Below are 144,179 nucleotides of genomic sequence, written 5' to 3' on the forward strand. Positions count from 1 at the left end.
TTATGCCAGTTTATGGAATCCAGATTTGGATCGGGTTCCAGGAAAAGATTTTAAAAATTCACAACGAAACAGCTTCGACTCGGTCTCGGGTTAAATTTGTAAATATCTTTATACTTTTCCAGTAATTTTAATTTAGCATCTGTTAGTCTCTCTTTTTTTTAGTCAAATGGAAATGTGTAAGTATGTTATTAGAGTTATAGAAACTTCAAGGAAAATGTATAGTATAGGGTTTTAGCGACGCGAAATGGATATTCCTCGCTCTTAACGGAGCGAATGATGTATTTACTGTAAAATGATGTATTAACTATAAGAGCGAGAAAAGTATCGAGTGGCTGGTGAGGGTGATTGGTGAGGGTGATTGGACCAGGGAATTGAACTAACTAGAGGCATTTTGAATTCTTACAATTTACTTTTCGTATATTTCCGGTAAAAAATTTTTCATATAAAAAAATATACAAATATATGTTGAATTATACATAATTACATAAACATTATATAAAAGAAAATAAAATAATATTTACTTAATTGCATATAATAATTTAAAATATGTTCCCACATAGAGGGAAAATCAGAAGAATAATTGAAAAAAATACTTGATTAGTTTTTTTTTTACAAAAAAAAAAAAAATTATAATAAAATAAATGTTTTATAATTATATGTATAGACAGTCTTATCTTATTTCCTTTTCAGATTTAGAGAATACACGAAGACGTTTCATACATGATTTTATATGAAAAAGTTTTTACCGGGTTCTTTAGCAATATGTTTGTATTAGCAAAAATCAATAAAACATAGCGATAATTATAGATTAATATAACCTCGTAATAATTCGAGTAAATGTAAACAGTATTCCATTGTATCGCTATAATTATTTTACATGATGTTTTTTAATAAGCAAGATTAAATATCTTAGTTATTGAAGTAATTATAACGAGATATTAGACACCAATATTTTTTCACTTGCCTACTTATAATGCTGTCTGTATTGCAATCAAAATATTTTATACGACCGATACGCAAATTACACACGAATGTATTATATAACTAAATATACTCAAGAAATAATTACATGCCACTCAATGGAGAAATTTATTAAATAATTATTTAAATTTATTAAAATTCCTATTAATTGAGTACACGCGTACAATGTAATTATTTATATAATTAAAAACGTATAGACATAAGGGTAAATCAATTTTATCGAAAACGGGATGGGGGAGATGGCCGCACTCGCGCGTCCGCGTCTCGCTTCGTTTTCGTTCATATTTTGCCACATCGCTCCAACATTGCAATTTCGAAAACAGAGGATTCCACGGGCGACGATGCACTGCCCATCAATTTTCGCCGAAGGCGATTATCGACGAGTACGTTTGACACACCCGAATCGACTGGTTAAATATTGCCGGCGAGAATCGTACCCGTATGTATGTACAAGCCCGGGGGCTTTTATTTGTCGCGCTTGACGATATGCGACGTCGACTCATAGAAACACGAAGATCGATGCTTACGCGAATGGTGCAAAAATTGAAAGGAGACGCAACGATAAAACGCGAGACGATGGAATTTATTGCTGCGCAGGGAAGGGCGATCAAAGGGTATGAAAGCGCACGCTTCCACAACGGGGGTACGCATACGGGGCGCGTCCCGAGTTGCCCACATTTCATATGCGAAGTTTCACTCGGAACAAAGTTTCTTTTTTTCACGCGGAAAAAGAAAGTTACGATCGAGATTCAAATAATATCGAATCAAATTTTTATCGAGGAAAAAGGTGACAATAAAAAATGCAGTGAATCAGAAATGAATTACGAATTAGGCTAGAAAATGTCGAGAAATATTAACAGCTTTCCAATATGTTATTACCGCACGGAAAGGACAATTTTATTGCAGCATCTAAAAATTTAGCTGGACACGGATCGGAAAATAAATTTTATGTTGGGCCATTAAAATAGTTATGGACAGCCAAGTATAATAATGTTGCTGCAAACAGCATTGCCATTGTAGCATCCAGGTTAAACATCTTATACAATTTTATAAACAATTCAACGTAATTATTTTCAGTATTTCTATATTTCGGCAAAATTGTTTTTTCAGTGTGAAATTCGCTGGTGCATAAAATTTTATTGAAGTTATTTGGTATATTATAATCATGCATTTCCAATTCAAACATCGATTGATTATGTTTGTTAAACGTATTCTGTATTTCGTATTTAATAGATGCAAGCAATAATACATTTTTCGATGTATGGCCACGGCAAATTAATTGATATTTATATTGTTCGGCGTATGAATTGAAAATATTTCGCGTATCTGCTGCAACGCATCGAAATTGTGTTCTTCATTAATTTTTATTCGCGAAAGAGAGATCCGCGAATGAAAATGGATATCAGTAGAGACGGGCATAATATTTGTATTGTTAATTAATCACATAAATTTGCGGATTTAATGTGCAAAATGCGATAGTGTGTTAAATATTTTACGATGGCGATGAATTGATTGACACGTTAACGTAGATATATCGCGAAGCGACAAAGAATGAGATTTATAAATTATCGTTCTCAGGATATTTACGACTATTATTTCTTTAACAATACTCGTTACGTTTTAAATTTTCTGCTAATATCAAAATTAGGATGTAACTTATCAATCGGATGAAGAGCACTGATGCGTCCATTTTTTATAAATGTAAATCAACTTTGATATCAGTTTAACTGACTCTTTATCTCTTTATAATTTCAGGAACTAAACAGAAAAAATAAAAGAGTGGACGAGTCATACATTGGAGTAACGGCGAGACTTATCCGTCGCTTAGCTCGCACATTGAACAAAATGTTCGACGTAATATATTTTACGAGGCACTGAATGTATCTTAGCGGTTGATAATTGTTGTCGTTTCGGCACGCTGTTTACGGCGAAAGGTAACCGCGTGCTCATTCACCAACCGACATTCAAATGTAAGCCGCGGTGTAAAGTCGAGTGTTATTATTGTTCGCTGAAGAGAAGCGGTAAGTAGCCAAGTATACTTTGGGAACTGTAGTAATATTTTATGAACGATTAGAGAGTGTCGGTTCGCGTAAATAATTAACTCTTCCAATCGACCATCTGCAAGCAACGAGTACTTATCGAAACGGGTATTTTCACGTTGGGTATTATTCATTTTGCAGGACCGATGCACAATTGGAAACAGGAATTACAAATTATCATAAAGACTATTCATTAGGGATTGAAGTTTACGAATTGAAAATTAGAATTGGAAATTAGATAATTTTTACTTTTTACGTGGATTGGACAAAAAATTAAGTAAGAATTATGAAACATAAAAAAAACATAAATTCTGATATTAAAAATCATATGATAGAGTTTGATCATATATTCGAATGGAATAACGTGGAAATTCTGGATTTAGAATCAAATTATTAACATCTAAAATGATCCACATTAAAGCCTGAAAGAACGAAATTAATTCTAATGAAGACACTAAATTTTTAGACGAGGGTTTAGCGTTTTCATCCAGGTTTAATATTTCACATATTTACACTGAAAAAAAAAAGAATTAGATAATAATAATCACGCTTTACTGAAATAATTTTAATTAAATGTTTCATTAATGTAACCAAATATCTAGTAATTATAATAATAGTAATCAAATGTAATAACAGTAACCAATCGATTACGAAATGGTTACCAAGCATTTACAAAATATTACTAAATATTTGCTTGCATTAATCTTGCATTTTAATTAAAATTATTTCATAAAAGTTTACTATCATTTAGGCCTGATTATCAAACTTTTTTTTGGTGTACTTTGCGCTAGTCACATTCAAGTGTTTAGAATCTGCGATTGCGATAAAGTGTCAGTGCAACGAGCTTTTAGAGACATCGGACAGGTAATTACTAAATTATTTATTATTTTAATTTGAAACGATGGGTCTGTGAATGCAACATCTGATAGATTTATTATCTGGGAAGAGCTGCGATACATTAAAACAAATATTTAGCCCTGTGTTTAATTGTCCATCAAACCATTGCAACGAAATGTAATTTCAAATACAATACAATAAAGAGAGAGAGTACAGTTTAATAAAAATGGATTTACGTAGAACTTCGCGTCTGTAAAAACTACGAAATTATAATTTAATTTTTTATATTTATATATTCCACATAAATGTTCATAACCGTAAAAAAAAAACTCACCATTTTACGCAGTGCAACATTTGCAGGCTCGATCTGAAACATAAAATCGACGCATTCTTTTTCAAATATGTTATATTTATTATTTTATTGAAATGACGAAGGTAGATTTCAATTCTTTTGCCTTTTCATCCATTTTATTTAATTTGAAATGTACGCCATAAAATATCCAGGCCGTACACATACATTATTATATAAAATTCCGTGGGATTCCGTAATTGACAATCGTAATGTTTCCTGTCGTTTTTAATGTGATTCGACGATTGTCATTTCTCGATCGAGAGCGCTGAGTGACACACGAAGTGACGAAACTGCGGCTCAAATAACGAGCAAAATTGTACGTTATTTATCAACCGTTCGTCAATCATTTACGGTCAGGAGTATTGTGGAAAGAAGAAACGTGCGCGGGTATATTTCTTTGATCGCGCCAAACAAACCGAAGAAATATACAATAATTCTTCGCTCTCTCGTGCAGGAGTCGAGCACATTCGTTTAGTATCAGGAGAATCGGAAAAATACGGTTTAATTCAATAACTTTAATCAGGAATTTTCTCGTCTCTACACATAAATTTTGCTCCGACTACGCACAACATTTTATCACAACATTCGAATTAGAAATGAAAATTACTGTTGTAAGGAAACGAGAGGAGCAGACCGTGAGAGAATGTTCTTAACATTTCCGTACAGCATGGCATATATTCGCGGACGCGAAACGTATTAAAGAGAAGTTTAGTCCAATCGTCTACGTGTCCGGAATATCCGGAAGTTTCTGCGCTGGGCGCAAAAGGACGTGGGAGAAAGAAATGAGGACGGAGATTAAGTTGCTGTAATTTTACCCGATACGACGAGCATTTAGCTCTGTCCTCCCGGGGCGGAGGATCACCTGCCCGTGGCAAGGACAGGAAGGGAAACGAATCGTGGTCGATTATTCCACGACGAAGGATTGTTTTTCCGATTAACGATTCTGGCGTTTCGCGGAAGAGGGAAGGGGAAGGGGAAAAAACCCCCGACGTTTGGCTGGTTAACACCGTGAAGTAAACGAAATACGGAAGAATCCTATTTCTCCCGCTATTTCTCGCGAGTCGATTCACGCTCTCTTTCGCTATATTAAAGTGGGATCTATAAATCAGCGCGAGAGAGATCAAAGATAGCTTTTCGCGCAACCTAGGAAGCTATTGGCGATAAATTTAGAGCTTTCCGGCGCAGCAGTCCCGATTCCTACTTCGCGTTTCGCACGGACTTCGCTTCGTGAGGGATTTTCGCGATCCGCAATATCGCTCTTACGTTAACGAGATCCCCTGCTTTATTATAACAAAGAGAAGAAAATTTTAATGGAACACTGAGCCAAATGTCGACTTAATTGCCGATAATATCTTGTTTCTTATTATTATTGTCATAAAGCTTTCCATCTGTTATTTCGTGATACTTTTCAACGTAAAGTCCTCCTAATCATTCATTTTCCTCATCTGTGTGCCACGCCGTAAATTTAATCTTCTTCCGGGAATTTTGCTTTGACGTGATTAAATTTTTCCGCACATTTCTGTTTCGCTTTCCTTAGTCGTTTAAGTCGCTTCGGCGTAATAATGGAATAAATTTCGTTAACAAAGAAAAAAGAGACTCTGCACGCTCAAGCTCATTTTACTAAAATTGGCGGTCGCAATAACTTTCCTTTACTTTGTACACACGTTTTTCGACATCTTTTCTAAACGCGAAGTCACGACACACAGTGGAAGTTTTGGGAAAACTGGCAGATTCTAAAAAAGATATAATCACAATTCAATTTTAAAAAGTTTTGAAAGTTTTTTAGGTCTTTAAATTTTAATTTGTGTCGCAAATTTAAATGAACGTTTTCCTTTAGCACGTCGTTATTTTGTACAAAAATTTTTATCGAAAATGTTTTAAAATGTGAAATATTCTTATAATTCCCACCGCAACAATTTTTTCTCTCAGTGTATTAGCACCATTAATTCTGGCGCCTAGCCCCTGATAGAGAGTACATTGCTGCGGAGGGGATGTTGTTGCGAATTGACAACTTAACGTCTCGTTCGTCGGCTTTGCTGGATACCTACGTGGCGATTATCCTACGTGTATCTTCTCTTCTTCCGGCGCGTAGTGGTAGACAAGCGAATTAAGAGGCCGGGTACGTTCCGCGGCTTCGCGATAAACTTGGAAACAACTGCTGTCATTCGCAGACGCGCGCGACGACGACGTCGGCGGAATATGCGCCGCTTACTTTGGGGCGACGAGCGCAGCGAAAGGCGGTAAGCAGCACGGGTGGTGTGCAGATGTAAGTACCCGAAAATCTTTTGTGAAACACGGAGAACGCGCCGACTGTGATTCCGCGAGGATTAAACGAACGCTCGTCTGCTACCAACTTGTTCCGGTTTGTTGGCGTAATTATATCCGCGGCAGACGTTCGTGCATGCAATTTTCGCGTATCATAAATGTGCCTCTCGTAACGGCGTCGGAGTCGCGTGCACGAGCGGCTCGCGAGATTTTGCAATTTGCATCTAAATGCCGTACGCAATAGTTGTCGATGCGATATCATCGGGACAGAATCGATCGCCGACGAACGTAATTGCTCCGATCCTCGTGGCGATCGGTCATTGGTGCATGAGTCCTACACCGTTCGTTTATTCCGAACGACGCTTCGTATTAATTACATGCCGCAATAATTGTCTTGTAGTAATCGCGCGCGTCTCGAGAAATATCTGAAATTCCACGCGAGATAAATGACGACGCGGCGACGCGCGTCACGCGACTGCGATCTGCCCCAGTATCCTGTCTGCGGTATCCTTAGCTCGGCAGTCATCGGGTAACACAATGCGGACAATGCGCATTCACGGGAACGCGGTCGAGATAGCCCCCGTGACCCGGGAGAGCGACTACAGGCTACTCTGGCTACCAGGCCCCAGTCTCAGCCGGCGAATGGAGATCCTTTATCAGCGTCACGTCCCTCGAGTGTCTCCGCGAAGATTCCTCTCGCGACCGGAGAGTGAGTTAGATCGATCGAAATAAATTGAGAGAGGATCCGGTGCGGTGCGACGCTGCCGCGGATCGCGGATCTCCGATGTGGATCCCATTCGGCATGGAGATTCGAGATCAATCGGTGAAATTAAACTCTCTTGAGTCGGATACCACCGGGATAGTTTTTTTTTGTTTTTTTACATCTTCGCTAGCTTCGCCGATAAGAGAGTATCGGGAAGGACCATCGTGCTTTTCACTACATTTACTTGTAAAATACGAGATACTCGTACTCCCAAGATTTTTTTTATCTCAAGACTCAAGTTAAAGCGTAATTCGGAACAAATGTCTGCGCAGTGAAAGAAATGTGTTTGATTAACCCCTTGCCCTACGATGATTTGTGACTGTACGATTTGTGACGCGCGCCATAGTTGCAGGACAAGGTCACACGCACACCAAACGAATAAGGATCTGGGAATTTTATTAACGATTCGTTTGGCGGTCTAGATTTATTTTTGCCACGAGACCAACTCGTGTTTCTTATATGTGGCCCGTAATACGCACCACGAGCCTAACTCGTGTTTACTACTTTGGCCTATAATTGGTATCATGTTTCTTTTGCTATTACGAGTTAAAGGGTTAAAAATGAACGATGTGGTACGTATGTAAAAAAAAAAACCAAGCAAAAATCAATAAAGGCATGAAAGATAATTTTCAATAAAACTATTTGACGAAAGAATAACAAAATCAATAAACACAGGCTTAATTATAATAATTATTTTCTTGAATACTGATCTTAGAAGCTATCTCCTACTGATTTTCTGTACAATCGTGAAAATCCCTAGGGCAATAACAATAAATAAAATAATTTTCCGACATACGATAACTTCTCTTTGAAAAGGCTCTTATTTAAAATTTTACCAATAAAATGCAAAAAAATGTATTTCTCTTAATAACAGGCGTAAAAATATAAATTTAGTATTTCAATGATTAATACACGGAATAATGGCGTCTTTATTTTGCCACAAAAATTAACGCAGTGTTCTTTTAATAACGAGATAGATACCAATTTGAAATGGTTTATTTTTGGTAATTAAATATTCACTGCGTTGATGGGAAAAGGGGGATGGGATGGGACGGGACGGGGCGAGTTTTATCGCACGGAAAATTCGGAGATACGCGATTAAATTCGTTCACTTATCCACTGGCGGGCTTACAATCCGGGCGGAAGATAACGATAACACGTCGGGCGGGTTGCTCTCGCGTCATTAGCAATGGAAATTTCGAGTTTCCTCTGCTTTTTGGCTCTCCGAGCTGTAATAATATCGGGTGTGTCGGTAACGAAAGCAAAAAAAAAAAAAAAGGAGATGCAAGTATCGAAGGCAGCAACGATGGGGCTGCGCGCGTGCATGCGTCAAATAAACAACGATTGTACGCTGCTATACGCTGCAAATTTCTGTTTGCGGATCGCGCACGAGCTGCTATTTGCGCGAATATCAATTTACTGCTTTAATATCGAACGGACGTAGGAGCGCGGGCGAGAAAAGGAAGTATATAACAAATGTAGAAAAGTACTTTGCGCGCGCACAATAATTACAATCGCCTTCCAGGGAAACTGCTAAGTAATGTACGAATGTAACGTACAAAATGTAAATCTCTTTCGCGAAGATTGCGAGCGAGCGGTCGAGCGAGCGACCTTTTTGCGAGATTAGGTTTAATGTTGCGCGTATACGTGACGCAAATTTGTGTTCGCCACATTGGCTCAATTAACACGAATACTCCTTCCTCGTCGTACGGCAATTGATGAAGGCTATCTAATTAGATCGATTCCCGCAACCGAATCCGCCCTGAGATAATATAACGTCTCTCAGACGCGCGGCGATCCATCTTCCGCAAGCCTAAGCAAGTTACGTAACTCACTCGTCTCTCCGGCGGGACAAACGTGTGATGCAACATGAAACTTGTGTGATGCGCGATTACATTCCGCGTTAAAAGAAAGACTCCGCGTCAACAAGTGTAAATTACAGCCTTGTCCAAGCGTTAACCTTGTTTGAATATTGTCTTCTTTTTTTTCTTTTAAATCTCAAGAGCCCATTGATTTATATCGTTGAAATTGTTGGAACGCTCTACGTTTAACCAGCCTTTCGCTGTCGGGAGCCTCGCGCGACAATACGCATCGATTCAAAATCAAGGAAATTGGCGCAAGAGAGAGAAAGATATTGTAGCGGGAGAGACGCAAGACGCACGGAGCCTGTGTGATTTTAGACGAGCGCATTGTTCGGATCCGCGGCATAACGCGGTTCCGTCTCCCCGGAGCGCGCGACGCAATCGGAATATTCTGTTGACGCAAATCTGCATACCGCAATTCAATCAGCCCGCATCCGCCCCGACGTCTTGTTCCGCGCGACCGTGCGTGTGTGCTTAATTAGATCGATTCCGCCGTGCCGAATTCGTCTTAGCGCAGCCTCGGTTCGCCAAGACGTAACGATCCATCATGGTCTCGCTAGGCGCGTTCGCCATTTAACCCGATTCCCGATTCAAGGACGAAGACGAGCATTCCTCGGACGGGAGTGCCATCGCCCTTGATCAAGATTAATCGTATGTAAATTACGCCGCGCGTCGGCTGGAGGATTCCGTGAGTTTTGGAGACGTCTCCGTCTCCGTTGTCGCCGCCGCCGTCGTCGTTGTCGGAAAAGCAGACAGGGACGGTGGGAAAGATCGAGCGTCTCGTCGAGATCGTGGCGGTAATTGAAAAGACACGAGAAAATTCTGTTAGGGGGCCGAGAAATCCCGCCGATAAGGAACGGGATGCTTTTGATATCGATTTTTCGAGCGACGTGCTGCTCGAGGGAATTATATCCGGAGAGATGTTCGACGTAGTCTTCCTAGAACAAGCGGATTTATCAATTTTTCATTGTTCTCCGTCTCAATGCGAAAGATTTTCCGTGCCAAGGAACGCATACTTTTCACTGTAAAAATTTTATCTGTGAGAATGTATGAAACTGTTTATGTAAGAAACGAATTGCAAATAGCGAACCATGCGCATTTCCTCTATGCTTTGAACGCATTCTACGTAATAAGTTGAGTAACCACGATAAATGTTGCTCGGTAGAACGTGTCCATTCTCATAATACTGGCCTTTTTTTACAAATAATCCTTTGATCAACGAAGAAATTTCACTTGGGAAACCCTTCATATGTATATCCAAATGCAATTGTCTCATACTCGTGTCTTTTGTTCGTGCATTTTCACTCGCGATTTTACTACTTGCAAACAGTTTTTGCAGAATCAAGAGATTATCATTTATTCGCGAATTAAGCTCAGGAAAATAATAAAATAATATAGCAAAACTAAACATTTCAATGTTTCCTTTTTAAATGTTTACTATTGGACTTTATCGTGCGTCGTTAAAAGTGATTCAGCTATTTTTTTCCATTTATGAATAATTTTTACATATAATTATACATAATTATATGTAATGATTGCATGAAATTATGTGCAATCATTGTATATAATTATACATAATAACCATATAATTTATATATAATTATATATATAAATATGTTCATATATAATAAAATATATGTAATTATACATATTTTATATGTAAATATAAACATTTTTTTCCCGAGTAATATCTTATCGTGTTTACAGTTTGATTGGAGCAGCTGTAATAAACGAAGATCTATTTAATTTAAAATTAATACTTACAGGATAACTTGGATTTTATTCGACATGATTTTCAAACTTTTTACGATATTTCATCTAAGAATTCTGAAATGTCTGAATACTAGTTGTAAGTTCCTGTAAGTTTTTTTCAAAATGTTCAACAAAAAGCCTCTTAATTTTTTTATTACAAAATTTTCGGAAATTTATATCAAAATGAGTTTTATAATACTATAATTAAAAATTAGATTATCTCATCTTTTTCATTTTCCAAAAAAATAGAGTTTGTCTTTTTTGTTATACTAAAAGAAAAAATTTGTTACAATTACCACAATTTAACTATAACTCACAGTGACTTTCGATGCCAACTACATATTTATAATTATTTTACCATGCAAATTATAGCTGTTAGTTATTATCACTATGTAAATGGTAAGCAAATGTTTTAAAAGTATTGTAGTTATATTTCTTGCATTTCATATATAAAAATGTTTCTTTTATCTTTACCATATCTTGATATTCTACTGTATTAATATTTCAAATTATCATAATTTATGGTAAAATTTTTTCATAGTTGACAGAAAACATAAAGTTGTTATAGCTAGCTACATTACAGCAGTAATAATTATAAAAATGGACTTTCATAATTCTTTCATTATACGATTATAGCCACAAATATCAACCACTTTTCTCTCACAGTACACCATCTTTCTATCATAGCCTTAGTTAGAATGAAATTAATTCTTTAGAACATACAAAATATTCTTTTCTGAATCATCATATGAGAACCATCTAAAAGAAGTGTCTGAAGATGAAAGAAGAAAATTGGAAACTCTTTATCGGACAAAGACGTCTGCCAGGTCATTGCCGACGTGGTGGCTAGTGTAAGCTCGGCGTTAATGTTTGTAGACTCGGACTGGCATAAGTAAGCGACCGTCACTACGGATACGCACTCACACATACACAGTCACGCAATGTGATGAGTGCGGTAGGTAGTAGACGGTGGTATACATAGAGGTTCTAGTGGCAGCGGGGTCAGTGTAAAACTGCCGTCTGTCCGTAACGTGTCGAACCGTAGTCGGTCGAGTGAACTGTCGTACAGTTCGACCGGCGGCGTTCTCCTTCACTCCAGAAGAGTCCTACACAAAGAAAAAGCGCCGACGGCTCCTATCTGAGAATTTCCTTATCGCGAGGAGCTACGCCGGGCGTCGAAACCCTCGAATCTCTTCGCTCTTTCTGTATAAGAAAGTAAGTGCGATCGCCGGGTGAGAGAGACTCGTAGCGACAATCGATTTCGACCGATCCGAGGCAGCGCTTAAGTAGACCGTAGAAAATAAATGTCGTCGAATTAACCGCGAATGTTACTTAATGGAGGATTAACGTAAATTTATGTAGACGGCAGGGAGATTTTTTTTTTTACTCTATTTTCCGTCGATAACGGATCTCTCTCGTCGCTGACAAGATTCTAGATTCAACGTTTGCACGAGCGTGATGTGTATCTGATGCAACAACCGCATCCATTCAATTAACACACGAATGTTCCTTCCGTGTTCTGCAGCAATTGACGAAGGTACATCTAATTAGATTGATTCTCGCTACTGAATTCCACTGAGATAACATGTGCTTCGACACGGCACTCCGCTTCGGGATCTTTAATCAACAATTAGTTTGGTAAATCAAATTAATCTCATTTTCGAGATCGTCGAAAAAGTATTGCATAATATAACGGAGCTGTCATTAGAAAATTTGGGAATCCAGGGCAGAATGCAATATTGTTAGATTGTCGAATATAAAATTGCTAATTTTGTTGTTTGACACAGATATACGTTCCATTTCGCGTAAGCCAACTGTAATGCAAGAAGCCTTAGATTGTCGATGGAATAAGATCGATGCATGAATCATATTGGCGGGAGACACTTGGTCTTTGCGTTTACTTCGTTTCTCTACCTATTTCTATCCGCGCGATTTTTGCAATGTGGGTCACACGATTAGCGTAAAAATACGGGGGAGGAAATGCGCGAGTCTATGCGTGCGGGACAATGCGGATGTAGACAGGTGAGACTTATCGGTGTGCATTATCTGGCGTGATATCGGGAAGTGGACGGAGGCGTGAGTCGGACAGACCGCGATTATATACGTACGTGACCCTGGAAAATCGTATGCCATAAATTTGCTGGCTGGGTCCCCGAGGCTATAGAGCGCGTGCGTTACATACGAATAAATCAAGGTCAGCGTACAGCTTGCAGCCGAAAAAATTCAATCAAACAAGCAAACGTGTCGTCGGGCAAATGTGAGAAACGAACGATTCGTCGATGGGCTTACAAGTGTCTGCAAATACTCGACAAGAACATCTTGGTACTATTAAATTTATCGATCGAAGGCAAAGAGGCTGACACAAGAAGAGAGAGAGAGAGAGAGAGAGAGAGAGAGAGAGAAAATGTGGTGTAGAAATACTAATCAGCGAACTGTTCACTTAAGTAATTAGGTTAATTAGGGAGTCTGAAAATACTCCGTTTATTGATTTTTCTGATGATTACATGACGTATAATTTTAGAAACTGCTAAATTTTACTTATCCGGAAAATAAATAAAAATTCTCTCTCTCTCTCTCTTTTCTACTCTTAATGTAATAAAATTCTAACAAAATATATATAACATTAAAAATTTCTACTTTTACATAAAAAAAAAATCTCCGCTCAAAGTAAATATTTTCTGTATTTCCACAAAGACCGTGGTAAACTTTGAGTCAAACGATTTTCCATGACAAAACCGTCAGATTCAATTTTTTTTCCATTTTCAACATTTTCAACCGCAATTGACACGAGATACTCTCAAGGAGAGTAATTAGAAGAAAATCCTTTGACGGAAATGAGCAACGTGACACTCCGGACACTGAGAATAATACCGCAATTATTTCCGTTAGACCACTTGTATCACGGTCCTTTGTGACTAATGAATTTCCATACATAGATTCCCATCGGGTACAAAGACTTCGCGAATATAGCGCTACCAGTTTTAGCTTCACGGCCACATTACGCGTGTTTTATACGTTGACGCGTTGTTACGTAGCCTTAAAATAGCGACAGGTAGCTTTAGCCCGCGCAAGCCGGACAACCGGCGTTTTAGATTTACGCACACTCGACGAAAACTCGCTACGTCTTCCACATACGTCGCTCGAGCTTTGTCCCCAGATTGATATCGTATTCAATTAGTCGTGTTATTTAATTAATTCGTACTGTTTAATTTCCCCGCTCGTGCATTATATAATATTTCCTAATGAAACCGCATTTCATCTAATTAGGTTAGACATCAAATATTAATTAATTGACAGCATAATTTCGCCGGTAATGCGCATAGCTAATCAGGCGCGACGCCACGAGAATTGATTTGAATTTCATTTTTGCGTGAATTTCCTACGCAAATTTGCCCGGTCGTCATTTCGTAGGCAAATAATTGATAATCAAAATTAACTATCGATGTAACGGTGCTAATTTCCGCGCCGCGCAGCTGCGACCGATTTTAAACGACCCGACCGCGTTCGAAAACATCGGCGGCTAATTTCCCCGTCGTGTATTTACAGGGGGAGGACAAACGCATTTTTCACGGGCCGCATGGGCTAGGTCCACGGAAAATGCGGTTGCACGCGCGGGCGCGAGAAAAGCTTGGAAAACCGAGCCGGGCGATACATTTTACGTTGTCGCGCGTGTGTAATCAAGCTTTTATCGCGTTATTCCACGATCGCGTTCAATTATCAAACGCGAGACTGCGGTGCACTTTATGCAACTCTCGTGAAAAAATATAAAAAAAAAACGCACAGGTTTTTCTCACTCGAAGTAACGCTTATTCGCTTATTCTATTGACATTTGAAAACGTGGTCGCGAGCGACGTCGCGTTACCGAAAGAAGACACCTGCGAGTAGGGAGGATCTCGCAGTCGAAGGAGAGCTACGTCTAGAGCTACGCTAAGTGACGTTTCCTCGACGTGTATCGCGCGCGTCTTGTGTCCCGTCCCTTCCATCCGATTCCGCCCGGTAGTTGGCCCTTTCGAGAACTTGCGGAGAAACGCGCGCGGGCGATGCATGTGTCGCGCGCGCTTTAGGGAAGTCGGGGATCTTATTGAATAATCTCTGATGTAACGCCGCGCTGCGCCCGACGTGTACTCGGATGCTTTTGACAGCGCGCTCCGCTTTGCTCTCGCGGGCGGCCGGATTATATCGATTATGTGACGCAACGCGCCGGCTTTCTCAGAACGATATCGATTTTACGGAGGCCCGTCGACGGCGCCGTAGGCCTCGATGGGCGGTCGCGATAAGCGAGCTTTGATAGTGCTAGCTAGAATTTCGCGCCCGACTTCGCCAACATGGTTATCGTTCGGCCGCTCTTGTCGCAGCGAAGTAATTCTTCGACCGGCTCGTAAAACGTACGAATGACAGGTTTCACGTGACGAGAAACACGTGTCGTCTTAATGTATACTATTATTAGAGCGAGTATTATTAGTGATGTGCGAATCGAGGTTTTCTGCACTGTTACATTGGAAAAGAAATCTTGTCGCATCATTTAGAAGTGAAGTCTATCAAACGTTCTGATTATAATAACCAGAGTCCTATTACAATGACCAAAAATTCTGCTTGGTTTCACCAGAAGCACTCAATCATACAAGTTTTGTTAATATAATCTGATCATTTTTCTCACAGTGTAAATATTAAAAGATCAAGTTTAGAGCAATTCCTCTTGGGTTAAATAACATTTTGTTACCTTTAACTTCTAGCTATGTTGAAATTTATTATTTTAACACAGAATATGTAGTTGCAAGAACAACCTCACCTAATCAATCCATTTCTGTGGTTAAATTGCTTAAAATAAAACTTGAGTCACATTTAACATTTTCGTAGTTAAATTGCTTAACCTCATTGTTTCAGTTAAATTGGCGACATGTTGTGTGAGTAATGACGACCTATAGGAATGGTTAAAAATAACTCAAGTTGGTTACAATTCGACACTATGAATTTAACAGAGTGAAGCCGAATCGAATCGAGTTTCATTTCTTCATTCGAATCCGAATCGAGCAACAAAATTCTACTCGAATCGTAGAAACATAACGTTTAATTAATACAATTAAATTAGGTTTCATTTTCACATATAGATAATAAAAAAAATTTTCGTATAAAAAAAATAATAATATTAATTATATAAAGTCGCTTTCAATCATAAGATTGTCAATATGTGATTTTGAAATTTTTAGATGCAAAATTTTCGAACAGTTCGGATTCGAATCGAAGAGATTCAAATCCGACTGGAATCGAATCTTATTCTGATTCAATTCGTTTTCGAATAGTTCGCGCATTTCTAATCATTATAAAAAAAAAAGAACTCGTCTCGCGCTCCTTTGAAGTCGCGTAAGTGCATCTTTCGGTTACTCCGTCGGGCCTTGGGCTTGCAATTAGCATGGGTAATTTCGAAAGTATCGATCCGTCGGTCGCTCCGCTTGAGCGTGTTGTAACGACGTGTCGTAGGCTTGCCGCAGTGTGGGAAGGGCGAGTGTGTATATAATTCACGATCTATATAAGGGGCAAGTAGAAAACGCAGGTCGCCAGAATTGCCGACCGTGCAATCAGTCAAACCTGTGCGTCCTCGCGCGACCCGTGCTTCCCGCCGCGGACTTTTGAGTTTCAGCCTCGCCTTCTCGTCCACGTGTAAGACCGCGAGGGGAATCCTTCGGAACGAGCTATCGATCGCGACGGTTGGTAGGTAGTCCCGGCAGATGCGAATGAATCCTTGGTATGGCGAGATTGCACGGACTGATAACCGATATCGCGCTCGAGAGCCTTTTACGGTGTCGTATTTTTATATCTTTACGATATTGACATGAACACCGCAAATCTCGTAATATCGAGATATGACGTGATCGAGTTTGGATCTTGAGAAGGAAGAAAACGCGCTTGTCTTTGTGAAATTAATTTTTAATCATATCAAAAGTGAATTTTTGAGCGCCTACTAAATACAAATAAATATTAGCGAAGAGATAGATAAAAGATAGATAAAGTAAAGCTGTGAAAGAAGAATGATTTTGCTTTTTAAGTGCGTGACATCAGAGCTATCAAAGCAATCAAAATGAATGACTTGCAATTTTCTATTAAATTTATAACGATGTATAACATGCCGGAGCGCTGTTACACAGCATCCGAGCATTATTAACTGCTATCGATCAATACTACAGAAATCGTTGTATGTTTTTGCATCTTTGCGATTTTTGTTGCAATATGTAAATTTGATTAAATTGATTAAACTCAGATTTAGTTAAATTCAGTTGTATTGCAGCTTCTGATATCATATTCTTAGATTTCTGTAGTATTGATCGATAGCAGTTAATAATGCTCGGGTGCTGTGTAACAGCGCTCCGGCATGTTATACTTCGCAAGGAACATCACGCCCATCCTCATTAACGCATTCTTCAAATTTCAAGATAATTACGTACCTATATAAAAAGTCTATTAAAACACTTGAAATAGAAAAAGCTACTTTTCTACTAAAATATCCGTGAAATGAATAGAATTAGTTATCGACTTTTAAAAAAATGAGCAATTTAATAGAAATATTACGTAACTTTAAGAGTAGCCAACTCATTTTCAAATTATAAAATCTCTCACGGAGATAATTGCTTGTTAAATACTTAATGTTTTACAACTAGGCTTTGTCACGAATGTGCTCATTTACGTAACAGAAATTACAACGATAAAGACAACTGAAATGTATGACAAATATACCATATTAAGGTGTGCGTTCACGGATAAGTTCAAATGACACATCCGAATGACGTATTTCAAAGACATATTTCATTTCTGATATATTTCAAAGGAGTGTAAATATTAAACTCCTCACTTCGCCTTATCGACATTACGTAAGACGTCCAGTTAATATTTTACATGTAAACAACGGAGAAAATAGTTCTATATGTAGGATTCTCTGTAGGACACATAATTCTATTCTTTATAAGAAGTTCTATAAGCTAATTATGTTTTATATTCCTCTACATTTTCTATGTAGAAGAAATATTATGACTGGTATTCTATAAATAGATAATAGAAGCAATTGATATAAATCGGTAATCTCAATAATTAATGAAGCTTCGCTATTTATTAGCTTCGTTATCCGTGGCTCCGTTAGACCTAAAAATCGATACTCGTTGCCATTAATGTTATATTAATTGTCATTTAGACAATTGTTGGAAAGACTGTTGTTGGAAAGACTGTTGAGTTAAATATACAAACCATTTAACGATCGAAAAAGAATTTTGAAAAATATTGAAACATTAATTTATTAAAACTATTTTTAGAATTCTTTATTAAATTTCATCTTACTGAAACATTGAAGTAACGATAAAGCTCGTCTGTTTGTAAAAACAGATTGCACGGATTAAAAAAATATTTTTAGTCAATTAAAAATATTAATTTAAAAAAGCCTTTTCTGAAATTAAGTAAATCTTGGAAAAAAAACGAATAGCGATTATCTCGACGTACTTGCATTAAAATCGGGAATGAAATGTCTTTGATGGGCTATAATTTTTTTTTTCATAAAACACACTCGGTGTCTCAAAGTGCACTTTTCCCACAGGTTTCACGATGGCGGCGTACGAACATCTCTTTTTACCAAACGAGTTGAAACTACCGGGAGGGAACGAGCTCGTAGTCTTGCCCTTCGCGTTTTCACGAGATATCATCGCGACCGAGAGAAAACGCGCCAGGGTTATGAGGGGAGACGTTGATAGGATACTTTTATTGAAGGGAGAATATGACGGTCCGGCAATATCCAGCGTTCCGTTCATTTCTTTAAACCGTTGACGAGCATTATGAGTTTTGCCACCATAGGGCCGCCCTCCGTTTTATCTGATAATAACGAATGTATAGCGTTGCCACTCGAGGCATCATCTGGGCTTTTGTTACGAAAGAATGATGATTAAAAAGGTCTATATACGAGCCACCTGCTGATCACGTCTGTTTTATCGCGGCTGCTCGAGGAACAATCGGAGCTATAGATTTTTATTGAAGTGCAGCAGCAAACGTAGAAACGTTGACTCGGTATATAAACAGGTAGGTAGACGACAATGCGCTCTTCGCGAGAGACCTCCCATGAGACTTTTCGCGACGTTGTCTTCCCGGTCCGGTTGAATTCTGCGGAGAAATTCCACTCGCGAGACTTTACTTAATACTCGCCAGCATCCGTAAGAGAAACGATCAACAATGCCGTAAGCTCGCACGGATGGAGTGACACGACGACAGAAATTGAAAATGCGGGGAATGTCGCGGAATATATGTGTGTGTTTCGTCTGTCCGACGAGATTTCTCGGTCGCGATGTTTAACCGAGATATCCCAAGATAAAGAGGAAGAATCGCTGCACACTGCATTTTCTCACGGGAAGATCCCCGGCGTCTAGGCGCGCATCTCTCACGTATTTCACGGACCCCGGGGGCGTTTGCGGAATTCTCGTTTGCGACGAGGAGGGAACTATCGGGTGGGTAAGAAGAGAGAAAGGGCTAGAGGCGGAGGAGGCGAAATTCGCGCAAGAGAGGAGTCGTCGAAGACTCGTCGACCTCTTCTTCATACGCGGGATGGTGCAAAAGTTCGGAATACAGCCCCGAGGTGGCGAGTAACGGCAGCGACGGAGATGATTGATAGCGAAGAGCCGCGCGGCGCGCCTCGCGCACGCCACAATGGGGACCAGAAATATGAGACCGGAATAAAATTCATAGCCGTTGCCAGGGGAGACGTTAGGCCGCGATTGAGATGCAAATAAGAGCGAGAGACACCCGGTAGCGGCGACGGCGACGACTTCGTGGCATCTCCGTAACTCGCTCGTACCGACGACGACGACGGTGACGATGTACTCGAGGAAGAGAATTTTTTATGAGCTCGGGAAGTCGCTATCTGTACCGAAGTTTTCGGTGGCTTTGGAAATTTTTCTTTTTTTCTATTCTTTTTTTTGGGAGGGCGACGGCAAGCATCTCCATTCGTATCGCGAATCAACTGTTTATTTGAAAGCGGCGTAAAGAATATTTTAGGAAAGTAGGCTACGCTTGAAATGCATAAGGGATCGATAACGATATACCTATTTTAACCTTTGACCGACATGCGACGGTCCCTCCAATTCCTTTCTTATTCTAATTCGACCAAAAAAAAACTCGCGAGCTTATTATTATTTTAATAATTATTCGAAAGAAAATACAATTGCTAATGCGAGTCGCGCCGCGGTTGACAATGTGTCAGATTAATAATTTAACAATAAGTTAACAATAAAAATGACGAACGCTGACGTTTCGACCTTTCAGCGCGTAGAGGAAAAGTAATGAAGAAACGGTCCGATATCTTTTCCCAACAATCAAATCAATAGTCACGTGTAAAAATGTAACGTCTAAAAATAAAAGTGCGTTGAGGTAAAGTGACTAAATTTTAATAAATATTTATTCAAAATAGCACTAACAAAATATTTACTAAATGTAAATATATATTTATTTAGTATAAAAACCATTAACTTAATTTAAGTATCATTTTTTTGTACAGTAAATATTTATGTACCGCAATTAAATACTTCATTAATGCTTATTTAAAGAAATATTTATTAACATTCAGAAATTTTTCTTTTTAATGTTAGTATAATTATTAAAAGCGTTGATGAAAAGTCAAGACTACGAATCTCAAAGTGAATGAACAAATAAAAGAATGAGTCACAATCATATTAAGAATAAAACAAATAATAATCTTCTCTACCGTTTCGTTAATTAATTATTCCAGGCTCTAGAAGCTTCATGGAACAATCTTGCCTCTTTTTGCGAACACGACGGCCTGTGCTTACAATTAAGTTAATGAGGCCATGTTCGTTAATCGCTGTTAGATTTTCAAAACCCGGATTTCCATAAAATTGCTCCAGGATGCACTAACTTTAACCTTACGCGTATACATCCGTCGTCGTAACGTATTTACGTGACACTCCTCTTTCATTAACCGTAACACGATCTTTTCTTCTTTCGGTTAAATTTAGCAGCGCATGGGTATCGGTATCGTCGGCTCGAACGGCCGTTAAAGGTATTGTTCGATTCGCTAGCGTGGAAACATAGCCCATACCCGATGAGTGTGAGTATCGTTTCGCTCCGAATATTCGTAATTCCGTTAACCGTTCATTATCCAATTACGCGCGATCGTTTTCCACGGGATCGCCATTATACCGATCGCGCGCGGGTACGTCATCGTCGCTCCAAAAGCGACTCGCCGATCACGGCGATTTGGATCGCGCGCGATTCAGACCGCGGAATCGCGGCGGCGCGCAGCCGCCACCGCCGCTTCGTTTCTGCAAAACGGATCAAGCGCGGTTACGGTTTTTCCTCCCTTATGTATACGTAACCACCTACCACGGAACGGTGATTCGCAGCTCTTTTTCCGATGATTACACGCGGGCGTTTTGTGGAAATCGATCGCGCGCGCGGCTGACTCACGGGAGAGAACCTAAAAGGGGAAACTTGGCATGCGCGTGCCTTTCTGGTCTCATTATCGCGATTGTGTCGAGGCGACTCCGCAGAACGAATTAAAATCCAACAAAAGAGAGAGAATGCCACTACCATTACGGTGCAGGTCCGACCGCTATATAACGGTATACGGTGTTGCGCGTACCTGCTACGGCTGCATCGCCCGCTCGTTCCTTATTGATCGCGCCACAGGGCTCTAAGCGCCGTAAGAAACTACATAAATTAATCACGAGACGAGAGAGACTTGCCATGGGCTCTTAAACGGATCACGTCACCTCTGGCGGTATTAGAAATTAAGGATAATTAGGAGAATCAAGATTGAATGTCGGCGCGCGCGCGCGAGACTCGTTGCCTCTTTCGCTTTCTTTTTATTGACGACTTGCTTATTCTTTTATTTAGTGAGACTAACGTCTTTTCTAAACGATTACGTCATTTCGGGAAAGGAGAAGGGGAGGAGTAAACTGTGCACGTAAGAAGTATATAAGTTAATTAAAACGGACGAGAAGAGAGCTGTTGGCGAACTTGGACGCAAAATCATAATGTCAAATCGGCGAAGCTGAGAAGTAAACTTGGAAAGAAATATTGGCACAAAGAGCTTTGAGATTTTTGCAGATCATTTCTTCTCGATTCTTCGCAATATACAAAGACATTAAAAATATTTTAAGAGATTGATTTTTATAAACTATTTTTATATAACAATCAATAGAAAGTGTGAGTGGCAATTTTTAAAAGTAGGGAAAAAAATTTGTAGTGCTAAAAAGGGAAAGTAAGTGACCACACAGTGAGATGAATTACATCGAGTACATGGCCCAGATTCTAAAATAATGTAGCTGCGACTTTTCTGGATTTTCGTTATTTATATGAACGATCTGAATTATCGTTGTGTCATACTTCTTCAATCTTTATATAGATTTTTCAACTTCGACATATAAACGCTTATGTTTTATCGTTTTATTAATATTTACACTTGGAAGAATTGAAAAGTGTAACATACACGTGACACATATTGATACAATTGATATTAAGTGAGAACATTACTACATCAATCAAGTTAATATTTAACAAAATTTACTGCTGTTTACGTAGCAATTTAATACACCCAGAGAAAAATCATGTTTAAGTTAATAAAATCGCTTCTTTAACTTGGTAAAATATTTTCAATTCAAAATATTTGTTTAATTCAAAGAAAGTACTCAATTATAACCCAGAATTTTGCATATATATATATATATATACATATATATATATATATATATATATATATATATATATATATATATAAAAGTATATAACTGTAATATAGAAATGTAAAAAAAAATTCAGTTGTTCTGGTTTTAAAAATATATTTCTTTCATTTAAAAAAAAGATTTGCATTGCACTATTCCAAACGACCTCTTTAATTCTAATAAAAGGAAATTTCTTTCATTTAAACAAATTTTCTTTGACTCAAAGAAACTTTTCTTTGGATGTACTCTCTGTTTTCAAGCTTTCTAATCTTTTTGAGAGAAGTTTGAATGGCGACATGAAAATGCCATAAATTATCCTGAATTATTTTATAAAATAACAATAATTTAATTTTTTTATTTAATTACTATATATATATTTCTTTTTCTATTTGGGAAGAGCAGCTGAATGCAAACTAGTTTGTGTCCATCTTGGACGGGAGTTTTTGTTAAACGGTGTGAATAAGATCGGGAATAAAGCAACAAATTTAGCACGTAAATTGAAGTAAATAGAGCTTGATTGGTGATGGTATAAGAATTCTAGTTCAATATGGTTGAATACAATAATAGCGTGTTACGGCATACATAGATGCAAATAACAACTGTCGTGTGTTTTTCCATGTTTCAGATTCAATGGACAAACGATCACATGGTGAAACAGAGGAGATTTATCGGGAATACCAACAACAATATGATCAATATACGGGAACATTTGTAGATATCTTAAAAGAATAATTCAATACGCAACGCTCCAAAAGAGGAACGTTGTTCTTCTTAAATTAGGTACGAAAATAGGTCTGTACGAGACTTGTCGGGAATTTCAACGAAGGCAACGATCCACATTGCAAAGTGCAAGATACGTTGTCGTGCGTTGCAAGAAGAAAAGTTACAGATTCGTCGACAAGGTCGCAAAATACTTTTGCGAGCCGGTGGAGACGAGTGCTAGATCCGTCGTGCGCGGATCTAGATGTGATCTGAACTTGTGATTCAATTTCCTTTCTCGCATTTTATCCAGATTTAGAGAGATTTTTTCACTTTCTTATTACGGTGAGTAAAACGCAATATCACGACTGTTGTTTATACGTTTCTCTCTTTCTCTCTCATTCGAGAATTCAGGTAATGAAATCAAACGAAAACGTGCACTCGGAAACGGAACATACGCAATCGCGAGAGTTACGAGCTCGCCGCGCCAAGAGAGGTCGTAGAAAGTTTCCGGATATATATGTGCAGAACGGAGAGGCGAATATTTTTCGACTGCGTACGGCTCGCATGTACTCCGAATTACCATGCTGCGTGGAACGTAATTGCGAAAGCCGTTTTCGGAGCAGTAGCAATAGTCGAAATATACAATAAACACGGCCGCGTGTACATACGATCTCTAAAAGCTTTATGAGCAAGAAGAATAGATTTAGCACGCAAAATGTTATTACACTTTGTTTCGAAACTCTAATGGAAATAATAGACAAACGGACGGATAAACGTGAGTAGATAAAGGATATAAAATAAAAGTAGATAAAAAAAGTATAAAATGATATAAAAAAATTGCTAAACGTTCAATACGAGAAGACGCAAGAACTTGCGACGTAATGCATGGCAATTCTAACGAACATTCAATAATAAAAATGACTTAAAGATGATGGCACATATATATATATCGGTGACTGTCCTCAGCTCAGTCCGTATTGCAAGGAACGAGAAGTTGTAAGGCAATCTATCATGTTCACGTCGGCATTGTCGCGAAATAGTGTGACGTTTACAGTGATCCTCGATAATCGGACGGCGAATCACTTGATCGTTTAAAAACAACTCGAATTTAACGTATAGGCAATATAACAACAATTTGTCGGCGTGTCGCGCGCGCGTTTTCTCAGGCGGGCCGTTATCGAACACAGTCATCGAGGCTAATCGATTATTCAGAGTGGAACGTCGCAGGGAAACACAAAAAAAAACAAAAAAAAAACGGAACACAATTTAACCGTATCCTTATTCTTTCAGATTTTTAGATACTATCGCTTTACTATTTTACGGAGGAGGAATCAAAGTGGTGCAAGCCAAAGTGTAATCGAGAGTATTATCCGCAGTATTTTTTTCATTTACGCTCGCAACTCTCGCGACGTTGGTACAGAGGAAGTTTAACAGTCTTGCATATCGTAAGTCGAGGGAACACTCGGTCGAGCTCTGTGAGGAAAAAGAAAGGGACGACGTTTCAATTTTCCCCGACCGAATTTTCAACCCTCGTGCGCCACGCCGGAGCTTTCGTCATAATGGTGAGTACCATATCCGTCCTTTTTGTAATGAATTGATTCACTCTTCTCTGCGCACGCGAAAACACAAAGTCCCATCTTATTACGTTCGCCATTCAATCGTCGTTGCGCTTTACGTAACTCGATATGCACGATAACGAATGCCGAACGACCATATTGGCGCACGTAAAACCCAAAACGACGCGTTGTGTAAGCTGTACAACACGTGAGCTTCGTCAAGTCGATAACCTTCGTCACGGTCTTCGAGCGTCTTGCGAATGTCTGTCGCTGGCCCCTTCGGCCCGGAGCGGTCGAACGAACGGAAATTTCCGCCCGCGCGGTTCCGATTGCCCGAAAGATTTACATCCCCCGCGCCCGCCCGCGTGTTGTACTGCCGGGGGCGCGGAGGAAACAGTATTGTCATTCATGCAAATTCCGAGGGAGAGCGAGCGGGGGATTACGTTCGCCGAGTTCCTCCCATTAATCAACGTTTCCTGTTGCACTTAGGGAGATCAGCTCGCGTGCCGCGCTCCGGTCCCAACTCCGCAATCCAATTTATTTCTCGCGTCTCCAGACAAACGTGGAAACGCGTCCGCGACGGGACTTTCCGACGACCGAGGCTGCGCCACGTTTTCCTTTCCATCTCGTTAAAGGTCTGCGAGGGGCGCACCTGTCGGCTCGCACGTGCACGATATCGTTGTCCGGGCGTTTAATGCGGGACGTTGCCGTTTGCATAAGTATCGGGGATGATCGCGCGCGACTGACATTGAAAATTAGCATGTAAGATCGGCCGTGTTATGCAGATCGACATGCGCGAGCATCTGTCGCAACGGACTTTAGCATAACTGAACACGCGAAGTAGCGAATCGGCTCGATGTCATAGCCCGGGTTCAGAGTAGACTCGACATGCTGAGCTATTCTTCTAGATCATCCAATCAAGATGATAAATCTAGAAGAAATATAAGAATACACCAATAACAGTGAGGGCTCGCTCAACCGTTGAGTCTGCTGAACACGCTCGTTGATCGAAGGTATCACCGAAGATTCCGCGAGGTTTCGCCGACTCTCTGGTAATGACAATCAAATACAAAGCGCGGTGTCCGTTCACGTTAGAGGGAGGATATTACGGGAACGTCCCCCTCGTCCGTCTACGACAGGCTTCGGATTGTGTTACGTGTATCAGGTCGGGGGGATAATGTTCCATAATTGTGCGTCTCGCAAATGCACCGTCTCGGGTAAATACGGTTGGCGGTGCCCCGCGCGTTCCTGGAGCGCAATTAAAACAGTGTCGCGTTTCGTTTCCGAGCGATAAGCGGCGCGGTAATCGCGCGCCATAAAGAATGCCGGATTGAGCGAACAAACGAGGTTTCCCACCCCCCCCCCTCCATCCCCTTAACGAAAATTAATGCGTGCGAAAGAGCGCCGCGGACGTTTAAGCGTGCTTTTAACGGCCGTTCCATCATCGCGCGGAATATTGAATAGTTTTGCAGAAAGCGACGTGCTATCTTTATAAAATCGGTTCCGTTCCTTTCTTAGAATACCATCCCTCCCTCTCCCCTCCCCGCCCCTCTCCCATCCCTTCAGACAAATCAATCTCAATTGTCCGTTTGATGTAATTATCGGGTCGATCGATCCAGCGATTGCGTTTCGATGTCGACGAGTAAAGAAACGTTCGGTGGGCGTTCGCGCGTAAATCCGATTCCGGATTAACGCGACGGGAAACAAAGGGTGAATAATGCATTCTCGATTTCCGAGTGAATCCCTCCCCTGCGGCGCCCTTGAGGCGCAACGTAAGGATTTCGCGCTCGGACCTCCTTTCGGCTGATTCCCTGGTTAATCAGAGCGACCGCAGGATTCCGCGGTGAATTCCACGGACTTGACGGCTCCCGCCCCGGGGCCCCTTCGCCGTAGAAAACAACGCATAGTTCGGACAGAATTTAAAGATTTCTGTCCAATATCCTGATTTGTGCTTAAAATCAAATTTTAGGATATTTTAAACACGCCGTTATTTTAAATACTTGATACTTTTACAATTCGTGTCGCGCTCAATTATTGATCAATTTAAAGAAATTTAATATACACGTACAAATAATCATAAAAAACGTAGAGTAATCAAACATGCTCTTTAAATCTCATAAAACGTCACTCTAAGAGAGTGAAAATTGAGTCTGTGCAATTTTTCAAGTAATTTATCACTTTAATAACAGTAAAAATTCACTCCTGTAAAGTGAAAATTCATTCCTATAAAGTGAAGATTGAACCTGTGCAATTTTTCGTGTGGTTTTTCACTCTAAAAGATTTAGAGAGTAGAATATTATCAAAAATATTGCTGGCATAAATTATGAAAAAAAATTCATGACGTTACGATTGATAGAATTATTATTACAGATACTTGTTTATGGTATTTTAACATAATAATTTTTCTATAATCGCTAAATTATTGATAAAAAAAGTTATAATACAATAGGTATACGTATGTAAATAATTAATCATTGAAAATATAAAGTAATTAAATATAGAATTATCGTTAAAAATATTGCCGTTATAAATTACGAAAAAGATTCAGGATATTATAATATTATAATTAATAAAATTATTATTACAGATAATGTAACAAGTGTTTATGATATTTTTACATGATAATTTTTCGATAATCGCTAAATTATTAATTAATTAAAAAAATTTTTAATATAATAATATATGCGTATGAATAATCATTAAAAATATAAAATAATTAAATACAGAATTATCGTAAAAAGTATTACTATCATAAATTATAAAAAAATACAAATGCAGAGCAGTGTAACAAAAAAATTTAATTAAATATTGTTGTTTTGTACATAAAATTCGCAACTATCCTAAATTGCAAATAAAATTAGACTAAAAAAACTTTTAGATACGAGTTTAAAAATTTTCTGGTAAATATATTCAACGGTACAGTAAATATTAATAGTAACATTATGATATAATGTTATCCATTATAAACAAATAATTCAATATGTGACGGATATTGTGAAATTCTCTATTTATTTTCTAATGGCCCATGCTATTTACATATAAAATCAATATTTGTAGAAATCTTAAACAAAGTAAAATACATCAAAATATAAATTATTATTTGTTCAATACAAATTAGTACAATAATGTAAATTACTATACTTAATAATTCTTCAAATTTATATAGCTAAAGTCAATTAATATACGCATATTTAATATTTCATTTTTGGCCAGATTTTTCCGAGATTCCCTGTGCAACGGCGCGCATTCGGCTCCGGCAATTAATCAACTTTCATTATTTCCACCGATTACAACTCAAATTATTACGAGAGAACTTCATTCCGCGGGAATCTTCTCAAGTTTCACGAATAGGGAAGCGACGATGCTCGATATTCCAACATGGACCGCGAAATCCTTATTTCATGGACGCGAGAGTTCGATACGCCGCAGGTACGAGAAGAAAAGTTTGCCCCACGTGCAAACTCGTCGTTCCGTTTCCATTGCCGTTGCAAACTTTGTGAACTCGCGAACAACCTGGGCTCTCTGTTAATCGAAATATAAAACTTGCGAAATAATAATCAACACGTTTCGGGAAAGGATAGATTACTGTCGTTTCCGTCGCGCTAAAGAACCATAATTGGCTGATCGATCGGTCGACGGAATTACAAAAATAAACTCCGGTACAAAAAAAAAAAATAAAAAATAAAAAACTCATCCCTCATTATTATTCTTGAGATTACGCGGCGTGAGGGAGACGCTTGATTAAAAATTATCTCACACAACGTGTCTCGGGGAGATAAGAGGCGACAGGTGACGCGGAGGTGACGCGCGTAAGAAAGAAGAAAAGGAGCGTTATACTTGGCCGTAGGTACACTGACCATGACTGAGCGGTCGAGCGCGAAGCCGACCTTGCGCCGCAACGACGGCGTTAATAACGAACGTACGAACGCACGTCGCCGCCGGCACGGTAATCAGTAGCGTGACTCCTTTCTCCCTTTTTCTTTTTCCTCGCGGCGGCGTTTTTCAGCGGTGCAGCAGCAGTAGCAACGGGGAAAGCGGTCAGACGAGAGGAGAGAGAGAGAGAGAGAGAGAGAGAGAGAGCCAGGGCGGCTTCTCTATCTCCCCCGATTCGCGGGCGGACGCAAATGAGGCCTCGCCTCTCTTTCTCTCTGGCTCCTGGTTTAAACGCGACCACGTGGAAAGCTCACGTGCGTCAGCGGTTTTCCGTATCCCTGGCTCGCCGATTTTGTGTTTTCCACCGCGCTCGATTAAGCGTCCGCGCGTTCCCGTTCAGAGCAACCGCGGCAGAATAATTAGCGGTAAAACAAGAGCGGAGGGAAGGCGGGGGAGGGGGGAGAGGGCATCGGCTCGCGGCATCGGCTGTCTCATTATTGGGGGTGTTTCACGCCGGGGCAATAAAGCGTGCTTTATCGACGATTCGGCGAGGAGAATATTTTGGGATTCGTTCGGCTGTATTATATTTAGCCGTGACTCTCTGAATGAGATTGCAACGGTGAATGAGATTGGCCCCACCGTACCTCGGCTGTCCTAATATTAGACAATCTCGTAAGAGCGATGAAACGGCGTTGATAAAGGCGGCGCGGCCCGTTTTTTCTTTTATCGTCAGCGATTCGCGCGAAGAATATGCCGGACTTCGAGATCGACGACGAGATGAATGATGCATTATGATCGCGTGTGATTGTCGGAGCCGGAAAATTATACGTGATTTATTCTCGCGCGAGAGAGAGAGACGAGAGCCACCCTTCCTCACGGCTCGCACTCGACGGTAGTACAGAATTCGTAAAACGTTTCGTACGAAAGGTTTTCCCCGTTCGTTGAATTAATAAATTGCCGAATTGAATTGGCTGTCTGGATCAGCCGTTATCCAATTTCGCCGGGAACACAGAACACGTGTAGATTAGATTTTTATCGCAATTTATCAAGGACGGCTCAGGGAGGGACTGTCTCCTTCTAGATTTCAGCAGCGAGCGACGACAGGTGAAGAGCCTCGGTTACTCCGCGGTGATATATACCGCGGCAAAATAAACCGTATAATTTTTCGCTTTCGCCGTCGCGAACGCGAGATGTAATGTACGAAATGGATGGAGAGGAGTCGTAAAGTCGCGCGACTTCCTCAAGGCTTCAATTTCCCCTTTGAAGTCTCTTCTCTCTGAAGAATGACGCAGCGAGACGCGACGCTGCTGCGAAGCTTTATTTTCGTCGACTTAATCAAAGGCGACTTAATCAAAGGCTCGCGGAACATCGAGGCGTGACGATTTCAATTGCGCGGCGGGAAGCGTCTGTTTTAATCAAAGTGCGCGCGCTCCCATTTGTCGCTGCGCGTAACGCTGCGTCCAACGTCTCGTTTGTCGATCCCGCGTTCGTTACGAGAGGTCGAGCTCTATTGACCCCTCGTAGATACGCATCTTCCCGTTAGAGGCTGAACAGCCGTGACGTTGGTGACGAAATGCGCTTCGTCGTCGAAATCGTCGACGCGCCGACGGACGAGAGAGAATTCGCGGCCGCTCTGCGATACGATATTGCGCGGCGCTCTGTTATGCCTCCGTCCAATCGTTCGATCGTATCGAACTTGCCGAGGCAAGTCGAGCTAACAATTTGCATTGTTAATCGGAGATCCACCGATAGGCCGTATAATGAACTCGGAGAGTTCGTTATACCGTACATGTATGATTAATCGGGGTAATTGCGGCGCCGCGGCCCGAGTAGATGCACAACGCCGCAATATTTTGCGTTACGCGTGCTCGCCGAGTTAATTATTCAAATAGACCACGTCTCTCACAACGCCGGCGCCGCCGCGTCCGTTGCCCGCGGTTTTCTAACCAGCGGATATATTTTCTAATAAGATAACGCGAGAACGCATTACGTATGACCCTCTCGTAAAGCAGCAATCCCGTACGTTTTATCATGCAATCCTTTCAGCGTTTTACCGCCGTGACGAGAAAAACCAGGCGGCGGAATCTTCTCGAGCGCATTTCAGAAACTCCGAAAGAGAAAGAAAGAGAGAGAGAAAAAATATTTCTTTATATATATATTTCGCGAGATTTTTCTCCGCCGGCTAACGGTGTGTTTACGTTTTCGCATCATCCGTTTTCATTTCCTTAAATTCTCTTCCGGCATTACTCGGTCGGCGAGAATTTAAACGAGGTCGGTCGCTCGCTCGCGTTCAAAGAAAGGAGCGAGAATTTTCTTTCGCCGACGCGTTTCCGGATTACTCCCGGGAATCACTCCCCCCGGGTCGGGGGCAATCTTTTTGTTGTCGCTTATAACCTGACGCCTCGTTCTATTGAAATGCGCGCGCGTGTGGACCTGTACAGTTGCTTCCTTTATGAACTTAACGACCGCGCCGCGCAGCAGATTGCAACCTCTTGCGGAACGATTCGCGCAAGAAAGGATCGCGTTAATAGCTGAAACTCGGATCAAGAATCTGTTAATTGCGCGACATAATCGATTACTTAATTACGACTGATTACTCCGCCACGGAGGATGGAATTTTAATTGCGACGGCCATTTGGTTTGACATTGGTATCTCGAGATTTTTTTTTCATAGATAAAGATATGGCTTGAAGTGTATCAGTACAGAATGGCGCAAAGTCGTTATGAAACTGGTAACATTGCTAGTTCTTATCACTGAGTTTCTTCAAAAGTTTATCAATGTGTTTAATAAGCGTATGAAGATAAGAGACGAAAGAAAGAATGAAAAGAATCGTCTTCCAATTTGCGTTTTAAAGAAAAAGTTAAATGAAAATAATTGCGTCAATGTTCGTGGAAATAATGACATAATACGTTTATCGACAGTAATTCAAACGATTAGTTGAAATTGTCGGTGCTTAGAATGAACATTTAGAGTGAATTACAGAATATTCGTGTTTGCTGAGCCTTAGTGTAAACTTTAGTCGTTTCGCCGTACACGTGTACTTACGCTCGTCAATAAGAAATATTAATTGTTCTGCCAATTCTGGCTTAGTCTCTCGTCGATGTTTATCGAAGTGTGCAAGGTAAATGATCTATTGATTAATTGTGGATAAGATATGTAGTCTTTTAAACACTGAAGAAGTTGAATTTCGTCTTCTAGCTCTTAATTGTTAAAATGAATAAATAATTGAAAAAAATTTTTTTAACTTAATAGTTTATTGCTGTATGAAAAACATGATACTTTCTGAAAAATTCTTCATTTTGTCAATTTTTTCTCTTTAGTTTAAAATTGATTTTATTTTTTAGCACTAATAGTTATATTATTATTAATCGTTCTATTATCTACTTACATATTGTTATATATATAGATACGTATATGAATACTTATTGTATTTTACTTTTACAGCACTTGCTACATGTTTTTTTAATCTTGAAAATTTCGTCTTTAACATGATGAATTTAGTTTCTTTAGATATGATATAAAATTATTATAATATATTATCCGGAATATATATGAGATATTGCATAATAAATACAAAATTAATGTACAAGATGTTTATTAAAATCGGAAAAATCGAAAAACCCTGAAACTTTCAAAGAATCTATTTTTTAACTGCTAATTATGAATTTGTTATGTGATTTTGTTTCGTACTCATTGTCAAAGAAATTTCTGGGAAGCTTTACTTTCAAATTTAAATTTTGTTTCTTTTTTCTACTAAATTGTTTCTTCAATCATTTTTTTCTTGGAAATGAAATTGATTAGCAATAAATATAACATACATCCACGTACATTATTTTTTATGATTCACAAATTTGTATTTATAAAATTAATGACAATACATTGTTCTAAATTGGCATTGTGAATTTAATCTTTTTTCGATTTCTGTACTATCGATAAGTTAGATAAAAATACATCCGTGTATTGCAGACGTTATACACTTAAATATCTAGTTCCTATTTCTTTTTAATATTTTTATAAGTTTAACATTCAAAACTCAACTGGATTTTCTTTGTGATTGTACGATTATGGAATATTAAAAGGTACCATAAAATAAATTTATTTCAAAGTTGTATGAAGAAAAAAACTTCTCTAATTTTATCAGGAATTTTAATAAAAAATTTCTGAAAAATCCGGGTATTCTCAGAGAATTTTTTTAGTAAACATCCTGTAATACAAAACGCACACGACTCAACATCTTTTTCCGTGAAAAATGATAGAACTACTGTTACATATGCTCTAGTCTTTCGAGTTGGCCAGAACAAAAAAATTCTCTGTAAAAATTCGCGAGCGATAACAATGAGGCCTCATAATTCGACAAAATCGTGCAGAATCCTATTCACGTCGGCGATAATTTTAATTAAGAATGATTGTTAACGCGCTACAAGGTATATGCGCGCCTACTATAATTCAGAAATAGCGGACTTCCGTTTCTATATGACGCGTACGCGTGCGTCAGTGTTGGCTGTGCCGTAATTGTATAGCGAAAAATTTATGATTGCACCCGGATATGTATTTACGGTATAAATATCTGCGCGCTTATAAGGCCGTGGTAAAAATACAGCCCCAAAAGAAACGTTCGCGTCGGACGCGCGGCTATAAATAACGGTCGCCCGCACGTTGCAATGGATACGTTGCAATGGATTTCCTCTTGTGATTCAGAGAGATATTTCTTTCCTCTCCTCTCTCTCTCTCTCTCTGTCTCCCTATTTTCTCTTTTTCCAGCTCCATGCAATGGTACCGCGTATTGGGGGAGATTAAATGGTAATGAGTTTTATTCATATTCGTAGACATAAAGAAGGGATAAACATCCATTTGATGGGAGCCAAATTGAAATTTTCAAGTCTGACGGAATTTTCTACCGCGGTCTTGCCGCGGTAACAAGATATCACGAGTTTTTTACGCGCGTCCAAGTATCTTTGACTTCTCCGTGCGTTTCACGCTGAACTCGCGGAAGAAGCGTTGTTCGGTTAGCATTCCGTTTTATCGCGGAGAGGAGCCGCGCTCGTCCGCGCGCATACCACCGACACTGATCCGCAAATCGACGGAATATCATCATTTAGCATTAGCCGCCGTGTTTAGGTGCGAAACGGGAGTATTCCCGCATACGTTCGGGAGTCTAATCCGCGGCTGATTGCGAAACGCGGCGTGTATCGTCAGCGAATCCTTCATTACCGTTCTGTGTTTGATTACGGCTCCGGCTACTTGGCTCTGGCAGTCGCTGGCGCGCTTACCCGTCGGCTTTGCCGAAAATATGACGCGCGTGTATATGCAAGATTTGCGGACGGATCATGGAAACGTGAATGGCTTAATCCTTAACCGGCGGCAAAACAGACGCAATATGTTTTCGAGAGAATTTCTTGCGCGAGATTAAGGACCCATTATCGAGGAGAGAAACGTATGCATTGTCAGTTTGTAAAATAAATTTATCCTCAGCCAAATTTATTCAACGCGCTCCGATTCTCTTTTAATTGCAAGCAATTGAAGTTAACGTTTTTCATGTACACATAATAAAAAAGAAAAATAATAATTTATCAGTGACACGTGTTAAAATCAATATTGTACAATTGCAATATAATCTCGCAACATTAAAATCAAAATGTTGCGAGACTGTATTACAATTGTCATTAACGTGTGCAAAAATTACAGCTCCGAGCACCGATTCAACAGCGCGCGTCATCAGCACACGCGTGGATTTCCCATCGAAATACACGCTAGAATGTACATACAGTACAAGATACAATCTCGCGTAATAGTTGCATGGAATGTTAAAGTGAGCTCGTTTCGCAGCGCGACAGCGTTCGACAATAGTACGTACAATAGCAAATCAAGCGCGAGCGAATTGTTCCCGCGGCGCGGAGTTGCATCGGCGTCTCTCGTCATTCCCAAACCCGAAGGAATTCCTGCTCTCTCTCTCTCTCTCTCTCGCTCTTTTTTTCCGCCTCCTATTCTCACATTGGACGCGAGTCGACCGTGAAACGAGTTTAACAAGATAAAAATCACTCGGCGTTGTCGTCGCGTTATCCGCCTCTCCTCTCGCGCGAGAAAGAAGGAGAGGGAAAGAGGGGATGGAGAGAAGATATTAAAACCGTAAATTCCCGCGTTCGATGCGCCTCCCATTTCAACGTTCGCCTTCTCCTCGAGCAGCCAAGTCCAATTCGCGTAGAATGGCCTGCTCTCGGCAGATCCGTTCTCTTTCTCGTGCGAACGAACAGGAACGATCGACGCAAGAACGGGAAAATAATTACGGGATTGAAAAGATGACTATATATATATTATATATATAAAATATGAGTGAGCATGGATAAGTTAGAATAGCTAAGTAACATCCAACGATGCAATTGCAACGATGCAATCATTCGTGATTTTGCAGTTCATTGTAGCACCTGAATGATTAGATTAATGCAAAGTGAGAAAAAATTCGAGATTAAGCGATACTTTGTAGCATATTTCATGTATAAGCATACATGAAAATGAAAATTTATTTTTTTTTTTACGTCAATCAAGAGATATCCAATCATCTTCTTTATTTCATTAAGAGTTTTTCATTAAGAAACGCATCATCTGCATACAAGGAATAAAACTGTGCCTAGATAGGTACACAGGAAATATAGAAAAGTATAGAAAAGAAATCAATAAATGTATTTTCTTCATTTTTAATAAACCTGTTTAATGAGTTCAATGTTATCTATTTCGTTATTTTCAATCAGCCTCTTCGACGCAACACGTAATAGTTTCTGATAAGCGTTTTATTACTTCGATAAATCTAGCCGAGTTATTACAATGAATTCCGAAGAGAAGCCAAGTGTTTCTTTGAACTCTTAATTCTTGCTTTTCCATCAAATTGAGGGTGATTGAAGAATCGATACAATCGGAGTTATTTCAGCCGGAAGGCAGAAAGAGCGGCTCGTCAGGTCTGCGGGCTTGTTCGAGACACAATTCGAGAAATTGCGGTGAAATAATAAATTAATCGATCAGCTGAGAAAATATTGACAGCAACTGATTGTCTACACGGGCGACCTTCTGTGCGCGTGCACTCATCGTTTACATTGATTCTCGAGAAGTTGAGTACTCACACAAATAATTTGGTGCGCTCAAATGTTCGCTGTTTACATTAATTTAACTTCGTATCATTTTAATCTAACGATTTCGCGCAGCGCCTCACGATCGTTTCGCGTCTACAGATCGACATGGGAGCCGCTTGCACATTTCGCTCGGCTGAAGCGTATCCCTAGCACGGTTTCGGTGTCCATATCTCGAGATTGGATCAGAGGTCTCTATGCCGCGTTCATAACCATTAGCGGCGACGCAATTGCGGTAGCAGATCATATTCCGACTATTACGGTAACCGCAAACCGAGAAGACTCAGCTTCCATTCCTCCGCGTCCGCGAACGTCCCCTTTGTTATTCGAAAATCTCTGCCATCGCCACCGCCACTGCCGTTCGGAAACCTCGGTGTAATCTATGTTATCCTATCCGTTTGATAGTTATAATCGCCAATCGGAGAGTTGGGTGACTCTCGGCGATGATAAAAACATTGTAAAATATAATGATCAGGGCGACGCTCTAATTCGATATCGGCAAAAAATAATGAACTGAAACTTATATTTTTCAGTAATAGAGAGAGATATTTTGTCCGTTGTTGTATTAACACACATGGAACAAGAATGCCTACTACGGTCGTAGCTAGGTCTTCGTGCTTGTATTGTCTGTGTGATTTTATATACTCTCCTCAAGTTCAGTGAACTGCGCGCCGAATTAATTTTCAGTCATAACACAATTCTAAATTGAACGAGATTAAGTAATACCACGTATTATTAAATATTAACCCTTTTCCACCCTGAAAAAACTATAAAAAAATTATTGCAAAAAATATCATATTTTTCAAATTAACTAACGAGAGATGGTAACACCGGTCGAGAGCAGTTCTTAGTGGTCAATAACTCTCTAGGTGCGAATAAAAAAAAATAAATAAATAAAATAAAATTACTGATGAATTAAATTGATTAATTAAATTGCTGATAAATTTAATTATTTCTTGATACTTAATTGCATCTCTACTATCCCCCTAATCCAGAAAAATTATAAAGAAATTATTGCAAAAAATAATCTCGATCAGAATTTGAACCTGAATCTCCCATTTATATATTATATTTTTCAGTATCAAACCAGCTTCCTAAATTTTTAGTTTGAACCTCGTAGCATAGTTTTGAGGCTTTCGTTCATGTCCATGAAACAAACATGCGCATATGTACAATGCGTGGTATCTAAACAATATATAAGTTGCGAGACAAACAATAATTATACCTGCACGAGATTTTACTTCGGAAACGAACATATTGTTGAGCTGAGTGATTGCTGCGTCTCGAATTCATATGACTGACCATAAAGCGCAGGGAATTGCCGACACTTGTTATCGTTATTTGTCATTCGCGTCGAGAACGTTGCCGCCCAGATTATCGTGTCCAGATTACCGCTTGACCAATCGTCTGGCGGATTTTAATTTTACATCACCGGCGTCGGTTCGGGAAGCTCGTCTTCACGTCCGACACCGTCCGCGGGTGCGACGCGACGTGTGTCGCACGCGTTGCGCGTGACAGCAACGGCGGTCTGTCACTGACAAATCACTCCCGCTCAGCTTCGAAAATGTAATCCCGCCTGCTCTCGCGCGCGTAATAATACGATAATTCTGACGGGACCGACAATATGGCAGACTGCTGCAGGCTTGTTGCGAAACACAATGCGGAACGCACGGAATTAGCCCTTGAATGGTATCGCTATTAACTGACAGTATTGGTACTGATATGTAAATGTTACGTCTGAGGAAATAGACCGTTGCAACCCTTTAATTGGTGTAACTTGAAATTTTCGTACATCCCACGTCGCTTAACAAAATATTTATTAATCTGGACACAAATCGTCTAATTACTGACTTTAACTGTGGCAGAGTTGGACCCTCCGCTGAGCTGACTAGTAACAGTAGAGCATAACTGGGTGTAGCTTATTGTTAGAGCTCAGAAACAGCGCTACTAGGGTGGATTAGTGTAGGCAGAAGGAATGGTATATGTAGGAGTTATACGTATAAATTTGCGTCTAACAGCGTTCTACACCGAGGGAAAAATATCACTAAAATTACTAAATTTTAATAAATATTTATTCGAATCCTTCTAATAAAAAATTCAAGTATCATTTTTTTATAGAGTAAATATTTGTGTAACGCAAGTAAATATTTTATTAGTACTATTCAATTAAATATTTATTGAAATTTAGGAATTTCTCTTCGCCTGTATACGGCTAAATCGACGATACCCCCAGTTTAAACCGCGTTGCTTGAAATAAACAAAGAAAAACAAAAAAAACTAGACGTTGACGGCGCGTTGCACGCGTGACGCAGCCGATACGATATTACCTCGTAATACGTCCCCGACGAATCAATCTCTGTTCCCGAGCAACAAGTGATAAACAGATTTCGCGAAAGAATGAAACACGTAGTCGCGTCTTGCGCTGCTGACATTATCTCTTGCGCTTTTGCGAAAACAATCGTTGTTGAGACGATTTTCGTTATACTTTGCGAAGAGTGCAAACGATCGAACATATCTCCGCGGTGCGGTTCTGAGATAATAACGTCCGTATCGTTCGTGAAAGAGATCAAAGCTGAAACGGAAGAGGGGAAATGGATCGCTCCGTCAGTTCGGGCGTACGGAACGGAATCCTCCTCGATTGCGCGCACCTTGTGCAGTTGCAGCTGCTGCGGTCGCTCTGTCTACGTCACGTGCAGTATACCGCAGGAATAATCGATTTGCCGCCGTTTTGTCGGACAAACGCGATGTCGTCGTCCGTCTGGCTCTCGGAAAATCCTCAAGCGCATTTCGACAGCGTTTATCTTATCGGCGTTGCGAAGACTCGAATCGTTCTGAGCGACAATGGAAGATCGATCAATGCGTACTTGGCTCTATTCGGTCAAATCTACCCGTAGAACCTTGTGACAATTCATATTTACTTTGGTCAAGCTGCGTATTTCCGACACCGTGATCCGTACATAGAAAGCACAATTTTGTTGAAATACGAGAAATATTACGTTAGATTATCAGGTTGAATCATCGAAATAATTAAATTGAATACTTAACTCGAGAGTACTCACCTGTTTTTTATATCTCAACAGCGAGAAAATGGAGCTTAGTGTGTAGTTTTTTATTACTAATCGAGCATTCGATTATTTTAATTTCTCCTCGTTTAAAAACAAATATTGAGTGTAAATTTATATAGTGATCTCAAATGAATTCTAGAATAGGTGATTACAAAAAAACTAGGTGACTATTCTTGAGTTAAGCTGGATTCTAGTATCAAAATTTTCTGAAGCAATGTCGTTATCCTTGAGATTCCTACATAATTATTTCAACCATAAAATTGTTTTCTGAACCTAAACTAAAATTTTAGAAGCTAACAAGTAAAAATTATCCTTTCCGTGTGCACTAAACACGTTGCATTCTGCCCATTAATTTTTTTCAATGTTTCTCGTGTTGTTATTCAAGTAGTTGCACAATATCGTGCCGCCGTCCCGAGTAATTGCGCAACGTTTTATTACACGTAATTCGTAGGTATTTACATCAAAGCTCAATCTATTCTAAAATCACGGAAATCGCCGGATGTTTTACGAGAGATCCGCATAAGACAATGCTACGCGATAAACGTCGCAGAAGTTTCCTGAACGTTCATAATATTTTGAGACGTTCAGATAACAATCTGGCGATAATAATCTTATAAGCAATTTGTCAGTTTACATAGAAATGATTAACGAATTCTGCGATTATGCGTAAAAAATGCTGACGCACGTTGAATGCTATTGACTTCTGTGCGATACATACCGATAACGCCGTCATCAGTTAATTTCAGAACGCCACTCATATTTTTCTGACGTTAATAATGTTACTTTGTGTAAATTTACTTACGTAATTAAGAATTTTTTAGATTCCTTTTAGTTTGTAGGTAAATAATGAAATAATTAAATTAATACTGGCTGAGATGATAATTTTCGCAATAATTTCTTTATAGTTTTTTCAGAGGGGAAAAGAGTTAATATTTAATAATACGTGATATTATTTAATCTTGTTCAATTTAGAATTGTGTTATGACTGAACATTAATTCGGCGCGCATTGAACTCGAGGAAAGTATATCAAATCACACAGACAATACAAGCACGAAGACCTAGCTGCGACCGTAGAAAACATTCTTGTTCAATTTGTATTGATACAGCAACGGTCAAAATATCTCTCTCTCTCTATTACTTTGAATTAATACCATTTTAATGTAAAAAAATCTTATTAAATATTACTTTAAATTATCCAAATTTTAATAACAAAATTCAAAAGTTCAACAACAAAAGCTAACTATACTAAACTTGAATTATCCTGGATGAAAATTCACTCATAGTGACACTCTAGAGTTAAAGCGCCATTCTTGACACCAAAAAATTTCACGAAAAATCCATTGTGAATGAACGGATTCAATTTATATAATAGAGGCGACCGAGAGCATCGCGATATTTTTTATGCTGTCCGTCTGGTTCATATCGGTCGCGACTAATTTAACAGCTTTCATCATTAATTCGTCAACTACAGTGTCACGCCGGTGCTGATACGATCTCGTAAATGAAAACGTCGTAACGTTGCGTAAGCGTCACGACGTCGAGGCGTGTTCGTTAGTTGTTCGAGGGTTCGCAAAGGAATGGCGCTCGATTCGACATTTCTTCACGGTCATTTGCAATAAATAAATACTATCGACAGGTGTTGCCTTGAAGTCAGTTTCGCGTCTCTCAAGATCACGGGAATTGCGAATCCTATCTCTTTCCGGGAAAGCGGGAACGCATGCCTCTGGCGACTTGGACCGATTTCAATTCGCATTTCGATATGTCAAGGTCAATGGCATTCAGCCTGGCCGAAAAAGCAACGAAGCTGCTGGCACGCTACGCTGATTGTCACGGTGCAACGCGTCATTTATTTCCGACGGTCTTCAGTGTTTTCGAATGAGAAAGCGGATTGCGTAATGTGTGTAAACTACGCGACGCTATTGATGAATCATTATTATATATAGACAATGACCGACTAAATTATCTTTAGTGTGTATCCCCTGTAAGTTGAGTCTTTCGATTAAAAAAAAAAAAAAAAAAACATGCTCGAGATTAAACATTTCGATTATGTAAGAAGATAACATCCATATCTGTTCTTGGGGGAATAACGTAGACAAAATTAAATCAGTGAGAGCAAAAGTCCCGATCTTTCGAATATTTCCAACTTTCACTGCTAATGTGAATAATTGATTGAGAGACGATTGAATAACAGTGGAATTATTTTTATTTAAAGCTCGTTCATTCTCGAAATTTGATTAACGCGCATTTACGACGGAAGCAACTGTCGTCACTCTAGGTACAATTACAATCTAATTGCTAAACACATATGCCAGACGCGATAACTGCAACTATAGGAGACATTGTATCGAATTTCGTGAACGCTCTCCTTTAAAACGTCGTGTTGCTTTCCTCTCCCTGAAATTCTTTTGCGACATTTTCTCACAGAATTCTCGTACTTTCTGCAATTTACACGAGGCAAAGAGAAAGAAAACGCTCGCAAACAGTCCATGTCTTTCGTAACGGACCTGATTAAATTAATGTAATACTAAGGGAAACTTATTCAATTACGATCATTTGACCGTCGTAGTTTTTCCGATTCAATTTCATAAATATATAAAAAATTTATTAGTCGAGTTCAGTGAATCAATTAGCTCCTCGAAAATTTAAATACTTTCGGTGATGTCTAATTAGTTAATTAATCTCTAGTTATAGCTGTAGAGTTGGAATAATGGAAACTCAATAATCTCTTCGTGTATTATATACGTAGCTAGAAATGTGCTTTTCTAAAAAAAGATAAAAGGAAAAAAACACGAATTAAGTGAAAATCGTATTATCGCTAATTTCGACGCGAACCTGGCGTGCGTGATTACCAATTCTAACAATTATAGGTGAAATTTCCCACTTTAGATCTGACGCGAGAGATCGCCGTAAGTCGCTCTTATAAAGTTTATCGATCGCCTTCCGTCCATCGTAATTGGCATAATATACACGTCGATTTAATTACTCGGCTGTTCGACACGCAACAATCTCGTTTCTAAAGGTGCAAATGAATTTTCCACGCCCGCCTAAACTGTCGTAATATATCATATCGCGATATCGCGTCGCGCGTATTTACGAAAGGGCGTGATTAATGACTGACAATTATAGTACTGCCATCAGTTCTAGGCTCTCGCTTCCAAATACATTTCTAGTCGCACTCGAGTTGATCAAAATTGGCTTTAATCGCTCTCAGCGATGCTCCGAAGCGGATGAAAATCCGTTCCGGTCGAAGGCTCTATTAATGAGTGGAATTTACAGAGCGCCACAAAGCAATAGATTACAAAAGACCGTTCCGCCATTATTACATCAGTGCTCAATGATAGATTATTTGGCTTATGCGAAATCGAATTTTCCTGAATGATAATGCCCGAGCATTAATGAATATTGAATAATGAGTGAAAATGAAAAGACACTTGTAAATTATTCACGTTTTAGTGATATATAAATAGTTGATGTAATCACGTTCTTGCGTCGTGTTGCGCACATTTGCGAAATAACCTAGAGTAAACTTTACGCTTTAAGTTTTCAGACTAGACTTACTCTTTAATAAAATTTCTTAGATAGAAATATTCAATTCTTAGATAGAAAAATATGTGACTTTAAGGACGGAAAAGTTTATTCAACAATGTCCCTAAGGAAAAATAAATTAAAATTAATAGAATCTGCTTTTAATTATTGACGCGTTTTGGCCAAAAATGTTTTAGACATTTTAATTTTTATTATATATTTTTAATATAAATAAATCATAATGTATAATAATAAATAGAATTATATTATATAATATATATGTTTCTCTATAATATATATAAATATAATATTATTAATTTAAATGTGTATAAATATTTTTCATATATATTGTTCAGAGATGGGTAATTATTAACTAATTAAAAAGTTAAATAATAAAATTAATAAGTTAATAAGTTAATAACTTTTTTAATTAAATTTAAATGATTTAATATTTAACTATACGTAATTATTTTTTTAACATTAACACATAAACATTAATTCATGAACTTTTATCCTCAGTTAAAAATTTGCTTATCTATGCAAAAGAAAAAAAAAGTTATAAAAGAAAAAATATATTTTCATATAAAAACAATATTTCTTTGTCATTTTATATAAATTTAATTTATAAATAAAATATTAAATTTGTTTGATCATCTATATTATAATTTATATTGTTTTGAGTAATCTAACTTAAAAAAAATCAGAAATTTCAAATTTAATATGAATAATGCTTTTCAAAATTAACTTTTAATTGAATTTAAATTTATTTAATCTTAAGGTAACTTTTAATTCAGTTAGCTTTTGTTCTTGTATTATTTATACATAATTAAATTAATTTTATAAGCCTTCAACTCTAATTTAATTTAACTGCAAAAATATATTAACTTATCTGATATTATTCATATAAATATATTTTCATATATACACACACACACGTATATATATATATATATAAAATCTGTATACATATTATTTATATAAATATGATCCATATATCGCTTTTTTAGACAAAAAGAAAGAAAAAAAAATGATGGAAAGTTAAACATTTCTAAAAGAAATTATATTGAAAATTGTATATAACATCCTTTAAATTAATAATAAATTTGACTAAAACATATTTAATAATATGTCACGTCTCTCAACAAGGAAAAACTTATAGAAAATTTTCCCGATTGGATAAAATCATTAATCAAGACGATACACGTGGTTGCTTTCGAAAGATGCGTAGCCTTGATCGATCGATTAGATTGCAAAAGTGCAAATTAGAATTTTGCATAAATTTTTTATTCCACACGTACGTTTAGCCATAATCTCGATTGTTATATTTGCATCGAGAAAACTTTAATCTCCCACAAGCAACCGCACTCTGTATCAATTCCGTCTTATCTATAAACGACTATAAAAGACAGATATCTCCAAACGATACCTCTAGTGAATCGTGATTATCGCGTCGTGTCTTCTTGTCGCTCGTCTCCCTCAAAATATCCGTGTCTCGTAATTATACTATAATAGAGACAAAATAGCTAAAATATTTATTATATTTTAATATGAATTGAGTGTTTCCCTCGATCGAGAAATCGTGCAGACACGTGTGACTTATATGTGATATATATCCAAGGACATATACGAAGAGGGCAAGAAACTCGCGCACGTGTCATCGCGAGAGATCAAAGTGGTAACCGGGGTTGGTGATCGCGGAGACACTTACGACTGGGGTCTAGTTGAAACCCATCGCCGTAGCACGTGAAATATATACTCTTTGGGATATCGCTTGGGGACAGAGTAGAAAAGGTGAGTTTCTCCGCCTGCCCGTCAGCGAATTCGCGAAGGGCGGAACTTCATCGAAGACATTCGCGTTGATTAGATTGAGCCGGACGTTCAAAATATTTTCGAGAGCCACCTGAGAGGATTCGTTCACCGGAACACCGTGACGGTTATGAACGAGAACGTACTATACAGCGCCTTCTAAATGGATGGTTCGCGTTCTCTCTTTCGTTCAAGGGAACCGGACGAGTCGTCAGAAGAGTCGCTTATGCCGAGCGTACGATCGAATCCAAGTCCCGTCATTATCGCTGACGCCTGGTATCAGGCGATCGTGATGTTTCTACGAAATTGATTCAATATCGCGCGAATAGAATAGCTCATACCTCCATAGCTTCGAAATGATGAGATAATAAATACTCCGCACTTAAAGCGAGACATGTTTAACCATTGTCAAATTTCGGTTAAAACTTGAACTATTTTTTATCAATTTTCAAAATGTCACAACTTTGTTAAACTACTGTCACGAATTTTACAGAATGATACTGTAAACTTCGTTTCCGTTTTGATCATTTTATTCTTACATTTTCGCAATACAATATTTAAGAAATTTCTAGAGATTATTTCTAGACAGGAAGATTATATTTCTACCTTCTATATTATAGAAATTTTATAATATTTTATTTCTTGCCTTTCTATTAATACTTAGCACATATATTAAATATACTTATTCTTCCTTTGGTACCTCTGTTTCTTATCCGTCGAACAGGATAACTGTTTTCCGATATCAAACCTTAAATACTGTTATATCTATAATACATTTGAAACGTTTCTAGTGCTTTACGTGATCTACCTTCTCTCTCTCTCTCTCTCTCTCTCTCTCTCTCTCTGTCTGTCTGTCTCTCTCTGGTAATTATGGACTACGATGTTGTATATCCAGCGAGTAAATAAGCAAGACCGCATGCGTAATAGGAGTAGATGTAATAGGAAATCGAGAGCAGAACATCAAAGATCAATGCCTGCCTAAGGCCTGTAATCCGCAGTCACGTTAAATCATCTTTGATGTAGTCCACTACATTCGTCTCTTATTCTTCTCTTCTTGATCAGCACATAAACTACTCGATTGCAATGCTTTGTAACGCTTCATATTTTTATTGGATGTGGAATCATCTTATATAGCGCAGGTTTGTCCGCAGTGAGCATAATTGATACATACACACACACACACGCACACGCACACGCACACGCACACGCACACGCACACGCACACGCACACGCACACGCACACGCACACGCACACACATATAATCATCAAGATTATTTACAACAATCCGCCTTTATCCAATATCTTTCGCAAATTAGAAATTTTCACAATTACTCGAGCGCTCTTCGAGAAGCACTTTACTCTCCTCTTCTCATCGCGAAAGTCTGACTATTGCCAGACAACCCGGATCGATCTATTTTTACCGCACCACTCCTTCGGCGAAGAAGCCAACGATCTTTTAACCATTGCTGCCAAGTTTCTCGGCGAAGTTTTCGATTGAATCCGCTTGACGCGCCATTCCTTCTCGTCTTTTTTGTACGTATAAGTTTTAAAAAGGAAGTACCAGCTGGCTTCGAAAAATAAATTTGTTGATGTGTAAGGGAGTGAGAGCGGGTAATACATTCATCGTGCGCTCAAGTCCTCCCAAAATGACAAACATGAAACTAAAATATATAATAACGGAACGTTTCGTGATTACTGGCTATTCTAAAATTCAACTTCTAATTATGAAATAATATTTAAAGCGAACGAAATGTATGTTAATTGGCTCAATCTGGAAGCTATTTAAAATTTCTATTTAGATACGTGCTCTTTACTGATCTAATTTCAGTAACTCTTTAAAACTTTATAAATATTTGTTAATTACGTGATATTAATTACAGATTTTATGTGAAGAGGATTAATATTTTAATAGCAAAAGTCTGAATGTATTTTGTAACTCTCGGTATTAAGCGGCAAAAAGTAAAAGGAAAGTCTTCATATTTCCGCGTATGGAATTGTATTCAAGAATGCGTTGACGACATGTCAGATATTTGCCGAAATTAAAAATAGCAAGATTGTCAATTGCGCGCGTTTGATTGTGAAATATTATCGAGAAACAGATGTGTGGCATCACATTGTACAAATGTTATCGAACACACGTGTTAATCGATAAACGAATTTCGCCATCTCACGATTTATTATCTATTTATTATCTACAAAGCCGGTTTAACGTCGCAAGTGTATACATCGAATAAAAATGGATTCTTTTCTCTTCATATTTCGTTATCTTATTTTGGAAGTTATTGATTTTGAAAAATTATTTTCTCACTATTATCTATCGCATTTGAATGAACAAAAATGAACTATTATTATATCGACGCTCGTGCCGTTAATTTTATCATTTTGTTAATAGCTTTATCATTATCTTTAGCACTGTAATCTCAAATATATTTGATTTGTCAATTATCTCTAGTTCAATAGCATCAATTATCTTTAGTACAACAGCATTATATAAAGCGATTATAAAACTAAAAAATTTTTACAAAATGTTCTTTATAATGTCACGTGTAGCTTGTCTAAGCAGGTGCGTATACAAATATCTATGAGCGTCGAAAACAATTGAAACGTCTATTCTTCTTCAAACATATTCTCTTACAATCAGTATACATCCGTAATTCACAACAGTCATTTATTTTCATTCAAAGAAACTTTTTCTAGATAAATCGTTGATTTGCTGTTAGTAATGTTTAAACGTTGTATAATTATTTGAATCTCAGATTTTTTAACAATTTTGTCGTTAATGTTTTCGCAACAACTTTCCTCGTTTACAACAATTGCATTAATCACATTACGCGCATTGCCGACATACCCATTTTACTACCTACTTTGCGTAGACACACTATAAGATTTCGATAAGATAACGTAAATAAAATTTACTTTAGATTGACTGTAAAAATATTGATAGTACTTTTTTCCAACTAAACGGCCATCTATCAGTTTACTCGTTAATTTCCTGTCTGTCTTCTAATGACTCAGTGTTCATCAGAATCAATTTCTGGCTTTGTACCTTTGACGAAATTCACGTGAATTTGAAATAATTGCGTAAAAGTACATTCTCGAGAAACTGAAATTGACAGAGATAGTGCCATAAACTACTTAAAAGCTTTAAAAAGAGAAAACACATTCTGTGCACATCTGTCAGAAGATTTCATGATAAGCAAGTAAACACGTCGATTTGCACAATTGGTTTTCCGTGTTACATTATATTGTACATATATTGCGACTAATAACGACACCTGCCTCACAATTACAATCTTTGTTAATAGCGTCTCTTAGCCATCAACAGCTCTACAAAATTGTTTTAATTAACATATCTAATGAGAGGATTAAAATAATTTAATGAAAACACGAAGTTACAAAGCAGACATATTCGATATATTAATATTCTTCTCATCTCCGCAGACATGTCGTTTTGACGATATTATCAATTTTTTTTGCAAAAAATCATTTTATATTTACATTAAAAAATGCACGTGTTTTACTTCCTTATTACATTATATCTGGTTTCTCATTTACAGTGTGTTGCAATACGCAAATCTCTCTCTCTCTCTCTTTCTTGCTGTCTGTTTCCTTCTCAATCTTTTCAGAATATCTTTTGCGTAGCTGGTTACCTGAAATTGCTGGAGAGAACTCAATGTTAGATGTTCTATAAAGATAACGTTCAGACTAATAGCGTGAAACGAAGGAGATTCTTGTGGACAAGTCTGTTTCGCGTTGATTCTTGTAACAGTATTAAACTAGAAACTCTCGTAACGGGATTGGATGGTCGACAAGTCAAGGATACTTAGTTGCGAGTGTTGGGACGAGGATTTTGAGCTTTGTTACTGACGAAGAAGAGACTGTACGCTCTAATCCCCTTCATTAAACGAGCGCTTTAATTTCAATGCCGCGATTGCAATCGTCGCTGTTTAGTTCGTCGTTAGAAATTGAACGTAATAATGCGGAACAATAAAATCTTCTTTAGGAAATAATGAGATAAATCTTCCTTTTTCCATCTCATTTCCGTTAACTCGTTGCGTTCCCAGCTCGACTCAGGCCGTAATTAAAGTCTGTTTGGTCGTTTGTTTCTTTTATTGAATCAAGACGACGGAGAGACGTTACAGAATTGATAAGGAAACTCACAAGTTTGTGACAAGCGTGTATTTATCTTGCGATCGGAGAAACGCTTGCGCTGCATTTATTTTATTCAGGATGCAATGGAACATCGTTGGTGGAGAGTAGATGGACGTTACCTCTCGAATGTCGCACTATTTTCATCGATTTTCACAGAAATTTACCACTTCGCCTCCCGTATCCGATGCGGCTGACCTGTACGCGTTAGAACTACTGAGAGAACTCGTTTCACGACTTTTCTCTCCATCGTATTTTCGAGGCGCGATGTCTCCTGGGGTGAAGTCAGTTGTTCCTTTCGCAGGTTACATCGAGATACTCCGCGTATCCCGATGGATAAAACCTCGCCTTAGCAGGGATGATCCTACGAAATGGTCCCACGGTGGCCACGAATCGATTAGCTTCTGAAAGAACGTTGCCTAGCACAAACCAAATTTCCCACCCCGTTTTATCTCGTTATTTCGAAACGCTAAAGTTTGCAACGCGTTTCTTCCGTCGCTAACGTACGCCGAGAGAGAGAAAAGTGAAGTACCTCGAAAACTCCTTCGCGAGAAGATTTTTCGAGTATCACATCAAATGGTCACCTTTGTAGGGCAGTAGCCAACATAAAGTTGTGAATGTGGCTGATCCTCTCTGACGCGCGTAAAAAATTTAATTAAATGTCTCCCGCGTAGTTCAAAAATTAAATTAAATTAGCAGATTTATGCATTTATATTTTATATTTATGTTCATTATATTTGCATGCAAGAAACAAAAAAAAATAACGCAAACACCTAGAAAACACGCTGCTTTTTTATCATTAAACATTCTTTTTATCATTTGTTTTTATTATAATAAATAAATTCTATCCCGCTGGAGTAAAGTCACGTACCGCTTGAATAGTCACCAATGCAACATCAAAACCATTTTTTTAGCCAAACCTCTTTCAAATAATTATATAAGTAATGTTGGAGAAAGAAATTTTTCTTCTCACACTATTTTCCAAAATTACCCTCTGCTCTTTAAAACTTCGATACTTTTTCAGTTATAGCATAACTGCCCGACTTCATCGAGTTATTGTGAGCAGTTGTTGAAGAGCAGAGTGAAAAATAGATTTTCTTCTCCAATATCACTTAACCATTTCTCCAATACCTATAAAAGGTTCCAGTGGTGACTATTCATGCACTTTGTCATCTTATTCCGAATGAGAATAAAATCTATATTAAAGACAAATAACGGCCAATTTCCTAATAGTAATATATTTCTCAGATATTCACATTATTCCGTTTATCCCTTGTAAGTGTACAGTCGCATGAAACTAATATCTTTCTATGTATTTAACGATTCGTTCGATTTCATGAAAAGCGTCCTATTGCGTCATTCGCGTCATCGACTCGCTGCGCGATCGCTTGTTCCCTGTTACCGAAGAAAATCGCAACTTTCCGCGCCACGTTTCGACATCAGTCTACAAAGTTCGCGTCGTCCGCTTTCTGTTTTTTTTCTCGCGCGCGCGAGGAACTTCGAGAATATCAAATCTTAGATTAATCTCCGGCATGATGCATCGCGCGACCATCGATCTTCCGTCTGTCCGTCCTTCGTAGGTTGCAGCATCGCTGCGGCTAACGTGTGAATATATTATAAAGAGACTCCCCGAGGGTCGCATAATTCGCATGACTGCTGAACTCAACGCGCAAGACTTTGTGATTGCGAATCCGAGGTTGAACGTGGAACGTTCGGTCAGACGATAATATGGCGAGCTGACTGGACTCGCAATTAAGTTATATTCCATTACGACGGAAGCAAAATCGATCTTATCTTGCTTAATTCGATCGCCGCTATCTGACCCGTACTATTATTACTCGGGGAACAACCGGCGTCAGATTTGCGTTTGATAACGTTTTCCGATAACTCAACTCAAGTGAGCATAATTCATTGCTTAATCGCACGCGAGCATCGCTCTTTCATCGAGATGCAAATTCAATTTACGGCTTGATTAATAAAAATTTAATAAAAAAGCAGGAAGCCTCAGACAAATTTTTAACGTTTCGAAAAATTTTCACCAGCGGAGAAGCTCCGCGCTCGGAAAGTGCGCAACCGAACGGTTCAAAGGTGATCAAAGCCAAAAGCGGATCGGAAACCCGATGGAGAATGCTCGACACAGATTCGTATTTCGCTCGCACGATTCGCACGGTCGTGTTTCCCGCGCGAGTCAGACATTGCGCGAATACTTTCCCGCTGACTCGTTAGATTTAATTTACCGCTAAGCGAATAACGCGTTCTCCTCCGCGGCTTTGGCACTTCCACGTTCGCGTTTTCCACCCTCGTGGCATCGTCCCTCCCCATTCCAGAGATAGGAGGGCATAGTCCCACTGAAACGGATGCGGAAGCGCGGTTGTGAATCGCTGCATTACGAGCCTGGCGCACTTCGTAACGCGCGCATTCACTGGCGAACCGCAAGAATCGCGGTCGGAGGGTTTGAAAGTACGATGGAAATTAATTTGCCGAGCTTAACGAACCCCAAGGCCCACAAAGCAGCAGCGGTAGGTACTGACGGGACGTCGTGTTAATTACATTGAGACCAGCAAGAGTGGCAAACGGCGGAGACGGATGCTCATTTTTACGAGCGAGAAAACATCGCTACCCGCATGCGCTACCTAATACGCGAAATTAGCTTTTTGGCACCGTGAAAACGCCAAAGAAGATGGAAGCATCAGAGCAAATTTGATGAATAAATAATTAGATAACTACAAAATATTTATTTATTCTTTTTTTTTTACAAAATATGGTCGTTTTATTTAATTTTCGAATTTATTAATTTTCTTCAACGAGTTACTTTTATCCTTAAAATGAACGCAAAAATACCTCGTCGTGATTGCAATCCAAGTGGATGTTAAATAATAATTTTGCATAATAATTTTTCTTTCTCGCGCTATGCATAAGATATGCAGGCAATTGTTAGCTCGAAGAGAGGCTAATTTTTATAGTAACCGAGATTAATTCAGATCATTCCTTGCGCGTCGTGAAATAATAAATTGCCGATTCCCGGGACACGTGTCTCAAGAGTCGCGGACCGCAGAGGATTACAAGACAGTCTCGCCGTTGGAAGGTCGGTTGGGAAATTAGTTTCCCGGGCTTAATGGAGTTCCGTGAGCGCGCGAAAGATGGGCACCTCCGAAGCGACGACTACCGACGAAAGTTTTCGCAACTTTTGCAATTTTTTCAATTAGCCGCGATTTTTCAACGACGCGACGGAGCGCGCGCGGCGCCCTGAGAAATGAAAGCGGGTTTGCGTCCCCGTGTTTGTTGGACTCCGCTCTACTTTGTGATTCCGTCCTAACGACGTTATCGCGTATATTGGGAAAGTCAAGCGACGTTATGAAAGTCTTAGCAGCCCGAGCAAGCCGAGTTCTTTATTCCGAGAGTCTGCGAGCACGCGGCCGTCCATTCTTCGCCTCGACAATAACCTTTCCGTCATTAATGGGTTGCATTGTGCGCTTCTGTATCGTGACGAGCGGCGAAACGCGGCAAATGCGTCTCGGTATCTCGGTGACGGCTGCTTCCGCCCGACTTTCGGTTTCGATCGATGATTTACGAGCCTCGAAACGAAAAAGGCTGAAAATTGTGTGCGGAAACTTCTGCGCTCGCTCAAGTCTACTATAACCCGTTCTGTATCTCTATCCACATTTTTTTTTGTTCCTTTTTTCGTAGGTTGACATGTGCGAAAATAAACTTCGTCAAAACTCTATATAATTAAATATTGCACTTGCGCTATCTAATTAAAGTACACGGTTGGAAAAATTGTGTTAAATTTAACATAAATCACATGTCCCAAACGGTCCACTCAAAATTTTATGTTAATTTCAAATAATCTGAATTTAATGATAACATTAATGTTGCGTTAATATTTCAACAAAAAAGAAATGTAATCTTGATCATAATTTGAAATGATTGTGTGTACAATTAACATAATTTTTATGATAGAATTTACAGAAGAATAGTAAAAAAATTTCGCAGTTTTTCCCCACTCCCGTTACAGTGTAACATCAACACTCTTTTTCTGTAAATAGATACAAAATATAAAATTATAAAGATGATTTAAAAAATATGTTAAAGTAGCACAGTTTGCATTTATTAAATACGTGCAAACCGTGTTACATTAACATATCTTTTAAATTCTTTTCACAATTCTACATTTCATATCTGTTAAGTTCAGTTAACATAGCAGACATGTGTTAAATTTACACATGAATATGTTCATTATTTAACACAAAAACTTCAATCAGCAGATTTTTTTTTTCACGAAAATACACAAATTTTCCAACAGTGTATAGAATTTCTCAAAATCAAATAAAGATTAAATGAACCACGAAACGGAAAATTCCCTTTCAAATGTAGAAATGAAAAATATAAAGCATTCTTTAATTATCTACATTAAACTTATTAAATTAAATGTGTATTGCATTACTAAAAAATCTACAAATTATTATATTGCTATCCAAAAATTCATAACTTAATATAATCTACCTTTTAGAATATACACAAAAAACAAAATATTCTCTTCCTTTTTATTCCTCAATTTTATTATTACAAAAAATTGGACTACAAATAATTTTTCTCAAATAATCAATATGGGATTTCTTTAGCGTAAAGAATAACATTAATTAGTGAATAATCTTTAAATAACAATTGAAAATTTATACTGGACATTCATTACCTAGATATCGCTAGTTTTTGAACAACACATATTTTTTCTTTACATTAAAAATTTCTAGTTGTTGGAATACTATTAATAAATCTTTTATCTCGATCTTTTTTCAACAAGCACAAATTTAAAAAAATTTTCAAAAATTTTTCTTTGTTGCAATTTTTTTATTAATAAAGATACATTGCTTGTTCCATTCTATTCTTCAAAGTCTGGCATTTCAAATGATAAAGATTTATTGCAATATGTACATTTTTATAAAGACTACAAACAATTAAAGTTGGATTGGGTATGCCGTACCCAGAGTATCGTTTCCATGACAAAACAGATGGAGTGTCGTTCTAAGGTTAAAAACATTTGTTTTTCCCCCCTGTGTGTTCGATATCTTTCTTTCCATTTTTTTTATTTGGATCCCGACAGTGATTTATCTAGATGTATACGCGTATTTCGTTTCGTTCAGAAAGTATCACAGGATATTCACGGAATTGACACTTTAAGGTTTTCAAAGGGGTTGCAACGGTTTCGGCGTGACAACGGGAGCGAACGGAGGGTGGGTCGCGCGCGAGAGAGAAACAACTTGTCTGCCGGAGTCAATAAGTCGGTCGTGTTAGATCAACCGGAACGAGGAGAAAATTTTATAAACGCCTCTGCCCGAGAGGCGGGTTCAAGCAGCGGAAAAAAATCCCGTTCGCTTATTGAAAACCGAGCGACAAATGAAATCGGGAAATTCTACCGTGAAATAGGATAATCTGAAACTGACATCACTATCCTCTTTCGTGAGCGCTTAAATACCTTCGACGTTTCAATATTTCGAACGGGAGACAAAAGGCGGAGGGGGTGTGTTTCGTTAGTTAAAGAAACAAAGTTGAAGTTTCTCTTTCAGCGCGACAGATTCGACGATTAATTTTCGAGCGTCAGTAACCAATAATTCATCTGTTTCGTTTTATTGCAAAACGCGAGGCGGAGCTGTGCGATCGATAATGGCGATACGAGACTAATAAAGTCGTAACGACAAGTATTACGTCTAGATCAAATAACGGGCGAAGGGGAGCGATTCTCATCTCGTTCGGTGCGGATAGTATTTAGTAATTTAATCTAAACGGGATGATTTAGTGTATGAAACTTGGCAAAATGATAAGAAGCTATCACGAGTTAATTGAAAATCGAGATAAGTCACGATAGCGAAAGTTACACATTCTAAAAGTGTAAATAATTTTGTGGGTCCTAACACCACCCTAATTTCGAGCACGTCGTCACGAAGATAATGTAGTTCTGTCTATATTGCTGTGATAATGGCCAGATGGCGACGGCAAATAAACGGAGTTGTCAAAGTGGTCCATCAAAAGCAGATCGAAATACAGGTATCCCTCTACTTACGACGAAGTTACATAAATCGAATTGAACGTAAGTTCGAGTAACATTTGCATTCCGTAAATAAAAAATAGCAGTCAAATAATTATTCTGCATATATAAAAAAATTATTTAAATAATAAATATACTTTTTTTTTTTAAAGATTACATCACACTCGTAATTCTCAATATATTATTCGCCATTGTAAAATAAATGTTTAATATAAACGCGGATTAACTTCAACGCATGATTAAAAACCATTTTATTCTTTTCTCTTAAAAATATAGTTCTTTATATAATATTTAATAATATACAATTAATATTTAACGTGGATAACTTCACTGGTTAATAAGTGTTTAATCAGCTTTGTTATAAGTTAGTACCTACTAGTTCATTTCACATGAAAAGAACAGTATCGCTGAAGTGTCTAAAAATTTAGCCGGATACAGATCTGAAAATAATTTTGTTGATCGAGTCATCAAAATAATATAATTGTGCAGAATAGCCAAATTAGTTGCTACGATGTCGCAACATTTTGCAGCCTTGCTCCTCATGCTTGAATTACGTCCTACGTAATTGTTTTGATGGCTCAACAAAATTAATTTTCAAATCTGTATCCAGCTGAATTTTCAGAACTTTAGCAAAACCGTTCTTGTAGTCAAAAGCATGCCGGTCGTAAGTCCAAAAATTCGCAAGTAGAGGAATATCTGGGTCGGTATACATAATTGATTCTTATATAATATTTAATACCGTCTTAAGACGTCGCCAATCAATTATAAAGTCGCATTAGCATTTTAAAACATTACTTAAAACGATCTTGAAATAAAAATCGATTATGAATACCAGTAGTCAGGCTGCTGCTATGATCCAGGGAATTAATGCATGGCAGTGTGGAATACACCTGAATAAGGTATGAGGAAAATGTCAAAGACGTGTATATAATTTCAACCAGTTGAGCTCTCTCTCTCTCTCTCTCTCTCTCTCTCTCTCTCTCTCTCGTCCATATTCGCGGGCACGAGGGGCATTGTTAGAAAAAAGCTCGCAATCACGCGATAGCACTCAATCGTCGCAATGCGCTCGATCGAATTGGCCGACGGCCGCGTGAAACGTCCCTCGTCAGTGCTTTTTCATCGCTCTAACGAGGTCTTGTTCGTTCGCGCTTTTCACGTTCTTAAAAGCCTTAACGTCGTTCCTGGCCGATCCCCGGTCTACCATCGTCGTCCGTTTTTCGCCTCTGTAACGGCACGAACCTGATATCCTGTCTGCATATCGGAAAAGCCGTCGATCTCTCGTCGACCGGAGAGGGAGTTTCGTATTATTCGACGTAACGAAAGAGCGAATCGACGTTTCCCGTTTTACAAGGAGCCACGACGCGCGCGTGACCGATACGGGAACAAGATACCTTTAATAGGGTGGAACGCGGAGTGAACTCGCCGTTACTACTGGTATTAATGCAGCTCGCAGCAACCGATCGATTAATTAACGCGGCTAGCTCGGTGTCTAATCATTGTTTAGATTGGGGTACTTCAACGTGCAAACATATGATATAGTGGATAATGGCGGGAGTAAATAGGGGCACTATTTGCGTCGCAACTACTATGACTGACTGCGTGCGACGCGCGTTTGATTCGCGAGAGGATTGTTCATCTCTGATACGGATACATCGACCGCAAGGTTTCGCGCGACAAAACTTCGAGAAATTGTTCGACGAAAGGCCGAGAGTGAAAAAAGACGAAGGATTAAACGAATTGAGAATCAATTAAACTGTAATATTTGACTTTCGTCACAATTTAAGGTTTAGATCACTGCAAAACGACTTCACGATCTTCGTTCCTCTTTATGATTGCAGGGTCGTTAATTGAGAATGCACAATGACGCAGCGAATTTATCCGTTGTCAGCGAGCCCCCGCGAGGGGTCTCCGGATATCCAAATGGAGACGCTCATGGAAAACCACTCCCCCCGTCAGGGAAAAGTCATCTCGAGATGTAAGTATCCGCGTTATCGGATGCAAGCTCGTCCGTTTAAAAGTCAGTTTCTTATTTATGTCGTATTTCACCGTGCTACCCGATGCGGAATTAAGTTGCGAATGTGATTATGAAACTGAGTTCGCGTAAGCGGAAAGTTTCATGAGTTAATTGAAAGTCCGATAGGACATTACTTAATTCCATATCGCATAACGAATGTACAACCTGATCGAATTTAAGTAACTTTATTCAAGTGGCTTAAAATACAATTAGTCCTCGCTGTGTATTTCGTTTGCTTCAGTGTGTTTGCAAAAGCTTGCACGGATAATTCTGCATTTTCGAGTTGAACGATTATAATTATTACGGTTAGCAACGATGTGGAATAATTTAATTATTATCGCGTTTGTATATACTTAATAAAAGAGAAGATTTTAAAATTGTTTTTTAGATAGTAATACAAAGTAAAAATTAAACTGTCATCGTTCAAACAGATATGAATAAACTGTTACTGAATAAAAAAACTGTTTTATTTTGAAATTTTAAAAAGATGATCCGATTTTAAAACAATTTTCAAGCTACAAAGTAAAAATCGCTCATTCAAAAAATACGCTGGATTATTATGCTTTCTATTTTATCATTGGTGACGTAAAATATTATTAATAATGATAAATTAACTTTGCATTAATTAATAAATCGCGACTCTCTTCGCGACTGGTACGAGCAAAAAATGATATATCTTCTTAAGATAATAAATGAAAAAAAAAAAAAAAAAAAACAAGAAAGTTTTCTTCTGGAAAATAAAAAGTACTGTTCACTTTTAATAGATTAATGCATCCAAGTTACAGGTACAAGTTCGTTGGATCTCATTTAAGTTCTGCAATAAAAGTGAGCTACGGATTATTCAATTAACCTACAGCCCGCGAGGAAAACGTATTAAGAGGCGCTAAATGTCTCACTGTTGAAATTCCGACGACCGACGTTCGTTTTAATGCTTTCACAAGAGTCGCGACTGAGAAAGTTTCTCAGAGAGGCGTTCGGTTACACATTGCCTGTAGAGTAAAGGGGGGTTGCGGCAGTGTCGTCGAACGGGAACCTGCGAACCAGAATTGTAATTAAGAACCGGAATTGCAGCTAGAAACCATTATTTTCCTCCCTAAGAATATTTTTATTGCATTATTTAGTAGCTTTCGCGTAAGGGCGCAGCGAAATGCTCTCGGGGAAAATACGTATTTTCCTTGGGGAGAAGCGGCAAAATAATAACCGCCCTCAATAATTTCCAGAATAAATTTTCGCGCGTGTTTGCTCTCGATGCGGCGGGCGAGACTGTGCGCGCCCGACGAATTTTGCGCGAAAATACGCCGACGCTAATACATCGTCCTCGAGTATGCGCGCGGGCGCTGTTATTACTTCAGGTGGCAAAGCTTCCTATATTCCGTGCCGATCGTAGATTTGTCGGGGGAGTTTCCAACAGCAATTACGCCGCTAATGGAGCTCCCACGGAGAGAGACGCCGCCCGGTCGACTTTCCGCCAAAGTCTCTCATCCAGGACTACTCTTCTGGTTCCTGGGCTTTCCGACGACGACGTCGAAACTTCCCGCGGATCCCGATAGTTTTTGCACTCCCGCCGAGTTACCCGACAAGTCTCCTCCGCGTCTCCCGCCAGTTGATCTTTAAATTGTCGATTTACGCGGGGGATCGTTTGATTCACGATTTCCAGGCCACGAAGGAAAGCTTCTCCGGGCGACTCGTCGAATCATTTCCTGGGAAATGGCAAGAGAGCAATCTGTAAAGATCTCGCGATCGAGATAAAGATATACACGTGTGTTTAACGGCCTTATCATGTTCCCAGCGGAAAGTATAATAATCCAGTTAGTTGCATGACGCGCGTGATATACGATTCGACAATGCATGAAGACATCTCTGTAGAATCTGTCGATCACGCTATTGCCATGTTATCTCGCGGCTAAATGCAGTAAACGACGGTGACACGTTATTTGCGCAGCACGCTTTGCATTTAAATGTGTCTGCGGAATTTTTTTGTGCGTACGGTATCTTGTATATCTCATTTCAGACACGCGACAAGACAAGGAGAGGGATAAACACGAGGCCGAATACATGCTACGGGAAAATGGCAAAGCAATGTACGAATGAGCTTGTTACAGATTGTGACGTATATATCTAGAAATAAAGGGACCGAAGACTTGGATAAAATGTATGGGATCGTTGCTGCGACTGGGCTCGCCGGCTTATTAACGTCTTGAACATGGCCAGAGGAGGCTCGCATAAAACTTTTACAGACCCGTATACGAAATCGTATACGGGGGTCAAACGCATGCTTTTACGAGGATGCCTCTGGCATCGAAACTTTCTCGTCCCTTTTACCGCCCCCGTAAAAGTAACCGCGTTGCCCTCTCGTTCATCGCGTTCCATTTCTTTTTATTTAATTATACGCGGTTCCAAGTGCCGTGAAATATCCCGCGAAACGATGATCCTTGATCCTTCGGATGCCTGACGCAATGAAGGATTAGGGGTATTCGTAATGTCACATATGAGCTGTCCACTTTTGTTATTTGCGTTCAGCCAACGAACAGTGAAAATATAGTAGACGAGACTCTATTTCGGTGCATTTTTTGACAAATTTAATGTGAGAGATGCGTCGCACTCTCCGGAGCGAGAAATTGGCTATCTCAGGGAAATACGTAGAGATGCATGGGGAAAAAATTCGGTCGGCCGAACGAATGTCGAACTTTAAGCTCAGGGATTTCGATTAACGATCGATTTGCATTTTGTGTCGACAGGGAATTTATGCCGGAAACGAAGGAGGAGGAGGAGGAGGATAAGCCAGTCTCGGAGCCACGGTTGGAACCCGTGCCTTACTACAAACTGGTGAGTTTTCCCGCTGGAATAATTTATGAGGCTGAGAAGGACCCTCGGTCGCGAATTTCAAGTGCAACACTCTCTGCGGCGAAAGCTAGCATTTGAGAAATCAAGAATACACGTGGAGTGTCCCATGCTGTCCTCCGCTCTTTTCGCTTTCTCTATAGACACTCTTTGTTGAAAGTCCAAGCAGCTTTTCCGAGAATTTCGTTTGCTTTATAATTCGAGAACTATGAGCGTAACGTTCCTCTTAAAGTAGACCAACTTTGACGAAACCGACGAAAGGAACGCGAATGGGAATCCGATACACCTAGCAAACGCTTTTTCTACTTCACAGCGTTTGTTCATTCTAGCTGGACAAGAGATACTCTTACCTGAAAAATTTTAACAATTACGTATTATTGTTAATACAATTGTTCAAATTTTGTAGGTAAGAGTAACATTTTACAAGATTCTTTAAATTTGCACTTAAAAATAATATAATCGTATGCAGAAAAAAATTAGTATCAAATCAAGAATTCATTGCTTCATACATAAGAATACAAAATTTTCTTGGAAAAATTTATATCTGTAAACAGACATAATTTGCTTACATGAAGAAAATGATTCTCTTCGCGTAAGCAAAGTACGTTTGTTTAATATTATAAATTCTCAACAGTAAATTGTTGACATAATACTAATTTTTTTTTTCTGTATAAAGCCAAAGAATAACACTGACTATGCTTTACTAAATAGAAATATTTTTCTTCAGAATGACACTGACTGTACGACGTCGCGCCATAAACGAAATGGAGCACGCGTTCTAGGGTGGAGAGTGATCCACCGGCGAAAACGTTAAGAATGTTACTTTCCTCCCGATCGCGCCGGCTGTCGCAGCATCTCCGGACGATGCGACAGTGATTAATGACACCGCTCTCAGTGATAAACGACAGTTAATGACTCATTGCCGGGATACATTTGTATAATTTTCCGCGTTATAATTTCCACTTTAATAGACCGTGAACTTGCTCGGCAATCGAGAGCTCGGACTTGATATATTTTTCACGATTCCGTAAATTCGAATACGTTTTTCGGTCAATTATGATTGTTCTTGCGTAGGAGTAGTTGCATGGCCGCTCGTTAATCATGGTTAGCCAGGTATTAATTTTGTAAGCTAAATCTCTCGGAAAGCGCGAATCCGCCGCTGCTGAATCATTCAAAAACGCGCGGGTTCGCCGCACCGAATAAACGTGCTTGTGAAACTTTCGAAAAAAAAGAGAGAGAGAGAACACTCCGCGCTTCAAATATAACGGATTATGTTCTTACAGACACGAATATCTCAATACATTTCATCCATCCTACTCATAAATTATGAAGCGCAATAGTATTATTTGAGACGATAAGTCGCACTATAATAGCGCGCATTGAGAAGAAAAGTAATTAGCATTTGCGATTTTAATTGAATTGATTAAAATAATTAAGATTAAGAGCTCCATTTTTTATGGTTATTACCGCTATAGTATTAGTAACAATAATATACAACGTGTTGCACCGATAAAAAATGATTGCAATTATGATAATTTTTAATATAATTGGTTCCAAACGTGACTATAATTTAAATTATATTTTAAGATTCAATTATAGTCATGAATACTGTTTTCTCAGTGTAGCTAGTGAATGTTTAAGATTATATTGTCCATTAAGATTATATTATCCAACTAATCAGTTTCGATTCGCGACGTGGGGTGAGCTGCTATTGGTTGCCTTGGGCCTGATATTGGGTGGCTGCGTAGGCTTGGGTATTCCGTGTATAATCATCCAATATGGTGAATTCAGTACAATGTTATTGGACCGTAACAGAAAGAATGACACGACCACGCCAACCACAATATTGCCTTGGTTCGGAGGTGGGAAGATTTTGTGAGTAGCATTTCATCTCTTTTAAAAATTGATAATTTTACATTAACTAGAAAGACATGTACAACAGACTTTTCAAAATTCCCTCGAATTTTCGGGAGAAGCAAAGTGTTATTTCACTCTGACACACACGAAAAGTTATTTATTTTAGAGGTCCTAATTCAACTGATGAAGAGAGGCAGGACGCTCTTTACGACGATTCGGTGGCCTTTGGCGTCTCCTGCGCGTTGTTATCGGTGATTATGTTCGTCCTCAGCTTGCTCATGGTCGACTTGCTCAATATCGCTGCCTCCAGGCAAATCTCCAGGATACGCAAGATGTTCCTAAAAGCCGTTCTTAGGCAGGACATGTCGTGGTACGACACAAACACATCGACCAACTTCGCCAGTAGAATTAACGAGTGAGTTTTTCTCTTTATTGTCTTTATGTAAATACGCCGTGTCGTTTCGCAGATAACATGGATTACTTCGATCACGGTATTCACCGTGATAAGCGATTATAACGCATCGGCAAATGTTTAATCAGCATCAGTATTATAGCATTGAATCGCTGAGAAATATCTGTGATAGCAAATGCAATGCCCCTTGCGACAATCTCTCTCTTTCCCGCTTCGATTTATTTAGTTTCATAAAAAAATATTTTAAAATTATAGAAAGCACACGAATCTTTCGTTCATAAGCATCTCGGATATTATTTTCGGTGTTAGTCAAAGATCTAATAGCGATTAACGATTTCGGCGGTTACGATTTTTCCCGTTTCCGGGGAACAATTTCAGCGGGGGAACGATATTCTGTACCTTCACGCATCGATGCGCCCTAAAAGGGAGGACGTGGTACCTTCGATTTTCACGTTCGTCGATGTAAACGCGGGGCGAGGGCGCGAGGGTAGCGAGGAGCAAAGTTCAGGAGGCGAGAACCTGTGTGTTCATCAACAGGTGGGCGTTTGCTCGAAACTCGAAAAGCCTGTTCCCGCACTGTCTCTGCCTCCGCTCGCATTACACTGTATAGTAATTGGATGGGCGACTCGTATTAAGTTATTAGCCACGTGAATCGCGAGTATGTTAATTTTTATCTCGAGATAACCGGGTCTCGTTATTCGGTCGTCGCGATTCCATTTCTTTTTTTTTCTACGCCGCGATGAAGATAGGGAGAAAACGCGCGACGAGAGATAAGCTATTGCACTTTAATGTACCGTTATGCGCAATTACGGTTTATTGCAGACTGAACGTCTGCAATAAACGCGATAACGACACTTATTGCAGTATCTTGCTATCTCTGAGGAAATATACAGGTGTATCTAGTAGAGTATATAGAAGTTGATCGACTATTTTCCATCGGTGGGTCTATCGACTGTCCGGTAGCGTTACATAAAGATTTTTAATCTTATGGCAGATGGTCTGTAAAAAGAAATATAAGATAGCGATAACGCTGACAATGACGCTGATAAACCATCGATCTCAATCAAAAAAAAAAAAAAAAAAAAAAAAACTGTTTCGGAGTTTCGAGAGCCGTTCACGTTTAAAGCTCGCTTTAAAGCTGAACCTCGAGACTTACTTTCAATCACGTAGAAAAATTAATTTTAAGCCGAAGTGGGATCGGAGGATTTCATTGACTGTTACGTTAATTATTACATACACGATTATAAAATTACGTCGCTCGTCCTTTTGACAGGGATTTGGAGAGGATGAAGGATGGCATAGGAGAGAAGCTAAGTATTATCACGTATTTAATAACCTCGTTCTTCGCTTCCGTCATCATCTCGTTCGTGTACGGCTGGAAGCTGACCCTGGTCATGTTAAGCTGCGCGCCGATCATAATAATCGCCACGGCCATTGTCGCCAAGGTGCAGAGTTCACTGTCGGCCATGGAGCTGGCGGCCTACGGTCAGGCCGGCAGCGTCGCCGAGGAGGTCCTCGCAGCTATTAGGACCGTGATCGCCTTTAACGGCGAGCAGAAAGAGGTGGAGAGGTACTCGGAGAAACTCGGACCCGCGGAAAAAACTGGCATTAGAAGGGGCATGTGGTCCGGGATCGGCGGCGGCGTCATGTGGCTCATCATATACTTTAGCTACGCGCTGGCGTTCTGGTGAGGATGCACGCTACTATTGTAAAAAGATACGAATAGGTTTGGCTTTACAGATATCTTTTCAAGTTCGACTGTACAATACGAACTAAAAGTTGTCAAAATTTAAAAACTAAAAGCTTCTTAGATTTATTCCTTTTTCTAATCAACGACAAAAGTTTTTGTCGCAAATGTTTGAATTTTGACCCTAAAACCGGCTGCAAAGAAGGAAACAGCGAAAAGTTTTATTTATAAATGGTTTTCGCAGTGAAAATAATCATATTTTGCTGCAGTTTTAATTAAATAACTTTTAAAGTAAGTAAGTAGATCTAAATAAACTTTTTGTACAAATATTTGTTAAAGTTTTAATACCATAAACATTGTTATTTAGTTTGTAATTTCCTCGTCAAATTTGTAAAATACTACAAAATGTTTTTACGATTTTACGTAAGAATCAAGAGTAAACAAAAAATTAAATAACTTTTAAACTAACAAAAGCATTGTACACAAATACTCAAACAAAATAATAAAAGAATCTATGAAATTTTCATATTTTTGATAATTGATTTGTTTTCAAATATACGTACTCGTATTCTTAATTTGATAGCTTAGATGATTTGTGACGGGTTAATTGAAAATGTGCTTTTTTAATGACAAGATACGATCATTTTCAATGAGCTATAACGAATGTGATTATTCGGACGTTATTGTCGCGTTATTGTCTCTAACGTAATCGTTTCGCTCGAATTACCTCTTAAAGTACCTTACCATATTTAATAATATGAATGAAATAACTTCCATCTTTCGAGTACAAAGGCCAGAAGATAGATAACTGGGCACTTGCGTCTGGAATAGCCCCGCTTCTTTTTGCCGAGTTCGACGAAAAACGCGTTAGCTTTCGAGAACGTGTCGCGCTCCGACAAAAAACAGATTTTTCCCTTGTGCCGCAGGTACGGGGTGCAATTAATCCTGGACGACCGTCCGAAGGAGGTGAGGGAGTACACGCCGGCCGTATTAGTGATAGTGTTTTTTGGAGTCTTATCTGGAGCGCAGAACATGGGCCTGACCTCGCCGCATTTCGAGGCGTTCGCGATGGCGCGGGGCGCAGCGGCCGCGGTTTTCAACGTTATCGATCACGTGCCGTCCATCGACAGCCTCAGCAAGGAGGGTCGACGGCTGGACTCCGTCAAGGGCGAGATCGAGTTCAGGAACGTCGCGTTCCGCTACCCGGCGCGGAAGGACGTGCAAGTGCTCACGGCGCTGAATCTCAAGATCAATCGCGGCGAAACGGTGGCGCTCGTAGGCGAATCCGGATGCGGTAAATCCACCTGCGTGCAACTCGTTCAACGACTCTACGATCCCCTCGACGGACAGGTAACGCAACTCGTTAACCGGACTCTTCCTTCTTGCAAAAAAAAATATATATGTATATTTGTTGCTGTGTCATAATAATTCGTTTTGAATAACATACGCATGCAATACGAAGCAAAAAGTGTCAATTTACAAGCGTAAAATTTTTGGATTTTCCCATTTTATCTTCTGTTTACGTGAAAAACTTACTATAAACCGGTTTATGGAATTTTTTAATGGTAAAAGCGTATAAAGACAAACAGAGAGAGAGAGAGAGAGAGAGAAAACGCGCGGCGCGATATGACGGGTCGTTGTTACGCGAGGAACAAAGTTAATAACCGCGCATATAGCGCCATAAATGTCCGAGTGACGTTTTTATCCCTCGCGAAATTACAGTGACGCTGAATAAATGACGTTGCGCTGCGGTAATTTACTTTGGCGTTATTCAGAAAATAATTGTTTTACGGCCGTATGTGCCGTATCCCTATGTTATATTTTTCATCATTATTTTCATCGTACGTCTTCGAGGGTAGTCTTATCGTACAGTATCGGCTCGCTTATCCTGCTTATGTTTTCACAATAGGAGAAAATGATGAACTCTTTTGCACGAAAGACGGTCGTTGTCGCGGTAGATTATCGCACGATCGAGAGCACGGCAAAAAATGTCGTTGCAGTGTTATTATTAACGCGATCGCGATTTTTACGGCGCCAAAGTAGCTGCGGATAACGCAGCATATTCTGCGTGTAGTAAACATTTTATGTTTTATATCCTGCGGCTTTTTACCGCGCCCTGCCCAACGAATATATCACGCCGGTGTGTTCGATAAAGTTGCAAACTAGAAGTTTTCGCTTTTAGTTACGTGTAATATTAAAATACTGTGCACATGCAACATAATACATTTTTCCATAGATCGTTTCCGCGCTGCCCGCGCGCATAAAAAAGCAACCGCATTTTCCTTTAACATTATGTTGTTTACGCATTCTTTTAATCTCGCGCTTTGCTTCACATTTTTATTTTATTGTGATACATCACCCCAGTTTTGGGTGTGGAGCTGCCTTTCAGAATCGACAAGTATATAATCGACGAGCAGTTTGCACGAATTGGAAATTCTAAAAATTCACACGAAAATGTTAGGTATCGATATTCACCTCGATTGAAAAATGACATTCTTCTTTACTTTGTTTGTATTTTATGCTTGTTTTATCAGTAATGAAATTCTATTCATATCCAATTATTGTTAATATTTTAATGTTAAAAAAAATTAATAAAAAAAAGTTTATACGTATAATATATTATGTATAATATATATTATATAAAGATTTGGGTAGTAACTAGTTAAAAAGTTAAATAATAAAATTAAAAAACTAACAAATTTAACTAAGTTAGTTTTAATGTTTTATTAACTTTTTGCTCAAGTTAAAAGTTTATCTATATAAAAGGAAAAAATTATACAAAGGAGAGAAAACACACAGTCTTACACACAAAAAGAACAATATTTTTTTGCAATTTTATACATCTACACTTTATTTATTTAAAAATATTTAAAATATTCAAAATTTATTTAAAAACCCACATTGTAATTGTTTTGAGTAATTTAATTTTGAAAAATTACAAATTTCTCATTTAATATGAATAATGCTATTTAAAATTAAGTTTAAATTTAAATTAAATTAATATAATTTCAACGTATAACTTTTAATTGAGTTAGATTTTCGTTCACGTAACTTTTAACATAACTAAATTCATTTTATATTAACTATAATTTAACATTATTCAGAAAATATATTAATTTATTCAACCCTAATTATATATTATACATATATAAATTTAATTTTTTCAAACAATCAAGTGTAGAAGAATGTTATTTTTCTTCACTTGCGATCTTCGTGTTTAATCTAATAATATTTTTGCGTGAATTTTTACAATTTACAACTCATGCAAACTCTGCGCGCTGATTATTTGTCAGCCTCGGAGCACAGTTTTAAACTAACTGGAGTACGTAATATTGCAATAAAATAGAAACGTAAAACAGAGCGTGAGATTAAAAGAGTATACAAACATCATAATATTAAAAGAAATAGTCACTGTGTTTTTACGAACATAATTATGCACGGTAATGACGCAGAGAAAAAACTCTATTTAAAAGTAACGTTATTACGCTATTACTTACACTCATTTCTAACCAGAATAGATTATTACTCTTTAAGAAGTTCGTTCTGCTAAGAAATGACGTAAGTAATAGCTACGTTACTTACAAACGGAGTTTTCTCTCTACGTTATTATCGCTCCACTCAACCATCGATTCTCGTTTCGCGCAGAAATGTCAGCGCGTCAGCTCGACGTATGTATGCGTACAGAGAGAGAGACAATTTCCAAGAGTTCCCTGTATTTTCCCGTGCAGGTCCTCCTAGATGGTGTCGACGTGTCAACGTTGAACGTTCAATGGTTGCGCTCGCACATCGGCGTGGTCGGTCAGGAGCCGGTGCTCTTTGACACAACGATACGCGAGAACATCCGTTACGGAAATGACAGCATTACCGACGAGGAGATGATCAAAGCTGCGAAGGAAGCGAACGCTCACGACTTCATCAGCAAACTGCCGGAGGTGAGCACCGCCGGCCCTCTTCTCGTATTCCAGCCGCGCCCTTTACCCATCCGGAATTATAGCTTCCTTTTTGGTCGCGCTTCGACGCGAGGGATTGACTGATTCAGCTAGTTTCTACCAGGAAAAGTCATAGAATCTGGTAGATACGGCGCTGTCACGGAATTGAAGACTCAACTAAGATATCGGTATCCGTTCGACATTGTCTCTTCTACGGAAGCCCTTCAGATTATTTGCTCGGAAATAGAACAAAGCGGTCGCTAGATTCGCAATGACAATGCTCGCGACGGGAAATCGCGAAAATACATTTGATACTTTGACTTTGACAGTCTGCAAAATTTTTTATCACCGCAAGAGGCTGCGCAATTTCAAAGCTAATCGATGAAATCCTGATGAATTTGCGCGAGCGTTAATTGAAAAGGTAAATTTAATGAGCGGCGAAAGGGGCGGCGTGATTTTCCCAAATGATTCCCCGACTGGATATAACCGTTGCCATCGCGCGCGCGTTGCGATGTGTTAACAATAGTCTCAGGTGTGCTCGGCAGTACGCGCAGTACCCGCGCAAACAGGCGATAAAACACGCGTGTTAAACTGTGCGCGGAGCAAATAACATTATCCGAGATTACGCCTGTGTCAACGATTAGGCGTTTATTAGCGGATTATCGGTAGGTGAATTCGATACTCGCGACGGCCCCATTGGATCGCTGCCGCCGCGTTTGCACACACATTTGCAGATTACCCCGCTATACGTTCGCGCGCGCTACAATTTAATCGTGCAGCTTCCCCGTTGGAAAAACGAGATCTGCTCGGGTGTAAGTTCATCGGGATTGTAATCAATCGGCGCGCGCTTCATTCCGCACGGTCGCGATAACATTTCTAGACAGTGACTGCGCCATATCTATTAGAATCATGTCGATTGTAAATGGATTTGATGTACCGTGAGAGAAAGAGAAAAAGAGAGAGAGAGAAATTACGTTAACTGAAAACCCTTCTAGCTTTTTTGTCAGATCCGACAGCCTGCGGGAAGAACTCCGATCGAGGAATGCCGCGCTATCGGCGAACGTGTCGCAGCCCTGCGAATTTATTAAACCGCCCGCTGAATGTGCACCACAGGTGTGACATGCTGTTTCGCCCCTTGATTAAATAACCGTTACTTCGAACCGCGAATCGCTCGGGAACTGTCCTCGGGCGATTGGCGGTATCATAACTGACATTATCTCACACTTGCAATTGCAAATTTGCGCGAGTCTTGCAAGTTCGAATAAAAAAAAGAAAGAAAATCGAGATGATAAAATTACGCTGAGAGAAAAAATTGTAATGGTGGCAACTGTAATGGAACAACCATACAAATTTTGCTAATAGAATTATAATAAATAATTAAGTGAACTATGCTATTGCAACTTAGTTAATGGTTAAGAGAACTAATAAAAAAATAGTTGTAATATACTATATTACATAGTTATTACAACTACTTTTTATTACTATATTGTATAGTTATTACAACTATTTTTTATTACTACATTATGTAGGCATTACAACTATTTTTTTATTATTATATTGTATAGTTGTTACAACATTTTTTTATTACTATAATGTATAGTTATTACAACTATTTTTTATTATTATATTGTACAGTTATTTTAACTATTTTTATTACTACATTATATAGTTACTACAACTTCTTTTTACTATTATATTGTATAATTGTTACAACTATTTTTATTACTATATTGTATAGTTATTACAACTATTTTTATTAGTTCTCTTAACCATTAACTTAGTTGCAATAACTATAATATAGTTCACTTAATTATATATTATAATTCTATTAAAAAAACTTGTATGGTTGTCCCCTTATAGTTGCTACCACTATAAATTTTTTTTTCTCAGTGTAAATTGATAGATTGCCAAGTACCGTGTGCAAAAATATTTTTCAATTTAGCTCAAGAAATAGCTTGTTATAATTTTAACTCGAAATTCGAATCAATCGATTTCTCTCGATTCCGAAAATTTATTTTCCTCGAGACACGCGCACGCTTCCGCGACGTCGCATTCTAATGGCAATTCGCCCACGAGGATCGGGACAATAAAACCGGCCGGTTTGTGAATTCAATAGGGATACGATAGCCCGGTGGGCGAAAGAGGCTCTCAGATGTCGGGTGGACAAAAGCAGAGAATCGCCATCGCACGTGCGCTGGTGAGGAATCCGGCGATCCTACTACTGGACGAGGCGACGTCTGCGTTGGACGTTCATAGCGAGGCAACCGTGCAGAGAGCCCTCGACGTGGCAGCGAAGGGAAGAACGACGATTATAGTCAGCCACAGACTTTCCACCATCACAAACGTCGACAGAATCGTGTTTATTAAAGACGGGGTCGTCGTCGAACAAGGGACTCACGAGGAATTAATGGCGCTCAAAAGTCATTATTACGGACTGCATGCCACCCACGCGGACGCCGTTGCTAAAGGTGGGCTTTAACTCAGAAACCTTTGTATCACTCGTATCGTGGGTTTCCGCGAACGTTTAGGTACACGTTTAATTTTCCCTGCTGCTCGTTAATGTACAGACAAGGCCACGAAGGCTGCCGCCAAGAGCACGATGGCCACTCCGAAGATGAAGACGAAGAATCCGCCATTGAGCAAGCAGTTCTCAACGATATCCGCGCACTCCCATCGACTCTCTCTAGCGAGATCTGAATCCTCGGCGGAGGAGGAGCAACTGGACGAGCATGAAAAACCCTACGACGCGCCTATGACGAGGATATTTGGATTGAACAAACCGGAATGGCTATTAAATGTGATTGGTAATTTCTAGCTAACAAGAACATTGATATTAGCGATGACGACAGAATTTGTTGGCAGATCTTATAATGTACAAAGTGTAATCATATATGATCTTTTGCAGGGTGTCTCGCGGCAGCAACGGTTGGCGCTTCCTTCCCAGCCTTCGCTATACTATTCGGCGACATCTACAGTATACTGAATATTCCCGACCCCGACGAGACTATGAAGCAGGTCATTTTCCTTTCGATAATGTTCATCGTCGTCGGCGTCATCACAGGCGTCGGGACTTTCCTGCAGATGCACATGTTCGGCTTGGCCGGCGTGCGTATGACGACGCGAATAAGGAAGATGGCGTTCACCGCGATGTTAAAGCAAGAGATGGGCTGGTACGACGAGGACGCGAACAGCGTGGGCGCGCTCTGCGCGAGGCTGTCGTCGGACGCGGCGGCCGTTCAGGGCGCGACCGGAACTCGCGTCGGCACCATGCTCCAGGCCTTCTCGACCCTCGTGATCGGCATCGGCATATCCATGTACTACACCTGGAAGATGACGCTGGTCTCGGTGGTGCCGATCGTGTTGGTGCTCGGCGCGGTGAAATTCGAGGCGTGGATCATAGGCGGTCAGGGTATGACGGAGAAGAAGAGGATGGAGTCGGCCACTCGGGTAGCGGTCGAGGCCATAACCCACATACGCACGGTCGCCAGTCTCAGCAAAGAGGAGGTCTTCTTCAAGAGATACTGCACGGAACTGGATCACGTCGCCAAGGCGACCAGGCTCAGGAACAGATTGAGAGGAACGGTGTACTCGTGGGGGCAGACCGCGCCGATGTTCGGTTACGCCATAAGTCTTTATTACGGCGGTTACCTGGTGGCCAGGGAAGGGCTGAGTTACGAGAAGGTCATCAAGGTATCGGAGGCGCTGATCTTCGGCTCGTGGATGCTCGGGCAGGCGCTCGCCTTCGCGCCCAACTTCAACATGGCCAAGATATCGGCCGGCAGAATCTTCAAGCTGCTCGATAGAATCCCGGAAATCACCTCGCCACCGGGATCGGAGGGAAAGGATTTAGACTGGGTGAGCTCTCGCCTTGATATCTCGCATATTCAGCGTGTAAACTCAGTTTACGTAAACCGCAAGTATACAACGCGAGCACTGCGCACTTTGCCTCTGTTATATGCATTTAGTGGCGATCATTAAATAAATAATATTTGCGAGATGCAAATCGCAGCTGGCTTTGAGCCGCCAACATATTTAACGTTGTATAATAGTAATAACAAACAGAAGATAAGAGAAACATGTAATTAAATTTTCCTGAGGGAGGAATAGAAAATTCGTCGAAAGAACGTAAATATGATAAAGCGCGGGACATGCGTATAATTAGTTTCAACTTTTAATTAATCTCTTACAAAGTTAATCGAAATCCGCGCGACACTGAGCACAGCATTTAAATTGGCCGCTAAATCGTAAAATTATTAGCCTTAGTGATTTGTTTTCACGCACGTGCCGACGCGAGTTGTTATTGGACCGCGCCGACGCGACGTGATTCGCGTGCGTTTCATTGCCGAATAATTTCCCTTGTAAATGACGCAAATGAGTTGCTAACCGAATAATCAAACCAAAAAATTAATTGAATTGAAGAGCGAAGAGATCTTCGGATATTTTACGCGCAAGAAACAAAATCGCCTCGTACAAACTTCGAAAAAAAAGAAAAAAATTATCCGCGACTTGTTTTACGAATCCTTCCACGCTTTCGCAGCTCTCCGAATTTTCCTAAAATTGCATTTAATCGCCGTTATCTCGTCACAAGACGCGGAAGTTGAAGTGAGATTTTTCGTTGAGCGGTTGAGCATTGCTTGACGAATTATTAACGAGAATTAGTGAACGGTATCTCTAACGTGACCGCGTAATTTACAATGCACTCGATAAACTGCTTACGTAATCACGTCGCGTGATGCGCGCAGAGATTGCAAACGGTTTTGATGATTTGCGAAGCGTGCGCGCGCGCGTAAATTAATCCGATGATTACCGCGACGCCTTGCCCGTAGATATACCGCTGATTGCCGGATGCATGTTTAATCTTCGCATCGAAACGCAGTTTTCTGTTTCGTTCGCGGCGCATCGTGTGTTTGCACGCGCGCCCGCGCGCAAGTCGGAAAACTCCTGTGCAAACGATACAGGATTCCGCGAGAAATTTGCGACCGTTTGATAGCGCAGCTTCCGAGTGGCGTCTCGTTAATTACGTTCGAGACGCGAGATGAATTTCGTTGGGAGGCAATATCGGTATGTTTGTCTGAGAGAACATTCGGCGTAAATTAAATGAGGCGCAGTTACTCGCGTTAAATAACTCGAGATCATAATCCGGTCGATCCCGCCGTTGCAATAATTTTTCTCTCTACGATACGATCTCCGGGGAAAGAGAGAAAAAGAAATGAGACCACCATCCTCGCGTCCTACTATTACCTTTCGTAACGCAGGGATTTGGAGACGGCAAGCGGCGCGTAAATTACGGGATTAACGCGAATCTCGAATCTCTCCTCCCGGCTAACGAGTCGCCTTGTGTTTTTGCCTTCGTAGAAATCGGACGGCTTGATACAGTTCTCGAAGCTCGACTTCCATTATCCGACGCGACCGGAGATGCCGGTGCTCAAAGGGCTGAATCTAATCGTGAAGCCGGGTCAAATGGTGGCCCTCGTGGGTCAAAGTGGCTGCGGGAAATCCACCTGCATTCAGTTGCTGCAGCGACTTTACGATCCGATCTCCGGCAACGTGACACTGGACCGGCGTGACATCGCCTCGGTTTCGCTGGCGAAGCTTCGGTCGCAGCTCGGCGTCGTGGGACAAGAACCGGTGCTCTTTGACAGAACGATCGCGGAGAACATCGCTTACGGCGACAACAGCCGACAGGCGACCATGGACGAGATCATCGAGGCCGCCAAATTGTCGAACATCCACGCATTCGTCACCTCGCTACCGTTGGTTAGTCGCTCGATGTAGTATCGTCGTTGCGCAAGAGTTTTTTTACGAGCAGCAAAAATCCTGGGGCTTATTTCAAATTAAAAAAAAACGAGAAAGAGAGAAAACAGAGACATAAACTTTTTTTATATTATTATAAATTAAATTACCATTAATATTACATTTCGCATAAAAAAAATTTCTGTTGCTGTTGCATATAAATGTAATTAAACATTATAATTAGTTTTAAACAATTTTTTTTTTAAAAGAGTCACGATTATTTGATAAAAAATTAGAAAATGCAACATAAATCTCTGTCGAGAAAGGATTGCTGTGTGTTAACATTTTGTATTATTAATATATTTTTAAATAAACTATTTTCTCGCACAATAATAAATATAATTCCATTTCTCTCTGGCTTATTCAGGGCTACGACACGAGATTGGGATCAAAGGGCACTCAGCTTAGCGGCGGGCAGAAGCAACGAATAGCGATCGCACGTGCGCTATTGAGGAATCCTCGAGTTTTACTGTTGGACGAAGCTACTTCAGCCCTCGATACTCAAAGCGAGAAGGTAAGAAGCGTATTACGCTGTTCCGGAAGAAATTGTTCGCGAGTAATTTTTCCGGCAATTATTACTTTCTTTTCTTTATTTCAACGTCAAATAATAGACTTTATTCTCGAGTCCGAATGCACGGTACTCGGAAATGTAAAATAGAAGCGATGAACGTGCCAACGGCAAAAACGATCGCACCTACAATGAAAAACGTGTCTATGGATCGTTGCGCAACATCGACAGGAAGTCGCTTATTAACCGTGCAAAACGCTCTGCGCGAGATTCGCGAAGCGGAACGATCTCCATCCGGACGTGTCCAACTTTCGTTTTTTGTCCAGTGTAGCGTGTTACGATATTCCTCGATTAATCGTGTATCATAATGCCCGAGATTGCGCCTCGGCGCCGCCGCCGAGATCACGTCCGCAGCCTGTCGATGATGAGATTGGAAGTCCGATTGAATGTTTCCCAAAGGGCTCGGCCGTTATTGTTCTCGCGAAAGACCGACCGGCGACAGGCAATCGAGTTGATGGTCGTCGAAAGTGACGGAGGCTACGACGGTTTGTTTCGGCCCGCGGGGCGCCTCCCTCAGGCGCCATCAGCGGATCCCCTTCGCGATTTCCGTCGGAAACGGAATCCGCGTACTTCATAACGCCGCTGCTGCGTGGTCGTTAAGAACGTCTGCTGCAGTCTCGTCGCGCGAAATCTCGTTGCTTCGGTCGGCAGGAAGATAGCGCGTTTGCACACGCGGCATTTTCTCTCTCTCTTTTTTTATTTACCTTCCTTTTTTTCCGTTCGCTCGGCGGGTTGCATTAACCCGCGACTCAGCATCGAGTTTTTAGGTCAATCCATTTTAGCTACGTTTTCCTTTACTCCGCACGAAACAAGTGTATATTCATGCTTTGTGCGAGAAAGGAAACGAACAATGCAACGCGAAAAGGTACGAAATGGACCAGTCTTGTAAAGAAAAAAGAATAGCTGCATTTTGTTTTCAAAATTTGTTTCTGCTGCAAACTCTAAGTAGACCTATACCTTAAAGATCGTGTTATTTACAGCGATGATTGGAAAAAATTAGAAAAGTTGCAACGCTTAATTAATTTCTCGCGCGCAATTGAAGCGAATTTCGCATAATAAAAGCAAGGGAGAAAGAGAGAGAAAGAGAGAGAGCAATTGAGACAAACGTGTATATAGGATGTAAACATCACGAAACTGTGTTGCAAACGAAACTATTTCCGATAAGCAATAACGGCAGCGATAGCGCGGAGTTGGATAATAAATATCCGAGTATTTATACGGTGTCCACTGCAGCGAATCGTCGACGGTGCGGCGATTTCGCGATGATCTAAACTATTGCGCGGTGAGATGAATATTAACGGCACCCGGGCGGATTTAGATGAAAAATACAGGTGGGGAAAGTGCCAGTCAAAGAGCGCTCGCGCGCGCACGGCGGAACAACGTCTGTTTCGCATATTACGCGGCTGTATACTGACACGCTGCTTTGTACTATAATATTCTGCCGCGTGTTCGATTAAAACCCGGTGATACTCGCGCAAATTGACCCTCTGTCCTGTCGTAGGGTACGGCGCAAAATTGTATAGCTGCGCAATCACGTCCTTCTATCGTCCTCCATGTGATGCAATTTAAAAAAACAGTGCCGCGATAATCCGTCGAACAATCAGTAGGTCTCGACAGCCAGATATATATTTTTTATATACTCTTTTTTTGTACACTCTTCCTCTATCTCCAGCCCTCGCACTCTCGATGTCGATCTGTCGAATTACCTAACAAACCAACTGTCGCGCCACTGCCCCAGTATTATCGGCGCTAACAATCGGAAATGCTTGGGTTTACGAGCAGGCGATTGTTGCACCCCCTCCAGTCGTCGGGAAAACGGCTCGTCGCAGCCAAATGAATTTCACAGCAATATTGTTTCCGCATCGCGTAACCTTCTCTTTCTCTCTCGGATTACAATCCCGCGACGGCGGCGGTATTCCCATCCCCTCGTTTTTTGTCGGGGGGACCCGTAAAACGAAAGCGGAAAAGTGCTTACGTTCGATTAGCCTCACTAAATCGCGTCGCGCCCGAATCGCTCGCCTGATTTAAACTGTGTTCCGCGTTAACACGACCGCTCGCACGCTAATTGCTCCGCGTTTACGGGAATTAGTTTTGGAAAGATGTACTGAATAATTTATGTACCAGGAACGCGCAAGGAACACACGCGCGCCGTTGTATTATTAATGTTAATTTGTTTTTAACACTTTCGCACTACCACGCGGCACGCCCCGCTTTGCGTAATGGATCGATGTCATACATATGCAACGCGCGATACCCGAACGTTAAAATTTATATCATACTATTTTAGAAATGAATTACGTAAGCAGTGAATAATTTTGTTTACCGCGTTACAGACATAAATTCCGTAAGGGAAGATAATTCTTTGTTTGTGATCGTGACTTTTTTTAAAAATCGTATAACGATGATAAAAAAAGAGATACACATTACAACGCGAGAGATTAATTCTCTATACCTCTCTGATACTAATTCGCTTAAAAATGTACACGGAAATAGATTTTTCATATCAATCACTCAAACAATTCTTTATTAAATTCCAAGCAATGCCTTAATCTGCATGCTTTAATCTGCATGCAGAAAAATATTATTTTCGTGCTAAAAAAAGCGATTACTCGATTTTTAACTTTCTTCTTTTAAACGGTTGATTTTATAAAAAATATTTTCTTGGTAAAAGTTTCAAATGTATGTATGTACAGAATGCATACTTCAATTAAATATATATTATTTATTTCAAATATTTCATAAGTTCATCCTAAAGCATTAAATTTACTCAAAATATATTTTAAATCCTAGCAATTTAATTAATACATTAATCAAGAATATTAAATAAAACAAAAATTCAATTTGTTTATTATGACTGATTTTTTCTTCGATACAATTTTATAATATTTTTTGAAAAAGTATAAATCCTTTCTATAGTAAATAATAATGAGTTTTTTTAAAATGTGTAATGGGAGAATATATTTTAAGATAATTCAAGAAAATATTTTTTGTTAAAGATAACCGTTGCTTATTAGAAGAAAAAGTAAAATAAGTAATTGCTTTTCTTGCCAGTATTTTTCTGTACGTACGCACATTAAAGATGTGCGAGTGAAGCATTTGTCGAATCAAATCAAATCTTTTTAATTCTATTCGAAATCAAGTTTTTCCGGATATACATTACATGCTAATTTAAATAATAAAATATTGTATTTTTAGTGACGCGTTGCAAATCTTCTCTCTTTTAATAAATGAAAAAATTAGTCACAAGAATTTTAGAAAATAATTACAAAAGAATAATACGCTAAGAAATAATAAAAACTATGTAGAAAATAAGTGTGAGGATATTATACTGATAAAGAAGTATTAAATACATATCATTTAAATTATATTGTTACTATCCAAATGATAGTATAATAAATACTCTAGTGCACTTCGTTAAGAAAATATAATGGAGCAATTGTTTTCAAATTTTGTTCTAAATTCTATAGAATGCCAAACTTACAAAATGTTGAAACATGAAAATATAAAGACGATCGTCTATCTATACATATAGAAATTTTTTAGTAGTTTATAAGATTTAGAAACGGTAGAAAATTTTTGGAAAACAACAAGCAGTCAAGCACAAGAACTGACAAACGTCAGTTGTTAATACAAAATCTCGTGAGAAATACAACTGAGACAGTCAACTATCCGAATTCAAACTATTCGCAGACTTTTAATGCACGTACTGCTAAATTTTTGTCAATGCTTAAAATATATAAACCAAAGGTCAACCCAACGATCGTTAACATTTACGTTTTCGCTGTCGTTATGCACTCCCAACGCGTCCACGGGGAATGGTCTAGCGCATTAACCGATATTTTCTGCGTGCAGGTCGTGCAGGCGGCCCTAGACAAGGCTATGCAGGGCAGAACGTGTATCACCATAGCCCACCGTCTGGCCACTATAAGGAACGCCGACGTGATCTGCGTGGTCGATCGGGGCAGCGTCGCCGAGATGGGCACCCACGACGATTTGATGGAAGCCGGTGGTCTCTACGCTCACTTGCATACTCTCCAGCAGACCTCTGTAGAGCAGTAGAGGAATGATCAAGGGGTCAGATTCCTTCGCTCTTTCTTCATTCGCGCGCGACTCGATCGTCGCGGTGCATCGAGCGTCTTGAGGGTGCGAGAACCAACTCGAGGGATGGTCGAGCGCGTGGAAAGCGGAGGAGAGCGAAGACCGCAGAGCGAAACTCGAGTGGCCGCAATCGCCACCGCCGAAAGGCCACGAGATGTTGAAGAACACAAGCGTCAGGATGGAAGAGGGATTCTGTAGATTCCACGGTTTATCACTGCGAGGACTCTCTGCAGCGAGAGCGACGACAGGCAGCATCGTTCGCAGCTCGAGATCAGCAATCTCGCGGATCACAAGCGGCTTATTTCCGATGGGAATTTGATCGTAAATCAAAATTCGGAGTTTTATCGATGTCAGAATTCTCGGATTTAACTTTCAGCCGGCGAGACACGCGCGGTTCGAATACGACTCCATCAACTTGTCGCTCCGCATTCGTCTCTTTACACGTTGACACGAGTAAATTACGATAGTATTACCACGATTTTTCTTATGAATGTAAAATTCGCATTTGCATATTTTGATAAACATCTTATTAGCTTCATGCGCGAACAAACAGCTGTAATCAATGAAGGCTGATGAAGCGAATACGACGCGTATCAGCCCTCCCTTTCTCTTCCTTTTTTTCTCCCTCTGCATTTCATTCGCGCTTGTCATATCCCCTCCGATAGTTTTACATAAAATATTTCTGCGGCTGATAGACTTACTTAAGTCCCCCTTCAAAGACCTTTTATCGGGGATACGCACGTTACTTCTCCTGGCGGCTACGTTACTTCATTAAGCATTGTACCTGGCGCACTCACGTAACGATCCATCCTCCTAGATGGCGAAACGCGTCACGCGGCATTATCCGTAATGGCAGGCAACGTAATAGACTTTACCGTTCCCTCCCGTCCCTCCGTTATTCGTACGCGTCGACTTTCCTCCGTATAGCGTTTTCTCAGGTGATAATATTTCTTCGCTCGGCGGAGAGCTCACGTACGCTGTGCGCGGAGTTTCTACGATCTTTACGAGGGCCATCGTATCTCGTGACGAGTGCTGGAAAAGAAAGGAGTTACGACGGCGGGGCCTGTTTTTGCTGCGTTTGGAGAAAGTAAAATAAACCTCATTCCTTACGGTGTTTTCCCTTTTTTTTTCTTGAAACGAGCAATCCGATGATGCTAGTTAAAATTACGTTACATGACGGGAGCGCATAAGAAATTGAGTTTATATCGGAAAATGCATCACGTAGTAATTCACGAGAGACGGATTACGCTGCTATACGTATCGATGTGTTCTACATTTTTAATGTTGAAACACGGAATATTTTATAAAAATGCTATATATAATAGCGTAATGGAAAGTTTTAGTGCGTTTGCACAGCGCACAATGAAGGATTATTTCTGGCCAATACTCTGACTTGTGTTTAAGTAAAAATCCATGATATTTCAAAAATATAATTATTGTAAGTACTTGTTTATATATCTATAATTTTATATGACAATTTATCTATAATTTAATTATATTACCTTAATTTAAAAAAAAACTATAATATGACGATAAATGAATAATCAAATTAAAATTACCATAAAAAAATATGAACGGCGAGTACGATGATAAAATAAATATTGTCGATTTTCATACAAAGTCAGCAAATTTTTGCCAAATTGCAAATTAAATACTACATTTAAAAAAATCTTTACATACAAGTTTAAAAGATTTCTGGGAAATGTCTGGAAATATATTAAATATTATTAATAACATTATGACATAATAAAAAAGCATTTAAGTAAACTCAGTAGCGTATAACGAGTATTGGGAAAACATTTTTGCTTATTTTTTAGTGTTATTTATATATAAAAGCGGTAGATTTGGAGCAATACTTAAACAAAATGATATACGCTATATGTGCGTAATGTTTCTCGACAATAAGCAAAATATTTGTTTTGCATATACGTGGCGTAATTTTAAATGCTCGTCTCGAAACTATAAGAAATGATATATTTTATTTTTCCTCGATACAGCTGAAACACACTTTTTCCTTAACACAATTCTTTAGCTATCCTTCTGTTTACAAGGAAAAGGATATAATCAAATGAAAAGGAAATAGGTAGAGCTCTTTAGTGCTCCAAGAAAGCTCCAAGAATCCATCCACATCCATTATCCTACCCCCATCGGTCGAGTACACCGAACCGAACAGACTCAATTAATTAATGCTATCGATACATCCCTTTTGTGTCCCGCTAGATTAGATAGAGGACGCGGCGACAAATTGATCGATTTGCGGGACGTAACTCGTGTAACAAGGCGTGCAAATGGTGACAGGTGTTTAAGGGCGTGACACAAGAGCATTCCTCTGTTGACGACGTCGTAATTTCGATACCATCGTCGCGGCGCTCTAAACGACGCTGCATGAAAAATGTATAAGTACTTCTCCGAGAATAATATACGCTATCCGCTCGCATCCCATCCACGCGTTTCTTCATTTCTCCTCCGTTTGCCCGAAAAATTCAGACGTTCATCTTTATTCCCCTCTTGCACCTAAAAGGGGAGAATACCCTTCTTTCGCTCGGATATCCGTGAAACATAACAAATTCACTCATGGGAAGGAGGGGGATCGAATATATAAAATTTGCAGGAGGGACGTCATAAATTATCGTCGCCCTCTTTTCTCACCAGTGGTGCCTCAATAACAACACGTTAGTTTAACGGACTCGCCGTCACGTGACGGACACATATAACGAAGATGAAAAGCGGTAGTGACGGGGGCGACGAGGGATGCGTGCGCGATATTCGTTTTGCGGAGGGGGGAGAGGGGGAGAAAATACTCTCTTTCGCCGGAAAATATACGCGTTCGCGAGCATGTGCTGAATTCGATCGAGAGGAATTATGTAAAGCGGCGCTCGGTGTACGAGTGAATTTATTACCGCAATAACAGTCGTGTGTGCGACTACGTACGGCGGGGAATAAATAAAATGAAATGGGAAATCATATTTATTTACGAGAAAAGACACCTCCGGCGATGTAAGTATCCGGGTTCCTCTGTGCGCGAAACGGCTTCTCCTCCCTCTCCACGCGCGAAACGAGAATCGATAATCGCGAAACAATCAGCGTTCCCGTGCGATAGAATGGCGATCGGCCTTCCGGACGGGCGGCTGTCATAAATTACACGTCGCACCGCGGAGTCAATTCGCGATTACATTCTTCCGATACCTCGGAGTGCCTGCTCTCCTTAGGTCTTAATAACAGAACCCGCCGGGGCGCAAAGGCACCATCGGCTTTGGCGATGATGTACGCTCGAAGGGCGAAAGGGGTGCGTAAAAAAGGTCCGGGACGATTTTTCAGAATTTGCCCCGTCGGCTTAAGGGAGCTGCCGCGTCTTTCATACGTCCGTCGTCGCGATCCATTAGCCGAGAGATAATATTGCGCAAACACGTCGCGGCCAGATGCAAAAGAGAAGAGCGATCGTCACTAATCGTGATGCAATCGAGGGGCATTAAACCAATCGCACGCGTCGGAAGCAAGGACCAACGTTTGTTTCGGAAAAATTCTCAAAAAATTTGCACATCTGTTTAAAACGATTTTAATGATTCTCTCGGAATATTTATTTAAGAAATTAAAAATTGACATTAGATTGCTAGTTTAGATTTGCATTGGTAAAAAAAACTAATTATGCAAAATAAATAATATTAATTACGTTTAATACGTTTAATTACGTTTAATACGTTTAATTACAAATCCAAGAAAAAAAAAGATTAAAATTGGAGAAAATGTGCTTTCGTAACTGTATCAATCCCAGATCAATCGCGAATAACTGCTTAAGATTGAAGCTGCGGCCGTAATTAAGGACACAAGAGATCTTAAAATTAGTTGAGCCACAAAATAAAAAATAAAAAATAAATAAACTACCTCAACTTGGACAATAGAATGCTGAAGTTTGAGAGAAAATTAAGTGTGATATTTATACGAAAGATCAGGCATGCATATTGAACTGTTGTCGTGTGTACTTACGGTAATAAGAGGATGAGATATTAAAGCTTTTGTCGTAAGAGAAAAATATCATTGTGTAACGTAATAATAAAGAAAACTGGAAAAAGAAGGAAGAATCGCGCGAGAAGAACGCGATCTAATTATGGTTTCTTTCTTCCATCCCTTCCCGGGATGTTTTTTTTTTCCTTCCAACGTTCTGCTGCCCGAGCATTATTGTACGCGAAGGAATTAATTAATCAGATGGAGATGACGTTTATAAAGAATGTTTCAGACATATTGGCTCATCCTTCATAATTCCACGATGAACTTGGGGGTCGACTTTTTCCTTGGGAAAAATTTGAACGGAAAAATCTAATTACGTGGGCGCTTAAAAACTCGAGAAAGCCGTAAGAGTCCCTAACAATTAAATAATAATTTGTTCGCGATAAGCTGAATTATCGGACGGCGAAGTGTCAATCCTAAGTAGCGTCGTTCGCTTCTCGAGAGGCAATCAACTTCTTATATCATATATATTGCACTTTTACGGCGCGGTTTATATTATGAGGCAAAAAAGGCACGTCTTTATCTTACGTCGTCTGCCGCCTCCTTCTCGTCGCAAGTACATCTATTTTTATTACATTTTTATTTATATTATACCGGCGTCGACGTAAGAAAAGGGGATGTGAAAGGGGAAAGTCGCCGATTAACAATCTTACTCTCCCTCATCGCATTCTTCGGGCAGCGGTAGGATGGGGTAAAACTCATCGGAAATTAAATTATCATACCGTATCACTTTCGTTGGAATCACATTACTTTTTATTTCGTCGGAGATTTTGTCGAAATTCATCCGTAAAAAGTCTGTAAACTCTCGCGCGCAACGAGAAGAGAAAGGCGAGCATTTGGGCAAGCAGTCCTATCTTATTATCGTTATTGTCAAGATGCCATCGAAGAGAGAAAGCTGCGGGAAGTTTAAGGATTCAGAAAGAATATCAATTCAGAAAGCGAATATCAAGTTCGATGGATGGTAACGACCCAAGAGACAAGAGGAAAAGAGACAGAGAAGAGGGGGGATTAAAAAGAGAGAGGCGAATTCGTCACAAAACTTGAGTAAAGCTACGAGACTATGCGGCAGCTGCAATGGCTATTGGAATTTTTAAGCCAACTTTCGCTGTACAAATTCCAAGGGGAAATAAGTCGCGCGTCTGGTTCTGTTTCATGTTGATCAGTTAAATTGATATAAAATAAATAAAATGCAGTTTCTCTCTTTCCCCCGCTCTCTCTTTCTCTCTCTCCATTATACGAAGACTATAAAATGGTCTTTTATTCATTCGGGATTGACTGACATTAATTATAGCGAATGCGTGTGACGCGCAATTTAATTATTAATAATAAAATATTAATTATTCTAGATTGTTGGCTGACAGTTCTGGCTATCTTGTTATGCATTAAAATTGTACATCGGAAAGAGGCAAATAAATTTATATTACAAACGAGATCAATCTATCCATTACCGTCCCTTAAGTTTTGACATTTAAAGTATTGATATAATGAATGTGGAATAATAATTCCAGATAATTCGAATTTCAATAGACTGTGATTTTGTTAATCTTTTATTGCTTATAATTCTTCAATTACTATAATATTTAGATCAGTATATTTAAATTTTATCTTCAAGATGTACAATGAGATATTTTAGTTTTATACTTTAAAACAGTATAAATTAATAATTATAATTATTATTTTAACTATTATATAAATTTATCTATGTGTGCATTATTTAGATACATTTAATTATCTGATTTGATTAATCACTTTTTCCATTATTGTTAAAAGCTATTATTGTAATTTTATACAGTTAGAAAATTTGTGTTAATTTAACACAAGATAAATATGTTAAAAAGTAATATAAATATTACGTAAAAAATTAATTCTTTCTTAACATAATTCAGAAATAAAGTGTGGAAACACATTTCTTTAGTAAAATTAACATTTATAATATGTTAAAACGTTCATTTTATTCGTTTACCTTAGACTTAATATTTTAAAATTACATTATTTTTATATTATTTGTTTATTCGTTCATAAATTGTTATTTTAACCCTAAGAAACGTTAAATATCAATTTAACACAAAATATTTAAATAACATAATTACGTTATGTTAAATTAACACTTAAATATATTAACATTTCAACATAAAAATTTTAACAAAGATCGGTTTAAATATAAAATACAAAATGTTTTCTATTGTATAACACACAAAAAAAATATATAAAATTAATTTTATAGTAATATTTATATTTTTGGAGATATTTATTTTTAACGTTCAATTTTAACGAGCGTGTTTCAATTATACTTTTTAAGTAACAGAAATAATGGAGAAATAATGAATGCTCCTCTTTTCTAGCTGGTCCAATATTTTGTTAAAGTATCGTTTTGAAAAGTGAAAGAAGAAAGAAACGCTCTGCAACTTTGTGAAATAATTTAATATCAAGGTACCGGGCAAAATATTAATTCTTCTCAAATGCTCGGAAAAATCATTTTTGATTCTCTGCGACTTCTCAACAATATTATTGCGTCAATATTTGAATTGTAATTTAAATGTACATATTACAGTTTAAATAGTAAAATTGTAAAATAGCTAAATAGTCAAACTAATTTGATTTAACATTAATACTATCATAATAATCATATACATTATGTATGACTCTGTAACAATCATGTACATAATTGGACACATTATTTAAATTTTATGTATAAATATACGCTCAGTATTACATATTAAGAGAAAGGAAATAATTTGTAATTACAACTGCAATGATAAGCCAAATTATAATTCTATTTGAATCGCAACTAACTTTTTCATTAAAGAGCCACGTTGGGAAATAACTTATATATTAATATTCGACAAGTTTGCACGGTGACTAATTCAAGCAACATCGAACTAATAATAATGCTTAGCTGCACGAGGCAGACGAAATTTTGGGACAGAATTTAGCATGGGTCGTTGTGGTTGGGTGTCAATTAGCATTCAGTGAGGAACGTCGTCCTTTGTTGTATGTACCAGGAGAGAACTGGTCCGGGCGTTTCATGGGAAGCCGGGGGATCGTGCCAACTAGGTGGATGGCGTAGAAATGGCAGTCGGGGAGTCGCCGGTGTGGATGTAGACACGTTTGAATAAGCACGCGCGGGAACGAAGAAGGGATCATGTAAACAGATACATATCTGTAGTAGGACACGAAGAGGGTCGTACAGGCCAACCCGTCTTCATTATTTATCACTGCGACCCGCAAATGGTGCGTGACGGCTTTATCATTATTAAAGATTATCACCGCGAATTTTTGCCCCCGATCTTTTAGCCCAAGACTCGACTACGCAAAATACGATATTTACCGATAAGGAAAAAAAAAACAACGAAAAAATAACGCTCGTCCGCGAAATGAGAATAATAAAATACAACGCTTGCCGGTATTACTTTAAAAATGTTTCACATGCTAGGTATTTTGCGAGGCACAGTCGAGATTGTTTTTCACAGAATGCGTATTCCGACGTATAAAAGGGGAGGCAAATAGATCCGATAAAAATACCGGCGTTATTTGAAGCTTTACACGGGAGGAGATGCGGTAAAAATACGAAGTACGCGAGCAACCTCGTTAATGGTCGGAGTTAGTTTCACTAGGTCCTAACTAACTTGCAATGCGCGACGATAACAGCGCAACGCACAGACAAACGATGTATAGAATTAGAAAACAAAGTATAAATAAATCTATATATACGCACGCGATATATATACGTATATATGTACCTACAGAGGGAAGATAGAGAGAGACAACGGGCTGCGAGTGCCGTTCTAGGTTTCTACTCTGCAAGCCGTCGCGCATATAAATCAGCATAAATTGCAATGCAGGGATTCCGTAGTCGCTGCATGCATCGTCTGCGTTTCGTACGTACGCGTTTAGCAACAGCACAGGTGCGATACTCATGCGGGATGCTGGCCATGTGCGACCGGCGGTGGCGGTAACCGGAAGACAGCTTCGTTGACTCGTCGTAACGACGAGACAATTTGCTCGATTTCTTCGACACGTGTAAATATCCCTAAATTTCTTGCTCACCGTCATCGCGTCACTCCTACTTACTGTATCAGTGCAGAAAATCATCCCACAAACCCAGAAGCGTTTCAAGTGAAATAATTAGTATTAATTCGAATCAGTAGAAGAGAAACTATTAAAATATATGATTGATTAATGGATAACAATTATTAATAATAATGTAATATTATATATTTATATTTCAATAATTTATGAAAATTGAATAATTAATTTTTTAATATCTTATTCCTATCTCTATGTATCTTCTTGCATTTACTTACTTATTATTTATTTACGAAAGTTATAAGTGTAATAGTTTACGTTTTCGCAAAGTTTTCTGTTAAACATTTTAAAAAATATACAATTTTATTTATAGTTTTAGTAAGTAATTTAAGAGAGAGTTGCGTACCACTTGAGTTATTTTTTATTATATTTTGCATTTGATGCTGTTTTGGATGCAAATTAAAGTTTGAAATTGCAACTTGATGTCTCAAACATCTTTTATTACATGTTAAATCTTTCAGTAAAATCAAATTTGTTAAAAATTTTTCTGTATCCCTGATATCATTTATATTTAGAAAACCGAGATCGCCTAAAGAGTAGGTCTTTGTGGTCTTTTCAATCGTCTTTGAAAATATTGAATTTATCAATTAAAGTTATTAAAAATATAAGTAACAATTAACTAATATTTTATTAATAATTAATCAAAAAAGCAATCATATATTTAATAATTGATAAGTAACTGTAATGAAAAATAAAACTTGAATTTATTTTTGTAATAGACGTATTTTTATTCATAATAATTACTAATTTTACTATTATCATTTAACAATATTTTACATTAATATTTTTTATATATGGTAAAATTTGTGGTGACATGAATTGAAAAATCTGATAAAGTTTATAAAATATTGATTTAATTTTTATATTCAATTTTTGTCTATATATATATTAGATACTTATTTCTCATTTAGGATTACTGTACCAGTCAATAAACAAGCACAAAATCACTTAATACAATTATATTTTCAAAATAAAATATTACATTTTAATAAAATCTCCATGAAAATTAGATTTCAACAATATCAATTAATTTTGCAGTTTATTATTTTGAAGTCTTATTATTTTAATAGTTTTTCTAAACAATCATTGGCGACTGGTGCAACGACCCTACTTTTTATTTTTGTCACTAAAAGTTGTTTATACAAAATAAAAATGTAAAACTGTATTGAATAGATATGCTTCAGAAGACTGGTACGCATTTAGCAACTTTCCCCTAAGAAAAGTAAGCACACAGATATAATGTTACGCGTGTTCACTGCGCGCGTGCCACTTAAAACGAAATGCTATCTCGGAATCGTTCCACTTACTCGATAACACGTCAAACATGAAAGCTATAATTTCGTGCAAGTTTTGAATATCGTCTGCGAGACGCGAGGGTATATCGATCATGGATAATGTCAACAACCGATGTGTGCGGAGTTGTCGCGAAAAATGTTTTTCCTTGGCAAACCTATGAGGTGGCAGGCGGTGGGTATTGCGTTTTCAACGTCGCAGCTGAATCAGTCTTTACGGACTTTCGTTTAACTTGGCGGCTTTGGTGCGGCTTTGCTGCCACGCCGTAAGATACTTTCATCCACCGGCGCGTTTTCTCAATGGCGAAACCGCATCGTGGACTTTTCATATCTCGGATTTCTGTCGCGGTAGATCCAGGATCGTTCCGGGGATCTCTCTCCTGCCTGCGGATATCCGGTCGCCCGTATATCTCCCGTCCACAGTCCATCCAATATCGCGATTTCGATAAAAATCTTGGCAAACCGACCGCGCGTCAGGAATTTTTTCTACGATATTTCCTATTCAACGAAAGTAGTAACGCGGTCACTGAAAAATTTAAAACGGGATGTAACTTGAAAGTCCCCGAAAATACTTCGCTCCCTTTCTTCCCACCTCTTTTCCTTTTCTTTTTATTTCCGGTTATTTAAACGCATGCACTTTGCGCAAAAGGAAAATGAAATTTCAACACGTTCGTGTGCTGTTCTAGCGATTTAAAGCGCGGCAAAAATTCATTTCTATACAGCACCGTGTCATCAAGCCGAAAAAAGTGACGAAAAATTTTCAAAGATATTTCTAACGCAGCGCTGTAGCTTCATAATAACATTGTATCCTTCACTCTTGAACTCGTAACACTGATACAGTCTTTCAAAATATTTCATCCCCTTCGAAAAGCGCGTCTTTATGTCGTGCCGCAAGAAAATCCTGGAATTTTATAACATGGGGAAAAATGCCGCATTTATAATATCGAGAAGAGACAGTCGGCGGCGCGATCGTATATCACTCGATAACATAAGCATGCAATAACAAACGAACTGGCTGGAACGTCGTAAATATTTCAACGCGCGCGTTCGAAAGCGCGCGGCGGCCCTTGAATCACGGTTGCGGTATCGAGCTGTCGCAACGATGTATCTCGGAAGCGGAGACACATTTTCGTTTATCGCGATATCGATCGCGCGAGCGGCGACGAATTCGAATTTGTAATCGGGCCGTACGTTCCCGGCTCAACCGCGATCCGCGTCGACGGGGTAAACCGCGAGCCCGGGTGCGCGAAAAAAAAAGAGAGAGAGAGCCGGCCGAAAAAAATATACGAGAGGTAGAGATTATCGGCGCGTCGATAAATTCGACGATTTCATGGACCGCTTATTGATACCGTAGTTTATACTGTGGCGGAAGTAAAGCGCACGTCCGTCGCCACGCGCGCGTGTGGATAAGGGCAAAAATCATTGGTGGCACACGCCGAAGGAGGAGACGGACCCCGCTGGAAATTGCGTACAGGGTCCAGCCGGCGCGGCAGGTAACGTAAATTTACGGGCTTATGTCGCTGCCCGGAAACGAGCTCGTAATTCTTCGGTTCAAGCTGAAGCACGCTGCCTGGTCACGTCCGGCAGCTCGCGCAGGTCCTCTTGAGAACGTCATACACAAAATAAAAGGAAAACCCTGTGGCGGCGACGCGACGTTTTCCTAGCTCGGTGAAGTTACGCGTTTATTCGCGTCGGCTTCTATTCACGCTCCGCATATTGCTGATGATCCGTGAAATTTAATGAGAGGATTAAGATTACTTTGGGATTTACGCTCGTATTTTTATCCGACGGTTTTGCCATTTTGCCGTAGATTAACGATGATAGCGCGTATGAAAACAAGAATAATGGCGCGGGGAAAATGGAGCGCGCAGCCATGGGAGGGAAAACATTTTCCATGGAGGAAGAATACTCTATCTTGTGTTTTCGCGACTGATTGTATTGTATCCTCTAATTGATCCACGTTACGATAATTAACAGAATGCGCTCGAACGGTGTTTGTGAATGCGCTTGTGGATCGAGAATAATATATTAATTTATCAATAATTTGTATAGCTTGATACATTAATCTATGAATAATTGAGAAATAATTTGATATTGACATGTTCATAAAATGATTATAGTAATAGAAATTTAGATATAATTATCAAAGATGTATTTTACAATTTACTAAGCTTTACAATTTAGTTTGATGATTTTCTCTTTGCTACCTCCAATATAATAATTTTCTTAACGTCGTATAATATAAATACTACAAATTGCATTGATATATGTATGCGTTTGATGTAAAGAAAAAAAGTAGTTTAATATGAAATAATTTTACAAGTTTCAAGTCAATTTTAAGTAAAAAAAACTCTTGAGATTTTAATGAAACCATACATAATTGCAGAGTTTCTGTTATAAAAGCGTGAAATAAGTTGTAACTGAATTATATTTTTTCAATTAAAAAAAAATTAGTTAATTTCTCAAACCCATTTACTTAAAAAAAAAAAGGATCTTTTATTCATTTATGTTCAAAAAACTATGCTCTCTCTCTTAATTATCGTTCAAAACTATTCCACTAACAATTATTTCTAATGTTAATTCACGCGACAAGTAACAACGAGTTTCATCATGAAAATATTTTTGAGAAACCTAAAAGTGAAAGTCGACAATAAAATTCGTAGTATCGAGGGGAGGGGAGGGAGGGGGGGGATAGACAAGTACCGATGATGAACAAGCGACACGCCAGAGTTATTTATTTCGTCGTTGGTTGCGTGTGCATGCAGTCTGAGGGTGAAATCCGATTTTCCGTGGACGTGGCCGCATTGTGCAGCTTTGCAACCAGTGTATAACGCCGTTGTCTCAAATCCCGTTGCACTTGCGCATATCACGGTGCGTCTCACGATGCAGGCACAAAGCAACGGACGTGAGCACGGACAACGCTAACAACCGGTACCCCCGTAATAGAGCTTTAATTCTAACAGATGTCGTCCGATAACTGAATCCTTTATGGGGTAACATTTGCAGCTATTGCGCTACGTTATCTCCGCTTCCTCTCTATTCTCTTCGAAATTTCTTCTTTTCAAAATTTCTTCCGCGATATTACGTTTTCGTCGCTCGCTCGCGGAATACGATAGCAGAACGTATCCTATTTTCTCGATATATTTAACCTCATTGACCTTATCCCGCGTGTAATCTGCACGCTGCGAACGGGAAACCCACGCAACTAATAGTTGCAGCATGCTATTTCTAAAACAAAATTGTTACATGAAACTCGTGTTCTAGAATATCGTTTTGTAATATGCGATAAGGGTAGAAACGTTAGTTATTAGTTAAGTATCATTTGACGCTGCTTCGTATAAATAAAAAATTAATAAAAAGTATCAATTAGAAATTAACTATAATTGGATAGAATCCCTCTACCTTCATACATGTATTGTTGCGCGAAAAGTAAAATAACATTCGCAAAGGCAAGGCCGAATGCACTGAATTCGTTCTTGCCTTTGCGCAGTAATTTATTAATACCAAAGGTGTGCAAATAGTTCGAATTTGAATAGTTTGCGACTTTCGAATCAATCGCCTGTTTTGATTGTTCCATTTTGATTGTTTCATCTTCCGCGCAATCGTTTTTGTATCAATGCATACTGATTTTTAACTGTGCGATTGTTTGTTGATTTTCCAAAACTTTTCTATCGTTTCTAAAATTCGTATAAACTGTCAAAAAATTTATGTACACATACACAATAGACAGTCGTCTTCGTAAATTTATTTCGACATTTCATAGGTTTGTATAACGATTTTATTAGAATTTAAACATAATTTAAAATTGCTTTATTATATTTTCCTAATAAAGTGTACTAAAATACCATCATAATATTACTTCGATAATAATATTATAATTTGTACAAGATATGTTTATTTATTAGTACAATATCACACTTATTTTCTGTAATATTTATAATAAATTTTTACTTTATTTTCAAAATCCTTTTCTAAAATTCTACTAATATTCTCAAATTAAAAAGGTCTGCAGTGTCACTGAAAACGCTTCATTATCTTTAAATTAACACGTAATGTGAGTCCTGGGAAATTTGATGCGAATTCGATTTGTATACAAATCAAAGAGACTTCGATTCGGTTCAAACTCGCAAATGCTTGTCTCGCACACCTTTAATTAATACTTTTATTCAAAAGCGGAGCCATCGTTGATTAATAAAGCATTCAACGTACGGGACAATGGTGGAAATTTAAATTACGATGTAAATTGCAACGCGCCGGTATCTTTTATCCCGAGCGACGAAACTGTGGAATTATGAACCTCGAAATATGTGATAAATGACGTCAATAATTTTGCCTATTTCAGAAAAGTGCAGCCTATTAATGCCAACTTTACTACAATTCGCATCATTAGATTTTATACACCGCAGACCGCAATGCGCAGGGGGCGGCCGGTAATTACAATGGAACGACGGCCGGGTGAGCATCAAATAAACGTGCTATTAATGTATTTTATTTCATTTATCAAGTACTAATGATATTGATGATTAACGACGAAACGATTGAACTTATTGTGTAATGGGAAAATCAATTCGTCATAATACGCGTCGCGCGCGCGGCCGGCAGGCTTTAATTATCGTCAATTGCATATATTTGTTTACGTTACGCCGCAACGAGTAAAATATATATTTCGTAAATTTAACGCGCCATTGCGCGCCTCGCGATAATCCATATTGCGGCTCAATTTATTGTCCGGGAATCGTTGTTCGTTGAACCGCGTGTTTCGCAGAGTTTATCACTTTTTGACGAGCGCCGTAATGACCGTCAATTTTATCATTGCCATTACCGCCGTCGCGTTCTCCCCCATACCCTCCCCATACGTCGTCACGCTGCCGACCATTTTTGCGCTATTTTAAAGACGATCATTGTGCATCGCGACTGAATTACTGTACTAATGGCGACATTAAGAATAGCACACGAACGTGCATGGCTAATACGAACGCGCGGCTCCACGTTATTGTACCAGCATACACGAAGTTACCGTCAGACTATATATATATGCGGGACTGTACATGCGGGACGTGTTCCGTCTAGAATGTTGGCATTCGCGATTTCCAGCAGTGTATATGCGATTCCACGATACAACTATACGAGCCGGAAAGCGGAGAGACACGCATTCCGGAAGGAATTCCAATACCACGGAGAGACAGACATACACACACACATACATACACACACATACGCGCGCGACGCGATATTTCTGTAACACGACGCGCCGCGAGTTCTCCGCGGTAATTGTCGCGAATTCGGGGTGGCTCGCGATGCTCGGCGGTCGACCCGATATCGCGGGACAATCCTATAACGGGGGCCGGGCACGGGCTGTTAACTGTCGAAGTTGTCAAAGCAGGAGGTTGGCCGATCTGCCCGGAGGGGACTTCCCCGGGGGGGGAGAAACTTTCAACAGCTTCGTCGAGCATTGTTTCCAGCACGCGCGCGACCGTCGGCGACCCGAAGTTGAGCAACATTGGCGACTTCCGCGTCGACATTGCGCGAGATTGAAATTCTCCGCGTATGTTCGAGGAGGAACGCGCCGCCGCCGCCGCCGCCACCGCCGCCGTTCGCCTAAGATATTTGCAGAATCGCGCGACAACGATCTCCGATGTGAAACGGGGACACGCTTCAGGGAGTACAAACGTCTTCCCACCGTGTTTTCCTTTATCCGAAAATTGCACGGAAAACTTGCGCGAGGAATATATGTTTGGGAGGCGGGCTGAGTAAAGCTGGATTATATTTTCCCTGAATTATCTTGATTTAAGGGAGAAGAAGGATTCCCATTTTTGGTCAGACTTTGTAAACTCTGAACTTTTAGACAATTACATTTTCTTCGACTCTTTACAATCCATGCAAGGATGCATTTGTTCTAAGAAAATTATTGCATTTTACGGAATGTGTAATCGAGCGTTTCGAAGTACAAATACATTTTCGACGTAACGTTATTCTATACCTTTATTTGTTATCGGGGTGAACTACAATTAATCATCCTGATGATAAGTAATTTCAAAATTATTTGCAAAATTATATTGGACTAATTGGATAGTATGTCAGAATGTGTTAATTAACGGCGGTACATTTACGCGAGTTAATTTTATTTAATTAATGTCCAGTACAAGTTATTAGTAAGAGTTTGCTAATAGAGGTTGACCAAACTGCACGCGAATAATTTATGTTTGTCCTTCTCTCTCTCTCTCTCTCTCTCTCTGTCTCTCTTTCTCTCTACATAATAGAACAAGCGTTGTATTCATGTAAGGGCTTCGTGCCATGTAATATACCATGCCGCTTAAGAACATTAGGCTCAAACTGCATTAAGAAACATATACGCTGGTACATGCAGTAATGTCAATTAAAACCAGCTTATCCCAAAGCAAAATTTACAGTTAATAACCAGAGTTAAGACGCGAGTAAGAACTGAAAACAACAGCTTAAAAAAAAAACCGAACATTAATCAAATAAAACGAGGAGAAGTGTATCAAGCTAACATAAAGCTTCGCTGCGCCAAATGTTCGTCGTTAGACCAGCAGCACAGACAATCGATGTTCTTACTCGGGGACACGCTCGGCCGTAATCGTCCGTAAAATGAAGAGAAAAGGCCGGGCGACGATTGACGGAGGAGGTAGAACGGAAATTGCGTGCGATGGAGAGTCACTGGCGCGATTCTGGAGGGTCGCCAGGCGTGCAAAGCGTAACGAGAAACCGCACCTCCAGTTTTGCGGCGTGCTGTTAACCCGCTCGGCGTCCTCATAATAGTTAACGTTCGCATATTCGCGTAACGTACGTGTAACGTTCGCTCATTTCCTTTATGGCCCGCTTTTTCATGTTCCGCCGATGCGCGCTAATTTTAATGAGCCGCCTTGAGAGCTGAGATAGGTCAGAGCTTGAAACCGACCCCAGAGGTTGATCCCCGGGACCGCGGAGAACGCTTCGCCGTTGTTGGATATTTCGTGTGAACGGTGAGTCCAACTTCCTAAACTCGATTACTTCCCACCCCGCGAGACTTGCAAAATCCTCGCCGAGCCTCGCGAACGCTGCGAGCGAAATGCTGCCCGGATCTGTCACGTTCGTGAAATTAATCGCGCAATTGGTGTACCGGAGATGGAATAATCCCCGCTGACGACTTCGAAGAAGACGGAAGCGATTCCATTTCGCGTGAGGCACGCAAAAGTGTCTCGCCTCGCAAGGAAACGCGCTTAGCGTTAAGGAACCATTTACCTTATTACTTTCTCATCTGCGTCGGGGAGAGAGACGGTAGACCCGATTACGCATGTATTATGTAGATTGATTGTGTTCTACGAGACGACGCGAAGAGCATCCCGCGATCAAAATAACGTTATTTCGACGTTATAACTGCATCACGATTTTATTACATCGGAAGACGAATTTTGCAGCCAAAAATCATCATTTTGATTTCTTCCGACGCGATAAAATCGCGATAACGTCATTTTGACAGCGAGGTGCTTCTTGGGGAGCAACAACGCGTTATTATTGCGCAACACACAATTGTTTTGATCCCCAAGCAGTAAGTGGGTTAATATCTCCACCAGCTTGAATGGGGCCTCTTCGGTATCCGGTACGAAAACATTTCTCGGAGTAGCGAAATTTCATAAAGCGCGCGGTACGATTTAGTTGGCCCGAGTTATGCATTTCTCACGTAAATTCCCGGACTATCTTGGAATTGCTAACTCCTCTGTAGCGAAGGTGATTGTGAAGATTTACGTAGCTACGTTACTTTTGATACATAATTTTGATAATTTTGATACAACTCGGATGCATTTGCGAAATCAATTTACGCTCAATTACGCCAATAAACGCTTAAACTTTTAAATTTATTTGACACACTTCTTAAAGCAACTAGCACTCGTTGTTAACTAAAATGACAGTCGTGCGTCAAGTCCTAATTATGGATCAAATTTGCAAAATTAAATGTTTTATAGAAATATATTATTAATAAAATTGTAGTGCAATTTTTTTACATTTTTTAATTTTTTGTAATCATTATAATTAGAATCACTTTTTTATACATTGTTAATATTTAAGAAAAAAAAGAAAGTTACAATTAATAACTTCTCTAATAAAAACTTTAAATACCTCTGTAATAACTCTTAAAAATTGTGATACTCTTAATAAATAGTATTTAGTGCAATACAATACTAAACAATATTATACAATAATATATCAAAAACATATTGAAAATAATGATGTATTGAAAACATACCTTTCATTATACCAATCTATAATTGGAACTTATACACTGAAAAAAAATTGTTAACTTGACTGAATTTTTCAACTCGATTTCATTTTTTCAGTTCAAGTATTTATGTATAATAATTGACTTAAATACATAAATATTTGAATTAAAGATATTTAATTCAGTTGAAAAATTTAATCAAGTTAACAACTTTTTTTCTCAGTATACACAAGCATCTTTTAGTATATTCCAAAATTCACAATCGATTTATTTAATATGTACAATATCTCTTTCTAAAATTATAATATTTACTGCTTCCATTGACATTAACAATTATTTTAAATGTTTGATCGTTAAATTTACACGAATTAATAAAACTCATTTTAATTTTAATTGACCACTAATTGGAATCTCATCAATCACGGTAAACGCCGATAAAATTAGAAACGATCGCAGTCAAAATAATGAAAATCACAACTCATTTGTCGATAGAGAGATTTAATTAAGAGTGACAAAACTTGTGATACTAGCGAACCATCGAAGATTCCCTTTAAGCAAAATATTTGCAGACATCTGCAAGTACATAAAAGCCTTTCTTGCAATAAATCTTTAATGCATAACACATTACCCTATCGCTCTCGATGTTCTGCAATACACTTCTTACGCTCTCGACTACTTCACTTATTCATTTATTTACCGCCTATTAATCGCGCGGGATTGTTTAACAAAAATAAACCTCCGCTCACTGTGTACCCTCGCAGAAAGGCGCGAGAGGATAGTTAGCAAAAATGAAAGGTACACACAATTACCGGCGACTCTAGCCCTCACCGTACCCCGTTCTCGCCCCTGCATATTTGCCCGTGCCGTTTATTCGTGACTTAAAATCGCGTTATCCGCGCGCCTCGGCTCGCCCGGGGAAGACCGATCGAGACAATTGAGGATACGGCGGAGTTAATTCGCAGCGCAAAGTTTTCCAACCTACTCGTCGCCGCCCCCGTTCGCTCGTTAAATTGTTCGTCGATTAATTGAATTACTGGCGGCAGCCGGAGCCGTTAAGTGCGATTTGCTTCGGCAAAGCAACCCCTCGCTACTGCGGCAGGCCCGTGCTGCTCTCGCTTGTTCTTCTACCTATTCCGTCCCGGAATCCACCTCATCATCCTCCGTTTTCACCCGGCCTCCCATCCTGTCTCTTCCTTCCGTTCTCGCCGCTCTTCTCTCCTCTCCTCTCCCTACCCCCGTTCATCTCCCGCGCCGACCTCGACACTTAATGCGCACCCCGTTAAAAGCACGGATACGTAAGTGGCCCGGAGCTTTGCACGGGAAATGTATTTAAGCTGAGTTTTCACATCCGCCGCCTACACATCATCCGCGACGACCTGCCGCCGCCGCCACCTCCACTCCGCGCGGCGCGCAACAACAAAAATATTCCACCCTTCTTCGCCTCCTCCTCCCTCGCGCCTGGTGTTATTTCACGACACGGCCGTGGGTCTATGTGGGTCATCCGATGCTTTTAGCCCGGCAACGCGGGGACTTTGCGTTCGATCTGGATTACCTCACCCCCGCGGAACGACACGGCGAGATAATCCAGATCGCTCATTTTCCGCTCGCGTTAAGTCGCGCCAGGCCGGTGCACTCGCGTGTGCGCGTCGAACAACGCATTATTAGCGTAAAGAAGTTCCCCGAGTTACGTAGTCGTTCGATTTTTTTCGGAAGTTTGATAAGAGCCTGCGGAAAAATGTACGGACGCGAGGAAATTGACGTTTCCCGGGGCGCGGCACACACACACGCGCGCGCGCGCGCGGCGGGATTAACAAATTCGTTGAATCACGAGAAAGTGCCATAACGCTAAAAACACATTTTACGATTTGCTGTCGAGCTAACGCAATATCATTCGCGAGCACGCTTGTTAGGCAGGAAATGGCACATTCTCGTGGGAGAAGAGAATATCGCTGGGAACCGGTTTACGATCATGAGCCGCATAGAAAATAAATCGGAAATGCTAAAATGAAATTCCCTGCTTCGGGACTCGATAACCGGTGATTTTACAGCAGCGCACCGTGGCGCACAGCCATACCGAGGGGGATTCGACCGCGAAAAAACGGAGGGCAATATCGAAACGTCATCTCGGAATTCGCGGCGAAGTTGAATTCGCTCGGCGATCTATCGAAAAGTTTCCAAAAACGTCAAGAAAGTTGTTCCCCGGTGGAACGGTACGTAACGCTTTCCATTCCCGCTCGTTTCGATTCTCCTTCGCGAGCGGTTTGGCCGCGAAAATTTCGGCTCGCGTGGCCACGGGTCGGTAAACAAATAAATCAGCGACTTTCAGGTTACATCGTTGCACGCTGATTTCGCAGTTTTCTTCGCTCGCCCGTTATCCCGGTGTTCGCCCGGAACGAAACGACGGAAGATGCGAGTGTCGTTGTTGATTTATTAATCTGATTTATTATATCCGATCTCGAATTTAGAGAGGAGGATAAAAGGTGTTTAGGAAAAAGAACGTCCCATTCAATGCTTTTGTAAATTCGCGACTCAACGTTCGCTGATAAGACATGCGCTTCAGATGCCTTTGATTGTTATCACTATCTCTGTTAAAGCCGGATTAATTCTTTTTTTTTAATAACAATTGAGAAAAAAATAAAGTTTTAAAGTGTTAAATAAAATTTCTAAATATTTTTTAGACAATTAACGAAGGATTTTATCCAAGTAGAATTTAATGTACAGAATTAAGATATTTTACTTAGGAACTTTTTACTTTAAATTTTATAAATCTTTAAAAATATAGTATCAAATAAATACTTATGTAAATTTATGTAAATCCGAGAAACATCTCACCAAATTTAATAATATAATCTCAAGATATGAAAACGAAAATGATTACGGCGTTCGAGCAAAATGCAAGTAAAGAATTTTAACGCATTTCATTATTGGCACAATTTTCTCTATTAAAACCGGATTAATTTTTCCTTAATTAACAAAAATAGAATTTTGAAGTGTTAAGTTAAATTTCATAATTTTTCAGCTAATACAAAAAAGTATTTATAAATAGAGTCTAATTAAATAATTAAAGTATTTTACTTTAAATTTAACAAATTTAAAAAATACAATATCAAATTAAAACTAATGTAAATTTATGTAGATCCAAGAAACATCTCCCCAAATAATCTCAAAATACGAGAACGAAAATGACTGTCGTGTACGATCGATAATTATTATTATATTCTTCTCTCTGTTAAATCCAAATTAATTATTCCTTAACAATTAATGAAAATAAAATTTTGGAATGTTAAGTTAAATTTCATAACTTTTTAGATAATTAAAAAATTTATTTAAATAGAATTTAACATATTAATGTAATTCAGATATTTTAATTAAAAATCTTATTTTAAACTTAACTATCTTTAAAAATACGATATTAAATTAAAACTTTCACAAAATATGTAAATCCGAGAAATATCTCTCTAAATTTAGCAAAATAATCTCAAAATATAAAGAACGAAAATGATTGCGTTAGAGCAGAATGTAAGTAAAGAATTGGAGATCTTCAGAAAAAAAAGAAAAACTAAGGATCGCGAAGAGAGCGTTTTAACGTAATGAGATCGTATAATAGAGAAGAAAGGCTGTAGTTAGATATTAATAAAGAAAGAACCGTGGGAGCGAGATTTATATCGTTGTAGTTCTAGGAATCGTTTAATGAGATTGGCTGACCAACGATGTACCTATTCTACGATGCACGCTCCTCTAAACGCCGCGGTGGCTCATCATATTTGCTCACGAGATTTCATGGAAGCGGCATAATAAAACGCGACGTTTACAAGAAACGTATAAACAGTCTGACGACAATAACGCTTTCGTTTAACGAGAGTGCATTACATTCCGGCGGAACGGCTAAAGAAAATTACTGAAGAAAGAGGAGCCCCGGCACACAAACGCGGCGTAAGTATACGTGGAAGTTTCCACCGCGGAATCCAAAGTGCGCCGCGTCCCGGTCGGAAAATAAAATTGACGGTAGACGACGATCAAATAGAAAAATATGTTCCGAGGGAAAGCTGATGCTCGAGATAAAGAGACGGGCGGAGAGATCGAGCAGAGTAACGAGAGAGAGAAAGAAGGATCAGATAACACACTCGCGCGACTTCGTGCCGGCATAACAATGTAAAATTAAATTCAATTTTTGTAATGTCGCCAAAATTATGTGGTATTATCCTATGAAAAACGAAGTGTGCGAAAAAATAGAGAATAAAGAGAGATGCGACGTTATAAACGCGACGTAAAAAAAGGAACGAAGAACGTGAGACATCCCGCGTCGTCCTTACGCGAACTCCAGCAACGTAAAATTGTCCGAATGATAGCCCTCTAATAGCTCCTTCACGCGTGAGAAATCTACTCCTTCCCGCCGACTCGTAATATCCACCCTTCCGACGCCGCCGCTGACCGGAGTAGCGAAGGGATGAAAGGGCAGGAAGCTGGGCGGGTCTTCGGGCAGGCGGAATCAGGACATCCGCGCGGTGGATAATCCGCTGGATTTATTCCGGCACTACTTTCTCGCTAAGCCACCCCACGCGAGGGAGCCGTCTTGAAGCGGGAACGCATAGTGGACTCTGGGGAGTTACATTTTTGCCACTTTGCCCATCCCCCGCGCGCGGAACCATATACCCCATTCGCCGAATTGGTTTCTGCTTTCACGTACGCGACACACGCTTCCATTAGGTCGCCGCGTATGAGATATCGGTTTTATACCAACGGTTTTCAGATAACTTCCAAAAAAGGACCGAGTGCACGCGGTCGTTTCAAGGATTCAGTAACGTTTCAATTTGCAGGCGAGGAAGATTAAAAATGTTTTCAGATTGACTTTGAATACAACTTCGTACACCCTTCGTAATTTTGTATCTTCTCTTACACATTGATGCGATTCTTTTTAAATTATGAAATATAAATAGAATCATTTTCATGGCGTGTATTGTACTTAAAATCTTAAATATAAGATTATATATATATATATATGAGACGACGTCGTAATATATCGTAAGTTTCTCAATTTTTGATAAATCACGAGACGACGTCGTAATATATCGTAAGTTTCTCAATTTTTGATAAATCACGAACATTTTGCAATATCTGAAGCATACACCGAGAGAAGAAAGAAAATATTCAGAAATATTCAGAAAGCAAACGTTACTTGCGACATTTTCTTCGATATTCATTACTTACAAACAAACGCAATGACAAAATATAATACATTTCTGCGAATGTCTCATGTCTGTAAAATATATATTTCACTTTTCTCATCGATCGATTTATTTGCCAGAGATAACATTTTATTTCGCCGTATTTAAATACAGATTCGTTTCAATGAAATAAATTGACATCCCGCAAATAACTGTTTTAAATATCTTTTCCCCCCGGTGCATTTTTAGTTAGGTAAAGAAATTGTCACTTAAGGCGCACGTGACATTTCGTTGTCGGAAGATTTCATTTACGAGAACGTTTTGCGAAAACCGAGACTCTCGGAATCTGAGAAACTTCGTACGCGACAACTCGACATTTCATTTCTCCGCAGAAGATAGCTGGCGGAGAGAAAAGAGATTTTCCGCGATCACCGTGGAAGATTTGATTGGATTTTTGGAAAAAACCGTCAAACGCGACCAATGAGAGCGACCAACTGCGATCTAATGAGGGGAAAAATTTCCGTAGACGGAAAAAGGAATTTTTTTTTCTCCGCGCGCGAAGTGCGCTCTCCCCGATAAATTCTCCAATGCGGGATCCGAACGAGGAATACGCTCTCAATTAATTACGGCATTTTATCGTCGAACGCGCGACGGCCGCGTTGCCGGTATATACGAAAGGCCGGCGCGGAAGCGTCCGTTCGCCTAATTAATTGCGCGCCTTACCCTTATTCGCGCGCGAATAAAAAAACAATTCACGGACGCGTCGTCGAGAGCAGCGGGAAAAGGGACACTCTCGCAACGCGAAGCGCCGTGAGAGATATACGGGAACAATTAAAAGCGGCATTAAATCCAGTTGCGTGCGCGCGGGATTGTATCTCCGGCGAGGCGACGACGGAACACGTCGCGCGTTTAGCCGACGGAAGTTTTGATCGCGCGTAAACGCGCATAAATTTGACGAACACGCGCCATGTCATTTCTTGCGACACCTTCGGAGTACGCCGGAGGAGAGTCTTTGATCGCGTTAATGTCTCACCGGCACGCACGCACGTTCGCATCGCGCGACGCTTGACAGCGAGTGTATAGTGGCGGAGAGGTATTATTTACGAGAACACTTCCGGCGCATTTTCCCGACAGTTTTCACGCGCGCTTTGACGTACTGCCGACGTGAAAGGTCGCACGAGGGAGAAATCACGCGGACTTGCGCTCGTAAAAATTTCCTACGGGGCCGTCCCGCTGCATCTGTGCCACGTGTGAATATGGATTTTACTTCGTGTGTGCGAATCCTACGGGGAACCTCCCACGGGACGATATTCTATAGAACAGTTCATGCCGCCGCCTTCGAATTGTGCCGCCGCCGTCACCGGTGTCGCGTACACATGCTTTGAATTTTATAGATCGCACGCTTTCGCGCTCTGCCGGTAGAGCCACATTGAATATTCCCTCACAGGATTATCGATATGTGGATTATGCGCATCGTATTTCAATTTAGTTTAACCATTTCACCACCGCGCCTTCGCATTTAGCGTGCGGAAATTTCTGAATTTTTCAAGAGTTGTTTCTGCATGACCTCGCGCAAATGGTCCGGTGACGCTTTCAGTAATTTTTCCAGAGTCACGATAATTAATCAACTTTCCCGATTCGCCCCGTGTGTACGAGTGTCATATTTTTTTGCCGGGATAAATTCGCTCGTTTTTTCCGACGGGGTAATGACTTCTTTTTTTTGACACTGTTTAAATATATTACCGATAAAGCAGATGCCCCGACATCGTAAGACGTCTTCTTTTAGGACTTTCTGAAAAGACGTCTGAAAGTCTAGGAATTGCAGTCCTCAGAATTTTCGTTAGTTTATGAAATGGCGATGAAATGGTGTGTACACACGGAAAAGCACTGCCGAGAAAAGCTGACTCCTTTTATGTTTTTTCTTCCGGTAAATGATGATTGTCTTTAATAAAAAATATTTTCTTGATAATTGTTTTAAAATATATCCATCACAGAACTCATCGCGTACGTAAAAAAAGAATTTATAGATTACTTTTTCGAAGAATTTTATGAAATTATATTCAAGAAAAGTCAGAATAATAAGTATATCAAATTTTTGTTTTAACTTAAATGTTTCTAGGTAAAATATTTATGAAATTACTACGATTCAGAATATATTTGGAATAAATTTGATGCTTATGATAAACTCATAATGGATTTGCGAATCTATGAACTAGTAAAATAAGTAATATATATTTATTTACATATATAATCAAATATGTATTAATTTTTTTTATACACAAAAGTTTATTTTTCAAAAATATTATTTGTTTCGAGAAATGAGCGTATTTTAAGATTATTAAGAAAATATTTTTTGCAAATATTTTTTAACCGTTGCTTCAAAAAAGAAAACTAAAAATTAGGTAAATGTTTACTACATAAATGTTACATAAATCTGCTGTCCACTAACAAATTATTAAAAATGTACAGCAGAAATAATAATAATAATAATAATAAAATTTGACACTCCATAAAACGTTGATTTTTCTGCAAAAAAAATGTACGTGCTTTTAGAGTAATGGCGCGAGCAATTGGCACTCGCAAGCGTGAAAACTGACGGTTTTACATCGCTCGCTTTTACGGATCATTGTCCATCGCGTCGCGAGCCTCAAATCGCGACGTTTATCTGTCAACGCGCGATTAATCGCGCTTGAAGCGGAAAAGCGCGTTGAGCGTCGATCTTGCTGAAAGCCTCTCGACAAGATGCTCTTTTCCACAGCTGCGTAACCACCGTCGCCGCATTGTTCTAGCTATACGAACATACGTATGTATGTATATATGCATGTATCGGTAGTGTCGTGGACGACGCGCGTGACAGTTCGAGAAACGGTGCATCCACAGATATAAACTCGAAGAGCGTGCAATTTTCTTGGCAGCTCGGTCGCAGTCGATAGACGGAGCATTCTCGGCGTTTCTGCACATTCGCAAGCTTTCGCGCGGTATGTCAGTCGTGTTTTTCCAGCGACGTTCCATTGTTCAAAGATACTGAGAAGCAAGAGCCCTGTATTCAATGGAGGTGTTTCCAAGATGTGACCGAACGGAGACAAACTGATAGATCATCGATCGAAAAATCGGTCGCACGAATTTATCAATTTCTTACGTAACTTGTCGATATTTCTCTTATCTTAATTCGCACTGTTAACTGTCGTATTTATTTCTTCTTGATCAGAATTGAAAACGTCAAAGTTTTATATCGCTACTCTCGTACTTGCTCTTTTACGCAATTTCATTCAATGGGGATATTTTATCGACTACGCAGTCCCTCGGTGGCAGGCTAATACGAAATTTTTCTTTGAATTAACGAGGAAAAGTTTTACGACGGTGAATTTTAAGCTTTTTCTCCCTACAACTTCCCGACAACGTGTGCGAAAAAGTGTTTCGCGAGACGGAATTTGCTGAAAGCCAAGAGTTCGTTTCTTTTACCTCTGCCCGTTCGTTTCCTTTCGTATTTCCAAATTTCCGCTGAGGCGATACCGTCCCGTACAACGTAGGGTTATACTGCCAAGGGTTTATGTTCGCGCGCACTGAATATTTCCTCTTATTTACTGCATCGTGTCCCTCGTATCTGCATTCACTGCCAAATCTTTATATTAATGATAAGGCAAGTGTCTATAAGAATCTCCCAATCCTCAGAGAAATATTTTATAAAATTTATAGAATATCCCGGGAAACAAATGTTTATATATAATTATATATGATTATACAGGGTGATTATTAATGAATGTCCCCACTTTTTACCATAGGAGCACGCATTTGTAATTTCTAATATAATAATTAATATGTTAGAAATACATATCCGTCGGTAAATCGGGCTCCTATGGCAAAAAGTGGAGATATTCATTAATCACCTTGTATATCATATATAACTATGTATACCATATATAATTATGTATGATTTTATATAATTATATATGACTATATATAATCATATATAATTATATATGATTATATTTAATTATGTCAAAAATATAATTTTTACACAATTAAATATAATCATACATAATTATATAAAATTATATATATTATCATATATAATTATATATAAAAAATTTGTTCTCGGGTAGGCATTCGTTTTTTTTTTTAAACCGTGTTATGTTGAGGAAATTCAAGTAGAATAAGCTGTGAAATCAATTGTCGCGAGGATACGTAAAAGTCAATTTTCGATTTACCGTAAGCGCATACGACTATATGGTTGGCATATTTACATATTAGCAATAACGTATTTGCGCGCCGTGTCGGGCAGATTTATGCCGCGACCGTGGAGAACGACGCGGATGGAAGACGAGTATTCTTCCGTACGGTCGGCGGCGAAGAATTATGGCGCGCTCACTTGGGGAGGCATTCTTCACTTTTGTAAATGCGGAAATTCGCGAGGGCCGCTTTCGTTGCACGCGCAATATTGCCATAACCGCGGCAGCGCGCGCACCTATATAGCATTGCATTTACATCACGTGTCATTTATCACCATCCATCCGCTTATCAAATGATTTTCTCTTTTTTTACGTAAATAAGAAATTCATCTCTAAATTGTATATTTCTGTACCTAAATGATTTCTATATCTAAAGCAAGGTTCGGTCTGCGCGAAGAGTACCTCCTTACATTCGTATTCTTCGCTTCGCCGTCTACTCAAGACCCATTCTACCCAATTTCGCGGAATCCCTGTCTGTTTGTTCGCCTGTTTGTTTGAACGTCGCGCAAAAACGACCCAACTGATTCTCGCGAAACTTCCGGAGCGCGTCTTACGATCAAAAATCAACTTAGAACTTGTTGGACTGCCTGCCGCATCAGATATTTATTCGGCCGAGAGTACTTAGGACGGTACTCTCCTCTTGCGAATCAGCAATAATCCGCTTATTATCAATTTTATTAGGCCATACGTTTATACGATATCGCGTCTGAGCGCAAGTTTTCTTATCGCTCGTTACAAAAGAGCAGCGAAATGCCGGCCATTTAGAAGCGGGTTGGTTTCGCGCTATTGCGCGAAAGCGCGAGAGTTTTCGAGCTCCGTAAATCCGGGTTCTTCTGCCCACCGAGATAAGAGGGCGACCGCCAGGGCAAGAGAATTCAAAATCGCCCCTGCCAACACGGCACTTTTGGTCTTACGGAGGCACGTATATACCCCCGTACGCGCATACCGGCGAATATTTATGCGTTTCCAACGCTCGCCTACGACTGCATAAACCACGGGCGCACGGTCACCTTCCCGCTGCGCCGGATGCATAAAGCATCGGGACACGCGTTCTCTGTTTTTATGTTCATCGATTTCGGGAACGCATATGTTCCTCCCGAGGACGATACCTGTCTCCGTTTTACGCGAGCTTTCGCATTCCGTCCCCGTGTACCAGGTTGAGATACGAGAATCTGCGCGAATATATCCTTCGACGTGCATTCGAGAGCGAATTTTCTCGCCCAAGGGGAACGTCGAAGTAACATTTAATTAGTTGCAAAGTTATTTAACGTTGTAGATGCGAGACATCGGACGAAGCGGCGGAAAAGAGAAACAAACTTTTAGTGCAAATAGATTTGATATGAAGTTATTGATAGACGTTTGCGTGCTTCCTCTCGGTTTCCCTCGATAATAAGTCGCAATGGTTGTGACCGAGAATGATCGGATTTACCAAAGGGATTCGGCGAGTCCGCGAGCCTTTCATTTTTCCGATGCAGCTGCAGGCTGCCCCGTTCGCTTCGATCGACCGCCGTTATTAAGTAATATCGGGAGATTTCGTCGGGTCCGATGTGCGTCGATAAAATTTTCATTTCGCGGTTCGCTGCTCGTGCTCGTGCCAGCCCAACTCGAAATCCGTCTCGAAAGTCACCCTCTCGCGGCTTCCCTAACTCCTTTCATGCCGCCGGACATGTCTGTCGATTAGGCGAAACCTGATTTATCAATTGCGACTTTTCGTGGAATTCATTGGAGAATCTATAAAAATCTTTATCGAAGATTCGTCATTGCGACGTCTTTGATAATGTGAAGAACGCAGGTGGTCTAAACAATGTACAAAATGTATCTTTCAACAATTTAATGTCAAGTCTTTTAGACAAATAAACTATAAGAAAACTTGAAAAGAGGATCTTATTATGAAAGTATTATAGCAGCAATTGAAAAAGCATTTGCATTCTTTAGGTACAAAGTTTCATTTTCAAACGTGATTGTTTTCTTTAAACTCACAAATCCTCATTAGTCTTTCGCCTTACAAAGCGACATTTAATTTAACGGTCTCATAAAAAGGGTAACATACGACCGGCCGGCTATAACTCACGAGAAATGTGCTTTTAACGATCGAACAATATTTAATCGAGATGGAAAAACAATGTCAGAATGCATAACCTGATAGGCATGTTCCACAGAATGTGTTTTTGAATATTAAACGGCTTTTAATTTTAACATTTTGCAGCGTAGAACATTAAACACGCGTTGCGATATTGAAAGAACAATTGTGCTTATTTATAAATGTTTGAATTTACATTTTAAAACTTGACATTTAAGTATAATATTCATTTGCACTAGATATTTTTTTTCTCTCATTGTGTGTGTGTGTGTGTGTACACTGAAAGAAAAAATTTACTAAATTTTAATAAATATTTATTTAAATAATTGCAATGAAATATTTATGTATCGCAAGTAAATATTTTATTGTAACTGTTTAAATAAATATTTATTAAAATTTAGTAATTTTTTCTCTCAATGTATATTATATACATATAGAAAAAGAGAAAACAAAAAGACGGAATAAAACATTTTTTAGATTGCATTATGTTACATTATTATATTGTACTGTATTTCACAATTGTAAAATATATCTAACATTCTTAAAGAATTATTATACTTGAACAATTTTTCAGATATGTTTACATAACTTTTAATCTAATTTTTTGATACATATAATGTAACAAAAGATCAAATTTATTATAGTAAATATATAAAACTAAAAAAAAATGTCAACAATATAAAATTAACTAAAAAAATTAACGCGTGTAAAGAATTAAGGATATTTAATTAATAAAGAAAGATTGAAATCGCAAAGATAATCGTTAATACGTGATAAATATAAATAATAAATATCAACGAAAAATTTCTCCATCATATTTCTGTGGCAATAAAGCGATCAGAAGCATTTGCGATGCATTTAGTCGCTCGTTTCGTTGAAAAATGCAATTTTCTAGTTAGAAAGACATTCTCCCTCGTAATACAAAAAAACAGTTTCACTCTCAGGAGCCTGCCTTGCAAATTGATCGAAATTCCGACGTATTGTTTTTTTTTCCCCCGCTCGTTCTCTGTTGCCGCGAATGCGATTTGTGCGTGCCTAGGAAAAAAAAGGAAAAAAAAATTTTTCGCGAGAATTTTATTCAGCGTTCCAACCGATTCGCGCGTCTAGTCAAAGTAAACTGCATAACTTCCGCTTGAAAATTGCATACGGGCTAAATGCTTTGCTTTAAAATAAAAAAAAAAAAATGAAAGCGGGTCGTTATCGAGATCGGTTTCAATCGAATCGTAATTAGGAGCAATGGACAAAAACTATGCGTTTCGGCGCGCGTGCGCCGAATCTTCGGAAGAGAGCTGGTCGCGGTTGATTAGTCGCCGCTACGAACGGCACGCACCCGTGTTCGACTTAACAAAGGCCTAATGATCCAATTAAAAGGAGATTGCCTCGATTGGAAACTGGCTGGAATCCGATCAAAATCGCTCGTGGTAGCGATCCAGGGGCCCCGATACAAATTTCGGAGCCTGTAATGCGTCCGTAATCTGCCTCCGGATATCCGGAAACTATCGACATAGCTTTACCCGCGCCGCTCGTGAAACAGCCGCACGATATGGTCAGCCGCGCGAAATACGCCCGGGCGGCCGGGCGGCCGGGCGGCGCAAAAGCGACTCGCGTCGAGTCGCAGATTTTTTTTTCCGGCTTCGTCCGTCGCACGTTTCGTCGTCAGTTATTAAGCCGTCCTGTCGCCGAGCCCTACGTCTAATCCCGCGAGGATTACGGCGTAAGTGGATTCCGCCTAGCTCTTATCTTGCGATTTCACGCGCGCCTCGCGCCCTCGTAACTGCGAAAATTTATCACTCTCGCGAAGCTGCGTGGACGCGAATTCCGGCGGTTTCACAAACGAGGAGAGGAGGCTCGAAAATACGGGAGAGCGAAACATTCTGCGAGTTCACCGTCGGCGGCCAATTACATGGCGCAAAATGCTGGCCATTAAAGTATTCCGACTAGAGCGTCCTTTTTTCCGGCCGCGCCAGCTTCGACGAACGGGTTAATTGCAATCTGATAGTTTCGTAATGACGCCGATCGCGTCGTTCGCTACGTGCGTTTGCCCGTACATTGCTAGCTCGATCCGCGCGAAATAATCGAGTTGCGCTCGAAGGTGCACGCGTAAGGCTGGTCGACGAGTCGGAGATTCAATTTCACTCGACTTGCGACGACTTCCGCTTGGCCAAGAGCAAAGAGTCCGACATAATTATCGCGCGTTCCGCTCGCGGCGGGTAAAACCACTCTTCCGTGAAACGCGCGGTATCGATAACGCGGTCTGATCCAATCTGCCTTACGTTCAAAGTCCTAAATTTCCGCGGACTTTGCGCGGCGCGAGTCCGCCCGCTTCGCTCGATGAATTTCGTTAATTAAACGCGATTCGTAAGGTCACGAGCGATTGGGTGTGGAAAATACACTCCGCACCGCGGATCTCGACGAGATCGAACTTTTGAAAGCCACCGGCGGATCCCTTTGACGAAGATTCGATACGGAATTACGTTCTCGAGAATTAATCATTTAGAAATAATTGTGTAAGAGAAAAGAGAGCTAACTTCTGCGGCTAAATAATTTTTTTTACTTTGCCAACAGAAAAACGTCGCTCTCATTTCCATGCCATTTCGGTTGGAGTGACGCTAGAGCTTCATCCATGAATATTTCTTTCTTCCCGCGGCCTAAAGAGACCGTGGACCTCGAAGCTACGAGAATTCTATTTTCATGGAGAAGGCAGACGGTTTGTTTTCCGGTTGTAAGTCGGTTTTGCACGTGAAGAGCGGCGCGGTTTGGAGGATTTCGCCGGCCGGTACACTCATTCCACGCCGTGTCTGTCGCTGCACTTTACTCGAGAAGCTTTCGATTCGAGTGGAAATCCAATCAAGGGCCGCTGAGTGTAGCGAATAACGAGTTTCGATGAAATTACCACGCCTTTTTGTGTTGCCGTCCGGCCGGTCCGGTTGCCGGTGTACCGTCGAGTTGCACAAGGTCGTTGCACACCAGCTAAATCGATAACGCACATTGTGCGCGCGTAATCCCGTTTACCGTGATAAAATTCACCGTATATGTTTACGTATTATTACACGTATCACGCAAAGAGGAATAAAGCGTATCACACACGCCGCTTGTCTGTCGTGCATTCTATATCCGATTTACTGGAGCATTACACTTAACGTTATTAATAGCGAAAATGTTCGCAGTTTAATGCCTCGCTGTCTTTCACGGGAAACGTACTAGATGAATTATGATAAGCAATTTGTTGATGAAAAAAATAGTGTATATATTTGCAACCGAATTTTCCGCGTTCTCTTTCTTTTAATTAAGTTTGTAGGTAATTTTTCGGAGACGGCTTTTATATGACACAAAGCGAAATTTTAAAATTACAATTACAAATTTCGTATGTAAAGAGAAAATAGTTATGAAAACTGCACTTTAAAGTCAAGAGCAAAAGTGAATATTCAATGCACAAGAATTGCAATTTTTATAATTTCGCCTAGAGACAACCTCTAAAAATGGCGATGTGATGACAGATGTAAATAAAATATTTTATCGATTTCAACTGAATACATATGTATACGTGCACAAGTTTGTACAAATATCCATAATAACAATTTGATTAATAATATGAATATTGACATACACTATAAATATAAAATTTTATGTAATATAAATAAAAATAATGAGAAAAATATATTCTCCTGCGGATAATTCATAGACAGTTTATTTTTACAAAATCTGAACACGTATATTAAGTTTATTTGAAATATTGGTTCATATTCAGAACGCGTTTATAAAAATGTTAACGTTTTTCTATTATTCTATCCTTGTTTTACATTTAACGAATCATATACCAAGAGAAAAAATTTTTTTAATAAAAAAAATACATTTCCTTAAAACTATATATTTTAATGCAAACATTTATTTGTTGCAAGTAAAAATATTTAGATATATTACTTAAGTATATAATTTTGTATTTTTACATTCTTTATATTTAAATAAATATTTTACAAATAATATTATTAAAGTTGCTCAAATTGTTTTCTTAAATCAAAAATTTATTATTTTGAATATTAAAATAGTCTAATTGTAAATATTTTCTAGAATTCTAAGAATTATTTAAATAAAAATTATTCTACACTTTATTTACATAAATATTTTAATCAAAAAACTTTTAACTTGACTGCAAGTAAATAAGCTAATCGGAATCCACCGAGTAAATAAATTTTTTTTGTTATAAATACGTTTTCTCTCAGTATGAAGATACGTAGAAAAAAAGAATTAGTATCAGATCAATAATTCATTGTTTCATGTATAAGTAAAAGTATAAAATCTTGGAAGAATTTATAATCTTAAACAGACAATTTGCTTGCATGAAGAGAACAATTTTCTCTATGTAAGCAAATTACGCCTTTAAGATTATAAAGTCTTCCAAGAAGATTTTATATTCCTGCTTACATGTATTATATATGAAACAATGAATTGTTGATTTGATAATACTAATTTTTTTTCTGTGTAGAATGACGAAAAAAGTACACTGATATCTTTACAAGTGCGCTCCGAATGCGGGCCACAGTCTTCATCGAGCTATCAGTTAGAAACAATTTTTCTCGGCTCAAAGGTCCTATCGACAATTTACAGTTATCAGAAATCAGCCAGTTTGGTGCAGGTGGTTCTTAACATAAATTCGCGGAGGCGCCGCCGCCGACGGCGGAAAGTGCCGAGAGCGAATAGCATAATTCCCGCGAGCGAGACTGCATACGTACAAGCGCGTGCGCTTATTTAAGCGGAGTTTAAGCGACGCGGTCGACCCTTGCTCGCGGCTGCACCTGCTCGTAATTGTCCTGATATTTGCCGTGCTTCCCGCACCGTGCGCCTCGCCCCCTTGAGCTCCCGCCGCGACCCATCTGGAGCTTATTTATTAATCGGCTCTAAATTCAAGCGCGAAAGTGCATCCCGCCGTGTGGCCTCGGTCGCACACGCACGTATGTACGCGGAGCGAGAACGTGGAACACGAAGGTCGAGGGGGTTCAGAGAATCGCTATCGAGCTACTACCGAATTCATCGATCGATGTGCGGTCGAATCGAAATGACTTTTTCATGGACGAAAATGCGTTCGCTCAAATTGGAACAAAAAAGAGAGAGAGAGAGATCTAGCTCGCGGCGCGAAATTAAACTGCCGAGAGAGCGAAGGCTCATTATTAGTCGGACGAGTCACGTTCTCGTTAATTACAGCACCGGGGCGAGCTCTCTGCGTTTCTAAATATTGCTTTCGCGCGGTAAAATCGCACGCGATATAAATTTTGGTCGGGCTAACGTTCGCGCGCGGATTCCGAGACCCGGCGGCGGGTCGTTAGAGTTTAACCAGCGATTTTGGATTTCCTCGTCGGAAATCGTTTCGTTATGCAGACAACGGCGGAGATCGTGCAACCGCCAAGATAAAGCGGCGCGGTTTCGAGGCGAATCAATTTTGATTCGGGTAGATTCGTATTGATAAGTTCGAAACATGTAGCAGCTCCCGTGAGTGATGGCGATGGAAAGTAGGTCGCCGCCGCGCGTATCGATACCGTTCCGTTTGCAAAAAGGAATTCAAGACACCGCTTTTCGTTCGGGAGAATTATTTTTGGAGCGAGACGGTACGTATGGTTATGCGCGGCGTCATCCCTTTCGCACTTCCCTTCAGACGCAGGGTCCCTGACAAATTTCGGATCAATTTCTGCTTGACAAAAATTTGATAGGAGCCCGTCGTTTATCACGACTTTTTGCAGCCCAAAACGCGTTAAAAAAATCTCTATTACTTTGCGGTCCGCGGCGACTCGAGAGGAAGTTTAATGGTAATGTTCCCGCGCGTAAGCATGCACACATGCGAGAAGTGCCGTAGAAATTTTTAATAATGATAATAGTCCACGCAATTCTAGAGAGAAGTTTTACAAAGTAGTGAAATTTGCGCTTTAATTTTGAGCTTTATATTTAATTTTGCTCTTTATATTTAACATTGTAATAGTAAAACTTAATTGTTATTCGTCGCAACGTTGTTGTCTCAATTATAGTACACTAATAATATTGTAATTTATGCATACAACGAAACTACAGCGTTATAATATTTTATAAATAGAGAGATCAAGACACCGTTGAAATATTTAATGATGAAAACGCTTTATAGTAGATAATAGAGGTGTGCGAATCAAATATTTATGAAGTCGAATTGAGTCGAATCTTTGGCAATATATTCGAAAAAGAATGGAATCAAATCTGAAATTTTCACATCACGGTTAAATCGTGTCAAAACAAATTTTCGATATACGATAGACGATTGTCTATCGTTTACACAAATTTTTTAATGGTTTATACGAGTTGAAAACAATAAAAAAATTTTGAAAATCGACAAACAAGAAAATGTTTGTCGATGTGCTGATACAAGATTGGTTTTGCAGAAGATATAAATGATACAATAAAAATAATAAAATAAGAAAGATACATGATCAACTCGAAATTGAATCATGGACGATTCAAAATCCTCGAATTATTCGAATTCAAACCTGTCACATTCGATTCAAATTCAAATTAGTCGTACACCTCTAATACATACATTTAAAAAAATAATAATTCAGCATTTTAACTGCGAAAAGTAGTGAGGTAACATATGTTCGAAATCTTTCTATTTATAACTAAAAAACACGAGGTTATCAAAATATCAGTCTTAGAGATGTGCAATTTCGATCCGATTTTTTAGAAAATCAATTTTATGTTTAAAAAAAATCAATTTTTTAATTGATTATTAAAAATTTTGTTGATTTTAATATAAATCGATTATTTTAATAAAGAATCAATCTTTGATTCTTTTTAATTTAAATAAAGATTGAGTTCAAAAGATGTAGTAACAATTAAGGTTCCGAAAAAGGAAAAGTCCCCACATCTCAATAGCGCACATCCACTCGGTTGGTGCTTACAGTTAGAAATCTAAATAGACCGTTGAAGCTATGTAACAGCTTTTATGCCTTATTATTCGTAAATGCGAATCACATGTCTGATAGCGTGTTACACCTGTGCCATCAGAAAGTTTGTTTTCTAAAATATGAAATTGTACATAAAAATCAAAATAGAATATCGAATTTGTAAATATTTACAAAAGATGTTTTTAAATTCATTGTTATTGCACGAATGGAAAATAAATGATTGATATTTACATGTTATTTTAATCCCTTTTATTTTGTTTTTTTTTCCTTATTTTAAAAATATAGTAAAAATCTAATATATATATCAAATTACATATAACTATAAATATAAAATAACTATATAAAATAAAATAATATTTAAAAAAAACATCAATATGATATATGTATAAAACCACAGAATAAAATATACAAAATAAAATGAAAAGCAAAATAAAATGTTTAACAAAAATAATTTAAATCCGTTTCCACGTTATTTTGGTTTTAAGCAAGACATGTATCTGTTTTTATTTTACTTACTAAATAAATAAAGACAGACACATAGTGACAAAATTTTGTAATTGAATCGATTTTTGTTAGTTCTATCTTTTTAATCCGACTTTTAAGCAAATCGATTTTGTTATACAAATCGCACATCCCTGATCAGTCTGAAATCCTATGTACCGTAAAAATGTGACAATGTTCCACAAGATTTTTCAGACAGATTTCGTAAACAACTGTTACAACAGTATTTTACATTTCGTGTTGTAATGTACATAACTACTGTTACTTACACAAATATTATCATTCAGATGTCATTCTAATTATAATGCCCGGATAACATCGCAATTTAGCAAAGCGTCAAGCCGTTCGGATATTTAATTAAATGTCTCCAGCGACGAGAATGTTATTAAAGCAGATTAAATTCCGAAAGAAGGAAGAGACGAGGAAAGAAAAAAAGGAGTCGTGGCAGTTTACGTTGGGTGCGCCGAGGCGCTTAAATATAACAGAAGAATTTACGTCGGGGACCGTATTCCCGCGGGCGAAGCCGTGTAAACGGCATTATCCTGTCCCCGGGGAATGGTAGCTGCCGTCCCTTCGTTCCGTAAGATTCGTTTGCTCGTTAGACCGAAACTCTCGCCGTTCCTCGCCGAGAGAGAGAACGAGAGAGAGAGAGAGAGAGAGAGAAAGAGAGAGAGCCTCTGGGCAATGATGACCGGAATCGAGGATCGAGTAGGACTCGTTACCGGAGTATCTCGCGAGTTTGCGCTTCCTAATTCACAGTTTGCTCCTGCGTTTGCTCAACAGATCATTCCGATAGATATTTTTGAACATCCGGTAATGACGAGTCCGCCTTAAAGATTTCCACTCTGGTTTTATCTCAATCCCGCTAAGCCCCCAAATGTTTACTCATTAAGCATAGCCCTCTCCTACTTGTACATTAAACGGAAAAAAAAACAGAAAGAATGTATTAAAAAAATCCAATGCGCACGAGCTAATGTGCCGACAAAATAACAATACTAGACATGTGCTTTCATCAGAATATCAATTTGCCCGACAGCTTTTTAAATTGAGCACTCTCATCGAGCTTTATTTAGCCGCACGTTACAGAGACCTCATGTAACAACGATAATATATCTGTGTACAGTGCCTGACCACGTTTCTATCCGCATGCAATCGCGATTTGCAAACTGCGATGTACTTTTGCGTAGCAATGGAGAAAGGGGGCCTGTACAGGGGCTGTACGTCGATCAATAAGCAATTACGTCCCGATCACCAACGCCAATAATGTATCGGCCCCATTATTGCCGCTTTAAGAGTCGAACGCGAAACGCTGTCGCGACTAAGATCTATTATCCCTGTGTACGCGGTGTCACGTGTCCGGTGTTACGGCCGCGGACAATCCCGGCCTCATTTTCTCTCTCCCTCTCTCTCTCTCTCTCTCTCTCTCTCTCTCTGGATGTCGCGCGCGATCACGGTTCAAAGGATTCTAATCGAATTCGTCCAGTGGATCCGCGTGCGATCCGTCATCGAGAGATTCCCGGGTTATCCCGCACGCACGAGCACTTTCGATAATCGTGCGGCGCAGGAACGCCGCTCTATTTGCGCAAGAGAGCGCGGCCGGGCACAAATGTGGGATCATCCTGGTTACGTGGACGCGCAACCGATTCCGCTAAATCGATTTCGTAGGCGCCCCGGATTCACCGCAGTCGCCTATTTCGGAAAACCGTCCGGCCGAAAGATGCATCATGATTCCGATGAGTGGGCGGTGCTGTTGAAGCGGATGATGCTCGAAGCAAATTGATGGAAGTCCCGCGAGTGAGTCCCTCTCTGTTCTCCTCCTTCCCCCAGCCCTTTTTTTTATTTTGAACCTGCTGTTTCGAGAGCGAATAGGATGAACACAAGTTCAGAGCGCGCGTAATCACTCTCAATAGTATACATGGAGCTTTTTTTCAGACAAAATTGCGTTGGACACTGCAATTTTATCCGTAGCTACGCGTAAACAAAAATGTATCGTGTTTCCCATATTTTCGAGAAAAGGATGGAAGCTAAATGAATGAACGAACGAGTTTACTCATTATTCAGGACTGCACCATCTTTCTATTTTGTAAAATGTAAACTGCAATGAATTGTACGTACGAGCACTGCTACCCGATTCAATCGCATTCGATGCTGCAATCGATTCCTTCAAGGATGAGTGGATGTTTACGAGGTCTATCTGCAATCGTAATCCCGTAAAGTACGTTTCTCTGTGCGCATCGCGATAAGAGAGAGACAGAGAATGAGAGGAAGGAAGAGAGAGAGAGAGAGAGAGAGAGAGCCGCGTTTGCTTGCGTATTGAAAGGATTTCTCGCAGAAGGAGCAAGAACGCGGATAATGCGGCTGCAAGGAAGAGCTGCCGCGCCGCGTATGTCGACGAGTAGTTATGATACGATTGAATCAGACGCTGCGCCCCCCGCAACCGGAACGGCTTCCATATCCAAAGCGTCCTGCGTCAGGACGTAAATCCGTTTCGCAGAATTTCATCTCTGCGCTCGCAGCGTGCATGCAAATATTTGGACTTCCCGTGGAAGCGCCTCTGTATAAAATTCGCTCTCGCTGTGAAATTTTTACGCTTTTTCCGAATGCCCTCGTGACTTTCCTTTGACGCATTAGCGTTACGCGTCTACGAAAAGATAGCGGGAGAGCGATGTAACTTCCAAGTCTCAAATTGGAATATGACAAAATGACGTGACGTCGGCACGACTTGGAAGCTCGCTCGTTTAACGACGGCGCGTCGCGCAGGAGTGGACGAAATTATTTTCAACGTTAAAATTCTGCAATCAACTCGCAACCACCATTTTCCGATCCGGTGTCCCCCGATCATTTCGCCGTCACGGCGAACGACGCGTTATTTGCGTCGAGGCATGTGCTCCTACCATAGGATTTTCTCATGGCACGTGAGTGCTCCAATCTTCCGTCGTCGCTCGATAACACGCCGATCATAAATTTCTATATACGCCAGAGGTACAGAGCTGAAAACACCTCTCGAGAATATCCCGATTCGTTCGTTCTCAGATACCGGGGCATGTGAAAAAGGGAGCAAGAAACGCTTCTCCTGATACTCACTGAGACATATGTCTCGTATCGGGAGTGAAAGCAGCGCCTTGGCACTCAATTTCGATATTTTTCCGAGCTGAGAGACTCGCGATTACATTAACTTTGAAATAGCAAACCTCAATTTTTTTTGAAAAATGCACGTCCGCGTGAACAACAATGAACCTCGTGAGAAAAAGACGCGCGTTATATCGCTTATTATTTACCTAAAATCAAATTTTCATCCCTATTCAAAAAACTTGAGTGTACAAAATTTAAAATATTTTTTAATTGACAAACTGTTTTTTTTTATTTACAAACCGCTTAAAATACTACATTTTAATGATTTATAATTTTTTTCGTTAGTTAAAACTTATCCATGTATATAATTTGTTTAACGCGGTTTAAAGATGTATGTGTCACATCTCAAAGCATTACCAAAAATTACAAATTTTTTTATAGATTATTCTATCATTAGGTTTGAGTATAAAATTTGAGCATTAATCTCTAAAAATTACATAATTTTTTATTTGCTCTTGTATAAAATCACGTTTTCTTTTAAAATAGCATTACGAATTAAATAAAATTTACATATACTAATAAAATTCTAATTAATATTCATGCAAAAACTCATTTGGATCCACTTATTCGTTTAAAAATTATTTACCTAAAACTCCAGGAAGATAGGGCCGTTTTTACTGCAAAAGCGAAATTTTTCATTGTATTTTTCTTCGCGGTTTGTTTCAGAGTAAAAATTCAAGGATTCGCAAGGAAAACTTTTTATCATTAATTGGGAAAAAAAATTAATCTAAAAAGTCTGTAATTTTTTTTTTTAATTTCGCTAAAAACTTTTAACTAGTACTTGTAGGACCAAAACATCCTTAACGTATTATTACGAGTACAACTTCAATTGCATATGCGCTTTAAATATGCCAAGAAATTTTTTCCGTTTGCTTTCGGCATCCCGGATTCTTATCGGTCCGCAATACACGGCACTGTCGTAAGTTTCGAAAGATCCCTGCGCAGCTTTTCCACCGGAAAGAAGCCAAAGGGGGATGAAATTGCGTTGTACTTTCGCGCCGTCAACCGTTCTTAATACCGCGATACAGAAAACTTCGTTGGTCCCTATCCATTCTTTCTTGCTCTCGTCCGTCTTCCCTCTCAGCTCTTCGTGACGCCTATCGTCGGAGCGGGCAAGAGTCGGAGCTTTCAACTATGTGGAAATAATAAAAGGGACAAGAAAAAGGATACGAAGTCCTTCTACTTTTCGATATCGAAGGACGGGTTTGCCGTCGTGCGAGCGCCACGGCTGTAACTTTCTCTCACCGTTATCGGTAAACAACGTTTATTTCCTGCCCGGTTGTTTCCTTTTTCTTTCTGCGGGAGGAAAAGCGCCTTTGTCCCGGAAATTTAATTACGCGCCACATCGGATAACGGCTGTTTTTTTCCCCGCTCGTTTGTCTTTCTTTTTATTAATAATGAATCATGTGAAAATTTTTATACGTAGTGAAGTTTCATGGCTTACAGCGTGTAGCCGATAAAAATTTTATGTCAAATCCGCCGTAGATCAAGAAATTGCAGAAGTTATCAATTGCAATCATTCTTTATTAGACGTGTGTGAGAGTACTTGAGAGAACTTAACAATCTTACAAAGTAGGTATTTCGCACGTAATTCTTGGTGCACTTATGATTTTTTTAAAGTCTGCCACGATTGTAATCGTAGTTAGTACTTTCAAAGTGCTCGTTTCTTTCTATTTGTTACAGTTGTTTGCAAAAAATAAGAAACTTTTTATAAATTTTGAAACACATAAAACAATTATAGTATGACGTCACAAATGTAAAATTAATATTTAAATATACACATCTTATTTTTTCGTAGAGCCACAACATTGTTAGATATGAAAAAATCAAATTTCAATCAGTTTCTTGTGTTAAACAGCATTTTATTATTTTTCATGTCCATCAAAATTCATTAATTGAACAATTATTATTTGAATTAGCTCACTTCTGTAATTAACTTTTTTTAGTTTCTAAGTGAACAGCGCGTTTACATTAACGTATGTATCTAAGTAAAAAATACAATGCTTAAAATCAAGTTTAATACATTTCTTGAATTAAATAATTTAACTGGAGAAATGAGTTTCTTGAGTTGCATGGTTCAGCTCATTATTTTAATTAAATTAACAGCATATTATGACGGAACAATAACGACGTACACACAGAAAAATGTCAAATCTATTGCTAAGAAAAGCGTTTACTCTATTTACTTTTCTTCTTCTTCGTAAATGACGATTATCTTTAATAAATATTGTCTTGATAAGAATATTGTCTTAAAATATACTTATCACAAATTTTATAAAAAATTATTATCGTATATTAGAAAAAAAGAATTTATACTCTTTCAAAAAATATTATAAAAACTGTATCAAAGAAAAGTCAGCATAAAAAGCAAAGAAAATTTTTGTTTTAATTTAATATTTTTAATTGGAGAAATAAATTATTGGAATTCAGAATATATTTAAAATAATTAACATTTATTTGATTCAAATATAATTTTTCTGGGTGTACACAGAAGTTCATTTGAAGTGAATATTACTTGTTTTAAGAGCAAATAATAAGTTGCCCTTTAAGATTATTGTTAAGAAGATCTTCTTTGCAAGAATAATCGTTACTTAAAAGAAAAACCGAACTAAAAGTTGAGTAATCATTTTTCTTAACAGGGGAAGAACATTTTTCTGTGTGTAGGAATGATGAAAGAATAATTAAAAATAAATTGAGCTCAATTCGTGATTACAAATTTAACAGTGAGCCAAGTATTTTCCTATACGATTAACTGTCTTAACATCTGCGTTCAATAGGGTTCCTCCCTCGCCCGTCGATAGATAGGAGATGAATTCTCCAAACAACAATCTCGCTTCCCTCCGGCGATGGCCGGTCGTGTTCAGGCCGCAACAACGGCTGCCCAAATGCATCCTTTTCTCTTCTCCCGGCGAGGGCGGTAGATTGTTCCGCGTTGGCGAAAACTTTTCAATTCCAGGCTCGTACGTTCGCTTGCGGGTATATACGGGTAACGGGTAACGGGCTAACCACCCTCTTCGCCGGCCGGGCCCTCGTCTCGGCTCGCACGGAATCAATTATCCGTGACCGAAGCCGCATGTCGTAGCTCGAGGACACTCGAGGGAATGCGCCAGGCGTTACACGCCAGTGTCCTGACCATACGCGCGCGGGTGTCAGCGCCATCCAATTTGCGCGTTGCAGCGGCCCGTATCGGGTGCATCGTGAGAATCGGATTCACCGCCGCGCGACACACGAAGAAGGAGAGACGTGTCACCGACGGGGCCGCGATCGTCGTGTTGTCGGGCAACAATTAACAGCGCCTGACACTTAAAACGCGCCCGATCGGTGTGGCGAGCTAAAGTTTCCTCGCGACAAGGTGCGCTTCATTTTTATCGCCAAGTCAGTTGGCGACAAGCGACGCAACGCTCGTATCGATGGGGGAATTAAAACGATCGGCGATCGCCATCGGCATCGTGATGCACGAAGACACTTGGCAAATGGAGAATTTCACAACAATCTCGCGTCAACAACATAAATATTCGAGGCGCGACGAGAGTTACGCAAACGCTTTTCAGGTGATCTCTCTATCGACCGTCTTTCAAAGGGGACCGTAATTGGTAAAGAGGGTCGTTTCGCAATTGACTCGATGCAAATGTCGATCGAGTTTACATCCGTGTAAACCTTCCGGCAACGTGCGCCGATCCCCGATGACATGGCCCCGCGTGCACGTAATTTTGATTACAACTTGTACGTGAACGGGGTCGCGCCATCGCGGGACCAGAGTGTCCACCCGGGGAACGGGAGGACACGCTGGCGAGGGGAGATAGCGTGTAATAACCATCCAAATCTACGTTCCTGTTAACGCTGCACGGCCTAGTTCGCCAGGACCATTCTGTCAACTGTTCTGCACGGCCTATGCGGACAAATACGGCATTGGACAATACGCCGTTTAATACCGCAATTGCGACACGACGCGCCGGTTCCCGCCTAGCAAAGAATACCTAACGAAACGTCAACGCGCACTTTTCAACATGCGAGGTAGCATGTGCGTTCGTCGACCTAAAATTATAGACGGGAATGCTAATGTACTATATGCTGTGTAGAGAAAAAAAAAATATTTACTTTTTTGCCGAAAAAGTATTGTATATGAACAACAGTATACAAATATACGTTGTATACGCGGAAAGAACGATTTTGTTGAAGCATCTAAATATTTTTAGCTGGATACGAATCTGAAAATAATTTTATTGGACCATCAGAAGAATTGTGATGGATGTTTCAAGCACGATGAGCAATGCTGCAAAAAGTGACAGTCTAGCGATTCGGTTTGAGAATCAAGCATAATTATTTTTTGATAAAATTATTTTCAGATCTGTATTCAACTAAATTTCCAGAAGCTTTAGCAAAACCGTAGTGAGAGAGATTATAGTATGTCGTCAACGTAAACAAAAAAAAATATTTATGAGTCTGACTCGCAACTGTCCTCACGTATTATTGAGAGAATTATTATTATACAATATATTATTACATTAATAATATTAATTAATTATTAATATTATTCACTATTATTATTATTATTATTATTACGGAATTGTACAATAAACAAGCAGATCGATCTCTTCGGACTCTCTTTAGTAATAGGACGAGACCCAGACAAAAAATAGCAGAACATTTTGCGAACTACGAACGCAAATAAAAATGACAAGAGAACGTAAAGAATATGTACAGCACAAGAAGAGAAAAATATGAAGAAAGGAAAGTTGAAGACAATCCTGCCAGTAGAAGTCCTTCTCGAAGTTTCGTCGTAAATATTTGCGTGCTTTTGTTTATAATTCTGCGGTACTTTCCCTGAGCTATATGCGGTAACAACTGCGACTCAGGTTTTTACATAAGCCTTTAGAAGCTTTTGTTTTCACTGAACATGATACCGATTTAATTAAAATATTGCAATTCTCTTACGCTCCGCGGATGTGAATGAGTTTTTATCCGATTCGGAATAAAACTCTGTTTTTTTTTTTTATTTCAACGCAAGTGTAATTCACGTTACACGTTGCTCGTGCTATATCAATCAATTTTGCGCAAATGTGTTACAAACTAGTAAATACACAAATATTGGAAATTGTTCAAAGTTTAACGGGCACATTTAACACGTCTTCCAGCTTGTACATTTCTTTTTGTAGCTTTGTTTCGCATTTCACTCTGTTGTAACGAGAGTACTTGTAGATAATGGCAAATAGCGTATGAACAGGCAACATGCGCCTGCACTTGATTCCTAATTGCACTGACCGCGTGACATGCCTCCACGTGCAAATGCGCCCGGTATGCGTGAGGGCGCGCACCTTCTTCCAATTACGCAAATGTTACAAGTCCGGCAAAAAGATAACACGGCGACAATTAACATACAAATGATCGCCAAATTCATTCACAGGAATAACGAATAACCCGCGAGCTTTCAAAGCTCGTTACCTTTTAAATTCGTAAACAACGGCTCATTAACGCGTACCATTTGCGCCGGCGATAACATTTAATTAAATTTGACCTAATAATCAACTCGATACGTCGGCAGTAACGTTAATTACTGAAAATTCGGAGAACAACTCGACTCGGCATTAAATATTCATTTTTAATAATGTCGCTTTATCGCTTTGCTCAATTGGCCCGCGCTTTCGCGATTGATTAGAATTTTAAATATAAACAACCGGGCGACTATGATTCCCCGAAAAACAACGAGATTACACTGACGTATAGCGCGACTCTATCCAAGCGCGCGTACAAGCCGGTTTCAAGCGGGCATTACAAGCGAAACAGCCGGCATTTCGCGTAAACGCCGTGTTTATTCATCCAGGTTGAACGCAATGAGTATACGCGTTTGGAGTGATCCCAAAGTCAGCAGCGGAAATGTTTTGGAGAAGGATCGCTGCAGCGCGTGTAACGTGGCGTACGAACGATACGAGCTGTATTTTGTACACATTTTGTGGCAAAGCCTCCCGTGTAATTATTACGGAAAGCTCGCGTAAGTTACGGAAAGCTCGCGTAAGCTCTCAAAAAAGCACGTGAAATCGATATATCTACATTATATTATACATTTAATTAATGCTCTTTCTCTAATTATCTTTGAGTTTTGAAAAATCGATTGCTTTTTTAAACATTTTTTAATTTAGCTTGAATCTCGAGAGAAAAAGCAGATTAAAACTAAGAGATCTGCAAAAGTTTTTACCAACGTATAAACTGTTTGCAAAATTTTAAACGTGTTTTTGTGTAACAGTGAAATAACATTTTTCAAAACTGCCACGAAAACTTATCTAGTTTTAATTCAATTGATTAACAAATTTTGAAGTGGTATTCGCAATATGATTCTTTCTCGTTCAAGCTACAATCCGTTCAAGCTACAATCAAATAAAAATTCCAACTTTTCAATTTTTCCAGTGAGATAAAGTTTTTAAAACGAGAAACGAAAAAATCAACTTTTATTTAAGACTGCCGATTTCTGATAGATCGGAAGAGAACTTTTATATAGATTAAAAACTTTATTTAATTTTCTGCGTTAGTTAATTTATATATCTTGAATCATTGCAACAGTAAACCGATATTTTTTTATATGCCTACATAAATTTGCAAATAATTGCTGAAATTATCTATCATAATGTTCAAACAAATTTTTAAGTACATTCAAATATCAAAGAATAAAGCAAGTTTCAAGTTTATAACTTTATACACTTTTTCGCCAAAAATTTCTACACGAAAAGAACAATTTTGCTGAAATACAGATCTAAAAATAATTGTTGAACCACTTAAAAAATTGTATCAAATGTTTAATTTGCTTACTGGAATACTGTTGAAAAACTTTTTAGAGTATTACAGAATAATTTTAATAATCCAACATAAAATTATTTTCTGATCCGTATTTAGCGAAATGTTTATATGTATATAAATACTACAGTAAAATTGTTTTTCTTTCGTAAAAAAGGAGTGATAAAGGTACTAAAATGTTACCAAAAGCAAGAATATTTTGTTGAGTGGATGTCAAAGAATACTTTAACAGTTTATTTAAGACATTTTAATTTTAGATTAAAAAAAATACTAATTTATATTAATTTATCTTACATTACTTCCTGTGGCAATCTTTTGCTTTTTTAATCTCTCATCTCGACTCGTTCAAGATGTTGGTTACACTTTAAACAATATTCTGGAGGTACCTACTAGATGCGCGCGTGTATAATTGCTCGAGGCGTTACTTCGTTAGCATACGGCATGCGGAGAACTGAAAACTGCAGCGACTCGCCTGCATTTGTTAGGATTAGTTTCGGGTCCGTAGTGGAGCAATTAACTTGAACTATCGCATGAAACACCATTGCAGGCAGCCGCCGCGTTGACCACAAAGCCCACGCGGCTGTTTGCCATTATAGGCAAGATGGAACATGCAAATTTCTTGATCGTCCGAAGTTTGTAGGATGTTACCTGACAAACTCCTTTATAGTCGCGACGCATCGCTTGAGACACAAGTAAAAGTTGTTGGAACGAATCGAGGTGACCGGCGTTCTCTGCAAACTACATTAGTGTCAAGTTCTTTTACAAACATGCACGTTCGCACTGTACAATGAGGTATCCATTTCTACGTTATTTAAATAGCACATGTTGCACGGTAATTATTTTATTAATACCGCATAATGCGGTATATATCAGATTGCGAAAATTAAAAGATTACTGGCGCAATTAATAACGCGCTACAAATTATTCAGGGCTGATTCAATGAATATACCGTCCGCGAAATGAATATGAGTACAATAGCCAGAGCGACCCTTGATATCACAATTGCTTAACATTTCAATGAAATATGAGATAGAAAAAAAAAATAAGAATAATGAAACATGGTGATAAATAATAACGTAAAGATAAATTCCAAATTCAGAATATGAAAAACGTCGTGTCATTTAATGATTGACGGATGCCGACCTCATTACCGCGGTTACATTGCATTACAAACTGTCGCAGCCGATAATTAAAGCTAATAATTCATTCCGGACCCTTGTACAGGGGCAAAGTGACGTCTCCGTTGTGAGTAATGAGTCGCCCATTGCACGCTCAATTAAAACGAGCTATCGTCCGTCGTACGTTGCGGGGACCGACTAGGTTACGATGACCGACGACCGCCGGCAGACAAGATGAAGGATGCATATTCCTTAATCGTTCATCGTCAAAGTTTGTTAAGATCGGTCGGCGTGATAGGCAGTTTGACACACCCTGGGTAATATCAAAGCGCGTGTGCCGGCGCCCGACGATGAGAACGCTTTTGTAACTCGGTGCTAATTAACTGTAGTTACGCGCAGCGATTATGACGGGGATTATTGAAAGGAACACGCAGTTTTAACACATGTCAAGCATCGGGGACAAGTTGGGTTGGGACTTTGATCGGGCGCGGTTACGCACGATCGAACCAAACCGCGTGCATTTCCAAAGCAAAACGTTAACGCCTACGACTTTCCATTGGAAATCAAAGGGAAAACGTAACCGCGTGCGAATTGCTGCAAATGTTGCTGCTGAAGATTATACTTGCGTAAAGTAAATCTTTATTAAGCCCGAAGACGTCTCGCGTTTATTCACGGCTGCGTTGCCAGTTAAATATTATTTCTCATATTAACTTTACAATAAGACATTGTTGCGCCTTTTTCATCTCAATTTATAAATCTCGTATTAATTATTTTGAAGAAGATAAATATTTGAATTAGAGAGATGAGAAGAGGAAAGGAAGAGAAAAGGAGAGCGCGCCGCGGCTTTTGTTTCTGAATAAGAGAGCAGAAATAAACGGGGGAATGTTGATCTTACGACTTATCATTTTCAATTTTAGTCCGAAATTCCGAGAGTACAGATGGACATTGTTTTAGCGCGCAGTGTAATTAAGTCAAACCCGCGTATATACAATAGATGTACGCGCTCTTGCGGGAGTTATTAATTTAATATGACAATAGCCAATGAAACGTGTAAACTACTCGAGAATATAAATTTTGTTGTGCGCTTTATTAGGGAAATTGAGTGATACAGCCATTTAATGCATGTTAATGTATCGAGACAATTGTTTACACAAATTACACAAAATAGCGTGCGTTATAGTTTACACAGTGTGCAAGCATTTTCGAAAATATTACAGAATAAATTGACTTGTAATTTGTGCATTAGGAAACAAAGAATTAATACTTGCCGCGTATTTCAAATAAAATTTAAATAAACAACATTGTAAAAGCATTCTAAATAAATTCCAATAATTTCCATTTGGGACATCACTCGTTTTTAGCGTATTGCTCTCATGTTATATCTTCGTTACATCTTGCGTGAAGAGAGAACAATTTTTCTGAAATACGGATCTGAAAATAATTGCGTTGAAAAGAATCAAATGTTTAACCTAATTGCTAAAATGTCAAAACTGTTTTGCAACAACATTATCATGCTTGGGCGTCTTACGTAATTATTTTCTGATCTCTATCTAAATAGTTAAATTTGAAGATGCTGTAGCAAAATTGTAGTTTACGTTTACTTATCATAATGTAATAATTGTATTATATTTAACATCTGTAGATGGAAAGAACAATTTTGCTAAAATACAAAATTGAAAATAGTTATTGAATCATTTAGAAAGTTGTATCAAATATTTAATTTGGTTGCTAAAATGTCGAAACTATTTGCAGCAACGTTATCATGCTTTGGCAGCTAACATAATTATTTTCAACATAAAATTATTTTCTAATCTGTATCTAGCTAAATTTTTAGATGCTGGAGCAAAATTCTTTTTTCCGTGTAGCTAACGCTCGAAAAAAATTATAATTCTGCAAGAGTATCAAAAATTCAGCTGGATACAGATTTGAAAATAATTATGTACAACACACAAATAAATTTCTAAAACGTCCAAATTTTTTGCGGCAAAAACTCATGCTTGAACGTCTTTCATAATTATTTTAATGATCCAACAAAATTGTTTTTTAATCTGTATCTAATTAAATTTTTAGATACTTCAGCAAAAAAACCCTATTTTTTTCATGCAAGACATTTCCGGTATTGAATAGATTTTATTCCGGTATTATTAAATTTTAAAATTTGCTTTATAAAATTTATAAGTTAAAAAATAATAATAATAAATAATACCTGACATAATGAAACCACAACTGAAATGTTTATTTTATATTTCAATCGTATTATTACGCAATATGGTTTAGGCAGAACAAACGCGATAGTGTTACCAATTACCACGCGTTAGCAAACATCACGATGTATGTATTTTCGAGGTTAATAGCAAGAGCTATAGAAACCGAAATTCACGCTTGCTTGATACGTCATTTTACGCAACGCGGCGTATATCAGGTCGCACAGCCATTGTCGGCAAGTTCTCCCCCTCTTGCCGATTTGCTCAAAGTGCAACAGATAACAAACAGGGCACAAACTTAGTTTATGGTAGCCTGCTTAATGTACATAAACTTTGGCGGATATGTGATAAACTAATTATAAGTTCCGCCACCGCGCGCGAGAGTGTCCAAAATAATGCGCGCGCGCATAGATTCGGACAGACTAATCTAATCGCGTTTCTCCTTTCGGGGAGGAACTTTCCCTCTCTCGGAGTTGAAGTGTAGTCTCATTGTCGCTTCCACTTACGTGTCGGAGCACGGTCAAATTTTTTTTTTTTTATGCGAGACACGGAGCGTTCTTTTCTTCCATTAGTTTTGCCTTTTCACGCGCGTTTTGAGGGCAGAATCGCAAATGCGCCCGCGGTGACGCAGAATACCATTCTCAGCCGCGCGCGAGCTCGAAACGCGTCCAGGGCGCGTCGCGAATTCATCAATGTCGTTGCTTCCGGTACATGTAGCGCGCGACGGTGACTCTTGTCGTCGAATCAGCCGCCAGAAGCTAAATCTTTCGCGACACGAACGCGGCGCTTCCGGTCGCTTTTGGAACGGGTGATAGTATACCGCGTGCCGCGAGAACAGCAGTTTTCCGAATACCCGGAAAATAAACGCGCAAGGCGGGGCCCCGCCCTCGCCGCCGCCTGTCGCTTTTGTACCTAGCGATTTATTTATCGGCGCGTAAAATCGATGTCGACGACACGGAACCCGTCTGATGGGCGCGGGTTTCGACGTCACTCCCAGGTGCGCGTAATGGGAAGCAACAGCGGCGAGATGTTATTTTGCGGAAAATTATCACGAGAAGATCACGTCGAGGCGGAGAAATTGCGTCGGGGGTTGTGGTTTAATGTGTCGACATGTAAACATTTAATTAACATTTCCGCGTATTTATCGACTGTATTTACACATCTTACTATTACGTATTAAGATAACGACGTCTCGAATAATAAACATGTAATTTTAAAGGCGCCCCACTTCTCCCCCCCCCTTTCTCGTGTTTATAAATTCACTTTGTTACGCATCTTATAGCAGATTCGAAGAGAAAAGAGTTGAAGTTAAAAGGCAACTTGGATCAGGTCAAGAAAGATTCCCAGTCGAGGAAGACGGAGTGACAACCGGACAAGCAGAGTTCAGTCATTGCTTAAGTATAAAGAACGTCTAAAACAAAAAGAAAAAAGAAAAAAAAAGGGAAGGAGCGCTCGGAAGAGCAAGCGGGACGGCCGGCATAAATCCCGTTTACGAGAAAATGAGTGAGAGCGGGAGACAGAGAGAAAGGCATAAAGATTTATCGCGCGTTCGCGCCTCGAGTATACACCGGTAGATGGGATATAAAATCTCGCGTAATTGCAAGCTCTCGCCGATGGGGGTGCCACGCAAGACGCAATAAAACGTGATTATCAATAGCGCTCGTTGACGAAGCGTAAAACGCGCGCAAACTGCGGCGAGAAGACAGCGCTGCTTCCCCAACGTCACAATCAATATTTATCGATCTTAATCGCCATGAATTATGTTATCCGTCGAGCGGTAAACTTATCATTATTATTAATATAATTTCCTGCCACCGCGGCGCCTTTCCGCGACGAGATATTATCTTGCACGCTAACAGCCACAAATTCTCTTAATTAATTTTTTTAATACACCGGACGTTTCCCACGCCAGAGCGTTTAGAATTTACGAGCGAAAAGCGGCAAAAGAGAGGAGGAGGGGGAAAGGAGAGGCGGAAACGAGCGGCGATGTTTTTCAAGTAATATCGTATATGAATGTTTATTCCTACCACTGATTTATCGTGAGTATTAAGGAGCTTACGAAACTTTTCAACTTCTTGCGCCGTGGCATTCTCCTGGGACGCGTCTGTAGGATATCGATCAATATGAACGTAATGTTTCATGCTCGCACATTTGAAGAGCTTATTTCCGAGTCGAGATTTAAACGCCGGTTTTTTCTCCTCAAATGAAAATTACTTGCGTTACGAAGCTTTACCGCGGCTTTCCATAATCCCCATGTGTTTGAAATATGGATATGTAAGGCGGTTCGAAAACAAGCTCTTTATTTGGAATCTCTTCCTCCTCTCTTTTGTGCCAGCGAAAAATATCGGTTAAAAAAAAAACATGTTATTCCTCCGTCGGGCTCAATGAATAATTGAAAGTTCGATACGTTAACTGTAACGTCCCGTTCTTCGTGCCGAATTGTTCTACGCTGTTACACGCGCAACCTATACATGCCTTCGCCGCCGGCCGTGTTTAACCCTTCGTTCCGCCACTCGCCCACATCCCTCATCCCCCGGCTGTTCGAAAAGCGCCGAGCGAGTTAGAGGGCCGGTCTTGTTTAAGCTGCTCTCTGTTTTATCACTCCGCCCTGACATGAGTCCGCTGCCCATGCCGCGTGTCTGTCTCTCGTCTTTCGTCGAATTTCCCGACCCCGGCACGTCCGACGGAAATCGAGTTTTCGCGCTGCCCCCCTAGCGCGAGTTCCTTGATTTTCCACTTTAACCCCGTAAAAGGTCCGTTTGCATTGCGATCTTTGAAGTTGAGCTCTATATGAACAGGAGACAGTCCGTACACACACTGTCCTCTTATAACGAAGAACGAACTCGAAACGAACGGTCGCAACGATCGTGTAAAGTATACGATTTGTGACAGTGTCAAACTTTACTTTTCTAAATGGAACCCGGAACCGACCCGCGGCGATGTGGCACCGAATTATTGACTTTATCGATGCCGCCGTCACGGCGTTTCTGATGGACTTGTTCGAGACGCACGGTCACGTATATGCATCTGGCGCATGGAAAATGCATCTGGCGCCGCGAACGCCCTTTTTAAATCGCGACGTCGGTCATTTTTCGTGCTTTCGTGCCTTTCTATAGAATTTGTCTCGCACAGGAATGAAAGCCAACCGAGTGTATTGAGTCGTTCGCTTGAGCTCTGATTTCTGTGGTCGCTTGGGACCAGAAAAAAAACGGGCGTGAAGAGAGAGAGAGAGAGAGACAGAATGAATGAAAACCATCGGATGTGCATGTATGCGTAAGCTCCGCACACGGATTATATTCTCCGCGCACCGAAAAGCCCACATCGAAATAACGCATCACGTCACTCCGCGGTGTGTGCACGCGTGCATGGCGACGGGGGCGATGGCTGATTTTTGTTCCCGTGATCCTTTTTTGTAACCGCGCCGATGAATCGTCGAGATCGGAGCGCGAGAAAGAGAGCACCGAGTCGCGCGTACAGGAGAATCATCGCATTCGTTCCGCGTTATCTCATTCGCGAGCGTTGGACCACGAATTTCATTTGTCAGGCAGAAATATTCTCCTTTTTCTGAACGCAACACGCGCGCTAGTAGAAACTAACAGTGTTACACGCGCTCCCGTCCTCCACTTTCGCCCCTCTTTTTTTGCCTTATTTTTTATTTTCACGGGGGATCGTTACTAACTCTCGAAGGGCGCGCGCCTAAGCAAAATGCAACGCTGCTTCTCGCATCAAATGTACCAACGAGATGCATCTATCTGCGCTTGATTTGACGCATATCCACGCATGATTTAACGAACGCGTACGAGAATCGTCGAAGCGAAGCAACAACGATGAGTACATCCGTTTTTTTTTTTTACGATCGTCGAGTTGGGAATCAATTACGCGGATATCTCAACCCAGTTTATTCACCGCGCAATCAAAACAGGAACCAACTGAAGGCAGCTAAACGATACAGCTTTGCATAACGACCCGCACCAATAACATTACGGATGATAGTATTGTGGATGCAGACGAGATAACGAGAACGCATTAAATTGAAGAATCTGAAGCAGATTGGAAATCAGTGCGTTCATTACGAATGCAAAATTGATATATTCCGCGCGGTGAGTTAGGCTTCGTTGGATCGTAAGCGGCGAAGGCCTTTCTATAACGACGTAAACGCAGTTATAAATGATTGTGAAGTATCGTAAGACGCATTGTACGTTTCCATCAACATTAACTTTAGGATAAGGGACCGAAATTTGATTCTAAATTTAAACTTAAAGTTTCTTTGCTTGTACTTAAAACATAATAAACGCAGTATAAAAGTAACTTGTATAAAAATTCGTTATTATTTACTTTGAAACGTTGGCTAGAAAACTTTGTAATAAAAATTTCGGAAAAATTTCATTCGAACAAAGTAAAAAGTAAAAATGTGAAAACGCATTTCGCATTTTGCATTTTTCAAAAAATTGTTCCATGTTTTGTCCTCATAATTTTAAATAAAAAAAAAAAAAGATTTAAAAAAAATCAAAAATTAACTTTTATATATTCAAATAATACTTATTCATGAAAATACCAAAAACAGTCTCAATCTTAGCAAAAAATATCAATATTAGAAGATGAAGCAACAGATCCATATAAAAATCACGCAATATTTTTTACGCGAGGTTTGAATGTTATATGTTTCATGATGCCAAAACCTTTGACGGTTTTCGCAGACATAAAAAAGAAAACGTGTCCCAAATTTCGTCTCTGTGTAAAATTAGATAGTACGTAAAAAAGTAAAATTAGGAACAAACTCGTTTTTTATAATAATAGCCGGTTCTCTGCGCTGTAGATACACGCTGAGAAAATAAAGTTTTATTAACTCGACTAAATTTTTCAACTCGATTAAATTTTTTCAGTTCAACTATTTATGTATTCGACTTAAATACATAAAATACTTGAACTTCAGTTTAAACATTTATGTATTTAACTTAGCTACATATTTAATTTAAATACGTAAATGTTTCAACTAAAGAAATTCAATTGAGTTGAACAATTTAGTGCAATAAACAACTTTTATTCTCAACGCATATGTAGAATGATATCGCCACCTTAAAATCTCACAGTAGAAACATTATATTATATCTAGACACAAGCAAGTGAACAAATTATTTACCTTTGATGCTAAAATTCGATTTATAAAATTAGCAAACAAAACAGTATAATTCAGAGTGAAATGAACAAATGCTCGTAGCAATATTGCCTGCCTCATGTCGTCTTTAGTAAAAGTTCACACGGTCGCTAGCAAGCTGCAACGCTTAATAGTCGGCTGGAGGCCAAAATTAGACGCGGGAACAAACACTTTGGACCCTTTATCCCATCTAAACCTAGATTTTTCTTATTTTTAGAATTAAAAAAAGATAAAAAGAAAGCTAAAGCGGAAGTTAGAGCTTATTTATCTTGGCAAAGAAATGGACTGCGCCTTACAATCTTTTACGATTACGCCATTGTGGAACGACTCTTAAGCGCAGAATTACGACTCAATTCGACAGGAGGAGCCGCAGCATAACGCAAATCGAATTCGGAGAACGACTCGCAAATAAATCGCGCATCCTTTTAGTACCGCGCGTTACATTCTTCTAAATACGCCCTTTGGCGAGTCGCCTTCGCAAATCGACGCAGTACAAAAAGTCCAGGGGGAAAGCCTAAAAAGAGACAGTGAACCTTTGGCAATCGAGTCCGGAAAATTCCTCTCTTTAATGCTCGAACAATATGCAGGCTGTTTACCTCCGGAATACATCCGACAATGGAGAACCCGGGAGCAATATGGTTGCGAAAAAACAGCGCGTCTAGTTTTCCTCTCTCTGTGGACCTATCTGTTTCCTCCCTTCCCTCTTCCACCCCCTACCTCTTTTATCTGGCAAACGCGAATCGCATACGCCAGTCTTGAAGGATTTTGCGTGTCGCTGCGCTCTCGTTCAGTAGAAATTCAACCTTACAATTATTCTACTCATGTATTACACCTTTGGGATATCGATCTGCGTTTTATCTCCCCACAAGATAAAAGGGATGCTTTCAAGCAAAAAAAGTCTTTAGTAAAATGATGCTAATTACGAATCTTTTCAAACCCTTTCTACAAAAAGTCATGTGAAGAATATATCGAAGTTATTGAGGAAGGAGTTAATAGTATAATTTTCCTTCAATCCTGCGCTGGAGATTTGCAAAACATTCAAATATAATAAGAAAATTAATTTCTAACTCACCAATCCGATGCGCAACGAGCGGAGTTGATCAGCCACGAAGCTACGACGATACTGTAACACACAAACATAAGATTCAAAGATTAAAACTGTGCTCAAAACAATCGACATTTTAAAACTTAATTCTTATAGACACATCAAACTTTAAAAATTTAGCTTTTAATTAGATATTCAGTAATTTAATTATATCCGAAAAATACCTTCACAAAATTTAATTTCTATACAATTGTATATGATTCTTCTTTAAGTCTTTTTTTTTTAATTTATTGAGACAAAATCGAATAAAAAAAGACTATTAATTTGATATAAATAAGAAATATTTACCCCAAGGTTGCTCCGCTGCGGCCCGATGCCTCTCCCAGGCCTCCTCTTCCTCTCAGATCCTGTAAATCTGTAATATACAAGTATAACAAAAATTATAGCAGCGATCAAAATAATTAATATTTTAAAGATTAATTATGTAGCTCGTTGAATTTTATTCATATTTTAAATAGATATTAATAAAATATAATTTTTTACGATCTCTTTATACAATTCTTCATTTAAATTCGAATAGACAATTAAAATCCTTTCTAAAAAAAAAATGTAAAACATATCGAATAAATCAAAGTTATTTAATAGTGTAATATTAAATTTGTAATTTGTATAAAATTATGTAATGTTAAAAGCTTTATAACGCGCGCCTGTTTTGTCTAGTAATAATAAAAAACGTAAAATAATTTAAGAAAGCTATAAAGATTTTCTTCCTATAAAGATAGAAATAAAGAAATAGAAATTGGTGATCAAAATAATTGAACGGCGCATAATAGAGTTTCGCTTTAAGTTTCTAAACATCAATTCCGAACACTGCGGCGTTTAATGGACTATTTGGAGGAAGTGGAGGAAACCGGAGTTTTCTTCTTCGAGCTTTCAAGTCGCATCTGTCCCATTAAAAACTACGTGAGGAAAGGTTTAAACGCGCGCCTCATTCACGCGAATAGAAGCAATTTTCCGTGGCACGGATATCCGCCGCGCGAGTGACACATTTGTTATTCAACAGTACGTATCGCGGAGGCAAGTTCCATTTCTGCGGCGCTCTTTTTCCTGTGACACGTGACGGTGCATGGGACAGCGAAAATGCCACGGTGTAAAATTCGACACGGCGCGAGTGCACGGTGCATCGGCTGCGCCGCGCCGCGCCGCGCCAGAGGCGCCGGTTGTCGGGACCGATGATGGCCACAGGATGGATATTCCTCTCGCTCCACTGGGATCTGGAGGCGTCACTCGTCGCCAGATTTCCCGTGGCGGTCGTACTTCATCCGAAATTACCTGCGAGCCACGTCCGGCTGATTCGTCTGGAGCTCTCTGGTCAGTCTCCAACCCGACTGCACAACTAGGTTTAGGCAGGCATTAACCATTTAATATTGGTAAACAAGCTTTTCCCCGAGTTTCGCAGTAGAAAACGTATTTGATATTAATTCACGTTAATATCGCTGACGTTTGTGCATATGGTTTGATGTAAGCGAATTTCGCGATGGTTATCCAATATCAAAGAGTACGCTGATAAAACCAAAATTGCAATTTAAATTTATCGGCGCGTGTATCGCGTAGTTAATATCTTGACGAGATAAAAACCCAACGTCAATTTATGGTGTAAAAATGCGGATTTTTACGCCGCGCGGATTTTTTTTCTTTCTTTTTTTTTCTTTTACATCGTTTGCAAGCGTGAGCCGGGAAAACCCGAAGAATGGGAGAGGATAAGGTGGGATTATAAAAAATGCATTACGGCATCCACGTGGAATGAGAACGAATGCGACGGCGACGCGCGTTCTCCGTCTTTATTTGTCTAACATTTTCCTTATCGCGCGCGCTTTCTCCCCGTCACCGCGTATCGGATGTAACTGTGATTCATTATTACGTAGTATCCTAATGCAAATGCGCGAATAAATATTTATTACATCAGCAACAAAGTTTCTCGCGGTATTGAGATTAACCCCGCGAAGGCATTCCGCGGGTATCATTATGCAACATCTGGCATCTCAAATTTAAATTTTACAAAGCATTACAAGCGTCTTTCTCGGCCGACGCGACGCGGAGAACTTTCCTTGATGCCGGAAGGTGAAATGCACTATCCGTAAACATCGTGTTTTATTATGCCGCAACCCTTTATTGCGCGTTGTTGAATTTATAAGACGCGGCGAGACACCGGGATCGACGACCGCCGCCCACCCGACGTCCGTTTCCGGCGTACACACATTGCGCCAGGGTATCTCCGCCAGGCCCGCGACTTCTCCAGGGAGCAACAAAGGAAACGGCGGGGAAGAAAAGTTTATCGCGCTATAAAGAAAAAGGTGGAAGAGAAAGAGAGAGAGAGAGAGAGAGAGAGAGAAGAGGTGGAAGCGGGAGAGCAGTAGCGATCGGAACGATCTGTTTCTACGAGGGAGCTCGGAATGAAACGGAACGGAAGCGGAAAAACGTATGGCGTGCACCGAATGCAGATGAATCGCCGATCGAATCGAAGGGCTTCATTTTCGTGATGCAGCGGTTCTCGCGATATCGAGATATCGAAGAAAGAAGGAAACCAAAACGCGCGCTGCACGAGAGACGAACTTGCGAATCCGTCTCTCGGTTGAAAGGAAAGAAACGGAGATGGATCGACGCTGTCTCTGCTGCATTTCGAGAGCTGTAATTCTCTTCGTTAAACAGTACCGATGAATAACGTCGAAAGTACCGATTCGTCTTAGGAGAAAAAAAAAACCAGAAAAGAAAAAAAAACAGAAAAAGCCCCGCTATCTCGAAGATAAACGTATCGCACGTGTCATAACGCAATTTGTTAACTTTACGACGCACTTCGGTACTGAAAGCAGGATAAAGGAACCGATGACGTTACAAAACGTTTTCGTGCGAGGACTTTCATCGTGGCGATCAGAGGATGTATACGCCGTGGTTGAAAAAGATAACAGTGCGGCGAGCGGACATTCGGTGTGTCGTCGATAAATTTTAACAAGGCGCATTACCGAGCGAGAAAACGCGGGGGGAAACAGGATGGAAACGCCGCACGCGAATCGCCACTTTTTCCCTGGTCAATCGGTTTTCGTGACACATCCTCTCTCGACGCGTCGACATAGAGCGCGGAGGAGGAAAATGAGCTACGGAAACGACCGACGTCGCTTGTAGATATACCAGCGTATATCTGGCGCCGATGATGAGAAGCGAGAGAAGGAAAATAGGAAAGAGGAATCGCGGAAACTTAATCAAGAAGGGAAACGAAAAGATCTCTCTACATCCCCCCCCCCTCTCTCTCTCTCTCTCTCTCTTTCTCTCTATTGCATCTTTTCGATCCCGACGTATTTTCCAGCGGAAAATAACGAATGATACGGAGGTGAGGCACGGATGGAGCAACAAGACTAGATGGAAAAGAAGATAAAGATAGTTATAACGGTGACGAAAGAGAGAGAGAGAGAGAGAGACTTGAAAGCGAGCGTTACGTGGTGATCCAAAACGAACCATGGCGCTCGTTATTCCGTGTTTCGAGATGAACTTCGTTATTATATCCGTTAGCTCCACTTACTTCCAATTGCTCCGAACGTCAACCTTTACTTCATCTCCCTTAGACAGTCGATCGATCATTCCTCTTTAATATTTTATTTTATTTTCTTCTTTTACAAGAAATGTTATAACAATTGTTGAGAGAATATCTATAAAAACAAGCGCATAAATATTCAGAGATGCAAATTAATGTCGTTAAATTAGCAATGAAAATTTTTTTACAAAAATGACGTTTATTATTTAAATTTCCTCCAGCGATCTAGAAACTCAAAACTGATCTCGGTCGTAATCGAAGTAATTGCGTAACGGAGTTAAGCCCGGCGAAACAATTTTGTGTTCGCACTGACTGTAATTGGAATTTAAAGAGGGTACCCTTACTAAGTAAAGTCTCTCTCTCAGAGTACCCACCTTACTTATGGAATTGGATCGTTGGCGTATAATTGATCGAAGGCACCGGGCTATCGTGCACTCATTAGTGGATTAGAATTGAGATAAAAGTCGGCCATTTACTTTGTCAGAGAAACAGAAAAAGAGAGAGCAAAGATCGAAATCTATTATTACAATTTTCCCGCAATGCGCACTACCTGTTTCCAATTCCTTACCTCGTATTTGAAAATTGTATCGCTTAAAAGTATCGATACAGTATGTACAATAGAGTGTCACAACTGTCTAATTTTATATTGATTTTTTTTCTATTTTCGTGTTTCTAGTTCTAAGAACTAGACAAAGATTAAAAAGAAAGTTAAATCGAAATTGAAGTTAATACACATTGGCACTGAGAAAAAAATTTTGTTGAAAAACTGAAATATTTTATTTGATATGTACCAAAACATTGAATTAATTCAATAACTATTTATAGTTCATTCATGCCATATCAATAACATTTTTTAAACCAGATTTAACTAAACTAACTCAATATTTAGTTGAACGTATCGGACTAAATATTTTAGTTTTTTCATGACAACCAATAACATTTTTTAATCGAGATTTTATTAAACTAACTCAATATTTAGTTAAACACGTATCGGACTAAATATTTTAGTTATTTCATATCAACCAGTAACATTTTTTAATCGAGATTCAATCAACACAATATTTAGTTGAACGTATCGAACTAAATATTTTAGTTCTCCAACACACTTCTTTTTCTCCGATGTGAGAAATGGACATAAGTTACGTAGTTAAGTGCTATAATTCACACGTGGAATATCGCTTATAGAATGTTTCAGGCAGCCCATTCTATCGTTATCCCGCGCGTGTCATCGTTACTCGTTGTAACATTTTTAATTTCGCTCGGGGAAAAAGTTCTGCCGCAAAAGTTCTTCGCGCACGTTTAAGGGAACGACCGGCGGTAGTGTAGCCACGGTGTCGTTTTGCTTCCGCCATTTTTCTCGATCTTTTTCCCCACGAGCTGCAGTCTGCAAGATCCGCAGAAAAGTCTCAGGAGCGCCCTTAATACGTACGTTTCACGCTCCCGCAACCGTCATAAATACGAACGAACGAGTTTTCCCCGACTGCTACGGCACGACCGGCCAGGATTTCTTCGAAACAAACTTCGGTGCTAAACGCTCGTAATATCGAGTCGCGGCCAGCGCCGATGAAAAGCAGAGATTAAAATTTCACTCGTTTACCGGCGGACTCGCGTTCTCGCGACGTCCGATGATGAAGTGCTTACTTTGGCACGTGGCCGTTGTGAATTTCGTGCGTGGAATTTATGGCGCGTGTTGGCACTCGCGCGAGTATATCATACTAAGCATTTCCCGCTGGTAGGACATTTCGAGCCGATTCATATAATATGACATTCACGGTCATAGATCACGATCTTGTAATATTGATTAATGGAGTGCACGTCAGAGAATCGCATTGTACAACACTCTCGGCATTTATACATTTATACACTAGCAGTCTGACCTATCGTACCTCTAAATAATATTCGATTTATTATCAATAAATCATTCCATTTGTTAATAATAATAAAACTTATTTGTTAATAATAATAAAACTTTGTGCGCCTTCACTTGCTTTTAAATGAAAGAAACGTTATTTCAAGTCGTTATTGTATCGTAGAATAATCTAGTAATATAATTCGTTTCCTATTAATTACTGAGGCTCAATTAGAGAGCTTTAACCGCGTTAAAGCTCTTGTCGGTACGCTCCCATCTAATTGCGAGGCGAAAATAAAATGCACTCTCGACGCGTGGAGTTTCGGGACTGCGGGAAAAACCTAACGAGCAAAGTAGATTGGGAACATTTACGGCAGCGTGCCGCCGTAAGTAGTGGTCCGATACCGAAAGTCCGCCGCATGCACTTCCCAGCAAAAGTTATACCTGCGATATACTCAGTCGGCAGTGTGTACCCGGACTAATGACGTGACTGCGGACATTTGTACGTGTCAGCTGCAGCTTCCGCGCGGCGAAACTATCGGCCCGGTGCATTAATAATGCACCGGTGGCTTCCCCGCCGACGGACATAAATTGGCCTGCGATCGTCGTAGGTACCTCGTCGAACGATTCCTCTACATATTTCATCGTGACCCGAACAGAAATCGAGAGGCCCGTAAGTAGAATGGGGTGTCGATTCGTCAGGCCGCGGCCGTCTTTTTGCGCGCCGCGCCAGCCGGACGATGTTTGGCGCGCTGTCGGCGAAGCGATTGACTCTCACCACTGCCGCGCGTGTCCAAGGCAACGCGGTCGTCCTCTCCTTCTTACATTGCTACAATGGCTAGTTAATCGAGAACGATATTTCGAGAAGGTGACAGATACGTAAATATTTCTGAAAAAAAAAACGCGACTGATCGCGCCCTCGCATACGCAATTTTGTATAAATTTCTTTTAAGTACATAAACTCTTTACATAAAGCTTCGATTAAACTTCAATAATTATAAGATTATAGTTATTATATCTTCTCATTTTGCTTCACCAAATTTACTTAACACTTGTCAAAATTTCGTAATTAAGTTCAATTGACTTTTTTTTATTCACATTTTATTTCGTTATTTCCATAAAAATTACTACAACTTTTTACATAAAGCATCAATTAAACTTCAATAATTCTAAAAATTTTAGTTATTGTATCTTTTCATTTTGCTTCACCAAATTTACTTATTTGTCAAAAATTTATAATTAAGTTTGACTGACTTTTTTTATTCACATTCTGTTTCATTATTTCCACAAAAATTAATAGAAATCATAACAATAATTAGAAATTGTACAACCAATTTTGGTTCAATTTATACTTGATAGTATTAGTAACAGATGAATATAACATTATATTTTAATTGAAACACTACGTCATGTCAACATTCTTGCGTAATTTAATTTGTTACGTTAATCATTTGCCTCGAAACTGAATCATTGATGATTAGTCAATTATGTGATTACGATAATGTAGCATTCCGCCGTATGCCCATAATCATTGTCAGACGATTAAAAATTTAGGTTATCACAATGTGCGACTGCGATTGTAAATATTTCAGCTCCAGAACGCCGATCTCATTTCTCGTTCTTGCAAGATTTATTATCTCGAGAGCAATAAAGTGTCGGTGTCAATACCAAAACGTCGCTATACACGTTTGAGTGCAGCGACATAATAACAGCGATAAAACAGCAGCTGTATGGGACACAATTCAAGACGGGAAGTCAGGGATGGCTATATAGTAGCGGTCGGGCAGTTCCAGGAGTCCGGATGAAGGATCAGTGGCGGAGACAATGCCAAGGATGCGAACAAAAGGTTGAATGCCAGGCTCGATTGCAGACCGGACTTGAGCGTTAGGGGGTTGCTGACGCGTTGACATGTCGCGAGGCTCCCGCGAGGATCGTTAATGCCATACGGGTGCAAAATTATAACGGCAATTTGGGCTCCGACTACCAAGCGCATAGCTGGATAACTCGTATTTATCGGCGTAGTGCATTATCACGTGGGACGCGTCGAATACGCGCTAATTGGGTGATAATGGAAAAGGGATAAATTATATCAAGTAACTGAATGGAAATGTGAATTAGTATTAATCCAATCGACAAACTGAATATTCCCGGTTACCTGGAAGTTCCACTCGACACAAATCGCAACGAACGTTCCTAGCAGCCTGATGCACGCACTTCATGAAAAAACACCGTACATTTCCAGTAATACTTTCCAGTAACACACTCTCTTTCTTTCTCTCTCTCTCTTTCCATCTTTCTTGCGTATCGATATACGCACGCCGCGTCTGTGTAACTTATCTCCGGCTGCCGGTGCGCGGTGCCGCTAGTTTCACGTACCAGAGATCTCGGTAAAGTTAGCGCCCAACTTCATAAAAAATAACTTCATAAACTTCACAAAAATGTTTAATACAAATCGATTGTACTTTGCTTGTACCTGTTTGTACTTCTTTTCATTTGTACGCCAAAGGGTAAAAAAATATTAGGGATTGAAAAAAATGGCCAGCGTCCAACTAACAGATTTTTTAATTTTGTTTATGCCATTCAAAAAAAAATGGTTTGTACCTATTTGTACCTCTTTTGTTTTCGTTTGTACCTCAAAAAGTTCAGAGATACAGCAATTTTCAGTTTTACCAAACTTATCACTGAGAACTTGGTCATTTTAAAAGATAACGAAAAACGGCCGACGGAATTCAAAAGGGCGTCGTTTGTACTCGTTTGTACCACTTTATCTTCGACTGTACCTCAAGGGATTTGAACATAAAAAAAATTGAAAAACGTAAAATTGAAAAGCGTTGTATCTTCGAATCTTTTCAGGTTCAAGCGAAAACAAAAGTGGTACAAACGAGTAAAAACAATTCTCTTTCGAATGCCGTTGATCGTTTTTCAATATCTTACAAAATGGCTAAGTTCTCGGTGGAAGGAGGAGTAAAACTGAAAAACGCTGTATCTCGCACCCATTGAGGTACAAACGAAAACAAAAGAGGTACAAACGGGTACAAATGCTCTTTCGAATGGCATAAACAAAATTTAAAAATCTGTTAATTGGGCGCTGGCCATTTTTTTACCCTCTTATAACTTTTTACCCCTTAAGGTACAAACAAAAAGATAAGTGATATAAATGGGTACAAGCAAAGTGCAATCGATATGTATTAAGCATTTTTGTTTTTTATAAAGTTGGGCGCTAATTTCACACCGGTGATCCCGGCGCCAATTTTATCCCATTCTATTTCTCGATAAAGAGCGCCATCGTACGAGCCACGCTCCGATGCCAGAACGAGACGCTGTTTCCGGTTCCACCGAGAAAATCGCACCACTAAAACCTTCTCGCACGACGCCGCATGCTCGTAAATCATGACGACAGAGACATTAATTATTTTGCTGATTAAACCCCCAAGATAAATTTCTGTTAAAATAGAGTTAGAATGTGAAGTTAATTGAGAAACATCCCGCTATCTTCGCCGCCCCATTCGTTTCTTCTACATATTTCGCGTGTTCGTGCTTAAAACGGACATTCGCGCAACTCTGTACTGTAATAAAAAAAATATTTGCCTTTTATCATTTGCGTTTCAAACATTGATATTCAACAAGATACAAAAATAATTCTAAAAATAATTTTCGAGGAAAGAAGGAATTTCATTTTAAGAGACAATTTTTCCAAAAAAATGTTTTGAACGTCGAAAATGTTGGAAACGTCGTTTAATTAAGTGTATTAGCTGGGCAAGAAGATTAACTCGAAGAGATTAAGAAGTCGTTGAGCAAACCTAATTTTTACGAGGACATTTGATTACTCTAATTCGTGAGGAACAACTTGGAATTGAAAAATCAATAGACCCCCACGATGATTTACGGTAATTTATGACGCTCGACGATATAAACGGGAATTATTTCGCAATATTTCACGTGACTTCCACATCAAAAATTCGCTCGTCGCATGCTTACGAACAATTCGCACGGTCGTTTCGCTATCGCGGATACCCGCTCAAGTAACCGTGCGAGTGGAAAATTGACTTCAATTGGATTAAGCGACTACGAGAGGGGCGCAGGAGCGTAGTTTTCCCGGGAAAAACGACGGCCGGTTACCCGGTCGGATGTCCCAGGGTTGGCATTTCGCTGGCGTAATGCCGTAAATCTGTTCGCCGACGGCGAGCGACTTTACGAGCCGACGACGTCGTGAAAACGCCACCGCTGGTGCGAAAAAAAAGGGCCGAAGGTGTGTTTCGCGTCTTACACCCGATAAAAATTCGCACATGCTCCCGACCCTCGGACGAGGGTTTGGGAGACAAGCGTCAACCCGCCGGTTGGCCGGATGCGCCAGGTCGTTTACGCGTATCGCACGTCCCATACGGCGTGAAAGCAGGGATATGATCGCGAGCGCGAATGGAACAAGGGTGACGTTTATGGAGCGGTATGTTTATAGGTGATAACGCGTTTTCACTGCTCCGTATGTTGGGGATAATTTACTTTCATACCCTGTGTGCGCACGCGCGCACAGTCGCTGTACAAAAGTGTATTTTTAGCGAGTTTGAGTTATGCGAGTAACTCTTCGTAATTTACGACGTGTCGCGCGAACAGTAACGAATTTACAACGAGCTGGAAAATAATCTACTTGAGATTGCTGCACAGACGGCGAGCGACACATCGCGTGTAATTACAGGCATGGAAAAATATTAAATGCCCGACTAAATTACATCTGCGAAAAGAGCGGTTTTTGCTGAAGCGTCTAAAAATTTAGCTGGATACAAACTTGAAAAGAATTCTGTTGGATTGTAAAAATGACAATGTAGGAAGCTCAAGAGCGATGAGCAAAGCTAGGAAAAGTTTTAATATTCTACGTACAGAAAAATGTTATTCTCGTGCAAAGAAAAACGATTACTCAATTTTTAGTTTTTTTTTTCTTTTTTTAAGTATATAACGATTGTCTTTGCAAAGAATATTTTCTTAACAATAATTTTTAAACGCACTTATCATTTACTTGAATTAAGTGATATTTACTTGAGATAAACTTCCGTGTATATGACGCAGAAAAATATATATTTGAATAAAATAAATATATTGTTTATTTCAAATATTTTATAAATTTTTTCATATACTCGCAAATTTATCACAAGTTCATCACACACTGAATAAAATGTTAACTTGATTAAATTGATTTTTGATTTAACTAAATTTTTCAA

At 39.3% G+C, this 144,179-nt stretch overlaps 1 protein-coding gene across 7 annotated transcripts; it reads left to right on the forward strand.

The window, feature by feature from the left end:
- Positions 1–11,679: 11,679 nt before the first annotated feature.
- Positions 11,680–83,030, forward strand: LOC105195263 (multidrug resistance protein homolog 49). 7 transcript variants are annotated; one of them, XM_026130918.2, is made up of 17 exons: positions 11,682–12,066; positions 23,182–23,600; positions 24,549–24,820; positions 56,235–56,371; positions 58,422–58,491; positions 59,149–59,236; positions 60,933–61,126; positions 61,275–61,523; positions 62,794–63,207; positions 64,134–64,557; positions 66,936–67,139; positions 69,253–69,604; positions 69,704–69,940; positions 70,042–70,991; positions 72,492–72,893; positions 73,297–73,443; positions 77,350–83,030. In XM_026130918.2, the coding sequence occupies exons 4-17, from the start codon at positions 56,257–56,259 to the stop codon at positions 77,554–77,556; spliced, it is 4,053 nt and encodes a 1,350-aa protein (XP_025986703.2). In that variant the 5' UTR covers positions 11,682–12,066; positions 23,182–23,600; positions 24,549–24,820; positions 56,235–56,256; the 3' UTR covers positions 77,557–83,030. The 7 variants fall into 7 exon arrangements, with proteins under 7 accessions (XP_039305776.1, XP_025986703.2, XP_011158929.2 ...); XM_011160627.3 differs by lacking the exon at positions 11,682–12,066 and adding an exon at positions 12,080–12,388; XM_039449842.1 differs by lacking the exon at positions 58,422–58,491 and having other exon boundaries at positions 11,680–12,066.
- Positions 83,031–144,179: the final 61,149 nt, after the last annotated feature.

The sequence above is a fragment of the Solenopsis invicta genome, chromosome 5 (genome assembly GCF_016802725.1).
Source record: "Solenopsis invicta isolate M01_SB chromosome 5, UNIL_Sinv_3.0, whole genome shotgun sequence".
In the NCBI taxonomy this organism is placed as follows: Eukaryota; Metazoa; Arthropoda; class Insecta; order Hymenoptera; family Formicidae; genus Solenopsis; species Solenopsis invicta.

Excerpts from the sequence above, each read along its gene's own strand:
- LOC105195263 (XM_026130918.2), top strand. The coding sequence starts at position 56,257 with ATGACGCAGCGAATTTATCCGTTGTCAGCGAGCCCCCGCGAGGGGTCT. Across the intron at positions 56,372-58,421 it reads GGGAAAAGTCATCTCGAGAT|ACACGCGACAAGACAAGGAG; the intron begins GTAAGTATCCGC and ends ATCTCATTTCAG. Across the intron at positions 73,444-77,349 it reads TCGATACTCAAAGCGAGAAG|GTCGTGCAGGCGGCCCTAGA; the intron begins GTAAGAAGCGTA and ends TTCTGCGTGCAG.